Source organism: Lissotriton helveticus, chromosome 12 (assembly GCF_964261635.1).
Source record: "Lissotriton helveticus chromosome 12, aLisHel1.1, whole genome shotgun sequence".
Lineage (NCBI taxonomy): Eukaryota > Metazoa > Chordata > Amphibia > Caudata > Salamandridae > Lissotriton > Lissotriton helveticus.
The window spans coordinates 80,107,176-80,251,354 of NC_136073.1; the positions used below are offsets into that span (position 1 = coordinate 80,107,176).

At 44.0% G+C, this 144,179-nt stretch overlaps 1 protein-coding gene across 1 annotated transcript; it reads right to left on the reverse strand.

The window, feature by feature from the left end:
- Nucleotides 1-58,176: 58,176 nt before the first annotated feature.
- LOC144797865 (extracellular calcium-sensing receptor-like) lies at nucleotides 58,177-121,076 on the reverse strand. The gene is given in 8 exon segments (XM_078668667.1): nucleotides 58,177-58,478; nucleotides 58,481-59,089; nucleotides 59,185-59,308; nucleotides 88,940-88,996; nucleotides 91,225-91,452; nucleotides 93,067-93,891; nucleotides 112,221-112,512; nucleotides 120,742-121,076. Coding segments are annotated over 8 exon segments (2,772 nt in total).
- Between the last annotated feature and the right edge of the window lie 23,103 nt (nucleotides 121,077-144,179).

A 144,179-nucleotide genomic window follows, 5' to 3' on the forward strand; every position in this document is an offset into this window, starting at 1 on the left:
GTGTTTTGTTCCACCCGATTGTGTAGAAGAGTACTACACATCAATTTCAGAATCTGAATATTTTGTGTCAAATGAGGAAAAATTGGGCCCCATACTAACTTGGGGAGAGGAGTTGGCCTAACGGCTAGGGCGCTTGACCTCGGACCTGGGGATCTGGGTTCGAGTCTTGGTAACGACGCCAAAACCTCCTGTGATTCTGGGCAAATCACTTAATCTCCCCGTGCCTAAAATGAAAGTGTGTCCTCATGTAACGTAACTGGAAAAATATGTAAAGCGCTCTGATACCTGATTCGGTTCGGGTGTAGTTCGCGCTATATAAAACTCTGCAAAAAAAAAAAAAAAAACTTACTTCGAAGACACATGGATTGGCCATCTAAGCCGGTCAAGCGGCAGGAGGAACCCGAGATTCCGTATCCACATTTGGAACTGCTACATTACCTGCTTAGAGGGTGGAGCAAAAACCAATAATGCCATTTAGGGATGGCACAACTCCTTCACTAAATCAATTGGTAAATCACATCCCAATTATTATCATTTTGGGGAAATTTCGAGGAAGGAGCAAAGTTTCCAAGAAATAAGGATTGCCCAGTCTTTTTCAGAAAGTCTGAATCCACGGACCTCCAAAAAAACAAAGGAAATGTTGGAGAGACTATTGGCACATATTCAACAGTTTTCGTTGATGGTGGCTTAAGACTACCTGGAAAATATGGCACACATCCTACACTACTAATACTACCCTTTTACATCTGCTCGTTATTTGCCTGTTTTTTTTAATAACATATTAAAAATGATGTATGTTTTCTTTAATACTTTTATTTGTTTTTACTTTTTTAAAACATGCTTTTTTGAATTCAAAAACCTATTTTAAAAAAAATCAATTTTGAACTACATTTAAATGTACTTTTCAAATACATTTTCTGAATAATACTGATCATTACAAATTACTTTCAAAACTACTATTTATCATTTGCATCTTTCTACTAACAATATTTTCTTCACATTTTTCTATAAATCTACACCCAATTTTCCAATCTAGCTATGATGATTCTCATATAAAAATGTACTTATTTTTTTTATTCACTGCCCTTTTTTACTTTTCTGAATAATCCTTCTTAAAGTTAGATTTAAAATTTGAAAAGTACCCCTTTATTTTTACTAAAATATTGAACAAAATTTAATTTCATTTTATAACTTTTTAAACCCCTCTTATGGTCCATTTCCCTATAGGGGATGGACTATACAGTAGAACATAAACCTGGGAGTAACCATGCCAATGGAGATGAACTCTACAGATATTTCCACTTAGAACATGAAGACTCAACTGGTCAAGCTTAGTTTAATGTCCCAGCGTTTGGGGGGGGGGGTTGGGTATGAGACTAGGATCTGCTTACTATGGTTACCCCCACTTTTAACTCCAGAGGGTGTCTTCAGCAGGGAAAGTGTTGGTCAGTGAAGAGGTGCCAGATAACTATTCTAACTCTAGAAGGTATCTTCAGCAGGGACAGTGTTGGTCAGTGAACCGTTGCCGATAACTATTCTAACTCCAGAGGGTGTCTTCAGTAGGGAAAGTGTTGGTCAGCGTAGCGGTGCCAGATCACTATTCGAACTCCAGAGGGTGTCTTCAGCCGGGAAAGTGTTGGTAAGTGTAGCAGTGCCAGATAACTATTGTAACTCCAGAGGGTGTCTTGAGCAGGGAAAGAGCTGGTAAGTGTTGCCGTGCCACATCAGTAATCAACACCAAATATTTTTATGCAACAGAGAACATGTTGGTCATTGTATGGAAGCCAAATAATAATTGTAACACTAAAGGGTGTTTGCAGCAGGGAAAGTGTAACACAGTGTAAGTCAGACACATAATTTTTCTTTCTCAAAAGAGTGAGTAACTGAATATTTAAAGTCAAAATTCAAACAATTACAACAAAATATTTTTTTGTAAAACAAAAATCTTTTCTAATCTGTTTTTAAACAATCTACTTTTCTTTTTCAGATTTTGAAGCCATGTCTAGTACAAGAGAGGCAAAATATGTTACATCTGCGAAAGGGAGTAGATTACCTAATTTTTCAGGCTGTCTATATTGTAAGGATAGACTAACAGAACCCAGGAGTCATTGGAGGTGTGTAAATATCATCCATAACATTGCAGAGGCAGAGCAGTAACAATGGGAAACGTTGTGGAGAAAACCACAGAAAATAACCACTCTGCCTCTGCAATAGAGACTGAAATAGGAGAAAATATAAATCTTACGAAAAATCTGGCATCCACCTCCAATGACCCCTGTGGTTCTATTTTGAGGGAGGTTTCTCAGCATATTCCTATGCATGTTGCTAGTTCAATGCCTAGTATTCACAATCTGAGAAGGATTATACAACGTTGAAAACAGGCAAATAACCTGTAACGCATGACTCCACAGACCTTTTCTGAAATTGTAATTCCTCATGAACTAACACTATCTGTAACTAACAAAACCTTTCTCTCATATGACAACAAAAACCCTCAAAAAAGACTTTTAATTTTTAGCACACCACGTAACCTACTAAAATTAGAAAGTAGTGATATTTGGATGATGGATGGTACGTTTAAATCCACGCCCCACCCATTTTCACAAATATACACTATTCATGACTATATTAACCAGACAGTAGTTCCTTTAGTCTATAGTTTACTTCCAGATAAGCATTCCTCAACATATATTGAATTTTTATCAGTAATAAAAAAGCAAAACAAATAACAAAAGTCAGAGAAAAGTAATAATTTACTATGAATTTTCTATGATAAACACCATTTCCAAAACCCGTACGGAAACCCGAATTCAAGGATGTTTTTTCCACTTTTCTCAGGCCTATTGGCGCAAAATTCAAAAAACATCTTTTTAGGAGTATATAACTGATAGTAAACTTCAATTTGAATTGAAAAAACTCACTGCATTGTGTTTTGTTCCACCCGACTGTGTAGAAGAGTACTACACATCAATTTCAGAATCTGAAAATTTTGTGTCAAATGAGGATAAATTGGGCCCCATACTAACTTACTTCGATGACACATGGATTGGCCCTCTAAGCCGGTCAGGCGGCAAGAGGAACCCGAGGTTTCGTATCCACATTTGGAACTGCTACATTACCTGCTTAGAGGGTGGAGCAAAAACCAATAATGCCATTGAGGGATGGCACAACTCCTTCACTAAATCAATTGGTAAATCACATCCCAATTTTTATCATTTTGGGGAAATTTTGAGGAAGGAGCAAAGTTTCCAAGAAATGAGGATTGCCCAGTCTCTTTCAGAAAGTCTGAATCCAGGTACCACAAAAAAAACAAAGGAAATGTCGGAGAGACTATTGGCACATATTCAACAGTTTTCGTTGATGGTGGCTTCAGACTACCTGGAAAATATGGCGCACATCCTACACTACTAATACTACCCTTTTACATCTGCTTGTTATTTGCCTGTTTTTTTAAATCACAAATTAAAAATGATGCATGTTTTCTTTAATACTTTTATTTGTTTTTACTTTTTTAAAACATGCTTTTTTTTAATTCAAAAACCTATTTAAAAAAAAAAACTATTTTGAACTACATTTAAATGTACTTTTCAAATACATTTTGTGAATAATACTGATCATTACAAATTACTTTCAAAACTACTATTTCTCATTTGCATCTTTCTACTAACAATATTTTCTTCACATTTTTCTATAAATCTACACCAAATTTTCTAATCTGGCTATGATGATTTTCTCATATTAAAATTTACTTTTTTTTTTTTTTATTCACTGCCCTTTTTTACTTTTATGAATAATCCTTCTTAAAGTTATATTTTAAATTTAAAAGTGCCCCTTTATTTTTACTAAAATACTGAACAAAATTTAATTTAATTTTATACATTTTTTAAATTCAAAAGGTGTACTTTTAATTGTCAATACTAGTTTTATGAACATCAACATGCATAGGAATATGTTACCATTGGTTTTTTTTTTAAGTTAATATTTAAACATACTACATTACTTTCAACCTCCCTCCTCTATCCTTACACTATATTTAGCTTGAAGTTATTTTTTATATATAATGCACATAATTATCTTACCTTTGCGCAGTTCTTTCTTCCACCTGGACATCCTTAGCACGCTTGCAGAAACCTTGGAAGACTCCAATTAACAATTCCACCTTCTTCCTCTGTAACAAGAATCATTATTTTTCTATTACTTCATTATTAAAATTGTTTTTTTTCTAAAGTATTTGCTAATCTTTTACTAAACACTTTGTAAATGTATCTTTCAATAACAAAAATATATTTTACAAATGTATTAATGTGAGAATGAATACAAATATAATTCAGTTTCTTTGTAAATGATCAATAAAGTTTAAAAAAACACAACATTTTCATTTTTTCTATCCTTTCTTTTAAAGTTCTTTCTTTCTTCATCAATTAATGTTATCAAAATCTAACTTACCTTACCACAGATCTTTCCTGCATCCGTTCCCGTAGAAGTCACTCTCTAAAGTAAAATTATTGCTAAATTGAATAACCGCTTTTGTCAAAAATATTAATAAAGATAAAAAATACATTTTGTTTTCAATACCCTATGCTTACCTTGTTAACCGCTTCATAATGTGTAATATTCTGCAGCCTCTCAACATCCTTTTTCCGTCACTCCATCCATTTTTTATTTAAAGAAAGTTTTGTCCGTTTATTTCCGCATGGAGAGAGTACAAATTCATCGTCGAGTTTCATGTATGTAGTGCACCGTCTAGAAGTCAGTAATTCTCCTTTTTTTTCTAACTTCTATTTCCTAACTTTTTTTATAAATAATAAAATCCTAATTCCACCGTGCTGCAGCGAACTCCAGGCAGTGCTGCTCAGCTCCTTTTTGTGTTCCACAGCTGACCGTGACAGTGGTGGACAGCTCTCTTTATGTGACTCTGTGGCTGTGGTTTGCTTAATTTTTATTATAAAACTTGCGGAGTGATAGTATTATGTGCAGAAAGTATGCGTAGTGAAAGTATGTGCGGAATGAAAGTATGCATAATGAATATATTTGCAAAAGTGAAAGTATGCATTGTAAAAGTATTCGTTATGAAAAATTCGTAGTGAAGGATGTTTACCTTTGGAATGTCTTTACCCAAACAAGCGTCGGGTGACCTCTTTCTCTGTATATTACTTAGAATAATTAACTTTGTACATTGAATTATATAATTATGACATTAGTTGAAATATCTAAATTTTTCATACGTAAAAATAAATAATTTTCTCTTCTAATTGTGTGTTCTGATTATGTCTTATTCTGAAATGTATTTTTGGTGTTAAGTATATCTAGGTGTGAGTGTGTTGTCTTGCTCTTGTTATTGTAAAATGTATGTATACTTCTTTTACGTAGGTTTGTTTCTTATGGTGTTTATTTTTTTCGTTATTGCGGACCTCACAAACAATTGCTGTGTATATTATAAATATAAAAATCATTAGCTATGTATGTATAGGATTAAAATATTTGTTACTGATGGTGAATAAAAGACAAAATGAATTGATCTGATTTATGATTTATTCGTTTTTGAGATGTACTGTCCCTTTTGAAGTTATTGGAGAAGTGATTGTTTTTTGTTATTTGTGACTTTAGTCAGGAATTCCTGCTGTTAGTTTGGGTGGATCTTGACGAGATTTCTGATGCATTTACCCAGTGGACACAAAGATGATGCTTGGCTGAAATGTGTGAGCCTGGCATATGTAATGGTTCCATTGTTCGAGGTTTAAAAATATAGGACCGGATATGATTGCTAGAAACTAAATCAAACAATTAGGTTCTAGAATGATTGAAACTCAATTCACCAATCATGTTAATTCACCTGAGCGGGTATAATAGTGTCATTATTGATGACGTGAGCACTCACACTTAATCAGTGTGGTAGAGGATGGAACCTGAATTCTGCTGATCGTAGCTTATGGCAAGTAGTGTTGAGCGCTGTTAGAACTTTGGTATGTGGATAAAATCCTGAAAGTATATTTACACTCACACAGGGTTTAAAGCTCATCTTATGTGCCCTCCAGACCAGCTGGTTCTAGGGCAGGGAGGCAGGAAATTTCAAACACCTCTGGGGGTGTGAATCTCCAGTACCTTCTTCTATTTCAAAGTTTTCACCAAGTGTAAATATTGGGAACTCAGGCCCAACCCTTCAGTAGACCTCTGAACCTGTGGATAATACAGAAGAAGGACAGCTATTCTGCTCTGCTGCAAGAAGGACAGCTGCTCTGCTGCCCTGCTGTCTGCTATCCTGCTTGCAAAGGAATACTGGACCTGGACTCTTCATCCCAGGCTGAAATTACTCCAAGGGTCATGTGATTGAACTCCTGTTCTGAGCTACAGGGACATACCAAGCTTCAGAGGCCTCCAGGCATCTGCCCAACTGACCTGCTGCCTGGACCTGCAACTGGAACCTCTGGTCTTGCTGGAGTGAGTTCCTGATCTCAGAGAGGTGCACAGTCTTGGACCCTTGGTGTGGTAGTAAGCTCTCTCTCTAAGCAAAGGGGAAATCCTGATGTTTTAGGCTCTTTGCGACTGTGAATGGGTCTGTTGGCAACAAAATCTTGCAAACTGTTTTGACTGCAAGCGTGAAACACTGGGAAGCTGGACTCTCTGCCCAACAGTGACTGCCAGCAATAACCGGAAGTGCGAGGTCTGCATTTCGCGGCTTCAGCATTGCCAGCCTCCCTTGACTGCCAATGCAAATCTCCAGCAATGGACATCTGTGCCCTGGTAGGATGTTTTTGCTACAGTGACAACTGTCCACAATCCCCAGCCTGCTCTTCGAGCTACAGTGACAACCGTCCATGATATTTTCCCTGATATTTATTGTTTTGGTGTCAAATCATTTATTCCATTTTACTCTATTTTTCTAAATTGGTATTCTTGTGTTGTGTTTACACTCTATTACTGTTTGAAGTGCTGCTTAATACTTTTCACATTGCCTCTATGTTACGTCTGACCAAGCTACCAGAGGGTTGTGCAAAGTTAGGGGCCGATTAGGATCGCGGACGGACTTGAGTCCGTCAGCGACCCCTGAGGAGGAGGGAACGTCCGCAAGGGCTGCGGCGTTCCCTCCGAGCAGATTAGGATGTGACCGCCAGGGTGGCGGTGACATCCTCTATCTTTACATTGCGGCGGGTGCAGCTTCAAGCTGCACCCGCCGCAAGGTTAAAAATGCATGCATCGCATTTGCATGCACAAAGCGGCAGTCACCGCGCGGTGCCTGCTGCTTTGTGCAAGCAAATGCAGGGGATACCATAGGTACCCCCCATGTGCACCCCACAACCCCCTTCACCCAGGGGGCCCGCAACGGGCCCCCAAAGTAAAAGTACGTATGCTTTTCCACTGCGTAAAATTTGTCGCGGAAAAGCATGTCTTTTACACCATCCTAATATGGCTGGCGGTGTCTGATAGACACCGCCAGCCATGTTAGAGCTTTTCCGCCGCGGTCGGAAGGCGACCGTGGCGGAAAAGCTGCGGACGGAATTCCAGACCCACCAGCCATCCTAATATGGCGGTGGGTCTTTGGAGGCTCCGCAGCGGTTTTCCCGCATCCTCCGGGCCGGTGGTGGATTCCGCCGGCCCAGAGGATGCGCGAAAACCCCAATCATAATCAGCTCCTTAATTTGTGATTTGCTTGTGTTCCACCCTCATAAGAACTGTGGTTGCTGCTCAAGTAGGGTTGCACCCCCTTCAACCAGTAACCCAATTTCCTACAGGATTAAACAAAATGGTTTGCTCTGCTCAGAGCACCATCTTCTCAGCTTTCAGGAACATACAGAGTCGTAGGAAAATATTTTGCCCTGAAGTTTTACAGTCTTAGTCAAATTCACTATTTTATGTTGTTTTAACCTACTTGAAATTTGTGGTGGAAACATGTGTGAAAGCCATGGGTGAACCCAGCTGGCTATACATTTCTAAAGACTGAACAATATGTCCAGGTACAGCTAAGGGTCATTTGTATAAAATCCCAATGGTTTTCCAAAAGCAGATAATCGTTACACTAAAAAATTATGCACAAAATATTGGAAAACAATACCTGACAATGTTTTCATTTGGATTTATTGCCCCATTAACTAATTTCCAAAAGTAACATACTTATTAATCTGTCACATGCATTTCAACATTTAAGAGCAGTGAAGTGGGAGATTTAGAAAAAATAGTTAGGAGAATGTATTTTCCCTATTGATTGATATTGAAGCAGAGGCAATCTGCCTGAATCAGGTTGATTGGCATGTATGACAACAGACAATTAGCATTTCATTCAGTTTAATAGCATAGTGCGAACAAAAAAAAGAGTTCTAAACTCTGTTTTCGTATGCGCTATGTAAAACTGCCACTATGAAATGTCAAGGCCTGTTACACGCTCTAATCTCCCCCACCAAGAATTAATACAAAGCGTTAACCTTTGATGTCAGAGGTAATTCTCGGAAGGGGATATGAGATTGTGCGTGACAAGCATTAACTTTTCACTTTTGCTTTGTTTCCCCCAGATCATTATGCGACAATCCGAATCAGGTTTCTGCATGCAGGATTCGGGAGGCGGGAGACTAGCCTTGAAATCGGCAGTTTCCCGCCTGAATCAAGCAGGTTGGCATGCATGCTATCAGAACCTTCTAGTCACAGGCTATGTAGTGTTTGTTAATTGTTCAAGAGCACACAGTACCCAGAGCCTACAAATGAGCTGCAGTTATCATAATTTTTAATGTGTACTGACCTTGAAGAATTCATTCAGTAACATCAAATTAATGTAAAATCGGCATGAAGGAAACCTTATTATTTTTTATATGTTCACAAGATACTGAGTTTAGGAATAGTGGTTATATGTACACCCCTGAATTTGAGGTTCCCCATAATATCTTGATTTGGAGGAGATTTTGAAAAAGGTGTTTTTTCTTGCCCAGCACCTAGCAATTGAAAGCCAAACCTGGAGACAAACCCAATTGGTATTAAGAATGTTCTATTGTTCTGCGTTTCCACACTTCTCCTGGTAAAAATCACAACCCATTTGTGTGGCTGGGCCTAGGGTCCGCGACTAGAAATACCCCAAAAAGGGACGTGGAGACATAACATTTTGTTAACAGTAATGGCCCTTTTTGGCGATTAAATGATTCTAAAAATATGCAGGGGTCCCATAACATTTTCATGTTCACAATGCACTGCAAACCTTAGACTTGGCTAAAATCACACATCTTCACATTTCCCTAAATGAAAGTTCAGGAATCTGCAGGGCTTCACAATATTGCTACCACCAGTGTTCCCTCACTTCTCTCGATACAATAGTATGACATCTGTGTGACTCACATAGGACCTGTGATAGAAAAGGCCCCAGAACACAATGTCCAGACATCGATGGGCAGCTTTACTAACAATTTGTGTTGTAGTGGTGGCTTTTTTTGTAAAGTGGAGATTTCCAGCGTCTTGCATGTCAGTGCATGCCTTGCGTTACTTTCCATCTGGAAGGCGTTCAAAGGGTGGAACATGGATGTACCCAAACATCTACCCATGGATTGATATGTATTCCCAGATCTACTAAGGTTAGTAAACCTGGGTTTGGCCTAAAATGGTGTGCCTCCCAGACCCAGGCATAACGAGGAGAAATATAATTATTTCAGCTAGTTTCTTTCTTTTTCAATGTGTAATGCATTCTGATTCACACATAGTAAAAGGAAAATGCATTTAAGGATTGTTTTTGTGCAGTAAGGTGACACTTCTTGCACAAAATTAATCCTGGCTGTACCTAAGGCTCCTTTGCAAAACGGTGCCACCATTGGCGCTAGAATGCCTCAAGTGCGCGAGTGTGAGGAGGGAGCAGAAGTGTGCCATATCTTAGTACCTTTTCTGCTCTCTGCTTCACACAAAGCAGCGCAGCAACTTTCTGTGCTGCTTTGCATTGCGTTCTACCGTAGAAAATGTGCCCCCAAACTTAGGTCATCAACAATTACCGTTATGGCAATGTGGGTAATGGCAACATTTTGTCCCAGGCTTAGCTGCTAGCCAGTGACATCTACCAAACCCAGATATTTCCGAAATTTAGACTCCGAGGGGAGATCATGGTGGTGAGGCTTGCATGGATCCCACTATGCTTGTGTACCCACAATTCTCCGCAAACCTCAACTTTGGCTAAAATCACTCATTTTCCTTACATTTCTGTGAGGGAAAGTTCCAGAAGCTGTGGGGATCCACAACATTCCTACTACCTAGCGGTCCTACACTTCTCCCGATAAAAACAGTACCCCATTTCTGTGGCTGGGTCATGAATCTAGGAAACCTGTGACCATATGACATTAATGTAGTCATTGCATGGGCCCGAATATGGTCCGTTTCCGTCTCAGGCATTTAACCACTCTGTGATGAGAAATAAACTTCACAACATCCAGGACATGGTGTCAGATACTGTTCAAGTGTTAAACCAAAGTCCCCAAAAACGTCCAAATCTACCAACAATTCTTAAATAAACAAGGTTTGAGGAAGGCAGTAGTTCTGGTGTTGACCAGAGTCAGATAAGGGTACCACAGCATGTGTTGTTAAACATTTTTAATTTTGATTTTGCATACATCAGTTGTAAAACAGCATTTTCATGTACAGAGAGTACAAAGCAAGCATATGACTTAAGTGGGTACAGCAGTGATATACATTAAAAGATGTTTCCATGAAAGAAATGATGCACAACTCTATGTAGAAAGTGCTATGTTAATTTAAAGATGGAAAATTGTGTTCATGTATCAATTGATGGGACAGGTATTTGCAAACTTGAGAAATACACCCATGCTCTAACACAAGGCTAACAGTAGTAGTCGTTTATTTCCCCTGAACTGGGAATTTTGTACTGCTGTTGCATCTTTTCTGTGAATATGAGAAAGCCTGTACTTCTGCAACCTATCCTGTGACTGTGCTTTGTGTTAAGGAGGTTGGCATAGCTAAAGGCCATGCATTAGGAAAAGTCACAAGGGGAGAGCATCTGGGAAACCCACATTATGGGGCTCTGCTTCCCTGTTACAACATTTTTAAAAATAATAAAACACTTGACCTGTTCCTTCTAATGCACTGTGCCACACCACTGGGTTGCCACACATACTCTTTTTGTTGTTTTTGCATGGCACGTGTTTTCTTAACTACAAGCTGCTCCTTGGATCCAAAAGAACCAAAGAAATGACCTGCACATGTTTTGTCCCCCAAACCCATTAAGGTTTCTAGCATGTCTGCATGCTTTGCCCTTTTAATATGTAGTGAAGCTTCATAAACAACTTTTCACTATTCATAAGATGAAAGGACTGGCACTGTGAACTGGGGAGTTCAGGGGCAAACAGAATGGTACACTGGAGAGTCCTCAAAGGCCTGTGAATCCATGGCAGTGACCAGTATCTTCACATGCTCAGCTCTTGAGACCTTGCCATTTAGGGCTAACCGTGAGTCGGAACTCATTACTCAGATATACAAGAATTGCTTTCAGCCGTTATTTCAGTCTTGGTTTGAAATTTGCTACCCTAGGTAAAGCCCCCACATGTAAGACAAGCTCTGACAAAGTTTCTCCGAAGCTTGTGCTTTGAAATAGCATGTTCTTGGTACCTGAGACAAGCGTTTTGTCTAGTAAGAAGCAGGTTTAAATGCTCCATGTAGTAGTCACTTATTGTACACAATCCTTGTGAGTGCTGAGGACTAACTTTCTTGTGGTGGGCTTCCTTGATCTGCTTCAGCCTCTACATTTCCCTTGTGCAGTGCAGTAGGTGCAAATATCAGTGCACAGTGCAGAGGACTTATAGTTGCTCATTAGGCTTATGTGGGACACAAACATTCTCTCTACTCTTGACAGTTTGCAAAGCAATCTAACTCATGAGTGAGAATGATTCCACTGGACCCATGCCGTCCTTTGCACTTTTGCACACACAACTTATAAAATAAAGGTGACAGTGGAGTGGTGAGAACCAAAAAGTTGGTGATTGGCACAAGCTGGCCTTTTTCAAACAATTGGGTCAGTGTTTGGTGCAGAAGGTGGGGATGCTACAAAGTGAATGGGTGGAGGTCATGAAATTTAGAGCATTAGTGGTTTCTACATCACCCTCAGATATAAGACACAAGGCAACCCTTTGAAACTCCCAGTGCTCATTTACCTGATTGGTCCAGTTCTCACTCCAAATCTCAGTCTCCTGTGAGTGATGGTGGAGCAGCAGTTTACTGGTTAGCCTTTTAGTGTCACCTTAGCACTCCCTTAGGCTCCCCCTGCCTGCTTTGGAGGTGAGAATGGAAAGTACTTATTGATGACAAAAATGGCAATCAAAATGTATGGATTCCGCTTCGAACATTTCTGATCATCAGCCTGAGATGACCCTTGTCCAATTCTATATAATGTACCATAAAACATCTCCGTCCATACTGCTGCTGTCCAAAAAGTATAACTTGCTCCTCAATTTTGTGGATTTCAGTTAGGAAATTCGGGAGCTCTCCATGGGTCGGCTATTATGCTGTCAGTAGTCAATAAGTTCCTGGGCCTACACTACCTCTGAGAAGTTGTGACTGTGTTGTGGGAACAGGTGACCCTGCATAAGGAAATATTCAACCAAGCCTCAGGGGTGTAGATTAGTCAGTGATATTTGTGGGGTGTGAACTTCAAATTTCCAAACTAAAAAAGCAGCGGGTTGCAGGGTGGAGAGGTGAGATGACCAAGGTTTAGGACGGATTGTTTCCATAAGGAACAGGGTCAGAATTGTTTGGCATTAAGTGAGCTTCTGTCTAGAGTGGCACAGTGGGCGATATACAATGGTTTGGAATGCCAGCCTGAATGATTGCCACTGGTTAGTAGTATGCCTGCAAATCTGAGACTAGTGCTGCTTACCAAGCCTACTACTTCCAATGTTTGTGAAATCCAAAAGTTAATTTGCCCCTGTTTAAGGAATATTTCTGGGTTGCAGATTTACTCTTTTTTGTGCACTAGTCACTATATATTTATTTAGGTTTCAACTTTAAAAAAATGAAACAAGTGGAGTAGAATCATTTTAGCTTAAACCTTTTATATCTGGCTAGGCCATATATATATGGCCTAGCCAGATATAAAAGGTTTAAGCTAAAATGATTCTACTCCACTTGTTTCATTTTTTTGAAGTGGAAACCTAAATAAATATATAGTGACTAGTGCACAGTTTTTTCCTTTTCAAAGACATCTGGACTGCTGATATGTTAATGTTAATGTTACTGTGATTTATAAAGCGCACGTATACCCGGGGGTGTCTTGGAGCTGAGGACAACAGTGGACCTGCAAGGGCGTCTAGTTCTGGAACAGCCTGGTTTTCAGTCCCTTCCTGAAGGAGGAGAGGGAACTTGCACTTCTGAGCTCACTCGGAATAGAGTTCCAGAGTTTAGAGGTGCCAAAGCAAAAGCTGCGCCCCCCCCCCAAAGGGATGTTCGGATTCTGGGCACTGTCAGGAGTTTAGCTCCTGAAGAGCGAAGATGTCTGGTTGCTTCATACCAGATAAAAAGGTCCTGCAGAAGACCGGACCTGTGTGGTGCAGTGCTTTGTGTGCAAGGCACAGCACCTTGAATTGTATCTGTTGTACTACAGGTAGCCAAGCTAATCTTCTATAGGTTTAGATTGTACGGTGGGGCACTAAAATGCATTTAATGCAGTACATTTAATAGGGATTTGTGAGAATGGATCATATGTATGTTTAATGTTTTTATAAATTGTGACTGGATTGTCATTTTTGTGTGAAAATGACATGTTTTAGTTGTTATGCCACATCTAAGAGTACAGGTATTCGTTAATTAGTGAAAGGGTCATTGTATTTCAGAGATAGTGAGGCGAGAAAGAGCTGGCAAGATTGAATGGTTTTAATTGAAGAACAAAGGGAGTGATACCAGTTGTTACTATCAGATGAATGGAGGAACCAAGGATGCTTTGGAAGAGGAGACTGGACTATGATGTAGTGTTCAAGGTGCCAAGTTCTTTTCGGGAAATTGGAAAAAATATTACAATGTGTATGAGGTCATGTTTTTTTAATGTTCTATATGCATTTTAATTAGTGAACCCACCTTTAGACTTAGAGAGGTAGAGACTTCTCTTTGCAACTCTGATTGTGTGGGTTCATGCTATACATGTCTTCTTAATTATAGAACTTCTACAGAGATTCTGATGCTGACTCCTTTCTTGGTCCCTTAACTTAATAGGTTTTTTCCCATTTAGAGGTTGGTGTAGGCTTTATTAGATTCTTCAAATCTTTTCCATATATGGGGGAGGAATCGGAATCATTCATCCAGCCATCAAGTTCTTTTCCTCATATTTTGTATTGCGACTACTTAGACACTTATATGCTTTATGTTGTTGAGGACTAATATTGTAAGACGCTTTGGTCTTCCGGTAATACATAAGAACTTTTAATGAATGTTCTTGAGATAAATTTGTATTAGTTTGGCTTTGAGTTTGTACTAAATCTTTTAACTTCATCTTACTGATTCCTAATTTTATTGTGTGGTCCTAATGACCGCACTGTACCTCAAGATTTAAATTAGTGTTAACCCCTCTTCCTCTCAGGCTGCTACAAAGGTATATTGAACAGAGTTAAATTGGAAGAAGGGATCCAGAATGTTCTCACAAGTTAAATGTTCTTTGTGAAATAAGAATGACAAAAAAATGACACCAACATAGCAGATCCGACGGATGTATGACGTTACAACGCATACTTTTACTCCGCATACCATTACAACGCGGTATTTACAACGAATACCGTTACAACGCATAGCGCTTAGAGGTGCTGGATAGTGGTAAGTATAATTTTCTATTCCAACTCCAGTCCCCGTGGACACTAGGGAAGGTGTTGGATAGAAAATTAAACTTATTCCCTATCCTAGAGCGCCCCCCAGCGCAATGCGTTGTAATGGTATGCGTTGTAATGGTCGCGTTGTAGTGGTAGTGCGGAGTAAAAATTGCGTTGTAACAGGTGTATACCAGATCCGACACATGGCCACACACCCAACTACCAAGCAAAGTAATTTTGGAGGTGTCAAACCACAAACAACCTCTCCATGGAAAATCAAGACTTCAGTCAGGTGCAACATACCGGCATGGAGTCTCTGCCCTGGGAACACTCATTTAAATGTATTTTCAACCCACTGCTACAAGAAGCTTTGATGGTAGAGTTGTCAAATTTGTGCATTTAGGCAGGGTTCCATGTTTCTATCCTCACATATTACAAATCATTTTATCAAGTAACTGATGGCCCCATGTACTACTACTAATCCGGAGTTGCAAATAGAGGTTAATGCAAAGGCTGTTCTCTGGGGAGATTACGAGTCTTTGTTTGTTCATGATGGATATGAATGGAAGACTACATTAAGACACAGACTTAATCTGTTTGTCTACAAGGTAATGTCTCTTGTACAATTAAACAAAAAGAATCCACAGAGAAGTATAATGTATGTTCCCTACAATGGTGGGGAACACACTGTATTCTTTAAATACACCTTACACACCAAAAAGACCCTTGGTGTCATGCTTCATCATAGGGGTCTTCGCATCCCTCTACCAAATGCGGAGTGCTACTAACCAGCGATTACGCGGGAGCACTGTTATAAACTCTATGTGTGGTGTGTGTGGGTATTTGATACTATGTGACTAGTGGGGTCAGGAGTGAATGGATGTGTGAGTGTTAATAAATACTTGGCAAGTGAGGGCTGAAAAGACTTTTATTCGGCCTCCCTGCTGGTATTATTAAAAGGGGTGTGGTGGGCGTATTGTTGTATTTAATGTACAATACCCCGCTTGTGCATCAACATGTTTCGAAGCAAGGCTTCTTCTTCAGGACAGGATGCACAGACCTTACTCACATCAGGAAAAAAGGGGTTGAATTGCCTATTTTACAAAAAAATTAGCTAAATGTGCCTAATCATCTCAGTTGACAAAGAAGTACCTGCAATGAGGACCTACAATTAAAAGTACCTACAATGAGGACCTGCAATGACAAAAAAGAACATAAGGGAAGCAGATGTGGTACTTCAGTAGTAACAGCCAACATGGTTAAGTAGTGACCTATAAAAAGTGAAAATTACACTCTCTAGACACAAAATGTCCTTCTATTCTGGTGCAGTGCCCTGTAAAAAATGACGAGTACAAGACAAGCACATAGATTGAAAAAGCAGTCCTGCAGTCATAATAATGTTTATCTAAGGAAAACAGTTGGTAGAGGGATACATACCTTTTACCAGTTGCTGAATAGCGTCATGAGCCTGCAAAACGGGGGGACCGGGTGCTTAATAGCATCCTAGAGTATTGGGGCAAAGAGAAACAAACAAACAATCTTTGTAGTTGCCTTCACAGTATTACTCACATAAATGGAATCCAGTTCTAGCATAGAGATTGCTGCCTCGGCTATGCCGTACTTACAGACCAAAAGGATTCACTCTCTCCAACCGTCCCCACCGCGGCTCCGTGGATAAATGAGGAGTGCGGGGTAACAGGCTTAAGTACACCTACTGATTGAATAATTGGGAAGGAATTCCGTGCGGTCCCGGTGACGTTAGATACCTTTTAAGGTATTATGCCTACTGCTTCTGTGCAACATTGCCTAGCAGTGTTCCTCCTTCCGCACCGGCACATTGATCTTATTGTTTGTAGGGGTGATGCCGTTTTGACGAAGGAATAGAGGAGGTAAGGGCCGATCGACCTATGCGCCCTGCCGGTAGGAAACTATCGTGATTCTTGCGAATGTGAAGAAGATAGGCGTTACTGTGCCTATGTATACAGGCTGGCCACAAAATTACCGCTTTTGTGCAAGCGCAATAGTGATCACAGTAAAAATGCAAACGCAATAATGATCACAGAGATCCGTTCAAGAAACGAGAGCCCGTGTTGCTAGATGCATTAAAATACATTGATACTGAGTGGCCTGCAGATACAACTAACAATGCTGCCGGCAAAAGGGCACCCGAGAAAGGAAAACACAAGGGGTGAAACCATATTACTGCATCAAGATAGTAGGTTTGGAGCACACCATCTGCGTGTTAACGTAGAGGGAGCTAAGGGCAAAAAAAGCATATAGGCAATCACAAAGCGGGTGAGAAAGACCATATGGATATGCCGCTGTGCAACACCCCCCAGTAGGTTGGCGTACAGTTTTTAAAAACCAACTGACCAGTCAATGGTATTCTAAATAACACACGACAGGTGCAAAAATGTAAAAAAACACCAATGAAAAAGTAGAGGGTGTGTTCTTCATAATCCAAGACAGGAGCAACAGTGTAGGGGTGGCCCACTAATTAAATTGATTCCACGGGATATCATCATTGAGTCCGGTGGTACTAGTCCCTAGGCGGAACACCCAACGCTGCTCCTTCTCAAAGAGGCCATTCTCCGTGGGTAGCTGTTCGATGACTGTCCATTTCAAGTTGTTTACTGTGTGCATTTCCGATAGGAAATGGGATGCCATCTTTGTTGTGTTCTTCTTACACCTGATGTTGCTTTTGTGTTCCCCAATTCTGATCTTCACTGGTCTAGTGGTCATGCCAATGTATTCAAAACCGCAGGGGCATGTAACCATGTACACGACAGTGTGGCTACTACAGTTGGTGAATTTCTTCTGTTCCCACTCACTTCCATTGCGGAATTTCAGTCATCTGCTTTTTTTGGTTAGGTGGCAACTTCTACAGTTGCCACAAGGGTGGTGTCCCTGGACCCATTGCACTGCGGCTTGTTCAGGTTGGTTGTTGCGTGGTCGGGTGTGGACCAAAATGTCTTTCAGGTTTCTACCCCTCTTATGAGCAAACAGGGGTTTTTCCAGGTTCAGTTCGCCACACACAAGGGTCCTCCAATGTCTGTTCATGATTTTTGAAATCTTGTTGGAGTGGGTATTGTAAGTTGTTGCACAAATTGGTCTCTTATTGGGTTCTTTTTGTACTTTGTCCTCTAGAAGTGCATCCCTGTTGTTATTGCGTGACCTTTTCATGGCCCTGTGTATCACTGATGTTGGGTATTTTCTGTTCTCCAGGTTTTTCTGGAGGTTTACTGCCTGGTTTTTGTAATCACTCAGGCAAGAACAGTTCTGTTTCAAATAGGGGTGGGGTCGCACACTACTCACACACCGGCGGTGTCGCCCCTAAGGACTCTGGTCAATGTAGTAAAGTGTTCGCGATGCATCATCTTTCGATCTTCTGCTATCTTCGCTGTCTTCGCCATTCCTGGACACGTGTCCCGGGGCATCACCCCTCGTCAGCAGGGATAGGCCGTGTACTGGGGTTGCCGATGGCTGCCAATATCTGCCAGGTATAGTACCACTCAGGCGCGCAGGTGCGGGATCCCAGGCTCGTCAGCCCACTGCTCACGGGAGCTTTAAAGTTTCAAATAGGGGTGGGGTCGCACACTACTCACACACCGGCGGTGTCGCCCCTAAGGACTCTGGTCAATGTAGTAAAGTGTTCGCGATGCATCATCTTTCGATCTTCTGCTATCTTCGCTGTCTTCGCCATCCCTGGACACGTGTCCCGGGGCATCACCCCTCGTCAGCAGGGATAGGCCGTGTACTGGGGTTGCCAATGGCTGCCAATATCTGCCAGGTATAGTACCACTCAGGCGCGCAGGTGCGGGATCCCAGGCTCGTCAGCCCACTGCTCACGGGAGCTTTAAAGTTTCAAATAGGGGTGGGGTCGCACACTACTCACACACCGGCGGTGTCGCCCCTAAGGACTCTGGTCAATGTAGTAAAGTGTTCGCGATGCATCATCTTTCGATCTTCTGCTATCTTCGCTGTCTTCGCCATCCCTGGACACGTGTCCCGGGGCATCACCCCTCGTCAGTAGGGATAGGCCGTGTACTGGGGTTGCCGATGGCTGCCAATATCTGCCAGGTATAGTACCACTCAGGCGCGCAGGTGCGGGATCCCAGGCTCGTCAGCCCACTGCTCACGGGAGCTTTAAAGTTTCAAATAGGGGTGGGGTCGCACACTACTCACACACCGGCGGTGTCGCCCCTATGGACTCTGGTCAATGTAGTAAAGTGTTCGCGATGCATCATCTTTCGATCTTCTGCTATCTTCCCTGTCTTCGCCATCCCTGGACACGTGTCCCGGGGCATCACCCCTCGTCAGCAGGGATAGGCCATGTACTGGGGTTGCCGATGGCTGCCAATATCTGCCAGGTATAGTACCACTCAGGCGCGCAGGTGCGGGATCCCAGGCTCATCATCCCACTGCTCACGGGAGCTTTAAAGTTTCAAATAGGGGTGGGGTCGCACACTACTCACACACCGGCGGTGTCGCCCCTAAGGACTCTGGTCAATGTAGTAAAGTGTTCGCGATGCATCATCTTTCGATCTTCTGCTATCTTCGCTGTCTTCGCCATCCCTGGACACGTGTCCCGGGGCATCACCCCTCGTCAGCAGGGATAGGCCGTGTACTGGGGTTGCAGATGGCTGCCAATATCTGCCAGGTATAGTACCACTCAGGCGCGCAGGTGCGGGATCCCAGGCTTGTCAGCCCACTGCTCACGGGAGCTTTAAAGTTTCAAATAGGGGTGGGGTCGCACACTACTCACACACCGGCGGTGTCGCCCCTAAGGACTCTGGTCAATGTAGTAAAGTGTTCGCGATGCATCATCTTTCGATCTTCTGCTATCTTCGCTGTCTTCGCCATCCCTGGACACGTGTCCCGGGGCAGTGTGGCGCCGCGGCCAGGGCGACTGACGCTGGAATCTGGGGACCACGGTTCGATCCCCGGCTCCGGCGGCAGGTTAGCCCAGCACCATGTGACTCTGGGCAATAGCTCGCTTAATCTTCCCGACGGCCCCCCAGCGCCTAGAGACCCTTACGGGTGATTGTGCGCTTTACAAATGTGGACTTTACTTTTACTTTATCAGCAGGGATAGGCCGTGTACTGGGGTTGCCGATGGCTGCCAATATCTGCCAGGTATAGTACCACCCAGGCACGCAGGTGCGGGATCCCAGGCTCGTCAGCCCACTGCTCACGGGAGCTTTAAAGTTTCAAATAGGGGTGGGGTCGTACACTACTCACACACCGGCGGTGTCGCCCCTAAGGACTCTGGTCAATGTAGTAAAGTGTTCGCGATGCATCATCTTTCGATCTTCTGCTATCTTCGCTGTCTTCGTCATCCCTGGACACGTGTCCCGGGGCATCACTCCTCGTCAGCAAGGATAGGCCGTGTACTGGGGTTGCCGATGGCTGCCAATATCTGCCAGGTATAGTACCACTCAGGCGCGCAGGTGCGTTATCCCAGGCTCGTCAGCCCACTGCTCACGGGAGCTTTAAAGTTTCAAATAGGGGTGGGGTCGCACACTACTCACACACCGGCGGTGTCGCCCCTAAGGACTCTGGTCAATGAAGTAAAGTGTTCGCGATGCATCATCTTTCGATCTTCTGCTATATTCGCTGTCTTCGCCATCCCTGGACACGTGTCCCGGGGCATCACCCCTCGTCAGCAGGGATAGGCAGTGTACTGGGGTTGACGATGGCTGTCAATATCTGCCAGGTATAGTACCACTCAGGCGCGCAGGTGCGGGATCCCAGGCTCGTCAGCCCACTGCTCACGGGAGCTTTAAAGTTTCAAATAGGGGTGGGGTCGCACACTACTCACACACCGGCGGTGTCGCCCCTAAGGACTCTGGTCAATGTAGTAAAGTGTTCGAGATGCATCATCTTTCGATCTTCTGCTATCTTCGCTGTCTTCGCCATCGCTGGACACGTGTCCCGGGGCATCACCCCTCGTCAGCAGGGATAGGCCGTGTACTGGGGTTGCCGATGGCTGCCAATATCTGCCAGGTATAGTACCACTCAGGCGCGCAGGTGCGGGATCCCAGGCTCGTCAGCCCACTGCTCACGGGAGCTTTAAAGTTTCAAATAGGGGTGGGGTCGCACACTACTCACACACCGGCGGTGTCGCCCCTAAGGACTCTGGTCAATGTAGTAAAGTGTTCGCGATGCATCAATTTTCGATCTTCTGCCATCTTCGCTGTCTTCGCCATCTCTGGACACGTGCCCCGGGGCATCAACCCTCGTCAGCAGGGATAGGCCGTGTACTGGGGTTGCCGATGGCTGCCAATATCTGCCAGGTATAGTACCACTCAGGGGCGCAGGCGCGGGATCCCAGGCTTGTCAGCCCACTGCTCACGGGAGCTTTAAAGTTTCAAATAGGGGTGGGGTCGCACACTACTCACACACCGGCGTTGTCGCCCCTAAGGACTCTGGTCAATGTAGTAAAGTGTTCGCGATGCATCATCTTTCGATCTTCTGCTATCTTCGCTGTCTTCGCCATCCCTCAACACGTGTCCCGGGGCATCACCCCTCGTCAGCAGGGATAGGCTGTGTACTGGGGTTGCCGATGGCTGCCAATATCTGCCAGGTATAGTACCACTCAGGCGCACAGGTGCGGGATCCCAGGCTCGTCAGCCCACTGCTCACGGGAGCTTTAAAGTTTCAAATAGGGGTGGGGGCGCACACTACTCACACACCGGCGGTGTCGCCCCTAAGGACTCTGGTCAATGTAGTAAAGTGTTCGCGATGCATCATCTTTCGATCTTCTGCTATCTTTGCTGTCTTCGCCATCCCTGGACACGTGTCCCGGGGCATCACCCCTCGTCAGCAGGGATAGGCCGTGTACTGGGGTTGACGATGGCTGTCAATATCTGCCAGGTATAGTACCACTCAGGCGCGCAGGTGCGGGATACCAGGCTCGTCAGCCCACTGCTCACGGGTGCTTTAAAGTTTCAAATAGGGGTGGGGTCGCACACTACTCACACACCGGCGGTGTCACCCCTAAGGACTCTGGTCAATGTAGTAAAGTGTTCGCGATGCATCATCTTTCGATCTTCTGCTATCTTCGCTGTCTTCGCCATCCCTGGACACGTGTCCCGGGGCATCACCCCTCGTCAGCAGGGATAGGCCGTGTACTGGGGTTGCCGATGGCTGCCAATATCTGCCAGGTATAGTACCACTCAGGCGCGCATGTGCGGGATCCCAGGCTCGTCACCCCACTGCTCACGGGAGCTTTAAAGTTTCAAATAGGGGTGGGGTCGCACACTACTCACACACCGGCGGTGTCGCCCCTAAGGACTATGGTCAATGTAGTAACGTGTTCGCGATGCATCAATTTTCGATCTTCTGCTATCTTCGCTGTCTTCGCCATCCCTGGACACGTACCCCGGGGCATCAACCCTCGTCAGCAGGGATAGGCCGTGTACTGGGGTTGCCGATGGCTGCCAATATCTGCCAGGTATAGTACCACTCAGGCGCGCAGGCGCGGGATCCCAGGCTCGTCAGCCCACTGCTCACGGGAGCTTTAAAGTTTCAAATAGGGGTGGGGTCGCACACTACTCACACACCGGCGGTGTTGCCCCTAAGGACTCTGGTCAATGTAGTAAAGTGTTCGTGATGCATCATCTTTCGATCTTCTGCTATCTTCGCTGTCTTCGCCATCCATGGACACGTGTCCCGGGGCATCACCCCTCGTCAGCAGGGATAGGCCGTGTACTGGGGTTGCCGATGGCTGCCAATATCTGCCAGGTATAGTACCACTCAGGCGCACAGGTGTGGGATCCCAGGCTCGTCAGCCCACTGCTCACGGGAGCTTTAAAGTTTCAAATAGGGGTGGGGTCGCACACTACTCACACACCGGCGGTGTCGCCCCTAAGGACTCTGGTCAATGTAGTAAAGTGTTTGCGATGCATCATCTTTCGCTCTTCTGCTATCTTCGCTGTCTTCGCCATCCCTGGACACGTGTCCCGGGGCATCACCCCTTGTCAGCAGGGATAGGCCGTGTACTGGGGTTGCCGATGGCTGCCAATATCTGCCAGGTATAGTACCACTCAGGCGCGCAGGTGCGGGATCCCAAGCTCGTCAGCCCACTGCTCACGGGAGCTTTAAAGTTTCAAATAGGGGTGGGGTCGCACACTACTCACACACCGGCGGTGTCGCCCCTAAGGACTCTGGTCAATGTAGTAAAGTGTTCGCGATGCATCATCTTTCGATCTTCTGCTATCTTCGCTGTCTTCGCCATCCCTGGACACGTGTCCCGGGGCATCACCCCTCGTCAGCAGGGATAGGCCGTGTACTGGGGTTGCGATGGCTGCCAATATCTGCCAGGTATAGTACCACTCAGAACAGTTCTGTCTTAGGCGGAGGAACTGCCCGTAAGGGAGGTTGTCACGTAAATGACGTGGATGAAAGTTGTCGTATCTTAGTAGGCAAGTTTTTGATGTGGGCTTAAAGTGGGTGGTTGTATTTAATAGCCCCCCTTCTCTGTAGATGTTAAGATCCAGGAATACCATTTTCTCACATGATGCGGAGCTGGTAAATTTAAGGAACGGATTCTGTGCGTTCAGCCATACCATGAATTGGTCGATGGATTGTAGATCACCATCCCAAATGACCAACACGTCGTCTATGTATCGCCTCCAGGTTTGTATGTTCTGTCGGTAAGGGTTACCGATGGAGGATTTTTTTTATCCTCCAGATGGTGCACATATAGCCCGGCCAGACTAGGAGCGAAGGTGCTCCACATGCTGGTACCATGGCTCTGTAAGTACAATGTGGTTTCATACAGGAAAAACTTTTTAGTTAGTGCCAGAGTGATGAAATCCATCACAAGGTTCCTGGGGATCTAGTACTCCCCTGGTGTGGAAAACAGGACCTGCTCTATCATGTAGAGTGTTTCGTCATTGGGTAGGCTGGTGTACAGGCTCTCTACATCTAAGCTTAGTAGGAATTGGCTAGCGGGGTTGAAGGGTAGATTTTGTAGGAGCTGGAGGACTGCTTTTGTGTCCTTAAGATAAGTATCCAAGGCCTGGAGCAGGGGTCATAGGAAAGCGTCGGCAAAACTGGACAGAGGTTCCAAAATTGAACCAATGCCCAAGACTATTGGTCTACCCGGCGGGTGGGCCAGGTCTTTGTGTATCTTGGGAATGGTGTAGAAGTATGGAGTCTTTGGTGTTTTCTGGACTAGGAACTCTGCCTCTTTTTTGGACATCCAATCGTGTGCCAGAGCTTCTTCCATTATTCCCAAGATTCTGATACGTAATGGCTCGGTCGGGTCCTCACGGAGGACCGTATAGTTCCTCCTATCTGATAGAAGTCTCCGACACTCTTGGTCATATGCTGATGTTGTTTGGACGACGATCGCACCCCATTTGTTGGCTGGTTTGATGATGATTTCCTTGTTTCCAGACAATTAGCTAATGGCTTCCTGTTCCAATCTGCTAGTGTTGTGAAACACATCGCCTCTGCCTGCTGTCAGCTTGGCTAGTTCCGTTATCACTGCCTTCTCAAATGCCAGTAGTTCCACTGGTAAAGCGGTATCAGGTGGTGTAAAAGTTGATTTTGGTCTAAGGTCAGTGTCGGTTGGAGTGGAGGAAATTTCTTCCTTGTCCTTAAAGAAAGCTTGAAGCTTCAGTTTCCTTACAAATTCCTGCATTTCAGCGTGGATTTTGAAGGTGTCCAGTCTGTTCGTGGGTACAAAACCCAGACCTTTATTCAGAACCGCCTTTTGGGTATCAGACAGTTCAAAAGGGGTAATATTAACCACAGGTCGCTCTCCTGCTGGTTGAGGCCTGGTTCTGGAGCGCGCCTGCATGCTCCTTGTTGCCACTCGTGGGTCTTCCTGTTCCCCTGATTGCCAATTCACGTTGTCCCCCCTCCTGTCCCTGCCTCCTCGGGGTCCTGGGCGTGACCCTAAAAAAGGCAGTGGTCCATAGAAACTTCCGGCATAGTCTGTTGTCCATTGCTGTAACGGTCCATTTTGGTGTTGTTGGAAAGTATGGTATTGTTGATACATCGCGGGGGGGGGCCTGGTAACCCTCCATCCTCTCTGTCTAGGATAGAACGGTCTCTGTTGTCGTTGGCCTCCTTTCTGGTACCTGTATGTACTGTTCCCACTAGAGCTTTATCCGTTTGAGCTTCCATCTGAAGCGTCACTATCTAAGTCACTGTTGTTGTCTCTTGTGGTGTAATTAGCTCTTGTATAGGGATATGCTCTTTTGTCTGTGAAGTGCTCCTTATCCTTCTTTAGTTTGCTGAACTTGCTCTGTTTCAGTGTGACTTCAAACTCCGTCATCTGCTGGTTGAGCACCTCAAGACGTTTTTTAAGGGCGGCATGGGACTGGTATGACTTGAGCTGTACCTCCAATTTTTAAATATCGACCTTTAGCTCCCGTGCTATTCTTGTCGCTGTCTTTATTATGAGGACTAACCAATCCCTGGTGCAGTGCCACACCTTCCCCAAGTTCCTGGACACTCTCTCAGGTGATTAGTGTGCTATAAAAATCAACACAACATAACAAAGATAATTAGACGCATAACAAATAGTTTTAATTAAAATGACGATATACTTGCTTATGGAAAACATCAAACGTAACATGCTGATGCATTAAGAGAGGTTTGTATATGTTTCATTGAAGCTGGCCTTACTTTATAGTAAGTTCTTTCTAGTCATGGATTGCCTCCTGCCCCCTCAAAAGTATGCACCATAGGCAAAACTGCCATACCAACTAATGTTTCTGAAGTGAGATAATTCCTAGGCAAGCTCAATTACTGCTTTTGTTATATTGCTTAGTTGGCAACTCTCATTGCACCTTTAAGAGAATTAAAGAAAAAGAAATTTATTTTGATTGGTCTAAAAAATGTGAAGACAAATTCATAAAAAGCAAAGGGGATATCATTTAAGCAGGACACGTGGCTTATTTTGACCCCAATTTCTGTACTGAGCTGACTGTGGATGCTTTTCCAGTTGAACATGGTGCTATCCTAGGGTCAGCATAAGCCAGGAAATAAGTCACCTAGGCATAATGTATCATAGTCTTATCAAAGTTTAACTGAAATTGAGCAAGCACATTCTCAGGCTCAAAAGGACATTCTTTGCTGTTGTGTGGGCTTGTGACCATTACCATCTTTTCCTGTTTGGCAAATCATTTACTATAATCACAGATCATCAACCTCTGCCATATCTGTAAACCCTACAGAAAGATAACCCTAAAGATATAATGATGGGGTGTCCATTTCTTGCTAGTTTGAATCTTCCACCTGCAGCAGCCCCGTATACTCTGAGTTAAGACGGGCCTGACACAGGAGATGTTTAATTCCTTTAAAAATTCCTTTAAAATGGTGAGACGTGTCAGGTGGGTAGGTCCTCGCAAAAAATCTTTTAAAGGGAATTGTATAGTCCTATCCTTAGGCTCCCCTCCCTTAGTACAAGAAATTTTGACCCAGTTGGGCTCTAGTAGACTGACGGCAGAGGGGATAAATGTGTACCCCTGGGTTTTTTCTATCGGCCAAATATGTTAGACAATCATAATATTGCCCTGGCTGGTATCCCTACTAATAATCATACGAGATATAACCTAGAAGTCTCAAATAGGTTTGGTCCGTTATATTCACTGGAGGATGTGGATTGACAAATGATAGCTACTGTTGCCCAAAAGTCTGTAATTAGCGAAGGGAGTATAGCTCTCCAAATGCGGACCCCTCCTTAATGAGCAACTTTCGCCCTATTTCCCTGCTCCCCTATCTTAGTAAAATGCTGGAGGCCCATGTCACTAACTTCTTGAGCTCGTTCATTAAATGTACCCAGTTCCTCGACTCGCAACAGGCTGGCTTTAGGCCGGCCCATTCGACTGAGTCAGTCATCCTTTCAGTAATGGAGGAGCTGAGGAGAGGAGCGGACCTAGGGATCAGCCAGGCCTTGGTGCTCCTGGATTTGTCGGCTGCCTTCGACACAGTTGACCATGATATTTTGGTCGGCCGTGTCAGAGACGCCGGCTTCCGGGGGCCGGCCCTTGGGTGGATCCGCTCCTTCCTAAGCAACCGCCATCAGGCTGTTCGCCTCTCCAACTTCTCAGCGGATAAAGTTAAGTTGACATGTGGCGTCCCCCAGGGTTCCTCCCTCTCTTCCCTTCTTTTTAATCTATATCTGACTCCCCTCATCCGGTCTTTACGGGGTAACAATGTCATTGCATTTAACTACGCTGATGACATCCAGCTAGTCTTTGACATTGACTCCTCCGACCAATCAATCTATAATTTTCAGTCTACCCTGTGTCTTATTAGTAACTGGATGGAGGACAATCACTTAAAGCTCATCCCCGACAAGACCAAGCTGGTCTTGATCGGAGGTGCCTCCAACCCCTGGAATTCTAATTTCTGGCCCTCCGGCTTTGGCTCCCCCCCCGCCCTGTCAACTCAGCAAAAAGCTTAGGAGTCATTATCAGCAAGGACCTTTCCATGAAGCCCCAGATCAGTGCCGTGGTATCCTCTTGCTTCTTCCATCTTCCGAAAATCCGTAAGATCTCCCGATTTTTAACCACAGAGGCCATGACCCTGGCTCTGTTGGCCCTTGTAGTCTCTAGGATTGACTATGCCAACTCACTTTATGTCGGCATTCCAGCATACCAGCTAAATTGCCTACAGTTGGTACAGAATCAGGCCGCGAGACTAATCTTCCATCAGCCCAGACATCTTCATGTCCGCCCCTTGCTTAAAGCCCTTCTATGGCTCCCAGTGGCTAAACGCAGCGAATTTAAACTTGGCTGCATCATTTTTAAAGCCCCGGCGGGTCTTGGCCCTGTCTTCATCTATTCTCTTCTTCACGGCTATCTTCCCATGCGAAACCTTCGCTCTTCTTACTTGGCCCTACTTACAATTCCTACTTTCAACCACAAAAGACATGGTGGTCTTAGATTTTCTTTTCTCGCCCCTTCCCGTTGGAATGCACTACCCTTAGAGCTAAGACTTACTTCCTCTTACCCCTATTTCAGATCCCTCCTGAAAACTCTATTGTTTCGCCAAGCCCATGGATAATCACTTTCTTTCTTAAACTATCTACACTGCTGAATGTCTGTTTACCCCGTGCTCACAGCGCCATGAAACCGTTGGGTGTAAGTGCGCTATAAAAGTATTTTTAACATAACATAAGATAACAAAGTGCTGGCGAATGGGTACCTGTGGTGGAATTTATGAAAATAGATCCTAGGATATCGGTTAAGGTTTCTCTAGTAGCAGCTTCTTCCCCGCCTTTTTACGATAGCACGAACCTAACAAATTGTTTGGGTACATATAAAATGGGTGACATTCTGACAATAGGATTTGAAGAACAGGAGCATAACGCCCAAGTGACCAAGCCAGCACAGTACGAATCTGTAATAGATGGAAGTAATGATAGTAGTGCGTGCCCCACCATAGAGTTAAGGAAGGGTCAAGACGGGGAGGGGAGAGATAAGGTGACAGGGATTCAATCTAAGCATGAACAGGGGCAGGTGAGAATACTCTACTGGAACATCTCTGGGCTTCAATCCAAGGTCAACAATCCAGTTTGGATAGATTTTATTAATTAAGGATTTTGACATTCTATGCCTACAGGAGACCTTGCTGCTCGATGAAATACATCTTGATGGTTTTAAAACATTCCACATCCCTGCATGTCGTTCAACTCAGAGGAGGCACAGAGGAGGGGTTTGTGTGTACATTTCAAATTTATTGGGGGTTTTGCGGATACAAACGTTAAAATCAACTAGCTATTATCATATCGTTATCATTACTCTTTCATCATTGGTGGAGTTAGTGGTTATTAATCTTTACAACAATATAGATAGGGGTAATGTCACCAATATATTATATTATACATATATTATATGGCCTCAACGAGGAAACGAGGACTTCAATACCAACATTTGTGCCCAGTCCTCGTGTGGGTTTGGGGATCCGGATGAAGAGGATTTAGGTCAAATGGCTCACTTTGTACATTCAACTAATTTTAACGAAGTTATGGCAACGCATGACCTTGGATTTATTTGCCAATAGGATGTGCTACCCACCTATTGATTTTAGCCCCACGTTTGTAGGTCAAGCTCACAGCACACTGATTGATTTTATTATTATTTCAAATCAATATGCAACATGGGTGGAGGAATTTATGACCCACCCAATTGGGATTAGCGATCACCTTCCATTAAGCATCAACATCTTATTCCTCCACAAGAGTACCGGTACTGTGGTACAGAGTTTAGCCTGGACTCAAGGCTGTGTGCTGGAATGACAGAACGGATACTCACTACGCTGGGCTTCGAGTGACCCTGAGGTCACGAATTTGAAAATAATGCTACAGGCCAAAATCCCAATAACTAAGTGTTGGATAGAAGAGATCTCCCCTACCGAGATTCTGAGTGCCTTTTCCCAAATCACTGGGATAATTCAAAAAATCTTGAATCGTTCTTGCAGGAAGCAAAAAATCTTTAAAAAATGGCTGGTTTGATACCCACTGCACTAAAGCTTACTCCCTATTAAAAGGTAAAGGATCACGAGGAAATTAGGGGGCTCAGGAAGGCTTACAATCTAGCTGGTATTAAGCGTAAGAAGGATATCAAGGAACAGGCCTGGACAAATCTGTATGAAGCATTCTTACTGCAGGATTGCTCCCTTTTTTCGGAGGCAGTGTAGGCCCCTTTTTTCTCGACTGGTGAGAGAGCGAGTATTGAGGTGGCAATAAGTGAATATTCCTGGGTTGATTTCTTCTCTTCGGTCTATGGTACTGGGGGTAATGACACTGAAATAGTTAGGGAACAAGCAGTATAGGATGAACACACAATTTTTTTACCGATTGATATCCATTTTACTTATGAGGAAGTACTAGTGGCCATAAAAGAGAGCAAAGGAGGTAACGCTCCAGGCCCGGATGGGACTCCGATCGATCTGTATAAATACATGATTGAACTATGGTCTCCATTATTAACACGAGACAATGAGGCCAGCTGTGAAAAGGGCTTTATTAAATCCTGGTCGGAGTCCATAATCATTCCTATTTATAAAAAAGGGGATAGGAAAAATCCAGCATGTTACCGACCTATTTCCTTGCTTGACTCCTCATGAAAGTTGCAGGAAGGGTCATTTTTAATAGACTGCAACAAGGGGCAGAAGATAGCAAGGCCCCAAACCTGAGTTTAGGGAGGGTAGGGGTACTGTTGAGCAGGTCTTACATTTTTCCATGTTACATGGGAAATATACCCAGGCTAAGCAAGGTAACCTATTCGCGGTCTTTGTAGACCTTACCGCGGCTTTTGACTGCGTAGACCATAACAGACTTTGGCAGATTTTAGAAGGATTAAATGTAGAGCAATCCCTTATAATATTTTTGAGACAATTATATGCGGGGGCCTCCGAGAAAGGTGAGGTTTGGATTAAAAGGGGAATGTGCTAATCCTTTCCATGTGAAAAAGGGTGTAAGACAAGGCTGTGTTCTTGCCCCGTTCCTCTTCACCTTATACACCAATGAATTGGAGGAGGCACTGGTGGCCAGTGTGAGAGACTCACCGCAAGTCAATAATAACCAGATTGTCTCACTTTTATATGCAGACGATGCTGTTTTAATGGCCAGAAGCCGGCTTGGTCTCCAGAAGTCCCTAAGCACTTACATTGACTTCGTGGACAATAGGGGTTTAAAGCTCAATGTTAAGAAAACTTTTGTCATGTCCTGTGTTAAGGGTAAGAGCAGGCCTTGTACCCTTGTAGCTGGGGAAGATAAAATCGAACCTACAAAAACGTTCTCCTATCTTGGCATTTTATTGGAGGACTCAGGTTCTTCGGGTCCAGCTATAAAGAACAGGGCCCTATTATTCAAGAGGTCGATGGCGGCAGTAATGATTTTTGCTAAAAAGATGGGTAAGAGGCCGTCGGAGATTTTACTGAAAATATATCAGGCAAAGTGTATTATTATAGGCATATATGGAGCAGAGGTCTGGGGGTTTTATGACGTTTTACCTATTCAAGTGGTAGAGAATGCTTTTTTAAGATTTATTTTAGCTACTCCCCAAAGTGCATCTGTTTTTAATTGTCATAGCGAACTGGGGATTCGCTATACTACAGATGTGATCAAAATGCAACCAATGCTATTATGGCATAGAGTCTGGACATCACCTGATCTAGTATTAAACCAAAATATAATTAAAGACTCCATCGGTCTGGATCAGGCTAGAAAGATCCCATGGTTAAATTACATTTGTAATCTTTCTAAAGACCTGGGCAGGCCTGAGTTATATTTTAACCCTGATTCCTTACTCAACATGTCTAGAAAATATCTTAAAGTATTGTGTCTGAACCATTTTGAGACGATGTGATTGGGGCTGGAGATAAATAAAAAAAACGTGATCCAACATCAACTTACCCTGGTCTCTACCTCCATTCAACCCTACTATGGGGTCGATTAGGATGGCGGACGGAAATGGGTACTGTCCGCCATGGCCGTGGAAATTTTACTCCCGGCTGCGCCGCGGAGATTCCGCGGTTGGGATTAGGATAATCATGTCACGAAACTCCGACCGCGGCGGACGGATCATAACAAACACCGTCCGCGGTGGACGGAACACATCTAACTCTGTCCGCGGCGGACGGAGCCCAATGAACAACCCCCGCCGCGGACGGAAATGACAGCGGAAAAAAACACATGTACTGCCATACCTGTGAATACTCCGTGTCCGCAATTAGGATAAATCCGCCCGTACCACGGAACCCACAGCCATCCACGTCCGCGGCGGAAAGAATGCAACGATAAACAGTGCATCACTGCGGAAGGCCAACACGCACAACATCCCTAACGTCAAACAAATGTCAGAAAGTGTACCGCAAGTACAAAGCAAACATACGAACATTGACAAGGCCCCCCCGATACACCAACACCAAGCACAAGCCAGCATGACACGCCCCAAGTACCCAATAATGCACACTAGTCAACACGCCCACCTACCACCTGACTGCCAACAACCATTGAGACACGACTATAAAATGACACCCACACACTACCACAATCCTTTGCATCACAGCATTGCTGCTAGCAAGAGGCCCTAATCGAGATACAGCTAACTCACATAGAAGACACACAACCACCACCCTACCACACCCACCACACAAACACCCACCACACAATTCCTACACATCACACACCACACACCTGCACCCCCCAACTCACTCAACCCACACACTGAGCACCACACACCATGGCACCCAAAAAAAAACCTAAATTCACGGAGACAGAGTTGAAGGTAATGATAGATGAAATCATCCGTGTTCAGCCCCACATCTTCGGGGCCCAAGTCCAGCAGACGTCCGTGGCGCAAAAGAACCACATGTGGGACAGGATCGTCACTCGGGTGAATGCGTCAGGGACCGCGCCGAGGACGAAGCATGACATTCAGAGGCGGTGGCATGACCTGAAGACCCGGGTGAAAGGCATCCGCGCAAAAAACTATGCAAGAGCCAATCATACTGGCGGAGGAACACCCCCGGAGCCCATACCCTTCACCGATTGAGAGGAGAAGGTGCTGGTGATACTTCACCCAGAGAGTCTAGACGGACTTGATGAAGGAGAAGAGGCTGGTAAGTACAAACCAAGCCCCACGATCAGTACGACATGGTCAGGCTCACACAACTGAGAAGACACATCACCTACGCCCCAACCCATGCACGTCGGACACCTACTCACAAACATGTACATGGCTACCAACAGGCCCCCATGTTCACGGGGAGGGTGGTGGTGGTGGAGGGTGGTGTGTGTGAGAGGTCCAAACTACAACTCCCAACAGGCCCCTATGTTCACGGGGAGGGTGGTAGTGGTGGAGGGTGGTGTGTGTGAGAGGTCCAAACTACAACTCCCAACAGGCCCCCATGTTCACGGGGAGGGTGGTGGTGGTGGAGGGTGTGGTGTGTGAGAGGTCAAAACTACAACTCCCAACAGGCCCCCATGTTCACGGGGAGGGTGGTGGTGGTGGAGGGTGTGGTGTGTGAGAGGTCCAAACTACAACTCCCAACAGGCCCCCATGTTCACTGGGAGGGTGGTGGTGGTGGAGGGTGGTGTGTGTGAGAGGTCCAAACTACAACTCCCAACAGGCCCCCATGTTCACGGGGAGGGTGGTGGTGGTGGAGGGTGGTGTGTGTGAGAGGTCCAAACTACAACTCCCAACAGGCCCCCATGTTCACGGGGAGGGTGGTGGTGGTGGAGGGTGGTGTGTGTGAGAGGTCCAAACTACAACTCCCAACAGGCCCCCATGTTCACGGGGAGGGTGGTGGTGGTGGAGGGTGTGGTGTGTGAGAGGTCAAAACTACAACCCCCAACAGGCCCCCATGTTCATGGGGAGGGTGGTGGTGGTGGAGGGTGTGGTGTGTGAGAGGTCCAAACTACAACTCCCAACAGGCCCCCATGTTCACGGGGAGGGTGGTGGTGGTGGAGGGTGGTGTGTGTGAGAGGTCCAAACTACAACTCCCAACAGGCCCCCATGTTCACGGGGAGGGTGGTGGTGGTGGAGGGTGGTGTGTGTGAGAGGTCCAAACTACAACTCCCAACAGGCCCCCATGTTCACGGGGATGGTGGTGGTGGTGGAGGGTGGTGTGTGTGAGAGGTCCAAACTACAACTCCCAACAGGCCCCCATGTTCAAGGGGAGGGTGGTGGTGGTGGAGGGTGGTGTGTGTGAGAGGTCCAAACTACAACTCCCAACAGGCCCCCATGTTCACGGGGAGGGTGGTGGTGGTGGAGGGTGTGGTGTGTGAGAGGTCAAAACTACAACTCCCAACAGGCCCCCATGTTCACGGGGAGGGTGGTGGTGGTGGAGGGTGGTGTGTGTGAGAGGTCTAAACTACAACTCCCAACAGGCCCCCATGTTCACGGGGAGGGTGGTGGTGGTGGAGGGTGGGGTGAGTGAGAGGTCCAAACTACAACTCCCAACAGGCCCCCATGTTCACGGGGAGGGTGGTGGTGGTGGAGGGTGTGGTGTGTGAGAGGTCCAAACTACAACTCCCAACAGGCCCCCATGTTCACGGGGAGGGTGGTGGTGGTGGAGGGTGTGGTGTGTGGGGTGTGTGCGACAGGACACAGAAATGTTTTCAAATCGATATGAACATGTAATGACCACATTACTGACCAGCTCTATCTTGTCCCTCAGGTGATCGTGAACTGACTGGGGAAACCAGTACCCGGCCGCAAGCCTCGCCTCCCACACATACCGGACTCTCTGGTGACGAGGACACAGGCAGCTCCGGTGTGGAGGATGGAGCGGGACCAAGCACACAGCCAGGGTCATCTGGCTCACAGGGACTCCCGGGCCCGATAACCGTCGCATGTGTGACTCCAGCGACACCTGCCTCTGTGATCTGCAGAGTCCCCACCACCACCACCACCACCAGTACCACCAGTACCACCAGTACCACGACTCCTGCCTGTGCCACCCAGCCTAACCCAGCACACGATGCAGGTCCATCGGCCTCACACCCAAGCAGGGTGAGTGGGCCACAAAGGAGAGAGGCGACGGGACATCAGGCAATAAGGCGAGCCACACCCCGCCGTACAGAGGAAGGACAGCTACCCCATCCTGTGGCAGAGTCCCTACAAGCCCTTGCCAGGTGCCAGGCGTCATACGACCGTTCCCAGGAACATGCAGATCGGTGCACACCAGGACTCAGTGGACAACACCAACATGTTGCGCAAAATCTCTGGGTACCTTGGCCAGATCGTGCACATCATGGGCCAACAGACAACAATGTGGAGGGAATGGATTGCCCGGAACAACCCCCCACCCCCTCCACCAATTGTCGTAGCGCCACCGCCACCGTCACCTCCACCTCCACCGCCACCGTCAACTCCGCCTCCACCGCCACCGTCACCTCCGCCTCCACCGCCGCCACCACCACCTGTGCCCCTGGCGATGGATGTGGCCCATGACCAACCTGCACCCCCAGCTGACTCTGTTCCACCTCAGAGACGGAGGGGCCGCCCGAGGCTGGAAGTGGGTGAGAGCAGTGTTGGAGCGCCATCCACACGCTCCAAGAGGGGCCGCCAATGACTTTGTCACTGCCTGTGCCAGACATTCACCCTGCAAAGTATCCTGTCCCACATAGACAATCATAGCCACTGGTCTTCTGGACTAGCCTGACACCCCCCAATGTGGTGTCAGCACAGACATTTCATCTGCCATTACCTTCAACTCCAACTCCCTCCCCACCCACTTACTTGTAAATATTCACCAGCACAAAAGCACAACCTGTAAATAAATTTCACTTACACACTCAATGATGTTTTGCCTCCATGTTTATTCACATGATTGCCTTCAGAAACAGACGTAAACAGGTTCAGGGATCCTAGTCGTACATGATCATGGCGCTGCAGGAGTGACCTAGGGAAAATCAGAGACAGCAAACACACGTCAGGAAACAGATTCACACACATCACAACACACTGCACAGCAACATTACACAAACTACACTCATCACTAAAGCATGGGATGAGAGGACACACATCATGGAGACTTGTATGTCCAAAGAAATGAAGACACACATATGCAACCATCACAAACAAGAACACACAGCTGATGCACCCCACATCCACACAACACCAGCAAACATACATAAGGCATTGTCAACTGGCACAAGAGGTAGTTACTCACATTCAAGGGAAGTAGCGATCAATGAGCTGGCGCCTCTGGTCCACACCTTCCTCCTCACCACTATCCTCATCAGTCGACATGGGTGGGATGGGAGGCCGAGGAACTTCTTCATCTTCAGGGTCCAAGAGCAGTTCAATGTCATTGCGCACTGCCAGGTTGTGGAGCATGCAGCAGGCAATCACGATCCTGCATACTTTTCCTGGTGAGTAAGGCAGGGCCCCTCCGGTCTTATCCAGGCACCTAAACCTAGACTTTAGCAGTCCAAAGGTACGTTCGATCACTCTCCGTGTCCTTCCATGTGCATCATTGTAGCGCATTTCACCCGCTGTAGTAGGATTACGTATGGGACTGAGGATCCATGGCCGGTTTGGGTACGCCGAGTCGCCTAAGTAGGGGGATGACAGACACAAATATCACAACAAGAAATGGTGGTTACCCCATGCCACACAGAGATCACAAAAGTCCCCACTGCACACTCACCAACAAGCCACGCTTGACCGTGTCGCAGATTTGCCATCAGTTGGGGGACAATGCTGCTCCGCATGATGTGGGCGTCATGTGCGGAGCCAGGAAATCTTGCACACACATGGGAGATGATGTTGTTTGCCAGGCACACCACCTGCACGTTCAGCGAATGGAAGTGTTTGCGATTCCTAAAAACCTGCTCACGTGCCCGTGGTGGAATGATAGCGATATGTGTGCCATCAATTGAACCCACAACGTGTGGTATGTGGCCCAGTGCATAGAAGTCTGCTTTGACAGCTGCCAACTCTTCCGCCCGTGGGAAATGTATGTAGTCATTCTTGTACAGCATCATAGCTCTTAAAACATCCCGAAGTACCGTGCTGAACATGGACTGTGACATCCCCCCGGCATATCCAACTGTGTACTGAAAGGTGCCAGTAGCAAAAAAGTGTAGGGCAGCCATCACCTTTGCTGTGGGTGTAATGGAACCAGGATAAGTCCTTCGTGGCTGCAGATGAGGAGACAATTGTGCAACAAGCTCCATCAACCGTCGTCGATCCAGCCGGAATTTCCTAATCACCTCCTCGTCAACCATATCCTCCAGCACAGTGTATGGCCGATGCACATTTGGAGCTCTCCTGTGTGGGAGAGAAATGTAACTTGGGTCAACTTACAAACGACGCATATGTGTGCAACTCCATCACATGTGAGCCAACATTAGCAACAACAACTTTTCTAGGGAGAATGGTCATATGTGTGACATCTCTGATACTCTATACAATACGTAGTGCCCCTTTAACAAAGTGCAGCCACTTGCAATAGGAAGTGTGTCAACGCAACGTAGTCACATGTGAACCTTACTGACAATACGTGTGTCTTTACCCTAATGTTTAATAGCCACATAACAGACACACATGCAAGTGCATGCACACAAACGATAATGATACACACACACCATGTCATCATGCACCAATGCCAACACCAATAACGTTGTCCATACGGTAATTACATGCATGGTGACACAACGTCCAAAACACATACACTGAATGCATGTGTACCACCACCACTGTAGTCACCTCGCCAGAACCACACACTGACAACAGATGCATAATTTGGCCATACAGCCGTGATGTACTGTGTAGTTGTGAAGATGTAATAACGTTTGTAGGGTCACACCCGACGTCAACACGTCCAAATGCACATCTGTTGCCCATTGTGTGCCCACCGATGGGCATAGTATGGACACACATGCAATAGTGTATGACATATGACCTTTCCCTATCACGCTCACAACCCTCATGATGCAACTGCACACAACACATCACGGTGCAGCGTCTGACAAGATAACATAATTGGCGCCGCCATGGCGGTGCACAACTTCCGCTACTTCCCAAAGGCCATACGCGGCCAGCGTCCCTCTTCCCATTGGCTGCATGTGCACGGACCATCACGGGCACACATCGGCAACCGCACGTGCAAGCTTCAGGCACGGATGCTTCAGTTGCAACAATGTTCTATCACTGGCGCCACCATGGCGGTGCACGTACTCAGCGGGGGAGGTGCTGGCCTATACACCCTTTAGATGTACTCAATGGACATGCCAGTTCATGTCCCCTCTTACAGTCACATTGCATCATCCACCGTACACCGGCCGGAGCGGCCGGGCCTAGGACGGCCATGCCGGCCATGTCCACAACCGCCGTGCCAGGCCATGTACACAACTGCCGTGCCGGCCATGTCCACAACCGCCGTGCCAGGCCCATTGAGTACATCTAAAGGGTGTATAGGCCAGCACCTCCCCCGCTGAGTACGTGCACCGCCATGGTGGCGCCAGTGATAGAACATTGTTGCAACTGAAGCATCCGTGCCTGAAGCTTGCACGTGCGGTTGACGATGTGTGCCCGTGACGGTCCGTGCACATGCAGCCAATGGGAAGAGGGCCGCTGGCCGCATATGCCCAATCGCAAGTAGCGGAAGCAGTGCACCGCAACAACAGGGCCAGTCATTGGCCCATTTCACGAACACGCTTCCAGGGCTGACCAATTGCTGGCGACGTATGCCACTGACACGTGCTGAGGGCCCTATATATGTGTGTTGTCCAAAAGCACACATCCTACCCTGGGAACCAGTGCTGCCTGTTCACCTCGACCTTCTGCTGCTGCTGAGCTGACCAACGACTGCTGCCTGTGACCATCACCTCGACCTGCTGCTGCTGCTGAGCTGACCAACGACTGCTGCCTGTGACCATCACCTCGACCTGCTGCTGCTGCTGAGCTGACCAACGACTGCTGCCTGTGACCATCACCTCGACCTGCTGCTGCATCTGAGCTGACCACCGACTGCTGCTCTAGTGTCTAGTCCCATACTCCGTGATCTTGCTATGTCGAGAGGCAAAGAGATCCGGTCTCGTCCCTTCACCGCCGCGGAGCTTGATGTCCTCGTGGACAGTGTGCCCCGCAACTATGGACGACTCTACGGCACACCCGGACGGGTGGTAAGTGCAGTGTGGGACATGTTGGTGTGCATGAGGGGGCCAAATGATCGTGCATACTGCTATCTTAGCTGTGTACTGTGGGCTCGACATATGTTCCGGATTGTGCATGGCTGCTGACAGATACGTGTTGCCCCTATGTGTGTGACAGGCCAACTGTCCACTGACTTACACCCTTTTGTCTCCCATCATGGTAGGTCAAGCTGCACCTTCGCAAGGATGTGTGGAGGAGCATTGCACGGGAAGTACGGGCATTGGGGGTGTGCAACAGACGACATACACACTGCCACAAACGCTGGGACGACATTTCCAGGCTGAGCAAGAATGTAGCGGAAGTGACACTGGGGATGATTCCAAGGACGCCCCGTCTGGCCCGACGCTCCATGACCCCTCTCATGCACCGTATCATTGCAGTGACGCATCCTGAACTGTCCGAACGTCTGAGTGTCGATCAACAGCAAACTAGCGGTGAGCATACTGTCTGTGTAGGAAACTTGTGAGCGCAATGCATGTATTGGTGCACAGACACAGTATTGAGTTCCGTGTTGCGTATGTATCTCTGTGATGCCATGTTGGTCCCATTGGGTGGGTGTCATTTGACATCCAGGTCCGCAATGTTGACACACCAATTGCTTAGTAGTTGTGTGTTGAAGCACATCCCCTAGTGGTCCATGGCCCCATGGCAGGAAATGTGTGCAGATGTACGTGCTCCTGCCCTGTCCGCATGCTGTACATGTGTCACGGCCACCAACGCTTATGTAATGTGAGGATGACTGGTAGAGGTGGGCCGTGTGCAGGATGGGGGCTACAATTACTTTGTCAGCTATGGAATTTGGCAATCCTTGTCCTTCTGTACGTGAGTGTGCCCATGACTTACACCTCTTTTATGTGCATTTCAGCTATGACAGAGGACACTCGGCCACAGACGGAGGAGAACAGTCGAGGAAATGAGTCCGGGTCAGACTTCGCACACACGCAGACTGACACAGAGGAGGGCAGCGCCGGAGAGGGGGACAGGACCGTCCCTGAGGACTCGCATGTGGAGACACCATCGTCCTCATCTTCGGAAACTCTTGGTGAGCCTGCACTGTTGTCACAGACTGGGAGTGGGCAATCATCACCTTCTGTCGGAAGACAGCACACAGGTCCCATACTTCCGCCAACTGCACCATGTACTGTTCGTGGCCGCAGGAGTAGGGGGAGCAGAGTGGCGTTCGGTGCAGGCACCGCTGCCCCTGCCACAGTGAGCCAAAATGCACTGTGTGCTGAGGCCGTTGATCTGCTGCGACAGCTGTGTGTGGGGCAGACCAATATGACAAATGCTTTCCAAGACCATGATAGGAAGTTGGGGCAGGTGGTGGCATTCATGGAAAGGATGCATGGCGATCTTGCTGGTCTACACAGGACAGTGCAGTCATTGGCAAGCAGTGTGTCGTCTGCAATAGTACAGTCGCATGGACAGGGTGCTACTTCTGTTTCCCCATCTACACCACTGGATGTCTCAGGGGGTAGTGATTATTCAGAGCAGGACTCAAAAACAGGTTATTGCACTAGAAGCAGCGTCAGACAGCACGTCAGGGCACGCAGGGCACAGACCCCATCCCCTAGATCAGCTAAATCTGTTCACGAAGACAACGTCAGATACACTGGAGTACACACACACGATCCACACGTGTTGTTGGGGGACATGCCTTCAGGAGCTACACAGGCATTCAACACAAAAGGTACTCCCAAGGCAAGGGATACTCACAAGTCCATGGACAGTCCCTTGGACAAGGCCACTCAAAAGACAAAGGACCCTCCTAAGAGCAGGGAGACTCCCAAGGGCAGGCCCACAACAGAGGAAAGGGACCCTCCCAAGGACAAGGCCACTCAAAAGACAAAGGACATTCCTAAGAGCAGGGAGACTCCCAAGGGCAGGCCCACAACAGAGGAAAGGGACCCTCCCAAGGACAAGGGCAGTCAGAAGACAAAGGCACCTCCTAAGAGCAGGGAAACTCCCAAGGACAGGCACACAACAGAGCAAGGTCCTTCTCCCAAGGCCAGGGACACACACAGAGAGCAGGTGTCTACTGGAGACAGGTGCACCACAGACGACAAGTCTGCTGGCAGGAACAGGGCGGCGACCAGGGCACAGGCAAAATCCAGAGACAACACTCCACCTAAGGATAAGGCACATCCTACGGACAAGGCTTCTAGCATGGACAATGACGCAATCAAGGACAGGCATACTTCACCCCTGGCTGCACTGTGGCTGATGTTTTCAACTGAACGCCAAACAGATGTCTCCGCGGCGGAGTCCCCCCATACCTCCACTCCCATCCGGCCCAGTCAGAAGCAGAGGAGGGAGTCCCCTATTGTTGCATCCCCCATTACACATGATTCTGAGTCCAGGCGGCAGGCACACAGCAAACGACAAGCAGGCTCCAGCACGTCCCCAGAAACCCGATCCCCGGCTGCAGATGCTCTACCTATGGTGGGTGATAATTCTTTAGAGTCCCCACCACTTGGCAGTCCTGTCCTGTCCAGGGTGCACTCACACATCCCTATGAAACGCAGACACACACCATTGACACCTGCCCACCCCGATGTCGCTCAAGGTCAGCTATCGCCAGCTCCCAGGGCCACCCTGCCTCCTGGCCCATACAGCCCTGTGGCTCATCATTTCAGTGGTCCCAGTGGCGCAGGTGCAGTTGACTCTCATGTATCAGATAGTGGCACTGTGTCTGTTGTTGGCTCTCATGCATCATGTAGTGGCACAGTCTCTGTTGTGCCCTCTCCTGTTGCTGGTCCTGGCAGTGTATCTGGGTCTATGGCTCACGTGTCAGTGAGTAGATCTGTGGCTGTGTTGCACACTCCTGTTTCTGGTGCTGGCAGTCTGTCTGGGTCAGTGGGTCACGTGTCAGTGACTACATCTGTGGCTGTGTCTCACATTCCTGTTGCTGGTGCTGGCAGTGTGTCTGGGTGTGTGGCACATGTGTCTGTCACTCGGGCTGTGGCTGTGTCTCACACTCCTGTTGCTGGTGCTGGCAGTATGTCTGGGTCCGTGACCCATGTGTCTGTCACTTGGGCTGTGGCTGTGTCTCACACTCCTGTTGCTGGTGCTGGCAGTATGTCTGGGTCCGTGGCCCATGTGTCTGTCACTCGGGCTGTGGCTGTGTCTCACACTCCTGTTGCTGGTGCTGGCAGTATGTCTGGGTCCTTGGCCCATGTGTCTGTCACTCGGGCTGTGGCTGTGTCTCACACTCCTGTTGCTGGTGCTGGCAGTGTGTCCGAGGCAGGTAGTTCACGCAGTCCCCCTGATTCTGTGATGTGAGGTGCTGATCACTTCACTCAAATGTTATTTCACATGGTGTGTCCATCGAGAACTGTGTTGCACTCTTGTGGTCCCTGGGACGGGTTGGTTGGGACACGTACTTGTGCTGCCTCTGATGTACCTGCTCTGTACTCCACAATGCCATGTAAATGTTCTGATACTGCATTCTGCCCTCTGATGTGCTGCCTCTGATGTAGCTGCTCTGTACTCCACAATGCCCTGTTGCTGTTCTGATACTGCATTCTGCCCTCTCACGTGCTGCCTCTGATGGACATGTTCAGTGCTATGGACTGTTGATGCACTTGGCCCCTCTCACGTGCTGCCTCTGATGGACCTGTTCAGTGCTATGGACTGTTGTTGCACTTGGCCCCTCTCACGTGCTGCCTCTGATGGACCTGCTCTGTACTCCACAATGCCCTGTTGCTGTTCTGATACTGCATTCTGCCCTCTGATGTGCTGCCTCTGATGTAGCTGCTCTGTACTCCACAATGCCCTGTTGCTGTTCTGATACTGCATTCTGCCCTCTCACGTGCTGCCTCTGATGGACATGTTCAGTGCTATGGACTGTTGTTGCACTTGGCCCCTCTCACGTGCTGCCTCTGATGGACCTGCTCTGTACTCCACAATGCCCTGTTGCTGTTCTGATACTGCATTCTGCCCTCTCACGTGCTGCCTCTGATGGACATGTTCAGTACTATGGACTGTTGATGCACTTGGCCCCTCTCACGTGCTGCCTCTGATGGACCTGTTCAGTGCTATGGACTGTTGTTGCACTTGGCCCCTCTCACGTGCTGCCTCTGATGGACCTGCTCTGTACTCCACAATGCCCTGTTGCTGTTCTGATACTGCATTCTGCCCTCTCACGTGCTGCCTCTGATGGACATGTTCAGTGCTATGGACTGTTGTTGCACTTGGCCCCTCTCACGTGCTGCCTCTGATGGACCTGTTCAGTGCTATGGACTGTTGTTGCACTTGGCCCCTCTCACGTGCTGCCTCTGATGGACCTGCTCTGTACTCCACAATGCCCTGTTGCTGTTCTGATACTGCATTCTGCCCTCTCACATGCTGCCTCTGATGTACCTGCTCTGTACTCCGCAATGCCCTGTTGATGTTCTGATACTGCATTCTGCCCTCTGATGTGCTGCCTCTGATGTACCTGCTCTGTTGGGCACAATGCCCTGTTGATGTTCTGATACTGCATTCTGCCCTCTGATGTGCTGCCTCTGATGTACCTGCTCTGTTGGGCACAATGCCCTGTTGATGTTCTGATACTGCATTCTGCCCTCTGATGTGCTGCCTCTGATGTACCTGCTCTGTTGGGCACAATGCCCTGTTGATGTTCTGATACTGCATTCTGCCCTCTGATGTGCTGCCTCTGATGTAGCTGCTCTGTACTTCACAATGCCCTGTTGATGTTCTGATACTGCATTCTGCCCTCTCACATGCTGCCTCTGATGTACCTGCTCTGTACTCCGCAATGCCCTGTTGATGTTCTGATACTGCATTCTGCCCTCTGATGTGCTGCCTCTGATGTACCTGCTCTGTTGGGCACAATGCCCTGTTGATGTTCTGATACTGCATTCTGCCCTCTGATGTGCTGCCTCTGATGTACCTGCTCTGTTGGGCACAATGCCCTGTTGATGTTCTGATACTGCATTCTGCCCTCTGATGTGCTGCCTCTGATGTACCTGCTCTGTTGGGCACAATGCCCTGTTGATGTTCTGATACTGCATTCTGCCCTCTGATGTGCTGCCTCTGATGTAGCTGCTCTGTACTTCACAATGCCCTGTTGATGTTCTGATACTGCATTCTGCCCTCTCACATGCTGCCTCTGATGTACCTGCTCTGTACTCCGCAATGCCCTGTTGATGTTCTGATACTGCATTCTGCCCTCTGATGTGCTGCCTCTGATGTACCTGCTCTGTTGGGCACAATGCCCTGTTGATGTTCTGATACTGCATTCTGCCCTCTGATGTGCTGCCTCTGATGTACCTGCTCTGTTGGGCACAATGCCCTGTTGATGTTCTGATACTGCATTCTGCCCTCTGATGTGCTGCCTCTGATGTACCTGCTCTGTTGGGCACAATGCCCTGTTGATGTTCTGATACTGCATTCTGCCCTCTCACATGCTGCCTCTGATGTAGCTGCTCTGGTGCCCACTTTGCCCATGCTCACGCATACACTGTGATTATACCCCTATTATGTACAATAAAGGTAGTCTATCAAGTCTCGTGGTTTGTCGTTGTCATTCATGCTTGCGTACTACAAATGTGTATTTCTATTTGATTCTCATCAGTGGTTTGGGTAACATGACACTCCCCCTCCCTACGTCACGACCCTTGCAGGTATTCCCCTCTATGCAGCCAATGGTCTGTGCCTTACCTGCGTCGGCGTCGATGGTGGGCCAAGACTAGGACGTGGTGGATCTCGAAGAGCATCGGGAAAGCGTGTAGCGCTGGGTCCATGGTGGCGAGCAGCTTGTGGTGGGTCTCTCTGCTGTGTCTCTTTTCCTCGCTGTGGGGAATCCGCCGTGTTCAGACAGGTTGTGTTTCCGCTGCGGTTTTATGTGTATTTTCCGCCATCTTGATTTGGGGGACGGTCTTAGACGTCAGTACGTACGGCGGAGCCTCCGGATGTGTTCCGTCCGCCGCGTGGTCGTGTGTAGTTCGACGGCGGTGCGTGCTTTTCCGTCGCGGACGGAAATTTGACACGTTTTCCTATCCTGATATGGCGGACGGAGTATCCGCGGCAGGCGGACACGGAAAAGGCTTTTTCCGCCTACTCCAGGGCCGCGGTGGCTCTTCCGTCCGCCATCCTAATGAGCCCTTTAGTGTGGTGTTTAGGGGGATATGATAGATATATTTTGACCAGGTTTAGGTTTGATTGTTTTTTTTCGCCTGGTCACCTTCCCTAACACTAATGATTGGTCCAGACAGCTTATTAAATGTCCGTGTGATAACTTATCAAATCAATCTTCATTACACATGATTTTCTTTTGTAAATTTTATGCAATAGAACGGGCGAGATGGATCATACCCTTTTTAAAGCAGGGTATATGGCGGCAATGCCGACCGGCCCTTTTATTTTTGCAATTATTGAATGATATGTATTGTATAGGAATCATGATTGGCTTTTTAAAAAGTATTTTGATGAAAATACTTGTTCTTAACTTAATTATGCTTGTATATTTGTAATGAATTGTTGCTTTTATGATTTTATCAATTTGTGAAATCGAATAAAGCATTTTCTATGTCTAAGTCTAAGATACACCTGACCACGCAACAACCTACCTGAACAAGCCACAGTGCAATGGGTCCAGGGACACCACCCTTGTGGCAACTGTAGAAGTTGCCACCTAACCAAAAAAAACAGATGACTGAAATTCCGCTATGGAAGTGAGTGGGAACAGAAGAAATTCACCAACTGTAGTATCCGCAATGTTGTGTACATGGTTACATGCCCCTGCGGTTTCAAATACATTGGCATGACCACTAGACCAGTGAAGATCAGAATTGGGGAACACAAAAGCAACATCAGGTGTAAGAAGAACACAACAAAGATGGGGTCCCATTTCCTATCAGAAATGCACACAGTAAATGACTTGAAATGAACAGTCATCGAACAGCTACCCATGGAGAATGTCCTCTTTGAGAAGGACCAGCGTTGGGTGTTCAGCCTAGGGACTAGTACCACCGGACTCAATGACGATATCCTGTGGAATCAATTTAGTTAGGGGGCCACCCCTACATGTTGCTCCTGTCTTGGATTATGAAGAACACACCCTCTACTTTTTCATTGGTGTTTTTTAACATTTTTGCACCTGTTGAATGTTATTTAGGATACCATTCACTGGTCAATCGGTGTTTAAAGACAGTACGCCCACCTACTGGGGGGTGTTGCACAGCGGCATATCCATATGGTCTTTCCCACCAGCTTTGTGATTGCCTATATGCTTTTTTTGCCCTTAGCTCCCTCTACGTTAACATGCAGATGGTGTGCTCCATACCTACTAGCTTGATACAGTAATATGGTTTCACCCCTTGTGTTTTCCTTTCTCGGGTGCCCTTTTGCCAGCACCATTGCAAGTTATGCCTGCAGGCCACTCAGTAATAATGTATTTTAATGCATCTCGCAACACGGGTTCTCGTTTGTTGAAAGGAGCTCCGTGATCATTATTGCACTTGCATTTTTACTGTGATCACTATTGCGCTTGCACACAAGCGGTACTTTTGTAGCCAGCCGGTATACATAGGCACAGTAATGCCTATCTTCTGCACATGCGCAAGAATCACAATAGTTTCCTACCGGCAGGGCGCATGGGCAAGTCGGCCCTTCCCTCCACTATTCGTTCATCAAAATGGCAACAACCCTACAAACAATAAGATCAACGTGCCCGTGCGGAAGGAGGAACACTGCTAGACAATGTTGTACAGACGCAGTAGGCATCATGAATTACCATGCAGTCCGGAAATACTTTAAAAGGTATCTAATGTCACCGGAACCGCATGGAATTCCTTCCCAAATATTCAATCAGTGGGTGTACTTAGGCCCGTTCCCCCATGCTCCTCATTTATCCACGGAGCCGGGGCGGGGATGGTTGGAGAGAGTTAATCCTTTTGGTCTGTACGGCATAGCCTAGGCAGCAATCTCTATGCTAGAACTGGATTCCATCTATGTGAGTACTAGTGTGAAGGCAACTACAAAGATTGTTTGTTTGTTTCTCTTTGCCCCAATACTCTTGGATGCTATTAAGCACCCGGTCCCCCCGTTTTGCAGGCTCATGACGCTATTCAGCAACTGGTAAAAAGTATGTATCCCTCTACCAACTGTTTTTCCTTAGATAAACATTATTATGACTTCAGGGCTGCTTTTTCAATCCACAACGATCTGAATAGAGTGTGCGTTTTAAGTTATGTGTGTTTTTGTCTTGTACTCGTCATTTTTTACAGTGCACTGCACCGGAATAGAATGACATTTTGTGTCTAGAGAGTGTCATTTTCACTTTTTTTAGGTCACTACTTAACCATGTTGGATGTTACTACTGAAGTACCACATGTGTTTCTCTTATGTTCTTTTTTGTCATTCCAGGTCCTCATTGTAGGTACTTTTTATTGTAGGTCCTCATTACAGGAATTTGTTTTGTCAACTGAGAAGATTAGCCACATTTAGCTAATTTTTTTGTAAGATAGGTAATTGAACCCCTTTTTTCCTGACGTGAGTAAGGTGGGGATCTGTGCACCCCGTCCTGAAGAAGAAGCCTTGCTTCAAAACATGTCGACGCACAAGCGGGGTATTGTACACTAATTACAATAATACCCCCACCACACCCCTGTAAATAATACCAGCAGGGAGGCAGAATAAAAGTCTTTTCAGCCCTCACTTGCCAGGTATTTTTTCACACTCACACGTCCTTTCACTCCTGACCCCACTACTCACATAGTATCAAATACCCTCACGCATAGAGTTTACAACAGTGCTCCCGCGTAATTGCTGGTTAGTAGCATGCCGCATTCCGTAGAGGGATGCGAAGACCCCTATGATGAACCATGACACCAAGGGTCCTTTTAGTGTGTGTGGGGTATTTAAAGAACACAGTGTGTTTCCCACCATTGTAGGGAACATACCTTATACTTATCTGTGGATTCTTTTTGTTTAATTGTACTACGGCTGGGGACACCGAATCCACATCCTCTCCACTCCCTCCTTTGATTTTGTTTATTGTCTCTTGTACTGCATGATGTCCTATCAGCTTTCTAGTCCCTCATCAATGACATTCTTTGGGGATTATTTGTTGGTTGAGCTCTAGCCTGTATTAGTAATATCCTCATGTAGTCTTAAACCAAGCAAACATGTGTGCAGCATATACAAGTTAGTTTAGCCAGTCAGCCTTCATCAAACCATTTATTCACCAGGTTATAAAAAAGCAAATTACATGAGTACTCTAAATTCCTGACCTGGGCTGGTATACACAGTAAAGAAAATGTAGCTCTGACCTGACCTATACACAAGGCAGAGGACTTCCGACCTAGGCTGAAGCACTTAGCAAGGTGAAGGCATCTATCATTAGGCCAATGCGTGATGCACATAGGTTTTTCCTATGCTTGCTGTGAATGGCATAGAGACCAAGAACTTCTCTAAAGACAGGTCACTTTGCTGTCTAGGCAGTCTACTTTTCTCTGGGTATTCCTCAGGCCAGAAACACTGGGTATCTTCCCATGGATAGTCTCTTTTCCTGTAGAGCCAGACAGCCTCCTTCCCCGTCTCAGCAGGGAGGCAGGGTTCCTGGCAGTAGACAAACCATCAACTGTTGCAGGAGGAAGTGCAGACTTCAGGTAATGTCCTCTCACCTCTGGGAGACTTACTGTCAAGCAGAACCTGCCCTGGTCCAAGAGGTGTTCTTCAAATACTCTGCAGAGTCACAAATAACTTGAAACTGAAAAAGTTGAGTGGTTTGGGTCCCTATTTTATACAATTGTTCTAGACAGGGGATGTGAATCCACTGTATCTAGCTTCAGGACCAGTTGAGTTGGTTGTCCTTCAAGTGTCTTTCACAGGCTTTTCTGCAGACACTAACTTTGTGTAAAGTGATGCTGATGCTGCCTCAAACTGGAGACCCCAGTTTGACCATAGTGAAGTGGGATATATCTGAATCTGACTGTTATCAACCTTCTTGAAGGCAGAATTAGAGGTAGACAATAGGCCATTGCTTGCTTAGAAACTTCTCCACCCAGAACAACAGAAACTGTATCTCACCCTTCACCCATATCATGTGCCAAAAGGCATGGTTCACGTACTCAGAGAAGTGATATTTACCTGGATAAGGGGACATTCCTGGCCCAACAAGGGTTCAGGCCCATGCTCCCATGTGATCGTATTGATCTTTTAATGCCCAATCAAGAAAGGCCATTAGAATGTTCACCCTTTGGCATGATGCACTGGGTGACATGACTTGTCTAACTGAGCAGGGCCAATGGAGGGGTCTGCCTTGTCTTATCGGAAGATGGTCACTGGCTGTGTGTATGAAACGTACTTTGTGGCACGGGTTTCTGCCTCAATGCTCTATTGTGGAGCTTTTCTTTTCCTACATGTGTTTAGCTCCCAGTGCTTCCTTTAACCCCTCTTTTGACAGTAAATGGTCTGGGCGGAATATGGGAGAATCAGAGGATTACTGTATTATTGTTATCTTTATGACTCACAGTAGGTATCTTATCTTTACTATCAAAAGCAGTGTATACATTATCTTTAGTTTTGCTCACAGTGGATCTGATACCACTACTATTGATCATAATGGATATCCTATTTCTACTTTGAATCACGGTTCCTGCCTTATCTACACCATTGATCAGTTGATCTGAAATCTCTACTATCACTCCCACTGGCTGTGTTATCTTTAATTCTGCTCACAGTAGATGTGTTATCTCAGCTATCTATCAGTCAATATGTCAACTATATTGATCACACTGAATATGCTACACATCACCTACCCATCACTGTCAATACATTACATATACTTTTGCATGTGTTATCCCAAGATTCAGGTACAAAAGTGTAATTCAGCATAATAAGATTCAGGTGTTGTAATCAAAACATGACTGCCTTGTTCACAGACAACTTTGTTCTAGTTCTTTTGATGCTGTTTTAATTGCTTCTGTAGTTTGTCACTCTGATTATCTTGGAATGTGTTTCAGGCACAGAATGATGGGATGTTCTTATGCAGAAACGCATGTTGCCACTTAAATAATTTTATACTTCGGGAACTGTTTAGGGACTGTGCAGGTCTTTATACAATGCTTGAAAAGGAATGCCAGTCGCAAGGTACATAGACTACAAAGGAAACAATATGTTGTCCAAAACATTATAAAAACTCCAGATTTATCACAGTTACTTTCTATAATAGGCTCCTCTTCCCATTAGGTATTGTTTTGTGTTCATCTCTGATCGCAAGAGGATGATGTAGCATTTTGGGAAAAATATGCAGGTAATCAATGCAGAACTGGAAGCCAAGATAGCGAAAACCTCCATGGCCGCCATGTACTTTCCACGAGTGCTCAAATAGGCTGGAATAAAAGAGATCCAAATACTGAGGAAGGTGAGCATGCTGAAAGTGATATATTTAGCCTCGTTGAAGCTATCAGGCAGTTTTCTGGCAAGAAAGGCCACAATGAAACTGATAGTGGATAGATCCCGAGATATCCCAGGATGCCCCAGAAAGCAATGGGAGACCCCTCATTACATTCAATTATAATCTTTCCAAGTTGTGCATGTGTGTTAAACTGTGAGAAAGGAGGTGAGATAGTCAACCAAAACAAACATAGAAGAATCTGAAACAGAGTACCAACACTAACAATCCTAAGAGACAGTTGAGGTCCAGCCCACCTCTTTATGTTACTATTGGGTTTAGTGGCGTTGAATGCAATTACCACCATGATGGTTTTACCCAAAATGCAAGAGACACAAAAAGCAAAATTAATGCCAAATGCAGCCTGACGAAGGAGACATTTCTCTTTTGTTGGGTAACCAATGAACGCCAATGAGCAGAGAAAGCACAGGATAAGGGATAAGAGAAGGAGGTAGCTGAGGGAGCGATTGTTGGCTTTGACGACGGGGGTGTTCCTATAAATTATGAAAAGTCCCAGTATGGATGAGGTCATCAGTGATAAGAAGATGCTGACAGCTGCCAAGGTGGCTCCCAGCACATCCTGATATGAGAGGAACTCTATTGTCTTTTTAATACAATTGTCTTGTTTCTTGTTGGGCCAATGATTCCAGGGGCAGCTTGAACACTCAGTGGAATCTAAAATATCAAGAAGACATGGGAGATTTTAGCGGTCATTCACCATCGCCACTGTAAGACTCTGCATTTGGATCTCATTGCTGCTGGCTACCTACCAGTTTGGTTAGAAAACTCTCCCTGAGGGCATGGCACACATTGGAAACAGCATATGGGCTCTCCTTCTCGAGCAGATTTTCTGAATCCAATAGGACAACTGGAACTGCACAAAGAGAGAGGGACCTAGAGGAGAAGTAAAGGCATAACTTTGTATTTGAGAATTAAACTGTTGTGTTTTTGCAATAGTTCATAATGTTTTTTGTGTCAACACATTTAGCTAGAGAAGCCAGGCGTGATCACAATTATTGCCTTGTTTCAATAAAAATTAATTGTGAACAGATCATAAAAAACACTCTCCGGGATGCCTGGGTTTTGCACAACTTGTAATTAGGTTGAATCGCACCTCTATGGGCAAGATTGATGTATGGCTTCATGATTTACTGGATCTGACCGCTGATCCTATTTGGACCACTATATACTTGCTTAATGACTTCATGAACAATGTACTAGATAAGCTGGCAGGTCTTATTGTTAAAACTCTAACTGCAGCACAATCTTCTAACATTATAGCAGGATATTTAAGTGACAATCGAGGACTTTGTCTCATTGCTAAAGAAAGAAAAATCAAGCTGCTCGAGCTCGGTCTTTCATTAACATAGTATTAATAGAAGGGAATTTTAGAGAATTTTGGCACTTTGTATCGAAATCAATCGAAATGAATGTACCAACGAGATCATTTCCATTTAAAGCCATTTTGAAGAGTAATATGTTGTCCATTCCTAATACCTGGCTTATAATCAGTTACCTAATATTAAGAATTATAGCATTGATCAATATCTACTTTGAACAGTAAATCTAGTGACTAAATTAATTTGACCTGCTAAATCCCTACAGGTTCAAGGACCTTATTGGGATCTGATCACAATATTTCAAAGTAACCCTTATTCATAGGCTAAGGTTTTAGACCTAGTACACAATGTTTGTGTATTTAAATTTTTCATAACAAATGCCACAATTTTGCAGTCAAGGAGCCTGGTATTGCCCGCTTATAACAAAGGACGACATGCGTACTCTTCCATTTATAGGCCCACTGCGCTATTGGATGCAGCTGGAAAATTGTACACAAAAGGCATATTACATCTCTTTAAACTCTATTCAACAAATATGGGCCAGCTTTTCTCCGACTGGGGCACAATTGTTCTTCATCCTTTAATGATGTGGAGTTCTCTCTGTCGTTAGGTTGACAAAATAGGGAACATTATTACAATTTTTCAAAACATTGCAGTATATACACACTGGTAAATGGAGAAGGGAGCAGTTAGGTTCTCCCAAATAATTTAGTTCTACCATATAAATGGTCATATGTAAAATTACAGACACAAGCAGGGATGTGCTTTGGCTTCTTCCATGTTCCCAGCGCACCTAGGTGATGCTACCTTCTAAAATAAATAAATGTGATATTTGCAACAAAAATTGAGGGAAGATCAAGGAATATCCTAATGTCTGTCGCTGACATTGGTTTGTTAGATCCTGCTCCCATAGGACTCAAGTGGTAACTGGCAGATCTACAGCAATTTGTAAACAATCATTATCCCCACATCAATGTCTATAAAACAAAAATGATGGTCTTTAGAAGTAATTTGTTAAAAAAAATCCTAAACTTGGAGTATTGATAAAGTCACATTTGAAATTGTTCAGAAATATGTTTACTTAGGCATGCTCTCTGAAGCAAATCTTAGAACAAAATAGCAAGTTCAAATACAATGAAGTAAAGCTACTATGATTGTACTGAGTTTATTGTCCTTTTTAACACAATAGATGTGATGCTTGTTACGAGTTTCTACTGCTAGCTATATTAGTTGTGGTATACATTCACCAGTAATTGGGGATGAATCAGCCTACATTATCTGGATTTCAGGCAATATTTAACCAAGCTGCCACAGGATCCTGTGATCCTTTATTTCTGCTGAACTTAACCTTTTTGTTGCTAGACCACCCTGTGCTAAGCCTTTTTTGGCTATATGGGGTAGTTCACGCTGAGGCCTCTGTAACTTTTTGTCCACACAAGGAATCCATGCCAAATGTGCATCCTTTTCCTCCAAAATCATGAGGATTTTAAAGGGACCCAGAGTGTGTGGTCTCACTTTTATTGGGAGACATGGGGGAATGCTGGGTGGTGTGAAATTTGTGTCAGCCCGGTGATCCACAACTTTCCCACACAGAAATGTGAGAAAAATGTGATGTGATAGTGGGCATTCCTGCTGCACGATCATACCCCTTGCCCAATGGGTCACTCCACAACATAAAAAAAAGAAAACTGTGGTGGCCTAGTGAGGCACACAAAATTCAAAATTCTCAGCTGATCTACCCGCCCAGGGGGGAAGAAACAGCAAAAATAATTGCTCTGCAAAGGGGCCACTCCCCACAAACACAAAACAGCCATTCCTGCTGCACAATAATGCCCCATGCGCAATCATGCAGCAGGTATGATCCAAAGAGACATCGGAGGGAAGGAAAACCCTTTCCTGTCCTATGATGCCTCTTTGTTTAACACCCCGCACCCTCCCCAGGGAGAAACGTACCTTCTCCCTCCGCAGTATCTGATGACTTCAGCACGTGGTGCGGGCTGATGTCATTAGACGACGTGTAGGAGGGGACAGGGTAGTAGAAAGGCTTCCGCTGCCATCCCTAGTGGGGGCACGTTGATGGACGGCCCACAGGGGGAGCACCGGCACATTCCCCGTGGGTGGGTGCTAGGACGGCCAGGACCCATCTGATGCACAAATCCACTCTCCCCGCCGTCCGATGCACGGAAAGGGTTATTATTGTAGGAAATAATTATAGGTTGATCAGATTAACTATTACTGCTGTGGAAATTTTGGGTATTAAAGACTCTGATTTACAATCTTTTAACACCTTGGCTGCGTAGAACGTTCAGCTCCAGTGCTGAACGTTCGAAAAATGGGTGGGGCACCATCGGCCAACGGACGTTCGCAGCACTACCAAGCTAGTGCACGTGATGACCGTTGGCCGAAGGCAGCAGTCAAGGGGTTAAAAAAAGTATCACTTTAAAAGCTGATTCAAGAATATATAGATAAACAAATTGTTGTAAATAAAAGCAGCGTAGTCCTTGTAGTTCCTTGTAGTTACTTTATTCATGTAAGATGGTAAGTTAAGAATAATAAAGGGAAACCCCACCAGGAGCAGCCTCCTGCCCGCTCAGCCCTCCATCCAACTGACAATCTTACACACTCAAACTTCTAACAAGCTCTCACACCAAACATTCTAGGCTGAGCAGCAGGAATAAATATAACACATTCCCTTCTTTAATAGAAGAACAATGTATAGGAATAAAATTGTGGAAAACAAGTCATATCAAGCAACTTCAGAAATTTACATAAAATAAGAAAGATCAGCAATTTAACATCCACTCAATCAAATCACGCACACCAGCAAATTACATTTTTAACATCCACTCACTCAAATCACGCAAACCAGCAAATAACATTCACACCACCTTCTCACTTACTCAACAAAACATTACTCCTAGATCGAAATAACCAGCACACTACCATGCCAACACACAACATACAAAACCTGAGAAACCAAACAATCCGACTGGCCAGGTCAACAAGAGGTAAATGGGTTCCAACTCACTGCGTGTTGGAAAAACATCTACCAACAATGGACACAATATTCAAAACTTACGAATGTGACAACAGTCACATCACTTAGGTCACACACATATCACTCAAAATGGAAAATTTTGATAAACGTCCAGAAATGGAGCGCTAAGCTCCCGCAAACTCCATGTAATAGGACACATAAGTACCTATGATCAAGCACTGGGACACTAAGGTCCCAAAACCACTTAACAATGTAATTGGGGCACGTAACTCCCACAATAACTATAACAAAAATGCTTTGAGGCAGATCATATTGCTAGTATTGTTTACAATAAGGTGTCTATAATGCGTTGTGAAGGAAAGTTAAGAAATATCATATCCAGTTTTATTTGAGTGCGAATCTTTATCCTAGAGTCAGATATTTATTCATTTTAAGATTGATGGGCTCCATGTTGGGCCTAATCATTCGCTATTCACTGGTGAATTTCAGTCTAGAAACTTTGGGGTATATTATCAAGGGGTTTTATCTCCGCTTTTTTGGCTTTAAAAGCCAAGAAAGCGGAGATAAAATTATCTCCCTATTACCAAGCTGTCGCTAACACCAGTTAGCGACAGCTAATAGGAGATAGCGACCATCATGGGCCCCACTTTGCATGTCAGTGATATTTATCACTAATGATATGCAAAGTGGGCGTGCCAAGATGTTAGCGACTGGAAACAGTCGCTAACATCGCTATCTCCTATTACCAACTTTTGGAGATATTTGCGCTAAGGGCGAATATCTCCAAAAGCTAACACCTGCCCTGAGCAGTTCTTAGCCATGTTATCCAATGGGAGGTGGATAACATGGCTAAGAGCATTTGCTCGATAATGCATGAATATCGCTGACTTTTCAGCGATATTCATGCATTGCGGGCGTTTTTTATCGCATTTGCGATAAACCTTGCTAATAGCAAGGTTTATCTGCGATAAAAATCGCCGATGTGCGGCGATAATTTTTGTCTCTAAACAAGTTAGAGACAAAAATTATCGCTCATTGTTGAGAATATACCTGTGTGTTTCTGGTTTATGTCAAACTCAAGGTGAAATTGATGTTATGTTTTTGTCCAGAACTATCACAGTTAGCTGCTTCTGTTTGTAATCTAAAAGTTTGATATCTAAAATCCCTCTCGACAATAGCAATCACTTGAGTGCCCCAGTTCTTACCCATGCACTCCTTTGCTCCATCATATGTGACCCGTCAGGGATTTCCCCGGACAGAGGTCTTTCCCAACATACATTGATGCACAAGCCCCAGCCACAACACCATGCCAGTCTTCCTAATCTGCTCCCTGTGTCAAGCTGCACAGCAGTGGCTTTCTGGCACATTGCCACCATTAGCAAGTTTTATGAACCAGAATAAGTCCTGAAGTAACAGTCTTGCACTTTCCACAGGTTGGTCCTTCAATTCCGATGAGCAGTCCTTCCTGTCACACTGTCACAAACATGTGCACCTAGGCAGGCTTCAAAAAATAGAACACATTTTTAAACATGTTGAATATAGACTATTGATTTAGTGGTGTTGGGCGCATTTGGTAGTGCAAGAAAGAGGACACAGATTTAGCAGAGAGGGCACAACAACGAGGTATAAGTGAGGGAGTACCACTGCTTAATTGGAGAGAGTGCATGGTCTTGGACTGCCGGCCACCTCCCCCCTTGAACACCGACTGAATTACCCAATTCAACCAGTCAACACATGGGGGTCTTTGGAAGTCAAGGGGGGGGTACGGGGCCCCCCCCCTGGCCGTATTTATTAAAATATAAAAACAAATCAAAAATTTTAATCAAATAAACATTTCTGACAATTATTAAAATGCACACTTTTCAGAATATTAGATTGACATCCGTTTCGACATGGTATGATGGGCTAACCTTAACAAATAGCTAATACAGCGTGTCTCCTAACGTAATCTAATCATCCTGAAAATTAAACTGCATTCTAATATTTCCATTACTTTTTAATAACTTTTTAATAACTTCATATACAAGTTAGTTTAGCCAGTCAGCCTTCATCAAACCATTTATTCACCAGGTTATAAAAAAGCAAATTACATGAGTACTCTAAATTCCTGACCTGGGCTGGTATACACAGTAAAGAAAATGTAGCTCTGACCTGACCTATACACAAGGCAGAGGACTTCCGACCTAGGCTGAAGCACTTAGCAAGGTGAAGGCATCTATCATTAGGCCAATGCGTGATGCACATAGGTTTTTCCTATGCTTGCTGTGAATGGCATAGAGACCAAGAACTTCTCTAAAGACAGGTCACTTTGCTGTCTAGGCAGTCTACTTTTCTCTGGGTATTCCTCAGGCCAGAAACACTGGGTATCTTCCCATGGATAGTCTCTTTTCCTGCAGAGCCAGACAGCCTCCTTCCCCGTCTCAGCAGGGAGGCAGGGTTCCTGGCAGTAGACAAACCATCAACTGTTGCAGGAGGAAGTGCAGACTTCAGGTAATGTCCTCTCACCTCTGGGAGACTTACTGTCAAGCAGAACCTGCCCTGGTCCAAGAGGTGTTCTTCAAATACTCTGCAGAGTCACAAATAACTTGAAACTGAAAAAGTTGAGTGGTTTGGGTCCCTATTTTATACAATTGTTCTAGACAGGGGATGTGAATCCACTGTATCTAGCTTCAGGACCAGTTGAGTTGGTTGTCCTTCAAGTGTCTTTCACAGGCTTTTCTCCAGACACTAACTTTGTGTAAAGTGATGCTGATGCTGCCTCAAACTGGAGACCCCAGTTTGACCATAGTGAAGTGGGATATATCTGAATCTGACTGTTATCAACCTTCTTGAAGGCAGAATTAGAGGTAGACAATAGGCCATTGCTTGCTTAGAAACTTCTCCACCCAGAACAACAGAAACTGTATCTCACCCTTCACCCATATCATGTGCCAAAAGGCATGGTTCACGTACTCAGAGAAGTGATATTTACCTGGATAAGGGGACATTCCTGGCCCAACAAGGGTTCAGGCCCATGCTCCCATGTGATCGTATTGATCTTTTAATGCCCAATCAAGAAAGGCCATTAGAATGTTCACCCTTTGGCATGATGCACTGGGTGACATGACTTGTCTAACTGAGCAGGGCCAATGGAGGGGTCTGCCTTGTCTTATCGGAAGATGGTCACTGGCTGTGTGTATGAAACGTACTTTGTGGCACGGGTTTCTGCCTCAATGCTCTATTGTGGAGCTTTTCTTTTCCTACATGTGTTTAGCTCCCAGTGCTTCCTTTAACCCCTCTTTTGACAGTAAATGGTCTGGGCGGAATATGGGAGAATCAGAGGATTACTGTATTATTGTTATCTTTATGACTCACAGTAGGTATCTTATCTTTACTATCAAAAGCAGTGTATACATTATCTTTAGTTTTGCTCACAGTGGATCTGATACCACTACTATTGATCATAATGGATATCCTATTTCTACTTTGAATCACGGTTCCTGCCTTATCTACACCATTGATCAGTTGATCTGAAATCTCTACTATCACTCCCACTGGCTGTGTTATCTTTAATTCTGCTCACAGTAGATGTGTTATCTCAGCTATCTATCAGTCAATATGTCAACTATATTGATCACACTGAATATGCTACACATCACCTACCCATCACTGTCAATACATTACATATACTTTTGCATGTGTTATCCCAAGATTCAGGTACAAAAGTGTAATTCAGCATAATAAGATTCAGGTGTTGTAATCAAAACATGACTGCCTTGTTCACAGACAACTTTGTTCTAGTTCTTTTGATGCTGTTTTAATTGCTTCTGTAGTTTGTCACTCTGATTATCTTGGAATGTGTTTCAGGCACAGAATGATGTGATGTTCTTATGCAGAAACGCATGTTGCCACTTAAATAATTTTATACTTCGGGAACTGTTTAGGGACTGTGCAGGTCTTTATACAATGCTTGAAAAGGAATGCCAGTCGCAAGGTACATAGACTACAAAGGAAACAATATGTTGTCCAAAACATTATAAAAACTCCAGATTTATCACAGTTACTTTCTATAATAGGCTCCTCTTCCCATTAGGTATTGTTTTGTGTTCATCTCTGATCGCAAGAGGATGATGTAGCATTTTGGGAAAAATATGCAGGTAATCAATGCAGAACTGGAAGCCAAGATAGCGAAAACCTCCATGGCCGCCATGTACTTTCCACGAGTGCTCAAATAGGCTGGAATAAAAGAGATCCAAATACTGAGGAAGGTGAGCATGCTGAAAGTGATATATTTAGCCTCGTTGAAGCTATCAGGCAGTTTTCTGGCAAGAAAGGCCACAATGAAACTGATAGTGGATAGATCCCGAGATATCCCAGGATGCCCCAGAAAGCAATGGGAGACCCCTCATTACATTCAATTATAATCTTTCCAAGTTGTGCATGTGTGTTAAACTGTGAGAAAGGAGGTGAGATAGTCAACCAAAACAAACATAGAAGAATCTGAAACAGAGTACCAACACTAACAATCCTAAGAGACAGTTGAGGTCCAGCCCACCTCTTTATGTTACTATTGGGTTTAGTGGCGTTGAATGCAATTACCACCATGATGGTTTTACCCAAAATGCAAGAGACACAAAAAGCAAAATTAATGCCAAATGCAGCCTGACGAAGGAGACATTTCTCTTTTGTTGGGTAACCAATGAACGCCAATGAGCAGAGAAAGCACAGGATAAGGGATAAGAGAAGGAGGTAGCTGAGGGAGCGATTGTTGGCTTTGACGACGGGGGTGTTCCTATAAATTATGAAAAGTCCCAGTATGGATGAGGTCATCAGTGATAAGAAGATGCTGACAGCTGCCAAGGTGGCTCCCAGCACATCCTGATATGAGAGGAACTCTATTGTCTTTTTAATACAATTGTCTTGTTTCTTGTTGGGCCAATGATTCCAGGGGCAGCTTGAACACTCAGTGGAATCTAAAATATCAAGAAGACATGGGAGATTTTAGCGGTCATTCACCATCGCCACTGTAAGACTCTGCATTTGGATCTCATTGCTGCTGGCTACCTACCAGTTTGGTTAGAAAACTCTCCCTGAGGGCATGGCACACATTGGAAACAGCATATGGGCTCTCCTTCTCGAGCAGATTTTCTGAATCCAATAGGACAACTGGAACTGCACAAAGAGAGAGGGACCTAGAGGAGAAGTAAAGGCATAACTTTGTATTTGAGAATTAAACTGTTGTGTTTTTGCAATAGTTCATAATGTTTTTTGTGTCAACACATTTAGCTAGAGAAGCCAGGCGTGATCACAATTATTGCCTTGTTTCAATAAAAATTAATTGTGAACAGATCATAAAAAACACTCTCCGGGATGCCTGGGTTTTGCACAACTTGTAATTAGGTTGAATCGCACCTCTATGGGCAAGATTGATGTATGGCTTCATGATTTACTGGATCTGACCGCTGATCCTATTTGGACCACTATATACTTGCTTAATGACTTCATGAACAATGTACTAGATAAGCTGGCAGGTCTTATTGTTAAAACTCTAACTGCAGCACAATCTTCTAACATTATAGCAGGATATTTAAGTGACAATCGAGGACTTTGTCTCATTGCTAAAGAAAGAAAAATCAAGCTGCTCGAGCTCGGTCTTTCATTAACATAGTATTAATAGAAGGGAATTTTAGAGAATTTTGGCACTTTGTATCGAAATCAATCGAAATGAATGTACCAACGAGATCATTTCCATTTAAAGCCATTTTGAAGAGTAATATGTTGTCCATTCCTAATACCTGGCTTATAATCAGTTACCTAATATTAAGAATTATAGCATTGATCAATATCTACTTTGAACAGTAAATCTAGTGACTAAATTAATTTGACCTGCTAAATCCCTACAGGTTCAAGGACCTTATTGGGATCTGATCACAATATTTCAAAGTAACCCTTATTCATAGGCTAAGGTTTTAGACCTAGTACACAATGTTTGTGTATTTAAATTTTTCATAACAAATGCCACAATTTTGCAGTCAAGGAGCCTGGTATTGCCCGCTTATAACAAAGGACGACATGCGTACTCTTCCATTTATAGGCCCACTGCGCTATTGGATGCAGCTGGAAAATTGTACACAAAAGGCATATTACATCTCTTTAAACTCTATTCAACAAATATGGGCCAGCTTTTCTCCGACTGGGGCACAATTGTTCTTCATCCTTTAATGATGTGGAGTTCTCTCTGTCGTTAGGTTGACAAAATAGGGAACATTATTACAATTTTTCAAAACATTGCAGTATATACACACTGGTAAATGGAGAAGGGAGCAGTTGGGTTCTCCCAAATAATTTAGTTCTACCATATAAATGGTCATATGTAAAATTACAGACACAAGCAGGGATGTGCTTTGGCTTCTTCCATGTTCCCAGCGCACCTAGGTGATGCTACCTTCTAAAATAAATAAATGTGATATTTGCAACAAAAATTGAGGGAAGATCAAGGAATATCCTAATGTCTGTCGCTGACATTGGTTTGTTAGATCCTGCTCCCATAGGACTCAAGTGGTAACTGGCAGATCTACAGCAATTTGTAAACAATCATTATCCCCACATCAATGTCTATAAAACAAAAATGATGGTCTTTAGAAGTAATTTGTTAAAAAAAATCCTAAACTTGGAGTATTGATAAAGTCACATTTGAAATTGTTCAGAAATATGTTTACTTAGGCATGCTCTCTGAAGCAAATCTTAGAACAAAATAGCAAGTTCAAATACAATGAAGTAAAGCTACTATGATTGTACTGAGTTTATTGTCCTTTTTAACACAATAGATGTGATGCTTGTTACGAGTTTCTACTGCTAGCTATATTAGTTGTGGTATACATTCACCAGTAATTGGGGATGAATCAGCCTACATTATCTGGATTTGAGGCAATATTTAACCAAGCTGCCACAGGATCCTGTGATCCTTTATTTCTGCTGAACTTAACCTTTTTGTTGCTAGACCACCCTGTGCTAAGCCTTTTTTGGCTATATGGGGTAGTTCACGCTGAGGCCTCTGTAACTTTTTGTCCACACAAGGAATCCATGCCAAATGTGCATCCTTTTCCTCCAAAATCATGAGGATTTTAAAGGGACCCAGAGTGTGTGGTCTCACTTTTATTGGGAGACATGGGGGAATGCTGGGTGGTGTGAAATTTGTGTCAGCCCGGTGATCCACAACTTTCCCACACAGAAATGTGAGAAAAATGTGATGTGATAGTGGGCATTCCTGCTGCACGATCATACCCCTTGCCCAATGGGTCACTCCACAACATAAAAAAAAGAAAACTGTGGTGGCCTAGTGAGGCACACAAAATTCAAAATTCTCAGCTGATCTACCCGCCCAGGGGGGAAGAAACAGCAAAAATAATTGCTCTGCAAAGGGGCCACTCCCCACAAACACAAAACAGCCATTCCTGCTGCACAATAATGCCCCATGCGCAATCATGCAGCAGGTATGATCCAAAGAGACATCGGAGGGAAGGAAAACCCTTTCCTGTCCTATGATGCCTCTTTGTTTAACACCCCGCACCCTCCCCAGGGAGAAACGTACCTTCTCCCTCCGCAGTATCTGATGACTTCAGCACGTGGTGCGGGCTGATGTCATTAGACGACGTGTAGGAGGGGACAGGGTAGTAGAAAGGCTTCCGCTGCCATCCCTAGTGGGGGCACGTTGATGGACGGCCCACAGGGGGAGCACCGGCACATTCCCCGTGGGTGGGTGCTAGGACGGCCAGGACCCATCTGATGCACAAATCCACTCTCCCCGCCGTCCGATGCACGGAAAGGGTTATTATTGTAGGAAATAATTATAGGTTGATCAGATTAACTATTACTGCTGTGGAAATTTTGGGTATTAAAGACTCTGATTTACAATCTTTTAACACCTTGGCTGCGTAGAACGTTCAGCTCCAGTGCTGAACGTTCGAAAAATGGGTGGGGCACCATCGGCCAACGGACGTTCGCAGCACTACCAAGCTAGTGCACGTGATGACCGTTGGCCGAAGGCAGCAGTCAAGGGGTTAAAAAAAGTATCACTTTAAAAGCTGATTCAAGAATATATAGATAAACAAATTGTTGTAAATAAAAGCAGCGTAGTCCTTGTAGTTCCTTGTAGTTACTTTATTCATGTAAGATGGTAAGTTAAGAATAATAAAGGGAAACCCCACCAGGAGCAGCCTCCTGCCCGCTCAGCCCTCCATCCAACTGACAATCTTACACACTCAAACTTCTAACAAGCTCTCACACCAAACATTCTAGGCTGAGCAGCAGGAATAAATATAACACATTCCCTTCTTTAATAGAAGAACAATGTATAGGAATAAAATTGTGGAAAACAAGTCATATCAAGCAACTTCAGAAATTTACATAAAATAAGAAAGATCAGCAATTTAACATCCACTCAATCAAATCACGCACACCAGCAAATTACATTTTTAACATCCACTCACTCAAATCACGCAAACCAGCAAATAACATTCACACCACCTTCTCACTTACTCAACAAAACATTACTCCTAGATCGAAATAACCAGCACACTACCATGCCAACACACAACATACAAAACCTGAGAAACCAAACAATCCGACTGGCCAGGTCAACAAGAGGTAAATGGGTTCCAACTCACTGCGTGTTGGAAAAACATCTACCAACAATGGACACAATATTCAAAACTTACGAATGTGACAACAGTCACATCACTTAGGTCACACACATATCACTCAAAATGGAAAATTTTGATAAACGTCCAGAAATGGAGCGCTAAGCTCCCGCAAACTCCATGTAATAGGACACATAAGTACCTATGATCAAGCACTGGGACACTAAGGTCCCAAAACCACTTAACAATGTAATTGGGGCACGTAACTCCCACAATAACTATAACAAAAATGCTTTGAGGCAGATCATATTGCTAGTATTGTTTACAATAAGGTGTCTATAATGCGTTGTGAAGGAAAGTTAAGAAATATCATATCCAGTTTTATTTGAGTGCGAATCTTTATCCTAGAGTCAGATATTCATTCATTTTAAGATTGATGGGCTCCATGTTGGGCCTAATCATTCGCTATTCACTGGTGAATTTCAGTCTAGAAACTTTGGGGTATATTATCAAGGGGTTTTATCTCCGCTTTTTTGGCTTTAAAAGCCAAGAAAGCGGAGATAAAATTATCTCCCTATTACCAAGCTGTCGCTAACACCAGTTAGCGACAGCTAATAGGAGATAGCGACCATCATGGGCCCCACTTTGCATGTCAGTGATATTTATCACTAATGATATGCAAAGTGGGCGTGCCAAGATGTTAGCGACTGGAAACAGTCGCTAACATCGCTATCTCCTATTACCAACTTTTGGAGATATTTGCGCTAAGGGCGAATATCTCCAAAAGCTAACACCTGCCCTGAGCAGTTCTTAGCCATGTTATCCAATGGGAGGTGGATAACATGGCTAAGAGCATTTGCTCGATAATGCATGAATATCGCTGACTTTTCAGCGATATTCATGCATTGCGGGCGTTTTTTATCGCATTTGCGATAAACCTTGCTAATAGCAAGGTTTATCTGCGATAAAAATCGCCGATGTGCGGCGATAATTTTTGTCTCTAAACAAGTTAGAGACAAAAATTATCGCTCATTGTTGAGAATATACCTGTGTGTTTCTGGTTTATGTCAAACTCAAGGTGAAATTGATGTTATGTTTTTGTCCAGAACTATCACAGTTAGCTGCTTCTGTTTGTAATCTAAAAGTTTGATATCTAAAATCCCTCTCGACAATAGCAATCACTTGAGTGCCCCAGTTCTTACCCATGCACTCCTTTGCTCCATCATATGTGACCCGTCAGGGATTTCCCCGGACAGAGGTCTTTCCCAACATACATTGATGCACAAGCCCCAGCCACAACACCATGCCAGTCTTCCTAATCTGCTCCCTGTGTCAAGCTGCACAGCAGTGGCTTTCTGGCACATTGCCACCATTAGCAAGTTTTATGAACCAGAATAAGTCCTGAAGTAACAGTCTTGCACTTTCCACAGGTTGGTCCTTCAATTCCGATGAGCAGTCCTTCCTGTCACACTGTCACAAACATGTGCACCTAGGCAGGCTTCAAAAAATAGAACACATTTTTAAACATGTTGAATATAGACTATTGATTTAGTGGTGTTGGGCGCATTTGGTAGTGCAAGAAAGAGGACACAGATTTAGCAGAGAGGGCACAACAACGAGGTATAAGTGAGGGAGTACCACTGCTTAATTGGAGAGAGTGCATGGTCTTGGACTGCCGGCCACCTCCCCCCTTGAACACCGACTGAATTACCCAATTCAACCAGTCAACACATGGGGGTCTTTGGAAGTCAAGGGGGGGGTACGGGGCCCCCCCCCCTGGCCGTATTTATTAAAATATAAAAACAAATCAAAAATTTTAATCAAATAAACATTTCTGACAATTATTAAAATGCACACTTTTCAGAATATTAGATTGACATCCGTTTCGACATGGTATGATGGGCTAACCTTAACAAATAGCTAATACAGCGTGTCTCCTAACGTAATCTAATCATCCTGAAAATTAAACTGCATTCTAATATTTCCATTACTTTTTAATAACTTTTTAATAACTTTAATAAAGGCCTACGGCAAGGTCGCCAACCGGTGTCAGATCCTTTTACAGCTGCGCTCTCGCGTTGAAGATGCGCATGCGCAACCCAGGGCACGTTACACCCACGTGCGCTCCCCGAACTCCATTTAACCATAACAGGAGGGCCCAGACACTCGCGCACCTTAGTGACGTCATAGTGTTGTGAGGGGTGGCTACCAGCCTGAGGAAAGCATAGACTCCCTCCCCCGCACCCTTTAAATTAATGGAGACCATCTCCTGCCCCTGAAGTTCTGAGAGAGACCAAATGGCCCCTCCCGCGGGCGGCCCCTTTCGTGAATGGGTCCGCCCCCCCCGTAAGGACCTTAAAATGCTGCTCACCGATTAATGACCTTACCGCCACAGGCCAGGTAGTTAACCGACTATCTGCCCCCCCCCCAGAACTCCCCCCTTCTAGAAAGGTCATACTCCCCCTGCAAAAATTTCCACCCATGCCAGGATGTTTCTTATAAAAAGGGCATTCCCTTCCTCTGTTAAGTGCACCCCATCCCGCAAGTAGAAGTGTTCCCCCCAAATGCAACCGTGAGGGATGGTCTGTAAGACCGGAGTCCTAAATAACCTGTCCAGCTTGTTGTTGACCCTCTTTAACGAGCTGTTCAACGCGCTGACTGAGTTTCCCCCCCTCCATTGCATCCTTGGTATCAGTTGTGACCATACTACAACACTACCTGGTAACCGCTTTGCTAGCCAACCCGCTGCAGATATAATTTCTTCCAGGAGGACCCTTCTGCCCAGACCTGCCAGATCATTCCCCCCTAAGTGAAGTATTACCGCCGAGGGTGGTGTAGTATGTCGCGCTAGTAAGTCCGACATATAGTCCCTGAACTGATTGAGGCGGAGCCCCCCCCTGCCATGGAAGGAGACCCTGCACCCCCTACTTTCCACCCTTTGTTTGCCTGAACCTGCAAGAAAAATTTTGTTAGCACGTTTGACATATGAATGCCCCACTACCCAAATGACTACGGTCTTCTGTCTGTCCTCCTGGTCCCTCCATGCTGTAGTAGAGTTGCCTTGATGCTCCATGGGTAGTTTCCGTCCTGCGTCACAGGCCCGTGAAACTGTAAATAACCAGAAAAACGGCAGGTATTAGCAATACTCCACATGGCGGCAGCTCTCACAACATGTGCAACCGCACGTAGCGTTTATAAGCGCTTGAGGACCATCTCCCAATTCTTTGCACACTCTTTGTGGTCAAGCCCCTAGCTGTTGCTTCTGTGGCTGCCCCTATCCGGAAGGAGTGTGTCCCAAACTCTTTGTGATTATAACCCGCTTTTGCCATGCTCATGGCTAGTACCCTCTGGAACTGAAACCTGGTAAGAGGAGTCCCATCCCCATGCATCAGCAGTGACCCCACACACTCCTGTGCCCGCTGTCTTATTAGTTCCTCCACATGTGTCACCGGGCAGCAGGGATTGTTCCTTGCCCGATGTAACGCCAAACTTTGGCCCCTAGCGTCCTGATCAGTTTTAGATTTCCTGATGCTGATCCACATAGTGTCGCCCCTTATGCTGATATCCTGCAGCTGAAGGCCGCCTATCTTATCGCCTTTGTTGGCTGCCACGAGTTCACCTACCCTGAATGCCCCATAGAAGGCTAAAGAGAAAGCCGCTTTAAATAGGCCCACCTCAGATGTAGAGCTACATGTGTCCGGCAGCGCGAGGAGAACAGCTGACAGACGTTCAAAACCTATGGGTTTCCTGGAATCTATGGAGGGGGGCTGCATGCGCCGCCATCCTTTTAATGCCCTGTGGGCCTGGAAGCTGTGTGTAGGGTCCCTGCCCCCCCGTGCCCGTGCGAAAAAGGAGATAGCGGCCTTGTGCCTGTTGGCTGTTGCCACCGTGCGCCCTTCCTTGTGTAGGCTGCCTAAATACTCATTGAAGCTAGCCTCCATAGTCCAACTACTCTCCCAGCCCTGTCCCAGAAAGTGACAGTAAGACCTGAACGCCCCTTCGTATGCCGTCCTGGTCTTGGGTGCTAGGCTGGCTGCCACGAGGTCATGTAGTTGGGGGCACCAATTTGCCAAAGAATCGCCGGGAATTGGGCTGGCGCTGTCTCTGCCTCCGGCAAGTGATCCCTGAACACCTGCATCTTAAAGCGAGAAAGGGCATCAGCTGCATTGTTTAACACCCCTGGGACATGTTTTGCTCTGAAAAGTACATTCCTTGTTATGCAACACAATACAATCTCTTTTATCAAGCGTAAAATGAGTGGACACCTTGCAGCTTGTTGGTTGATGCATTCAACCACTGACATATTGTCTGACCAGAATATTACCGATCTGTTGGCCAGTTCCTCGGGCCAGACTTTCAGTGCCACCCAGATTGGGAAGAGCTCGAGGAAACCAATGTTCACCGTCAGCCCGCCCTTCTCCCACCAGGCGGGCCACTTCTGCGCCACCCATTTCTTGCCAAGGATGGCACCAAACCCCACACTGCCCGCCGCATCGGTCCATAAACCAATGTCCGCCGAAGACACCGTAGGTGCACCCCACAGCACTCTTCCATTGAAATCCGCCAGGAATGCCATCCATATCCGCATGTCCTGGCGCACCTCAGCAGACAGCCGTGTCCGGTGATGTTTTTCACGAAGACCCCTCATGGCCTGTGCAATTGAGCGTGAAAATGGGCGAGCCATAGGAATTACTCTCAACGCAAAATTCAACTGTCCCACTGTCTGCTGCAACAGCCCTAAATTCACCTTCTTCGCTTGTAAGCACAGTCCTAGAGTCTGTTTGAATTTTTGGATCTTTTCTGCTGGTAATCTAAAACACCCCTCCACAGAATCCAGTTCGATGCCTAAAAATTCCAGGCATGTCACTGGTCCAACTGTCTTTCCCTGCGCCAACGGGACCCCGAAAGAGCGCATGAGCACGCAAAATTCCTGCAATGCCAACGCACACTCCCGTGAACCCGCCGGGCCCAGAAAAAGAAAGTCATCCAGGTAGTGCATCACCCACTGGTGACCCGTATGTTGCCTTAATGCCCATTCCAAAAAGGAGCTAAACTGTTCAAAATAAGCACATGAAATTGAGCAACCCATGGGCATACACTTATCCACGTAGTACTTTCCCTGAAAGGAGAAACCCAGCAGGTGCTGGTCCTCTGGATGAACCGGGAGTAGTCTAAAGGCTGACTCAATGTCTGACTTAGCCATCATTGTACCTGCGCCCAAACTCCTCAGCATGCCCGCTGCCTGATCAAAGGACGCATACTTCACAGAGCAAATTGTGTCATCAATAGCATCATTCAATGATGCCCCCCTTGGTGCGGATAAGTTGTGGATGAGCCTAAACTCCCCTAGTTCTTTCTTAGGCACCACCCCCAGAGGAGAGCACACAAAATTCTGCGTGGGAATGACGTGAAATGGTCCTGCTACCCTCCCCAAACGCACTTCTTTAGCTATTTTTGTTGACACCACTGTTGGATTGGCAAGGACTGATAGCTGATTCCTACACTGTGGTCTCCCGACATACCCCCCAGCAGGAATTCGAAAACCATGTGTGAAACCCTCTTGTAATAGTCTAGCAGATGTGTGATTCGGGTACCTGTTCAACCAGGGGATCAATGCTGACAGCTGGATGGGTGAATGTGCTATTAGCGGGTGGATCTTACTATTCAGGTTTCCTCCTACCCCTGCTTCCTGCACCACCATTTTTATTTCGGCATGTTGTTTCGGGGTGGGACGTGTGGCCACATACGCTACATGCGTGCCTGAACTTACAGGTACCTGGTGCCCTGTTGCATGTCCGCCTATTGAAGTCCCAACATACCCCCTTTGCCCCTCCATTTGCTCTCTGCTTTTGGGCCGCCTCCCCTCCCGGTGCTGATCGAAAGGGCTGTTGAAACGCCTGCTGCGGCCTGGGGAAATAACCTCTACCTGCATTTGTGCTTGTGCTTGCCCCCTGACCCTTCTCGAATTGATTGTGCCATGAGATAGAGTCTACCTTGTCCCATGATAAAGTTTTATCAAATTCTTTGGACTTTCTGAACGCGACATCATATTCCTTCCACACATCCCCTGCATGATTCTCATGGAACATTGTTATCCTACTTTGGTAGCAGTTCATGGCTGGTTGCATCCCCTTAAAACGTTCGCCCATTACTGCGCCGAACACTGCAAAACCCCTCAGCCAGTTGATGAGATTTTCTTCCACCCTAAACTTGTACAGCTTCGCTCTCCATTCACTGGGCAACAACATTTCCTTCTGCGATTTTGCATATTCCCATTCCCTGTTATCTATCAGCAATGAAAACATGTTCACATACTTGTCGGCCCATATCAATTCCTTTACACTCTGTGACACATGCTGTGCTAAGCACTCACCCCTAGAGGGCAATGTTCCTTCGCCCAGCAAAGGCAGGGCAATCTCCTTACCATTCCCATTGTCGTTGGGTAACATTGCTTCCGCAGTCTTGGCACTGCCTCCATCATTCGCTGGACCTGTTTGGGGAGAAACCGGTGCAGGCGGCGTTGCGCCCCTACCACTAGCCAACAATATCTGCGTCACCAATGTTTGTTGCTCCGTTGTCAGAGCAGTATTGACCGGCAACGCACCCCCCCCTAACCAAGGTAGAATAGCCGCCACCTGAGCTGCCAGGTCTATTGGCACGGGCCCCGGCGCGGGAGTGGGAGTAGGGCCCGCACCTAGGGGCACCGGAGCCTGTGGTGGCGCGACGGGTGGCACTGGTGCCGCCGCCGGTATTACTGGCACATTTGGTACTGCCACTGGCAACTGGGGCACCGGGCCTGGAACGGGCACCGGGACCTGAAGTGGCTGTAGTGGGGCAGCTGGGGGTACCTGTGGTGGTACAATTGGTCCAGCAGGAGGTAGGATGGGAGTAATATTCTGTGGCTGCCCCCCCACTCTCTTATTTCTTGCTCGCCTGGGTGGTGACACAAAAACGCCCCTTGGCTTGGGCGGTACTATCGTCCGCTTGGGTCTACCAGATGGACCGGCCTGGGCATCTACTTTGGCCCCTAGAACCGCTAAAGCCTTATCCATTTTATCAACCTTCCCCAGTCTCTTATCCATTGCAGACATTCTGCGCATCATTTTTTGTAACATTACACCCACATTTGGATTGACACGCCCCCTTCTTTGAGACATATTTATGAGCACACCGTGCCCCGTACCTGACCCAGCTGATGGTGCACGACCTGTAATACCTGACCCGATCACAAGCGCCTGTGCTGGTGTATGGTGACCACAACCTAGTCTCGCAGTCCTGCAAAACAAAGAGCGTTACCTTTCCCACTAGTGACCATGAACTAGAGAAACACCCTATCCTTGATATTATCACATAAAACCCAACATTAATTGGCCGGGCACCTTTAGCGTTTTAAATCGTTAAAATGAAACAAAACAACTCTTGCACCGTATTAGCAATACTTACAACATGCACTTTAGATAAAATTAGAACTGTGTTGCAATTGATTTCTATTAAACATCGATTTCAGTCAATAAAGCACAACATAGACAGTCCGGGCTCCTTTTAGCATGCAAATTCAGGTAAATTATCAAACCACGTGATATGAGGCAGTAAATCCCAACAGCAACCAGCAGGGCACCCTATCGTGCTAACACAATTAAAATACACAAAACTAAACAATTCTAGCACTTTGCTGCCCTTGGTTGCGCTAATACAGTGATTTCTGGTCTCCCATCCGGCTTCTGCCCTAGCTGCCCCTGCTTCGCTTTGTTTCAGAGCTTGCGCGTCTAATACACAACTGCCGGCAACCATAAATTAAGTAACAGTTAGCTGGGACACTCGCGTTTCAGCTTTACCCTTGTCAATTTTACAAAATCATTCCGCTGTGCTTGCTCGTTTAAAAACGGCTTTTCCCCGACGTGCACAAAGCCTTCCTGCTGCTGCCCCCGCCCCGCAAAATACCTCGTGTTCCGCCTCTCCCTGCACGTCTCCACCGCACGGCTGTGTGGCGCCCTTCCCTCCTTGTCCCGGCCGCGTCCTCCCGCCTTCCGGCTCTAATTCACAAGGCGCTCAGGTTCACAAGGCGCCGGTCCGCGCTCGCCGACACCGTGTCCTCCGCTGCGACCCGCTCGCCACGCTCCTATCCCAAGGCGATCTGCTGGGCTCCTGGGAAGATACCGAGTCCTCAGACGACACAGGAACCTGCAAAACCTGCAACAAAGAAAGAGAAAATTAAACGGCCCCACGGTGGGGCGAGGAGCGAGCCTGGGGAGCGCGGGCACAAAGAGGCCGCTTCCCGCGCTCCCCAGGCTCTTAACCCCTTCGCCGCCGCGACCCCGCCCCCTCGCCCCGGAAGCACACCAGTACCTCCGGGGCGAGGGGGGCGGGGAACGCGGCCCCGAAGGGGACGGGTTATGGGAGGGACCGGGCCCCGCCATGCTTGCGTGGGGGCCTATTGGCCCCCCCTTGTATGTTTCCGTGCTCAGTACCGGCTCTTAATAGTTAACACCCGCACTTTCGACAGCCTGCCACAGGATGGCGTTGTCTGTCTACTTCAGAGATGACTGTAAACAATAGTGGTTTACAGAATAAATATGCATTAAAATGACTAGTGCATACTGCTTAAAGCCAAACTTATGGCTGTGGGGCAAGGACTAGTATACATTCTTACACTTGAAGGAGTGTGATGGTCAGTAGTTATGGTGGTATGACATTGGCACTGCTGGCAGGGGCAAAGGATAGTGCACTCTGTAGTTACCTCCTGACAAACACCATGGCACTTATTTTTTTTTTACAAACTAAGGGGCATATTACCAAGCAATAGGGATAATTATCGCTATTGCTTGGTTAGAGACAAAAATTTACCGCTGAGCTGCGGCGATTTTTATCGCAGATAAACCTTGGTATTACCAAGGTTTATCGCAAATGCGATAAAAAACGGCCGCAATGCATGAATATCGCTGAAAAGTCAGCGATATTCATGCATTACCGAGCTAATGCTCTTAGCCATGTTATCCACCTCCCATTGGATAACATGGCTAGGAACTGCTCAGGCCAGGTGTTAGCTTTTGGAGATATTAAAGTTGGTAATAGGAGATAGCGATGTTAGCGACTGTTTCCAGTCGCTAACATCTTGGCACGCTCACTTTGCATGTCATTAGTGATAAATATCACTGACATGCAAAGTGGGGCCCAAGATGGTCGCTATCTCCTACTAGCTGTCGCTAACTGGTGTTAGCGACAGCTAGGTAATAGGGGGAGATCATTTTATCTCCGCTTTCTTGGTTTTTAAAGCCAAAAAAGCAGAGATAAACCCCCTTGATAATATGCCCCTAAGGGCCATAATATCAAGATAGGGCGATACATTATCGCCGCTTTTATCGGCAGGAAACTGCAGATAAAGCGGAGATAATGGGCTTGGTAATAGGCCCTTGTGAATTCCCATAGAAGCCCAGGTTAACACCAGAACCTGGGCTTCTATGGGAATTCACAAGGGCCTATTATCAAGCCCATTATCGCCGCTTTATCTGCAGTTTCCTGCCGATAAATGCGGCGATAATGTATTGCCCTTTCTTGATAATATGGCGTAGCACACTTTTATTGATGCATGCAAGAGGGCATGGATCATGAAATGCTGGACAATGGGCAAATATTGAAGGGAGTACAAGAAGGGGCACAGCTTCAGATAGTCAGGAGAGGGGGCACTGGCATCAAGATGTGTGAGTGAACATAAAAATGAGTACAGGAGACAGGGCATGCCTTCATGGATGCATTGGAGGGCACACGTTCTGGGATGTATAAAAGGGGAGATGCATTCAAGTTTACAGGTTTCAGAGATATAGATAAGAAAGTGTCAACCGAGCAGCTAAACAAAATAGTATCAACATAGCAGGAGGGATGTATGACCTTACAACGCATACTTTTACAACGCCTACCTTTACATCGCAAGTTTTACAACGCATACCATTACAACGCATAGTGCTTTTGGGCGCTGGAAAGTGAATAGTTTAATTTACTATTCCAACTCCAGTCCCCGTGGATAGTAGGGAAGGTGTTGGATAGTACATTAAACCTATTCCCTATCCTAGAGCGCCCCCCCATGGCAATTCGTTGCAATGGTTTGCGTTGTAAAAGTTGCGTCGTAAAGGCACTGCGTGGTAAAAGTTGCGTTGTAAAGGATGTTTACTTTGCAGGAGTGCAGCTAGCCTTGACTATACCAACATTTTTCTCCCTGATTGCCATGTGGCTGAGCTTTTAATCGTCTTTTGTCATTCCGCTATCTGCTTCCATTCTCTGAGTCTGACATTGCTGTGGTAGATGTGAGATCGCTGCCTGGCGCCTCGAGTCTCAATCCAAGATGTCGACCGATCACTAAGTTCCTGGTCTCTCATGCTGCCAGCTATCAGGGATAAATGCACTTTGGCTTCTGGGACATCTGTGGCAAGAGTGCTTCAAAAGTAAACAGTGCAGTTGAAGTACCGATTTGCAGCATCTTTTTAGTGAGTTCCCTTCGTTTGGCTAGTTTGCCCCAAAAACTCCCATGTGAGTACATTTGTTATGTTATTTCATGTTCTAATTCAGGCTTCCTCCCTCCTTCCTTCCCTTCATTTCTCAATCCCACTTCAGTGCCACACGTTTTATAACATTTGTGTCCTGTACAAATTAGTTATCTGAAGACATCTCCAGCTCTGCTCCATTTACATCTCCTAACTACCAGTGAAGATCAAGAGGTCAATATCGATAATAGTGGTGAGTACCAGAAAAAAAATTCTAATTTTGTTAATACCTGAAAGTTGATGAATAGTAGAATTGTTGTTAGTCGTTATAGTTTCCTGAGTGACGTATAGTTATAGCAGTGCTGGGATGTGTCTTTAAGTCAGATGATGAGAACATCTTCTTAGAAGTTTTCGGTTCATGGAACTTCTTTAAATTTCTTCAGCAACATCACCTCAAAGACTTTCCTTGCATTATTAGAATTATTCGACCTCTCCCATTGCTATTTTCGAAGGCCCAAGGTTAGTGATAGCTATTTAAAAATATTTATAATTTGCGTGGATTGAGGGCCTTTGGTAAGCCCTTGTAGTTTTACCTACAGTTGCGTTCTTGGATTCTGTCATGCCCTGAACGTTTTTGTTGTAACAACTGTCTATTGAGCCTTTGCAGTGTTATATGCCAATCTCGTGTAAACCTTTGGCTCCGGTCGGTGTCTCCAGTTGTGGAGCAGTCACAACTGTTATGTGCCATTAACATTTTGAATATAAATCTTGTATATATTTTTAATTTCTTGATGAATAATACCATTCATGCAAAATCCTTAGAAATGAAAAAACTGCTTTTGTGCCATCTTTTTATTATCTCACTCCCCCTATCATTGCAGTCAGCAACAAGCTCAGTCATGAAGGTGATCAGGAATTTCAACTGGGAAGGAGATTGGCAGGTTCCATATCTTTTTTCCAGCAGCATTTTGATCTACAGGTTAGTGGCAAACTTGCCTTTGGTTCTCCATGTAATCCCACTATGAGGTCTGTGGTGTTCAATGTGATGAATTTTGCATTGATCAGAGTTCTCCAATGAGTAGCTCAGAGATGGAAAGCTACCTAGGAGTAGCTCCTCTATGTATAGCATAGCTAAGAAAATGAAATGCTTTTGTTAGGTTAGATTGGGTATGTTTCCAAAATTCAAAAGGATGACTTTAAAAGCAAAATGTATGCATTTTAAGGAATGATTCGCTGATATTTCTTGTTGACACGGAAAAGTCATCCATATGGTAATGAACGTGGACCCTGTCCTTAGTGCTCCAAATCTACTGGATGCCTTATGCTGATTTTTGTTGTCATAGGCAAACACAGATCATGCATGTGCGCCAAAGTGCAACCTCATAGTGGTAAAAAGTTATTGGCCGTATCAGGATTTAAGAAGCACAAACGTCATGGCAGCAGCATACTTTGTAGTGATCAGCAGGAGTGAACAAGTACCTTTTAACCTGTGTTAGTGTGAGGCCTACAGGCCAGTGAGTGGTACATTAAATGAAGCATACAGTGTTGTGTACACACTGGGTGTATGTGTGTCTGTAAAGGGTACAATACATGGAGGACTCTGGGTGCCATTTTAGGACACCCAAAGATCCATGGTGAAGCATGAGGAGAGGAGGTGGAGCAATATCCCCAGACATAGTTGTATGGTTCTGTATTCCTGTAAGGTGGGTGAAGCACTCTGGAGAAAGTACGCCAGGCTTCTCCCAAAAATTGCTCTTTGATTCATAGCGAGGTAGCAAGGAAGGGGCCTGGGCACATCATAGGAAGTAAGTGAGGCTGATAAGAAAATCATATAGAGTAGGACTGAGGCCTTGGGCTATCCTTTTGATACACATTTCAATGTGGCTGACATCCAGGTGTGACCTCTGGTCCTATCAGCTTTGGCATCGATCCTACTCTGACAGACTGCTTTCAATAGATAGCATGAGAGGGCAGAGAAGTGGACACTTCAAAAGGAAGGAGATCCCCAACATAAACCTCAAAGACTATAAGAAGGGACACTTGAGATCCCCAAAAATGTCAACTGTCAAGCAAGCCAATCGGGCTGTGCATGGAGGAGAAGATCTGCAAGACTTCTGCCTGTGTCATATTTCCCTTTGTGTTGTTAGCAGTGAAATAAAATAATTCTTTGATCCTAAAAGTGAGTATTTGGCTGGACAATAATTTATTGTTGCCACTGCGTGAAATTTGATGTGTACACCTGTCTTTATCCACCCCTGTATCCACTTTTGGATTTGAGATTGATAATTAAATTGTATTATTACAGATGTTCTTACTTAGCTGCTAAGGGCATTGTTGCATAAATTACCACTATGACATGTAGAGACAGTCAGAGATGAAATTGCTAAAGATTGTTATATACATTTTTGCTGATGCACTGAGATGGTCAGTGCTATTAATCCTGCATGCAATGGCCACTAATGGAATCTTGTCTGAAGTGGTCACTACTGTAAGACTCATAATTTGTGTTAGTAGCACTGGATGATTTTATTGAACAGAAGAAGGTTGGAAATCTTGGGGATAGATGTGCTGAAGATAAGACAAAAATGTGTCTTATGATGGAGACTATAAGGATGAGTAACCAATAATAATTGGTTGGGGTCCAGATAGAGGAGGCGTTTAGGTGTCAAAGATTTTTGGCATCAGTTTTGAAAAACAATGGTATAATGATGATGATGAAAGAGATGACAGAACTGTTGAAAGGGAATTTACATGAGCCCAGATAGACATCGATTCAATGATAGTGTTTTTTCGAATGAACCACCATCATTTTTCTCCTTCTGGTGTTTAAATCTGCCCTTATCTTTCAGTTTCAGAAAAGGAGAGAGAGTCAGAGAACTCAAGTGTTTTTGAAAGTGAGTGTATGTCCCATCATTTGTATTGTGGAAGTCATTTATGACTCTCCTTGTTCAAACCTGTCTCATCCTGGATCACAGTTTTACTCGTGTTTTACAAGCAGTTCAGTAGCAGAGCAAGGATAGCATACACTTTGGTGCAAGCAAATAAAATGCCCCCTTACCCTATGGTCGGATCCGATAAGGGGAGAGGACGTGGCATATCGGCCAGAGCTGCTGACTTTGGAACGGGGAACTAAGTTTGAGTCTCGGAGCAGGCTCACTATTCTGTGAATCTGGGCTATCTACTTAATCTCCTGTGCCTAAAAAAAAGGAATGTGTCCTTGTGTAATGTAACTGGTGCTCCATATGAAGAAATCCAATACCTTTGGGCCAAGTTTGTGGTATATAAAACTACAAAGGAAATACCTTAAATTAACCTGTTGCACTGTTGATAGCCACTCCCCTGAGGGTGCCCCAAATTATGAAGATGTAGACAATGAATGTGTACAGATATGACCCATAGATGTTGAAAGGAGTATCTCTGGAGGTCAGGTCTTGCCAACGTGCATGTACTAACTGCAATGCAGTGCTCCTTTGAGCTCTTTAGTGGGTGCCATGGTAGGGGTGCCCATGAAAGAAGAAACATTATCATTGCTAAGGGAAAAAAGGATTGCACGTTGGAAGATCCTAGTGTGAGTGACAAGTGACTAGTTCTGTGCCTGTAGGGAAGTGGCCATGTGGGTATGAGAATTGTTTGAGTTACAATGGGATTTTGATTTATTTGTGATTTGTACTATTATTAAAATCATTACTATAACAGATCACAAACACGTAAAGCTAAAAATCATTATGTATATACATTGCAATATAATTTAATTGGAGGTCACAAACTCAATGCGGAAAATTGAGAATACATATTCACTAGTAAAATTAATATTGTGCCTTCTCCATGTTTCAGCCATGTAGATAGATCATAATCTATGAATAGCACTGCCCCCTTCTATACCACCCAGGTGATATCCAACAATTAAACCAACTGCAGGAAGGGATGGATTATCAAAAGCTATGATGGCTCATGCAAGAGGCAATGTTCAAACTATAGGAAATGAGGCCCACCAAATAAACTGTAAAATAACAATAATCTAAAAAGCTATTAGAGGAGTGCACTGCCACACATATAAATTGAATTTGAATTTGAGTTTTATAAAGTGCATAGCATCTCCTGTAAGGAGTGTCCCAGCGACGAGAGGTCAGAAACAACTGGAGGATAGCAGATAAAGAGAGGAGCCTATCTAAAAGAGCCCCATCTTCTGATTTTTTTTAAACTGAGGTTCTGACAGAGATTGTCACAGCTTCAGCGGAAGGGAATTCCAGAGTTTAGATGCAAGAAAGTTGAAAGATTTTCCGCCAGTGCGAGCTTCCTTCACTTTGGGCACCTGCACTAACAGTGCCTATGAGGACCTGAGGCACCTCACAAGTAGTGAAAAGAGGATGAAGATGGGTCGCCCCAATTTTCCCATGAATCCAATAACAGAAGCAGAGGGCTTTAAAGGAAAGGTGCTTCTCCACTGGTGGAAAGCCCACATGAAAAACTGAGAGAATGATTGTTTGAGTGTGTAGTCCTACTTAATTGAATACATTGCAGTTGTGGGACTGCAGTTAAGACCAGGTCTGTGGTGCAGATGAAATATAAGAGTGATGCAGGAATATCATTGTTCACCATTGCCACAGTGGATGGGAGATCAGCGGCCCTATTACAGATAGGATGCACTGTTTGCTCCACGGCGCACCTTTGAGGAAAGTGTGCCCTATTATGTTGAATGCAATGCCTTTAGTGCAACTGTATACACACTCTGCCCCCAGGGCAGCGCATGCAAGAGAAATGCGCCGTAACTGCTCTACGTTTCTTTGTGCAGGCAGCAACCTGCCTGCACTTTTGAGAGGGATTAGATCCCCATGCAGGTGGGTGCAATGAGTGATTCCACCGGCATGCAAGGGGACGTTTGGGAGGTCTATGGGTTTGTGGCCCCTTCTGTAATACTAATGTTCCCTGAGGGATCACAAAGCAGGTGCAAAATCCTGTTGCGCCTCACATGAAGTTCTGTAGTTGGGCACAGGAGTGCATTCCATGTGTGAGAGAGAAACATGCAGAAGAGTTGATGAAGGACACTACAATGTTGAGAGATTGTTTGCCATAACTAAACTGAAGGGTTTCCAGTTTACATTTGTCATCCCATGTTAAACAAATGTCAGGGATCCACAGCTTGGTCAGATAATCCAAACTTTAAATTGACAGGATATCCAAATTCCATATTATCTTTCTTAATGTTTATAAAATAAATGGTTATGATGGTTTTAAAACAGCGTGCTACAGATTATTTTAATCCTGTATAGTAATGACAGTGCTTTATCTAAGAACACACTTGATTGTGTGCTGCCAAGGAAATGCTCTGGGACTTCAAATACCAAGAAGCTTTGCTGTGCCCAGGAGGATGGGTGTGCTTACTGCGCTGAACACAAAAGCACACATCTCCTGCAACAAGTGACGCACCCAGGCAAAGCCCAGGCCAAGGGTGGGCCTGTCCTGCACCCGTCGGTGAGAGAAGGAAGTGGGAGGCACACCCCATGATCGTAAAAATGTGCAGCGCTAATCAGACCTCCACCTCTACATGACCTGACTCCCCCAAACATTGGGCTCGATTTAAGGGATACCACCATCTGCACAACATTGAACAGACTCGACTACGGAAACGCCCTCTTCGTGGGAGCTCCAACCAAGCTCATCAATCGACTACAACGCATCCAAAACGCCTCAGCAAGACTGATCCTCGATGTACCACGACACGGCCACATCACCCCCCACCTGAGAAACCTGCACTGGCTCCCTGTCAACAAGAGGATATCCTTTAAGCTCCTCATCCATGCACACAAGGCACTCCACAAGACCGGCCCAGCCTACCTCAACAGACGGCTCTCCTTCTACACCCCCAACCGCCAGCTACGCTCTGCCGACCTCTCACTCGCCACCGTCCCAGGCATCTGAAGAACAACCACCGGCGGGAGATCCTTCTCCCACCTTGCCGCCAAGACATGGAACACCCTCCCACTGAGCCTACGACAGACCCAAGAGCTGGTGACCTTCAGGAGGACACTAAAGACCTGGCTGTTCAATCAGTAGCGGCCCCCACCTCCCCCCCCAGCGCCTTGAGACCCTCGCAGGTATGTAGTGCCCTTAACAAATAACTGATTGAACATTTGCAATACTTCCAAACAACGGCAAGGACAGTCATTCCAGCCCGTTTGTGTTTGCCCTATTCTGGAGGGAATTCAAGATGTAGCATTTTATTGTAACCTCACTGTAAGAAAACACAAGAAGATGATGGACGGAGTGCTGAAACTTTTCAGACACTCCCAATCACAGATCTGGGAAGAATCCATCATCGTTCTTTAGCTCACATTGCTACCTTAGTTCAGACCCAGCTATATGCAAATCAGTCTTTACCCTGTGCCTCATGGGAACAGTCCAGCATGAAATGCCAAACCAGGTATTCCCTGAACCAAAAACAAGCATCCTGGGATGGTTTCGGGGTAGCACCCCTCATCATCCAGGCTAGCTTGAATCCAGTGGCAAATTGAGCAAGGGACCCACGTCTGGGCATACCCTGCCAACATAGGGCGAACAAAGCAAACACAAGGAGATGATGGTTGGAGCACTGAAACTTTTCTGACATTCACCCCCAGGCACAGATCTGGGTTGAATGCATCATCGTTCTTTAGCTCACATTGCCACCTCAGTTCAGACCCAGCTATATGCAAATCAGTCTTGTCCCTGTGGCTCATGGGTACAGTCCAGCACAAACTAACAAACTAGGTCTTCCCTGAACCAGTAAGAAGCATCATGGGACCGGTTTCGGGGTAACACCCCTTATCAGCCAGGCTAGCTTGAATGCAGTAGCAGAGTGAGCAAGGGACCCAAGTCTGGGCATACCCTTCCTGTGAGAAGTTGACTTGGTATATGATGTCCACTAATTAAAGTGGGCACCTTGCACCAGTCCAAATGACCCTTATGATATATGAGGTCAAAGAGAAGCTTTAGAAAGCTATCCTAGTGGTAGCTATGGCGAGCAGCTTCAGGCTTAATCTTGAAGGAATGTAAAGCAGCTTGTTTTACCAGAATATCACCTCCTGAATTAATCAAATGAAAGGAGAACCACACAGTAGTTATATACAAATGTGTATTTATTAATATAACACTCTCTACTATCCTTTACACGAGGATAGAACACAAAGCACACAATACGAGATCAACAGAAGAGTTTTAAGTAGCACAATACACTGTGGGCTCCAGGGGAAGACCAAACCATATACTAATATAGTGGTATAGCAATCACGACTGGGATCAAGACAAGGTCTGGAGCACGTATAATCACTTGGACCCCAAGGAACCACCCAAGGGGAGTAGATAGGGACCCCACAGAGGATGGGTGCAGTGTGCTAACACGAACGCGGGCTCCGTACAATTCTATAGGGAAGTCACGGTTGCAACTTTAAAGTTTAAGGACCCTTCTAGGAGGACTTCAAAGAAACCCTTTGGAACTTAAGAGGTTGGAGAGCCATCCCACCCATGGATACCATAGTACCAGATTTACCTATCCCAGAGGAGCCGGGTGCATAGGTCTGGAATAGTGTTCTCAATGGAGGACTGTGAAGTACTGCTGCCGTGAAGGCGAAAAGGGTCTGGTGGAATCCAAGCCTGGATTCTGGAAAGAAGGAACCTGAAAATAGAGGGGACAGAGTCTGGGTCACTTCAGAGTAACCAGGGACTCGGTAGACTAATGCCCACCGATGTCGGGTGCTTCAGGTGTGAAGAAGGGATGCTTGACTCTGCAGCCACGAGGACCAGGAGACATTGATGACAACCAGGAGCCAGATGTGAGCTGTCCCATGAAGGATGTCGAGTGCTGAGGGGTCGGTGTCTAGCTGAAGCACCAACAATCCTCGGCAAAAGCAACCCATGCAGGAAGATCAAGCAGGCTACGGTGTAGACCAGCAAGGTCCAGGGGACTCACCAAGCAATGGGGAGTTAGGGCACATCTGGAGCAACCAGAAAAGCCCAACAGAAATCAAGATGACCCTCAGGAGGACCCACAGGCTGATTGACCAGGAGTCGCAAGGGGATCTCAAGCAAGATTGCAAAGTACCAGCCCACGGAGCACTCAGTGTGAGAGGGCTGGAGTTCTTTGGTGCAAATACTGCTCAGGACTACGCGAAGTCTAATGCACAAGCTCGGGAATCACCAACAAGCATATTCAACTGCAAATGGACGCGGTGCACAGGGGTTCAGGTTATGCAGTCCCTACAAGGGATACTGGCCTCAATCTTGCTGAGAGGGCAGATCAACCTTAGGGAACTTTGTAACCCACCTCCTGTGTTGCTTAATTCTTCGGAGTACACGGGAGCAGCAAACCGGTCAGTTGCGTTGAGGTGCCTCCAAATGCAGCGGAGGGACTCCTTCACTCCAAGAGAGTTTCTTCAGTTGTCCTTAGTGCACTAAAGGTCTAGCAAGAAGCCAGTATGGAGCAAGGGCACAGACAAAGCTTCGGACAGAAAGGGGGATGAAGTTGAGCCCAGTCAAGGTCCAGCGAAGTCCAGAGTGTCCAGACTGTCGAAGGTCAGTGGCTTCTTCTTGTAGAATATTGTCCATGTAAAATATAAAGTCTTACAGCCAGGTAAGTCCTTTTGTACCCACTGCAGAGGGTTGGACAGATTCAGGGGACCCTCCTGGAGCGGGCAGGACAGAGGTAAGGTTACTCCCATGTCCTTTGTCCAGTTTCATGCCAGAGCAGGAACCAATGGCTCCCAGAACTGGTTTGAACTGGACTAAACACAGGGACACCAAATGGTGCAGACTTTCAGGCCCTTTCAAAGTGCACCCACTCAGCCCCAATACACTAAATCCTATCTGGGTGATGGTCACACCCTCCTGTGACATGATGCCTATTGTGCAGTCTTCCTCTGCTCAAGCTTGGCCTAGCAGCATGTGGGCAGATATTTGTCTCTAGTCGGCAGCACTCATTTTGTGCTGTCCGGGTCGAGAAGGTCTGGCACCTGATAGACCAGTGACCCGACGAAGCTCCCTTCTGAAGGGTGGAATCGTACCTCCCACACCAGTTACTGGTGTGGAGGAATGATTCCAAGTTGTTTGATACCAAACATGATATGTTTCTATGCAGCTGTTTTCGAGATAGCATTTACAGGGAGGCTATAATGCACCTCTACCTATATGTCCAGCTGAGACACATACAACTCGGGGGAATGGTCTCCAAAGGCTGCAGAGAGGCTCTGCTCATGCAGGGTCACCCTCTCACCTAAAACCCAGCACCCTACCTTCAGGATTGATAAGGCCTGCTATAGGGGTGACATAAGTTTTAAGTGTAGTGACCAATAGATATAGTGCACCTATATCTAAAGTAAGTGGTGCAAGCACCAGCTTACACAGGTTGCAGTGGCGGACCTGTAGTTCCCTTTTGCATGGCCTCTCATGGGTGGCATAATACATGCTTCAGCCCATGGGAGGTCTCCGGGGTAAGTATGCCCTGGGTACATGGGTACCATATACTAGGGACTTATAAGGGTACCCCAGTATCCAATCTGGAGTGTACCAAAGTACATGCATGTCAATTTATAGGAGAAAGCAGATAGACTGGGGTCCTGATTAGCAGGATCCCAGTCAGACTAGTCAAAAACGGTGCAACATCAAGCAAAATGTGGGGGTAACCATAAGAAGCAGATCCTACTTTCCTACACTGCCAACTTAGGGCGTACAAAGCAAACACAAGGAGATGAAGGACGGAGGGCTGAAACTTTTCAGACATTCACCCCCAGTCACAGATCTGGGATGAATACTTCATCGTTCTTTAGCTCACTTCGCCACCTCTGTTCAGACCCTGCTCAACCAATCTCACTGTAAGCAGCACGGCAAGTATTGCCTAGCCACGTCAAGTCAAAGGTATTTTTTTTAACTTTGCCTACATTTCCCTACCTTTTTGTTTGTCCCTTCTCTGAAAAAACATGTTGCCATCTGTGGGAGAGCTTAGGGTCACATAACCAGGAGCTGAACTTAATTTGAACCTACTTCGATGAGAACAGGGAGGGGGAGTTTGATTTTTGATTTTCCAAAAGGAGAAATCTTATTTTGTCTACTGAGCACAGCAGGACCAACGATCACCAGTGGGGTCTTCATTTTGGCAGTGATTTTAGAGGTGGGTGGGGGGCGCTTTGACATCCCAGTAATCATCTTTGTATAAGCCTGTGTTAACTTGCATTTCCACTTTATTCTACTGATTTTGTTTGACTCTATTATCCACTATCTCTCTTCACAATTTAAGTGTCCCCTGAATATGTAGTAAGAGAAAGCCTCCTGATGCGGCGAACAAATCTCAGACTCAGACCCATGAGGCCCAGGGTCAAGACTGATTTGCATATGGCCATGTCTGAACTGGGGTGGCGTGGTGAGAAAAATAACGATGGATTAAACCCAGATCTGTGACTGGGGGTGAATGTTTTGCCAATGTGCAACATTCCGTCCATCATCTTGTGTGTTTTGCTGTTTGCCCCATGTGGGAAGGGTATGCCCAGACATGGGTCCCCTGCTCACTACGCCACTGGAGTCAAGCTATCCTGGCTGATGACGGCTGATAGCCAGAAACCGGTCCTAGGATGCTTGATTCCGGTCCAGGGAAGACATGGCTTGGCAGTTCGGGCTGGACTGTTCCCATGAGGCACAGGGTCAAGACTGATTTGCATATGGCCATGTCTGAACTGGGGTGGCGTAATGAGCAAAATAACAATGGATTAAACCCAGATCTGTGACTGGGGTGAATGTTTTGCCAATGTGCAAATTCCGTCCATCATCTTGTGTGTTTTGCCTTAGTTTATGTATGCCATGCCGAACTTGGAGCCACATTCCTTACTGACCTAATTATGCTACAGCCCATTCTACTCTGGCACAAAGCATAAACACACCGAATTAAAAGGTGCTATAATTAGGGATTGTCTCAACTCAAGTTTATACTAGCGTATGTCATAGCATGTTTATATAAAACATCTATGCAACAACCTAGGTCACACTGAGTATTTCAATAAGCCTGAAACACTCAACGGTATTAGTAGGAAACCTTTAAAAAACGAAGTGATGACACATCTGGAAAATCTTAGACTGACAACCGATATCTTTAAGCCCAGTGTTTTGAAAAACCATATGATTTTAACTACTTGGATTTGCAACCCTATCTCAAAGCAGTCCTAAATGCAAGACACAGGTTTGTTCTTATTCGTTTAAAACTGGACACCTTCCACCGGTTGGTTAGCTTCCACAACATGAACGACTAGTCTCCAACTCTAACCAACTGTCCCTGCAATGAAGCGATGGCACGGATAACTATGCATGTGGTGTTTTTTGTAAGTTTTATAACCATCAGAGGAAGTGATTAATTACACCAGTCATAGGACCCTTACATTTTACGTATTGTTGACCCGCATTTCAATACTTACAATCTCTGGAGGTCTGTTGTAGTGTGGCATTATTCAGAAAGAATATCCCTCTAACTATCCAACAGTAAAAGGACATGAGGGGCAAACGTAGTATGATCTTACGATAAGCACCCTATGCACATTTTGCTTTGATATCTCTACGCCCCTATAATTAAAAAAGATTTATGAACGTCTGGCAGGGTGGAAAGGGACTACATGGCAGACCCATTATCAAGTTTTTATCCTCCCCTTTTTATCCTGGCTTTGTCTAGTCTTAGTTAATCATGTGATGCAATGTCCTACTGAAGACTGAATTAGCAGCAGGGCATATAACATCGAACAAAGTATAGTAAAAGTCCTCTCCTGGAACATCGCTGGAGCAAAATAAATTTTAAACAACAACTGGAAAATGGACACTTGGGACACTTATGACATCGTTGCCCTGCAGGAAACATGGCTAACAGAACCAATTGATGTCCCAGGCAGAATCAGTTTTCATGTTAGTGCAACCCGCACCCAGCGCCATGGACGAGCAAAAGGCGGTTTGTCGGTCTACATAAATACTGCATTAAACATCAAAGCCTCCCAACTGGCAAACTCTACGACCGATATGCAAATAATCAAATTTGAGAGGTTATCCCAGGCTGGTATCGGAACCATAATACTAATCACTATATATGCTCACCCAAAAATGAAGGTATAAAAGGAGCTATTTAAATGCATTAACAATGTAATATCTGGGTATCGTCTTGATCAACCAGCATGGGAGATAATCCTTACGGGCGATTTCAATACTAATCTTATACACCACCCAGAACAGGAGGATAATGTAATCGCTGCAAACGAATTTTGGGCGGTTGAAACACAGGAGATCCCGCTCGCCAAGAAGACTGACCAAGTGGGAAAACAGTTGATGTGGGCCCTGGAAAATCATGGGTTGCGAGTACTTAATGGAAGAATCAAACAGGATAAACCCCCTTCAAACACCTATATAGGCCCTAGCGCAAGTACAATTTTGGATTATACCATTGTCTCGCTCCCTCTGCTGGGATTAATCAAAAAATTCCAAATTCTGTGTACGGCTGACAGCGACCATTCAATGCAGCATATTGAAATCAGCCTGGCACCTTTCAAACATTTAAAAGCTTGATCATTAGCTGGGGAAACATCGACAATCAACCTGAAGCGTTTAAGATGGACGAGTAACTCACTACCGCAAATAGCACAGGAAGCAAAGCACCTACTTCAAAATATAACCAATGGAAATGAAATGTGCGCAGAAACATGGCTGCAATGCCAGAAACCGGTCCCCGGAAGCTTGTTTCCTTTCCAGTAAAGGATTGGCTTGGTAGTTTGGTCTGCCCTGTTCCCATGATGCACTGGGCCAGGGACAGACTAATTTGCATGTACCCAGGTTCTGAACTGGGATGGTGCAGTGAGCTAAAAAACGGTGATGGATCAAGCCCTGATCTTTTGACTGGGTATGAGTGTTCTGCTTAATTCAGATGCTCTGTCCATCACCACCCCCTTTTCTGAATCGTTTTGGCCACTATAGGAGTGGAAGGGTATGCTCAGACATGAGTCCCTTGCTCACTGCACCATCAGGATTCAAGCAAGCCGGGCCGAAGACGGCTGCAATGCCAGAAACCGGTCCCCGGAAGCTTGTTTCCTTTCCAGTAAAGGATTGGCTTGGTAGTTTGGTCTGCCCTGTTCCCATGATGCACTGGGCCAGGGACAGACTAATTTGCATGTAGCCAGGTTCTGAACTGGGATGGTGCAGTGAGCTAAAAAACGGTGATGGATCAAGCCCTGATCTTTTGACTGGGTATGAGTGTTCTGCTTAATTCAGATGCTCTGTCCATCACCACCCCCTTTTCTGAATCGTTTTGGCCACTATAGGAGTGGAAGGGTATGCTCAGACATGAGTCCCTTGCTCACTGCACCATCAGGATTCAAGCAAGCCGGGCCGAAGACGGCTGCAATGCCAGAAACCGGTCCCCGGAAGCTTGTTTCTTTTCCAGTAAAGGATTGGCTTGGTAGTTTGGTCTGCCCTGTTCCCATGATGCACTGGGCCAGGGACAGACTAATTTGCATGTAGTCAGGTTCTGAACTGGGATGGTGCAGTGAGCTAAAAAACGGTGATGGATCAAGCCCTGATCTTTTGACTGGGTATGAGTGTTCTGCTTAATTCAGATGCCCTGTCCAGCACCACCCCCTTTTCTGAATCGTTTTGGCCACTATAGGAGTGGAAGGGTATGCTCAGACATGAGTCCCTTGCTCACTGCACCATCAGGATTCAAGCAAGCCGGGCCGAAGACGGCTGCAATGCCAGAAACCGGTCCCCGGAAGCTTGTTTCCTTTCCAGTAAAGGATTGGCTTGGTAGTTTGGTCTGCCCTGTTCCCATGATGCACTGGGCCAGGGACAGACTAATTTGCATGTAGCCAGGTTCTGAACTGGGATGGTGCAGTAAGCTAAAAAACGGTGATGGATCAAGCCCTGATCTTTTGACTGGGTATGAGTGTTCTGCTTAATTCAGATGCTCTGTCCATCACCACCCCCTTTTCTGAATCGTTTTGGCCACTTTAGGAGTGGAAGGGTATGCTCAGACATGAGTCCCTTGCTCACTGCACCATCAGGATTCAAGCAAGCCGGGCCGAAGACGGCTGCAATGCCAGAAACCAGTCCCCAGAAGCTTGTTTCCTTTCCAGTAAAGGATTGGCTCGGTAGTTTGGTCTGCCCTGTTCCCATGATGCACTGGGCCAGGGACAGACTAATTTGCATGTAGCCAGGTTCTGAACTGGGATGGTGCAGTGGGCTAAAAAATGGTGATGGATCAAGCCCTGATCTTTTGACTGGGTATGAGTGTTCTGCTTAATTCAGATGCTCTGTCCATCACCACCCCCTTTTCTGAATCACTGTGTTACAGAACAGGCATGGGTTCAACATATACTTGACATATTCTCAGTAAATCTATCGATGCCGCCCATAACAACAACTAACAATACATCAAATGTAGTGAACCTAAAGAAATCCGTTCTAGCACAATTAAACAATCTGTGTACCAATCAGAAAGGTGGGGCTCAGACATCCAGTTCTTACGTGGAATCAGAAATATCAAAAATAATTAAAAGAAGCAGGCAAGATAGCGCACCGGGACCAAATGGTGTTCCCCAGGCCATCTATAAGGAGGATCCCCAATATTGGGCATGCAAATTAAACATCCTATTTCAGTCAATAAATAGCACAAGTCGGCTCCCTGAAAGCTGGAGAGGGGCGATCATAAATCCAATTTACAAAGGAGGAGATAAAAAAAACCCAGTAAATTACCGTCTGATAGCACTTATTGATGCTGAAGCAAAATACTATGCATCCCTTGTGCTAATCAACCTTACCAAATGGTCTGAAGATAATAAGAAGATTTCGGTAAATCAGACAGGGTTTTACAGAGGTACAGGCACTATGGCTAATGCCATGGCGATAAGTTTAATCACCGAAAAGAGTATACAAAGCCGTCAAGCACTGTACGCCTGCTTTGTTGATTTCAAGGCGGCTTTTGACCGTGTCAATCGTCAGCTACTATGGTCCAAGTTAAAACAGCAGGGACTGCCGGACACAATTCTAAATCCCATAATGGATTTATACACGGATACCTGGATGCAGGTAAAGATCGCTAATGGGCACCAACTAACACGGAAGATCAGGACATATGACGGATTGAAACAGGGCTGCGTCTTGGCGCCCCATCTTTCTAATCTATTCATGGCAGACCTAACAACAAGTCTGGATGGGATTAACGCCCACCCACCGCGGCTAGGAACATTACGGCTGACACATCTCTACTATGCCGATGATGTGGTGCTACTTAGTCAGACTAAAATAGGTCTGCAACGCCTCCTGCATGAACTGGCTGAATACACTAAACAGAATCTTCTTGAAATAAATAGCCAAAAAACAAACATCATGATAATAACTCGCCAGCGCAAAGCCCCGCCACTTTTTGTCATAGACAACAAGAAACTGGAGGTAGTGGATAGTTATAAGTATCTGGGAATACAACTGGACAGACGCCTTAACTTTTCCTTGCACTTTGAGGCCATCAAAAAAAAGGGAATAGAACTGTTACATGCATTCAACAGTATTTCTAAGCAGTTAAAGGGCCCTCTGTTTAATCCACTTCTGACTGTCATTAAGGCCAAGCTACTCCCTACAATAGCCTACGGCAGTGTGTTACACCATGGGAGAAGTGCACAACTATTAGACAAGATTCAAACTAGAGTCTACAAGCGTATATTCAGTTTACCGCACAATGCCTTTTTCGGCACAGGTCCAACTCGAGTTTGGCCTGCAATCCCAAGATCTGCAAAAAAAGTATGAGACCATTAAGTTCTGGTATGACATCTGGATGAACAGGCAAACAGAGATCAAATCTGCTACGTGGGAGGCAATGCAAAATAGTCCCAATTCCCAGTACACCAAGTTTTTAAATCAGTCTCTCGATACTACCGAACTTGCATCATTGTGGCAAACTAAGCTACCTGTATCATCATTCAAGCAAGTACTTAAAAAGGGGGCAAACAGGCATTCGCTGACTAATGATAAGTCAATCTTTAGTCACCGCGCCCATGCCTGGATGATAATTCAATCATACACTATGCTCAAACCCGCAGTTTATTTCGGGTCATCCTTTTCATCATTTGTCAAACTGAAATACCTTAGTTTACGGATGGGAAACCTGCCGACAAATGCAGATCAACCAGCTTGGTTGAAACCGGACACCAAGGAGTGTGACTTATGTGGTGCCACAAAACAAGACCTTATCCACCTATTTTGCATCTGTCCAACATTGGACGAGGAACGACGGCGCTGGTTAAAGGAAAAATTTAATGAGTATGAAATACGTACTTGTCGAACTGCCATCATACAAGTTTTGTGTTCAGCGGATCCACAATTTATCTGCAGATCAGTCAAGTTTGTTATGAACTTTGAGAGCAAAAGAGGTGTCATTGGGAAGGGTCGTTAAAAATTTAGACCAAGACGTAACGTTAAGAGGCTATAGAGGTTTTGCTACTCTCACGCAAGTAATTGCACCTGCCGACTTATGACATTCAATGGTTTCACATAACCCGCAGTAGATCGACTCAAATTAACTTTGATCTTGAGTAAGAAGAGCTGTGTGATCCGTTTTACACCAGCAAATGGATCGATGTAAATTGACATTGAGCTTCTGAAATAAGAGCTATTTTTGTATAGAACGAATACGAAATTGTATAATGTAGTTCAGTAATATCCTTACACTTGATATTCTACGAATATAAATAGTTATTAATGTTTTTTAAACAGGCATGTATACTGACCAATTTTAAATTAATGCTTTTTTATTTTTGTAATGGTTTTTATTAACTATACAATAAATTCATTCATATTCCTATGCGTAGTTAATCATGTCACAGAGACTCTGTGCCCATGCTTTCTCGTATTGGATGTACTATGAACTCAGGGAAATAATTTACAAGATGTGATCGTTTTCTCTACTCATTCTTAATCCCTTATCTTTGCACATCTGTTCTTTTATATACGTACTGCGGGATTGTCTTATTGCTTGCCCATGCACATTTCCTGATTTGCTGCTATGAATTGTATTTGTTATGGTTTTTATATACTGCTTTTATAGGTGCCTCCGAATAAGGTTAGTGAAAACATATATAGAGAGAGGGTGTCTGAAAGGCATTATTTCTGAGGCTCACACAGAAATTAACATATAGTATGTGAAATTAAACAGAGGATGGAACCTTATTTAACTAAAAGGAAATGCGACTTAGATCTAAAGTTCAATTAAAATCCAAACAACATTGAAACAATACAAAGCTCCTGTTTACAATTCAGAAAACAACATAAAGGCCTGAAAACGTATGATTGACTATTAAAAAATAATTCTTCATTAAGGAACTAGAGACTTAAGCTGACCTTCATCTGAAGTGACCATTTTTTTTGCATTTTAGAATGAAAGAATAGTGTACAACTTAGAGCAATTATTTAGTTTTGGGAAATTATTTTATTTCCATCAATTTATTAGAGTTGAAATATTCATGAATATGTTTATTGGAAGCTGTATGTTATTTAAATTATTAATGTTAACACCTGCATTATTTGCTGTTATTTATTGTATATGTATTTTTCACATAATAGGTTTACAGAGGTTTATTAAAACATGCATGTATGATTATTTCTATACTGCTTGCATTATTCTGCATCGTTATTTATGTTATGATGGTTGAAGGCATGGTTGGGATCTATAGAAGCTTATCTATGCTTTTGGTTCATGCAACAAGGATATTCGCAGACTCTGGCTCTGAATGTAGCCGTCATTTGAGTGAAGCGAATTTAAAGCATCTTCTAAAAGAACAGAAATAAATCGTATCTTGTCTAGAAAAGGTCATTTATTTTTCAAACCACATTCCTTTAAAAAGAACATGGTGAACAGATTCACAGCCGAAGAAAAGGCAGGACATGACTGAACACGACTGACAGTAAGTACAGGATACACAGTGCAAGTCAGGAACTGTTTCTCATAAGTACATCTTATACCTGTGACATCCTGTTGTACCAATGGACATCACTGTTGCTGATCATGAAGATCTTTTCTGGAGGGGCGCTGGCATTATAGCTCCCAACCTTGACATGTCTCAGGGAGCCTCCTGGACCTCTCTGCAAGTTCACAATGTCATAGAGAGCTGGTGGATTCCCTTGAGCATCAAAAACCAGCTCCACACCATCTCTTTTCTGCAAACCAAGAGTTTTCACATAGTGGAGAAGCTGTAGAATGGAGAAAAGGGGAAAGGGATGTACATTTTAATGGTCAGAGACCAAACCTTTGCATGAAATGTCGGGGGTGCTAGTAAAGATGCATGATGCAATACAGGAAGTCACTCACTACTTTTGAAACAGGCTGCAACTCTAATGTATGGTGCTTAAGAAGAAGAAGAATTAATGAAATGCTCCTCACTGGTCCATTAAGGACCTAAATGTGCAATAACTGGATAAAGGAGTTGATTTGAACACTATAGAAATTATGAGTAAGGTGCTGGTTTATTGAAATCTACAAGACTAACTGAAGGTTGCCATCTGTTTTCCCACTGAGAGACATGTTTGGGCTTTCAGGGCATTTGCAACAGGTTAATTGTGCAGCACATGGTAATTGTGCAGCGCAGTTTGTTTCCTTTGATGAATCCATGCCTTGAACAGCTTTTATGTTTGCATATGGATCTCTCTGTAGACCTGATTGCTCTCCTAGCCATAATTATCTGCTGACTGACCAGACAGCACAGCAACATATGAAAGTAGCTTGATGGCAGACAGTTTGTAGTTCTTAGTTCTGGGAGCTTGCTTTCAGAGAGAAGCGTCTCAGTAGCAGAGACATGAGAAGTGCTGCTGCCAACTAATGGCATCTTTCTGTACTACTGCTTAAATTACAGTTCTTTTCATAGTGATTAAACTAAAAAACCAAATTCCAGCAATTGACAGAGTACGTTTTACCATTATTGCATGATTTTATTTTTGTCTGAGTTTAACTTGCACACAAACTCACACAGGCTCACACGAGTGAACACACACACAACCTCTCTCGCTTTCATTCATACATCTATCGTCCAAACGGAATGAGCCAGATCATCCATCTAGCCAACCAAACCCATCCACTCAGCCATTAATCCAATACATCATAATTGGCATCCATCCATTCACCCATCCTATTCCATTGGTCTAGCAACTCATATATCCATAACTGATCAACAATCCCTATACACGAATACATTCACCTACACCACTGCTTCTTCTCGTACAGCCATTTGACCAACCACTTAAACCCACTAGCAACGGATCCACTCATACACACATCTGTCCAAAAACGACCCAATCACATACATTCAAACTCACTTCCATCTGGTCAGCATTCAATCATTCCCTTCTTCTGTCTCTTACCCTTACATTCATCTACTAGGACCTAACCAGCCATTCACCCCCAAACCGTTATTGTATGCATCCATCCATTCGCCCACGTGGTTGTGTGTGTGCAAGTGTACCAGAGAATCTACTGATTGTAATTCTATGATGTTATTTGTATGTCTATTGTGTTTCTACATCTTTTGTTTGTATATACATGGATGCATGTCCCTGCATTGTTTTTGTTTATACATTAATGGATGATGTACATGTGCCTTTTCATGTACATTGGTCTGTGTAAATGAATGCCTTTGTATTTTGGACAGTTCCCTCATGAGTGAATGTATGCTTTGTGTTTGTGTGCTTGTGACTATGTGCCAGCATTCTGCCTAAAGTTATGTGCCTGGGCTAAACAAAATACAGCCCTATTGGCTTTCTCAGTGGTTGCTTAGTTTTGAATTGCTGGAGGTGGGTTAAATAAAAGCTTACCTGCCACCCTTGGAAATCCATGCCTTTTGCACAGGTCCTACCAAAGAAAGGACCTTCCTCCTTCTTACAGGTAATGAGATCGTGCAAAGCCAAAACAATTGTATATACTGCCATGTAGACATTGTAAGTGTTTCTTAAATCAATGTTGCCAATGTCTTTTGCAAGAGTTCCATCATTTTTCTCACTGATGTTGCAGGGATTGGTTTCATTGTCACCAAATACTTTGAGAGTTGTTTGGTCCTTGCACCCATAAGCTTCCTCCCATAACTGTCTGATAAAAGATTCACTGGAAGGAAGAAAAGGCTGGCCATTGCTGAGATGTTCTCCAAAGTCCCCTATCTCTCTGCTGTTGACTGCAAACCCAATTGTGCCAGTCAGAATGTCTGAATATTTATCTTCGGAGAGGACAGGGGATGTAGACCAGGCCTCACTGGCTATCCAGATTTTTCCAGTCACTTTTTGCCTCACCATTTCATCCATAATTGGAGTTACAAATGGGTCAGTTGAGAAAATGACAATAGCTTTGGCTGTGGAGCTTTTGATCACTTGCACTATGTGTAATGAATTCCTATCTGGTCGACTGGTGATGATGTTCTCCAAAAAGGCGATACAGGCCCCAGACTGAATGAGCTCTTGTTTAAAGAGTTGGATGCCTAGTTGACCATAGTCATTGTCATCGGCCAGGAGACCCACCCAAGTCCAGCCAAAGTGTATTACTAACCGTGCCAGACCACGCGACTGGAATTCGTCACTAGGGATGGTCCGGAAAAAGGAAGGAAACTGGTTCCGGTCACTCAGGAGTGGACTTGTTGCTAAGTAACTGATCTGATTAAAAAAAATTGAGAGTTTAAATGAATATTTGCTTGAGTAGTAAACTGTAGAGAGATAATACACATCAATGTAAGTCAGGAAAACCCCTAATAATTGAGATGACCTTAAATGGAGGAATCATGCAAAAGTGGACATATATGATGCCTGGTAAGACGTCAAAGTAGGTGCTGCATCACCAGAAGTTAAAGTAGTGACACCTATCAGGGTCTTTATTGAGGGAACACTATTTTTGATGTTTCTAATTTTTGCGTAAGCTACAACTATGGCATAGCTTTATACGTTTTTTTTAAAATTGTTTTTAAAAAAAATGTATTTATTGGTATTTGCAAAGACATACAATGTCAAACCATAATGAACATACAGATCATTGCACAACAGTACCCTTCGTCAAGATACAACTACACAGTGTAATCCATGAATGCAAATAATATTAACACAGTTTATACAACCAGTTACTCAATTTCATTAGTGTTCAGGAAATCTATTAAATATTTCCAATAATCTTTTGGTCTCGAACCTGCAGGTAATTGTTCTTCATATGTTTGTAGGGTGTCTTTACAGTACAATAGATCTTGAATCCAATGATTTACCCTTGGAGCCTTCTTGCTACCCCAATTGAAAGAAACTCTACGCTAGGCCATTAATAGAGCTATGGCGCAAACCTTACGTTTTACAGCACGTACATCTGGCACCAGAACCAAGAGGCATGTACGAACATCACATGTAATTACAGTTTCCACCATTTTTCATAGCACTTGTGTGATCTGCGCCCAATAGCTTGCCACCTGTTCACAATGCCACGCAAGATGTATACAATCTGCACTGTCAACATTACATCATGTACACCTGGAGTCCATGCGTAATCCATACCAGCAAAGCCGCTCCGGTGTATGGTACGTCTGATGTAGGTATTTAAATTGCAATATACGCAGGTTCCCATTGGGCGTCAGTAAGCTTGTCAGTGCACAAGTTGCAGCCCATTCTTTCTCTGAAGAAGGGGTATCCAAACAATCATTCCACTTCTCCCGTGCCCTATACGTAGTGCCCGCTTTGTCTTCCTGTAAGGTAACATACAGTTTAGAGACCATGTGAGTAGGCGTGGGCTTAGTGAGCAATAGTTACAGTGATGTCAATTGTTGTGGTTCCTCAGGAAATGTTGGGTAGAGTTTCTTTATCGCCCCCTGTAACCTGTGATATGTGAACCTAAACATTAGTGTTTGATTGTTAATGAACGAAAGGTCATCCAACGTTTTAAACACACCGTCGTGGTATAGATCCCCCATGGTGTCAATGTCCACCTGTCTGAGTAACCCCATACCCACCTCCTCCTGAGTGACTGATATAGTGGCGTGGTGATGTAGTGGGAGAGCCTGAGCATATAGCAGGGTCTTATGTGCCTTACTGGCCATTGTGCGCCAAGCAGCATTTGTGGTCGCTATGGTATTAATGTCTCGGTTGTGCAGTGGGGGCCTATGTTGTGTTAGAACTGCTGTTAGTGGAATCAGCAGTGCATCGCCCTCTTCAATTGCAATATGAGTGAGGAAGGGTACTATGTGATAGCAGTAATAAAAAATCTGGGACCTTGAATCCACCCCGCGAGTAAGGTAACGTTATTGCACGCATTTGTATTCGGGCCCATTTACCCGCCCATATCAGACGGAGCACCATGGTGTTTATCCTGCGGAACACCTCCGCGGATGGATTATGGGGAACATTAGTGAATAAATAAAGGAATTTAGGCAGAATAACCATTTTCACGATGGCCAACCTATCAGCTAGGGACAGTGGTCGGTGGATCCATCTCTCAATTTTATCCTCCAATGTACTAATCGTCCTGCCATAGTTAGTACAAATAACTACTTCTGGGTCTCTATGAAACCAGACTCCTAAGTATTTTACTGGTTCCGATTGCCATTCTAATGAGTAATCAGTTATATGTGGGTGAGTGGTGACCGTCAGCGGAATTATTAGTGATTTGGACCAGTTGATTTTTAGTTCTGACTGTTGCCCAAATTTTATATACTCCCTCAATAAAGGATTGAGATGCTGCTCTGGGTCCCTAACATACAGCATCATGTCATCTGGATATATGATATATGCAAGGGACGTTGCACAAACTGGAGCGCCAAATAGTGGAGTCCCTGTCTGATTTTGCAGGCCAGTGGCTCAAGTGCAATTGCAAACAGCAGGGGGGACAGAGGGCATCCCTGCTGTGTCCCCGTGCTATAGGTATGGCATCGGATATGTATTTGCTGATCTTGATACGTGCCACTGGGGCCGCATACAACACTTGCACCCATTGCAAAAAAATTGGGGGAAATCCCATACAACGCAATACTGTATGCTAAGAATAGGCAATTCTATCGAATCAAAGACCTTAGCCACGTCTAACAGTATTGCAGCAGCTTTGGTGCTAGGGATTAAATAATGAGATAACGCGAAGAGTGTTCGGGTGTTATGAGCAGTTGACCTAGATGGGATGAAGCCCAATTAATCAGGCAAGATCAAATTGGGCATCAGTGGCTGTAACCGGGTGGCGAGTCATTTGGACAAAATCTTTGTGTCCACGTTAATTAGGGACTGAGGTCTGTAAGAGTCACAGTACTCTGGATCTTTATTGGGCTTCAAAAGGGCTATTAACATGGCTTCCCTAAATGTCTGTGGCAATAACAGTCTAGCATGTGCATCACCATACATTTCCACTAGAGGTTGAGCTAACTGGTCAGCAAATGATTTATAAAATTCACAGGTAAATCCGTCAGGGCCCGGAGCTTTCTCGTTGGGAAGGGATTTAATAATCTCAGTGACCTCTTCCACCGTTATTGGTAGCAACAGATATTCTCGTAGCACATCGGATAGCCACGCTATCGACACGTCTGCTAGGTAGTGTACAATTTCCTTCAGGGATGCAGTAGGTTGCGAAGTGTATAACTCCCCATAAGCGGACATGAACTCTTTTAGGATACCTTCGGCATCCCGGTGCATAAGTCTCCTCCCATCCCTAATCGCCTCTATCACATTTGGTGAGCGTCCAGCACATATTTTGTCTGCTAGTACCTTTCCGGGCCTACCACCTTCGCCGTAACATCATGCTATCTTGCGTTTTGTAATATATTTAAGTTCGTCTTCAGCATATGCTTGATATTCTGATAGTACCGACCTAATATCCCCTAGAATTTTTGCATCTTGTGTATGTTCATACTCACGTTCCAGAGTACGGAGCCTATCTTCACGAAGGGATAGCTGACGTCGAATATCTCTGAAAATACCAGCCGTAGTGCTTCTGCAAAGCCCCCTAATCGTAGCTTTAAAAGTTCCCGTAGGAGACCTGGATCATCAGTAGTAGGTGTATTTAGCTCAAAATATAAAAATATTCAGTAATGGCTTTGCTAACAGTGTCAGTGTAGACTGGGTCAAGTAGCGTTTTCGCATTGAACCTCCAGCTGTATGGGGGCGGTGCATAATGTGGCATCAGTAGTGTAAGTAATACCGGATTATGATCAGACAATGTCTTGGGTAGATGGGACACACACCTCGTCCAGTGTGACACGTCACTAGCACCCAACCAATAGTCTATGCGAGACCAGCTGTTATGTATGGCCAACATATGCGTAGCCTCCATGTCTGTGGGGTGCCTAGCTCTCCAGAGATCCACAAGTCACATGTCTGCTACTATATCGTTCAATTTGCTCACCGCACGTTTATGGGGTTCTGTCGATGCTCCAAATTTGTCCGCGACGTCATTCAATGCAATATTAAAATCCCCTCCCCAAAATAATGGAATGTCAGGTAGGTCAAGGATCTTAAGCCAGATATTATGGTCCTAATATCGATGCTCCGTCCATCACCACCCCCCTTTTGTACCACTTTACCACTGGATTCAAGCAAGCCGGGCTGAAGACGGCTGAAATGCCAGAAACCGGTCCTCGGAAGCTTGTTTCCGGTCCAGGGAAGGCATGGCTTGGCAGTTTGGGCTAGACTGTTCCCATGAGGCACAGGGTCAGACTGATTTGCATATGGCCATGTCTGAACTGGGGTGGCAGAGTGGGATAAAGAACGGATTAAACGCAGATCTCTTGCCTGGGTGTGAGTGTTTGATAGGTTCAGATGCTCCGTCCATCACCACCCCCCTTTTGTACCAAACACAAGCCAAAGCTTCTCTCTCAATTGTACTATAATTTCGTTCAGATTGAGAGAGAGATCTGGAAGCAAATGCTATTGTGTTTTCAACACCATCAATGAGTTGAGTGAGTACCGCTCCCAAACCAACGCCACTAGCATCAACAGTGACGATGGACTGGACATCATCCCAAAAGAATGTAAAGCAGGTGCTTTAAGGATGAGATCTTTAAGATTGACAAAAGCTACTGTTTGAGTTTCTTCCCATTTAAATTGTTCACCCTTTCTAAGAAGTTTTCTTAATGGTTCAGTTTGGAGTGAGAAACTGTCAATAAATCGTGAATAGTATTCACACAACCCCAGAAAGGATTGTAATTGATCTCTTTTAGTAGGTACAGGACTATCCATTATGGCTTGCACCAGATTGGATTTAGGTTTAATACCAGATTCAGAAATTTGGTGTCCTAGATAGTCAATGCTATTGAGAAGAAATTTACATGTCTCTTTCTTTACAGTAAAACCCTGTGTTTCAAGAGTATTCAATACATCACTTAGGATTTGTAAATGATCTTCAGACGTCTTAGCAAAAATAAGAATATCATCTTGGTAAGCACACACATTTTTATGATCACCAAATAGGTTAAACATCAATTTCTGAAAAACCGAAGCGGCCGAAGACAGGCCGAACGGCATTTTCAGATATTGAAAAGCTCCAAATGGTGTATTAAAAGCTGTAAGTGGACGTGAATCTTTATTAAGTTCCACTTGGTGGTAGGCAGATCTTAGATCGATACAAGAGAAAAATTTAGCACCACCTAAGCGAGCAAGCATTTCATGAATTTTGGGGAGGGGAAAACAGTCAATCAAAATATTCTTATTAAGAGATCTTAAATCAATGCATAATCTGATGTCATTGGTATCCTTTTTTTAGCAACTACAATCAGAGAAATCCATTCTGAAGATTTGATTGGCTCAATAACACCTTCATTGCATACATTTTCCAAGTGCTGTTTCAGTTGATCTCTTATTGATAAAGGTATATTCCTTACTTTATGAATGATGAGTATAGCCTCCTTTTTCAAAATGATTTTGTGCTCAAAATTAGATACTAAGCCGAGTCTATCTTCAAATAGTTTTTGATGGCTTTGTAAAAGTTGCTGTAACGTAGGGTTAGGAGAAGGAATGTCGATCAGTGAGATAGGACAAGCAGTACCTGGTCTCAAAACCATTCCAAATTTCCCTTGATCTCTCCATCCTAGTATGTTATAACCTTTCTTGGCTACATAAACTTTTGTATAAATCAGTCTATCTTCAAATGTAATATTATCCTCGAAAAAACCCATCATGGCAATGTTGTGTCCAACAAAAGCAATGGTGCGAATATCTGGTGAAGCAAGTTGAATATGATTCCAATGTTTATAGAATAAATCATCAGTAATGAAAGTAACTGGAGATCCGGAGTCAAAAGTTACCTGCAATTTAACATCACCAATGGTAATTTCACATAAGGGACCTTCCTCAGAAAGATCCGAATCAATAGATAAAACTATTTTATTACCTTTGGTGATGGTGCAAACACTGGCATCTGAAATGTTTTAAAAATGTTCTAACATAGCGACCTTCCTAGGGACCTTACACATTCGAGAAAAATGTCCAACTTTGTTGCAATTAACGCAAAACCTACCCAAAGCTGGACAATTTTTAGCATTGGCCAAATGTGTAGAAGAACCACATCTAAAACAAGCATATTGCTTTTTAACATCTTGAGATTTAAAATTTGAAACTTTAGGTTTGGCACTTATAGCATTAATAGGTTCAATGGAAGAGGTATTATTATTGATATTTTTGTTTAAGTCCTTTTTGGAAACCACCGATATTTCAATGCCTCTTGCCAATTCTAAAGTTTCTTCTAATGAAAGATTCTTACTACACAAAAGTCTTTCTTGAACTTTTGGATTGAAACAGTTAATAACTAATTGGTCCCGTAAATAGGAATCAATATTACCATAAAAATCACAGGTTGCTATTAGTACTCTCAATTCAGTTAAAAATGTATCAATTGTTTCAAATTCAAACTGACGTCTAGTATAGAACTTATGTCTTTTCACTACTACACTAGTATCATCTTTAAAATGATTTGAAAGTCTAGCAATTGCTTCTTTATAGACGTCCCATTCTGTTTCATTAGGTTGAGTTACCATTGGCAAATGGTCAAACGCGCGTTGACCTTCAGGACCCAAGTTATTATACAATAAAGCCAGTTTTCTTACAGGTTCAAATTTAACTCCATCTAAAGCTATAATATAGCTATCAAATCCTTTGAACCATTGCTTCCATTTATTCTTCACCACACCAGGCTCCGGTAAAAAATGAGGTGGTGAAGAAATATTTTGCATCATGAAGGATTGTAAAAGTATCTAAAACAATGTCTCAAAATAAGTCTTTAAGGTAACTGGAGTCCGTAACAAGATAAAGAATAATTAAAATTACCTTAGCGGTGTGCACATCATCGAAGAGTGCTTAAAGGAAAAACTTTAAATGGGAACAAATGTACTTGTTCAAAATAAATATTGAAAATAATGTCACATTCTATATCACCAATCCGGTTAAATCCGTGGAAATGAAGAAATTGGAAATGAAACAGGTGTGCACGTCACCGCGCTGAATAACTGAGTAGAAACAATGCCTTTTTCAAAATGGCAGCACGTAAGGTCACGCATAAGTGACCCCGTCGTAATTACATATTAACGTGATGTGACGCCACTTGTAGAACGATGCAGTTGTCAATGCAGTTCGGAGAGCGTGCGAGGTAAGAGATTCATCTTAGATCACGCTAACGCTCGTGGCAAGGCCGTTGAAGTTTTAAAATAGATGTTGAGGCCATGGAAATTAAAGTTAATGTAAGATTTTTTTTCAAAAGAATAAAAATGTACAAACGACCTGCCAATGAGCATAGAATTTCAATACTCTTCTCCAGGTGAACATCGATACAACGCACATCGAAGAACAGGCAATTAGATTGCAGAAATCCCGATCGTTGCCAAATATGTTATGTCTTCAATCCATGAAATAACATATAATCATCTTCTTGTATCTAATTTCTAATTTATTGAATATTGTACGGAGAATAGGTGATACGGTCTAATCAGGTCTGGAGCTCCAGTGCAACTGACTCGCTCCGAACTACAACCTCGAATCAACAAATCATAACATTCTACATTCTAGATTATTTCTAACATATGAGGAAGCATAAACACGACAAAATACTATTGTGTAATATGGCAGAAGACTTGTGACAATTTCGTTAAACCCTCCCTAAATGTAAATATGTTAATTCTGACAACATATAAAACTGATTCTCAGTGTTTGAATCTCAGAATGTTGTGCAGCTCTGCACCAGAGACAGACACTGGTGTAATGGATCCTTCATCTGTTCTACTGATACACTTTTTAGGTCTGTAGCACAGGGAGGAAGCTTGAGCTAATGGGTGCGTGTCCTGCAGGATGAAACTTTTCCTATGTCTGTTCCTAAAAGCAAACACTGGAGTTAAAGCACAAGTAAAGTAAACTGTCTTGTGGCTGGAAACTTCCATTCCAGAGATTCACTTTGACTGCAGTGTTGCAGTGGTTAAAGAACTGACAGTGCTGAAGGTGAAACAGTGCTCAATGTTGCCATTTGATCACTTAGGATAGGCCCTACTTATGTTGTACAATTAACAGCAACAATGGATCCGCTTGTATGCCCTTTTTATTGTCTAGAGTTCTACACAATGTCATATGTGCTGCCAACAACTTAAATGTGTATGCCAGTTTGTTCTTCAAAACTTAAATGAGGATGTCACTTTGACAATTAGGGATACATTTCTTTCATTTTGGTGAGCCACAGCTGAACAAGTTAGGTGTGCACCTTGGGTTCTGACGTCACTGGCACAAATGGCTTATCAAGCAGCAGCTGCTCGGGTAAATTTGGGCTCAAGTATCCTAAGTATCGAATCCATAAGCTACCGAATTGCCCGTGTAATGGGAAAACCTCTCAGTCTACACTACACTATATATTATTTTGCACTCAGTATAGTGATATAAGGAAATTAATCTTAAGACCCGTTTTTCTTGCCAATGGATTGTTTAATTATAAAAATGCTTTAAATTATTTATGTGCCCTGGACAATATGAAGATTACGTGCACTGTTGTACATTTTATTGTACTCTCAATAAGGAAAAGAAAGGAACTGGCGTACTTAGATGCATTATCATATTAAAATACTGATGAGGTTAATTAGAGCTGTCACAACAAAAGTGTAGAATTTGCATTTTATAGGAATTTTAATTATATGCGATTTTTTGCACATATGCATCTATGTTGCACAAGGTGTTCCACATTATAATATTTTTACATTCTTGTATCAATTTAAAATACGTCGTTAGATCGAATGTAATTATGAAATGTGGGCCTCTATGAATTCCCTTGACCAATATACAGTATATAGAATTGTTCTCTTTTAAATATATAGTGAAAACACTCGTATTTAATAAGGTTTTAGGAAATGCAGTAAAGGAAATGTCTGAATTTAAAAAAAATGTATATACTGTTTTTCGGATGATTTTAATTATGGTTTTTTTAGAATGCTTTTATGGATGTATATTTTACTCCGACTAAAGCTGTTTTGAATTGAATTTAATTGAATTCGTATAATCCATGCCCTTACTATACAGTCCACTGCTTTAATCTGTCCAATGGGCCCTACCAAGAAGCCGAATTTTACAGACAGAGGTAGGCACATATTAGAATCCCTTTAGAGAAGACCCATAGTTTGTTAAAAGATAAGTGATCTGTCTTTATCACCAGGGGAACAGCAATTAAGATATATATATATATATATATATTTTTATTTTTTGTTCTCGTCTTTTTTATCCTAGAACTGCCTTTTTGAAATGAAATCGCAAACTAGGATAATTCTCTAAACAAAGAGACTGAACTGTCAGCGTTGGACGGGAATTGAATGGTAGGATTTGTTGTTGTCTCTATATGGGTCCCATTATTTTAACATGGATACCTACGTACTAGGCAGCAAGGCTATGCTATCACTTAATAAAACTAGCTTATGGCACCAACTTAGATTGTAATACGGGTTTTATACACATGTATAACAAAATACAAATTATAAGAGAGAACCCTTTCTTTCTCCGTCTAGATTATTGGACGCTTGAAATTACAGGTTATTACCGTTGAAGACTTCTCTTACCGCATTCGATTAAACAACTTGATCTCAATGGAAGATTTTCCTCATTTATAATTATTATCCAATCTAGGTGAGCATATTTTGTTGAATATTAATATTCTAATTACTATGTTGCTTCCAAATAGGGGTTAACTCATAAATAATCAGGTAATCATAGGAATCGATTTAATTAATTCTCCCGTATGGTACTAAACCTTAGAAAAAGTGTCTAGTAGATTTCTTTTTACCACATATAAGAGGAATAGTTCTGTCGAAATCTCTCAATGGAATGGTGATATTTTTGGATTAGCATGTCATATAGGCAGGCAATGTTGTTGAATGTTTTTAGATTGTTATATAGGAAGACAACCTTATGTTACAAATAAGTAAATTACTGAGCATGTAAATGATGTTACATTATCTTGATTTTCCAGCAAACTGGCCATTATGGACTGAAATTTCTTTTTTTGTTTTTGAGACTTTGTAGAGAAATGATATTAGGAGTAATAATTGAATTATGTTGTAATTATTATTGGCCAGTTATAGAGGAGAAAAAAATAAAAAAATTCTTTTGTCTTTTTTACTTTCTACAGCCCTGATGATGTCCCTGTGAGGACGAAACGCGTAGGCTATATGGCTGTATGGGAATATATTTGACGTTTGTTTTGAAGCATCTTGCAGTGAAAAATAAAAATAAAAATCGAAAAGAAGAAGCAAAGCCTGCTTTAAGAGTTTCTTTTGAACATGAACTTTGTCGATATATGACTTGTGAAAAGATATTTTTGAAATATTTGATACTCCTTGGTATTGTATCTAAATGATTGTGGTTTGCCCCCAAGACGGCATGTTTCGCTGCCACCAACACCCCCTCTAGACTTATTTAGCTTAAGGTCCCCACAAACTATATAGAGAGCAGGCCAAGAAGATCATTCAATTGCTATGAAGTTGAGCAGGCCAGGGTCATCAATGACTGCGGCATGAATTTAACATAGTATAAAGGAGCTGCTGCCAGCTTTTCACTTTGTTATTACCCATCTTCCGAACTTGTCTACTGCCTTTCGGCCAGAAGTGAAAGTGTTTCCTTTAACTAGGATGCCAACCCTCTTGGTCCTGATGTCCTGAATTGTGTGACAAGCTACCTTCAGCCCTCAGGCATTCAATATGGCACTATACGTTCGGGCAATATGTACACATCTGCTCTTTAAAATGTAAGGTCCTCTTGAACCCATCTCCTTTTAGTTTTATAATTTAGCTGGCAGATGTTAATGGTAGCAAGACAAAGTTAGCCATCTTTCACAGGTATTGTCCAGACCAAATACATTGTCCACCAAGGTTTAACAGGTTGGGGGCATAGACCCCAGCCCATAAGTTTAACTAAACCTAATCTCATAGGGTCCTGTCATTCAGAACTCAAAATATTACTCTGGCTGCGTTTATGATCACACCGTTTCCTTTCGTATCACAAAATAAACGATCAAACTTAGAAAAACATGATGCATTCTAAACGCCGAATCAGCCAGCAACCTTTTCCCCACCCATCCCCCACCAAAACCACTCCTCCCAGCCTGTGCCCCGTCATCCCTCCTCCACCCAACACTGATAGCAGCCAGACCACACAGGTCTGTGTGATGGAGACTGGTATCAGACAAGGCAAGCTCCCCCAAGCCCCTTCTCATCATCCCCCACACCAGCTTAATAAAGTGACAAAACAAGAAAGAAAAAAGGACAGAAACAAATAGAAAAGCCAGACTGAGGGCCCCCCTTTGTCTCAGAAAGCCCCAATACAGACACCACCACCGTTATACCATAAGAAGAGAAAACCTTGTACTTAAGTTAATTAAGCACTTCGTATGAAGAACCCCAATAAGCTACACATTGCTTCTATCTGCAGATGCCTGACAAATATATTCTCTGGATTGAATGTCAGTGGAGAAGCACATTACAGTCCCTCTGACTATTGTTTTTAATCTGACTGGTGCCAGCAAATAGGCCTCAAAGCCAGCATCTTGAAAAAGCTTGATCATTTGCCGCAGGCACCACCTGCTCTCTACCGTTATATGGCAGAAATCAGGCGTATTAAAGAGAGGATTCTCGGTATGTCCGTTTTGCTTCTCAAAAATGACTTGGCGAAGCAAGAAGTTCTCCAAAAAAGACTAAAATAGCCCTGGCTGTCTTTGATCGCTACTGTTGTGAAAAGGCTTCTAACGGGTTATCGGAAACTGGATTGGATTTCTGACTCCCAGTTCCATCCTGAATGTTCAGAAAAGGCATTCCTAAGAAGGTTTAACATGAAAGATAGAAATTTCATGCCCATCCAGGTCTCCCTCGATCTCAAGAAAACTGAGATTATTTCTTCTCTGCCGATTTTCCAAGTCCTCCAGCTTCCACAAGACATCAGTCAGTTGAGCATCATGTACCTTAGCTTGCTCTTTCACAGTTACCAAATCAGTCTCCACAACTGTGGTCCTTTCCTCAATGCAGTTTTGCAGCTCTCCAATCTCAGAGAAAGCCTTCCCAACCTTCCTGACGGCTCCTTCCAGCTTTTTTGTTGCCTGCCTAGCTTTTTTGCAAACTGCATGGGTCTCAGCGCAATGCTCTTTAATTGATCCCAAGATATGGCCCAGAGTGGAATTAGGGCCGTCATAGCCTACGGTGCTAAAAGAGCCGTCTCTACCAGAGCTGCAGGTGCTTTTGACATCCCAAGTATCTTTGTATGAGAATAGTCCCATTTCAGCCCGCTGTGGCTAGTGTGTTTATCTCTACTTTTTTGGGGATCTGTGTTGCCCTTGGAACTCTTACGGTGCTTTTGGTGTTTAAAGGCGGTCTCAGGTGATTCTAGTGTCCTGGAGCCAGATACAGAGGAGCTGCCACTAGCCTCACTGATACAGGAGTTAGAGACTTCTGAGCCTGAGTCGTACATGAGGGAGAAAAATGTGTCAGTCCCATCAGCCAAACTGGTATGCTCTATATTGTAATCACTTCACCCCGGCTCCTCCTGGAAAAACTGATCGAGGAGCATGCATGGCCTTGCATTCCATTCCTTTCCATGGGTCACCTGCAGGGCCTCTGTGAAGTTACTAGCTACAGCTCCCCATTCGCCTAACCCCCTTTGTGAGGGGTTCCTCAATGCCTATGAAGATGATCCCCCATTATCTGCCACTTCAGGCCCTTCTAGCAGCACCAAGGGCCTCCCAGACAAGTCATCTGCTGCCAGGTGAGTGCACAGACCCGTTTTGTCGGTATCAAGCTTTTTAGTAATCTCCTGGTGGCTAGGCCCCCCACTGTATTTTTTATCATAAACAATTCAGTGATTGCTGGGTAAGGTGGAGGTTGGATTTATTTGCTAGATGCAGAAGTCCCTTCCTTGGGGGGCAGGAGCATCCGAAGTTTTTTAGCCATGACCTGAGAGTGATCTGGCAGGTTCCTTCTTATCTCAGCACCCAAGCTCTCCGGCCATTTTTTTACGGAGCGAGAGTCATTCGGCTTACCTGCACTCTCCCCCATGTTCTAGGGGAGACTCCTGTCTTCACCCCTATGCCAGTGCAGCAGCCAGTGCTGAGGAGGACAGTGCCTCTCTGTTCTTCTTTAGATGTTTCACAACCTTGGGGGCCATGATGTGGACAGCACACAGCCAGACAGAGTCTAACCCATTGTGAGAAACTGAGCCAGAGACTCTTCTGGCAAGACCCTCCCACGTACTCAGAGTAATGCATCAAGTCTGGGTCAGCTGCACCAGGATCCCATGCAGCACGCTGGCACACTCTTTGAGGCATACACAGCATGAAGGGATACCAGCCTCACCACCATGCTGTGCTGGGTGTCACAACACGCACCAGGCCAATCTGAACAAAAGCACCAGGGCTAGACGGCACCTCATCCCTCCATATGGTAAAATGACGGGGGAAGTGGGAGCTCAGCACTGTTACTTCTACGCGGTCGCCATCTTGCTTTCAACCGCAAGTGTTCATTGTGAACAAGAAGTGAGTGCTTGGGTTTCCTGATATCTGTTAGTCCATGATTTTTAATAAACATGGACACTTATTTAAATGCAATCATTTAGGATCTCATATTGGTTTTGGATTTAACAACTCAGGCAGTTGGAATCCACGTCTGCACCTCATTCTCCTAACAAGTTACACAACCCACAAGTTGCTTATAGCATATTTTTCATGGTTTCTCCATGTCCTAAAAATATGACCCATCAATAAGTACCAGCACATATTTAGCATTGTGAACTTATATTTGCTAATGGTGTGTAAAGAACAGGAGCAACTATACAGTAACATGGTAGCAATGTCTTGCCAATACTCTATCACCTTTCCCTGCACTCCATTCCAGGCAATTCCATACAGGTCTAAGGACTAAGGGTGTGCAAAATGAGTGCAATTTGCTTTTACATGACATTTTGACAAAATTATATGAAATTATGTGCAATTATGCAAAACACCTAATGCGAAATTACTCTTCACATCTTTTTTAGACACAAGGATGCAGTAATAAGACCGAAATCAACAACAGCCATGTTCTGTTAGTCCTATATATTACACGTAATTTGTTTGCAGCCAATAGCATGTTTTGTATCAATTTATATCACAGATGGTGCTCAATTACACAAAACTAGATAATGGATGAATTTCAGAATTTTTGGTAATTAGTATATCATTACCTTACAACAATTATGCCGGTATAATTTCAATTTTGCCAAGACATACTCAGGACCAACCTCTTTGTAAGCCAGTCTAGAACTTTTGTAGGTGACCCCTGTCTTTGCTAAATATGGCCTAGCCCCTGTAATGGTAATGTGTACCTATTGCTATACCTGCCAATGTTTCCTTACCATAAGTAGCAGACACCTTAGAGCAGTGGTTCCCAAACTTGTTCAACCTGTGGCTCCCTTTATATATTGACTGTTGTCCACGGCTCCCCTTTTTGTAACTTTTTTTTTCGGGTGAGGTGGCTGTAAGCCCAGCCTCTGGAGTGCTTCCATTTTTCATCTCTTTAGTCCAGTGGTTGGTTCCCAGCTTACCAAGACATCCAATGGATGTTAAAAAAACACAGGGGCGTTCCGCATCACAGACAGACCGTGCTAAAGTGGCAGGTACACAAAAACCCAAAGAGTAAATTAATAAATGAGCCAGAGTTGCCACTTCATACATGTTGAGGACGTTATGGCTTCGTGAAATAAATAAGAATGCAAACTTTCTATATGGATACTAAAGCTTCCATGTGCGTTATTTCATGGTGTCTAAGGTATTTCTGCCTACATCAAGTGCCAATGGAATTGTATGAGAATTTTAAAAATGCTGTAAATTGATGACTACCACCTTTGCTAATAAGAATGTGAATTCGTTCAATTGACCCTGGGTTCAACAAACTGATTACAAAGTTTCGATCAATTTGAAACACAAAATCACAAATTGTATTTCCTACGGTCTCATATTTCACCCAGCATTTGCTCAATTACATCACAAGTGGAACATTACTACCTTTCTGCATTTAGGGTTGAGGGGTGGTAAGAGGGGTATTCTTAGGTGAGATGATTCACAGGCAAGCTATTGAACTTTCACAGCCCTTCCCAGTGGATTTTCCCACTCAATTACGTACCTAAGGTTAGTGCCAGCAAAGTATAGCAGATGTGTGCATTTGGGTCTAATGGGCATCTAAGCACCCCATAAAGAGGTGTAAGAGAATGTTTTTTGCAAACTTGAATATGGTTCCCGGGAGGAGAAAACAAAATAGCAGGTTTATATGCATGCAGATAAGGTGCAATTCCCACTGACGAAAATTCCACCTGTCAAGGACTAGCTGCATGCTCGAAAATCAGTGAATGTTTGTGCCTGGCACTGCAACACGTCACATGCTGGCCCAAGCCATTCACGACACTGACAGGTGCTGCTTTCCAAAACTCCCCCGCAAGACATTCCCACTTAGCACGTGCCTTTACTGGAGCCCACAAATGCACATTTTAAATATGCAACTGCCGTGTTTTAGAACGGAGGCATACTGATACAACCTGCTCCCTTTCTTACATTCTAAGGCTTAGAGTCACTGATGATTAAAGGTTTGCCCCAGAAATAATTATCAAATGTGCTGGGTAGTGCACTGCATATTTTACATCAAATTCCCTGAGCAGTCTTTTAGCTGGTGTCAATGCCTACCAACCCTGTTGCACTGTCGGTGGGTAGTCAGGATACTTGGAAACTTGACCTTCAAGGTAAGCCCCCCCTGTCCCCGCACAAGAGAAAGTACCATATCACTATCTCAGTAGTTTAGAAGCTGTGCCATAATAGGTCTAGCAGAGGCCAGTGCCTCAGCCCAAGCAAACAATGTGTACTTTCCACAATGAACATTATAGAATAGTTTTCCTCACCCATACGTTTAGACATAAGAGATTCCACATGTTATGTTATGCTGATTTGTATAGTGCACTAATAACCCAAGAGGTTATCCAGGCACATGGGCAAGGTGTGTAAGTGTGTGTTCTCCAGGGTGCTTATATGAAGAGCCAGATCTTTCAGCTTCTTGCATAACTCATTAAGGGAGGAGGATGCTCTGATGTGTTGAGAGATGTTGTTCCATTTGTTTGGATGCGATGTAGGAGAAAAAGCGGCCTCCTGTTTTGCGTTTTGTGGTTGGGCGGAGTGTGTGACAGTGAAGTAGAGCTTAGGTGTCTGGTGGGGTGGTGAATGTGTATGTGACTGTTTAGGTATTCTGGTCCTGTGTTGTGTAGGGCTTTGTATGTGTGCGTGATAAATTTGAATTGGCTGTGCTTGTGTATGGGTAGTCAGTGAAGCTTCCTGAGGTGTGATGTGGGTGTGGCATTGAATGTTGAGTATGAGTGTTAAGGCTTTGCTCTGAATGGTCTGGAGCCTGTGTAGGAGTTGTTTAGAGATTCTGGTTTAGACAGTGTTGCTGTAGTCTAGCCTGCTGGAGATGAGTGCTTGTATCACGGTCCGTCTGGAGTTCCGAGGCAAAGAAACATTCTTTATTGAGTGTTTATAGTTACAAAAAAGAGACTGACATGTCAACAATAACCATTATTAGCCATGTCAGAGAGAAAAATCCAGTATTATACAAGCAGATTAGTAATTTAACAGTAAACGTAAATCAATCTTGATCACAAATGTTGGAAGTGGAGCCTTTTCCAGTCTAGTACACCCAGTATAGTAGGCAGAGTCATCAACAGCAGCTGAGGACTGCCGGTGGATTTGCCAAGGATCCAAGAAATCCTCAAGGAGCTCCCCTAAACCTCAAGGTCATCGCCCACCTCATCATCATGCCTGCACTGTTTCGGAAGCAACTCCTCGGCTACCGTCCATTCAGTCACCTTTTGAGTTTGCACATTGCCATTTTCTCAGCAACACCTACTGTACTTATGGTATTGCATCTGGATCAGGCTTGTAGGTCCTAAATGTTGGTATGAATCACTTCCAGGACATTCTGAGGGGGTTATGGTCGGAAACATGGCCATCCATCATGTCAATCTTTGTAGCCTGTCTATCTAATCTTTCTTCGAGGTGTTCCATTTCCACTGATAGCATGTCTACTTTAGTATCTACAGATAAACCTGCTATTTGTATACAGAAATATTTGTGTTGATATCAATAGTTGACTAATGATTCCAAATGGGCTACTGCACCCCCTTGCCTCTTCACAGGGAAGTAGTCTTATTAGTATATCATTGGTCAAAAAGAGTTTGCTCTACTGTGCATCATATTTCCCCATATTGCCCTACTGACATTGAAAGAAATCATGTCCGGGTGCACATAGTCACTGCAGAATCAAGCGAGTTCAGTACTTGGTGCTATTAAATCTGCATCTCTGTCACAGTATCAAGCATGTTCACTACACTTGCAGCAAATTGCCCCAACTTCTACTGACCCAAGACATGCTCAAGTCATGGCTCCTATGAAAATCCACTCTTACTGAATGTTACATAGGCAATTCTTAGCTTACAACAGTATAAGATGGCCTGTGGAAAACCCAGTTGCATTCTGCCCTTCCCACTACAAAAACATATTTACCAGAGGGGGTATGATTAGTGAATCAATTGTCACTGGCTACCAATAAAGCAGTTTTACTGGCCTACCAGAGCCGAGGTCCTGTGGTCTTGTAGATATGGCCCAATCTCCTCACAAGGCACTCTGTGACCACAACATCTGGAGTCCTGCTCATCCATGTCAAGATTCACTTTTAGTAGGTAAGTGCTGCTATAAGTATCATTGAGATAACCCTTCAGAAACCAAATAGAACATCCCTTTATTATCCTCAAATTTTCAAGGGCAGTGAGAAGCACACTTTCCTAAATTCAGGCTGGTTTCTAGCTACTTACCTTCTGCGGTTCATAGGAACCACCTATGCCATTGACATCTATGAACTTTCATTCTTCCCCTTTGGTGATCTACAGGTAAGTACATTGCATAGTCAGCAAAGGATGTTTAGTGCAGGTAGCCAAATCCACACACTGGTATGAGCGTGGGCACTTCATCAGGGTCACCTATGGACCATATCAATCCAAGGACTTTGACAGAGTGCTCCACCAGGTCGTCCTGGACCTCCCCCACCCCATCTTAGTTGTTGACACCAACTGCCATAAAACAACTCATCAGCTTTTTCTCAAATCAGATGGTGTTGCAACATGCATTCTGGAGTTCAGACGCAGGATCAGAATCCACCTGATTGTTTTCAAGGGATTGTAACTCTGTTCCTAAGCAGCCATCTTACATAGCAGCTGGGCTTGCATCCTGTTTAACACGTTAGTTGCTTTGAACGTTCCACGCCCGTGCAGAACGTTCGAAGAAACGGGCAGGGCTGTGACGGCCAATGGTCGTTCACAGCACCAGCCAGGTAGTGCTCCCGTCGACGGAACGGGTTAAAATTACTCTTAACTTTTTGTATAGTCTAGTTCTCAAACGAAAACCACTACAGTTTCAGGGAGTATGCTGGATCTCAAGTTAGAGTAAGAGAATAGTTATAGTGTGGTACCTGTGGGTATCTGTACAAGCCAAGGATACGCGCTAGGAGCATGGAACGTGTGGAAGAAGAGTCCCCAATAATGGCAGCTGGCGGGCGACTCCCATGACAATTGTAGTTTGGAACAGGCTTCACGTGTTCTGTGAGCATCCAAAAGGTCCCATAGAGTGACCGCTGCACGGTTGTGCAAGAATCATAGATCCTGAAACCCAGAGTGATGTTGGGTAGCAGTAAAGCTTTCATATTGATCACCTCAATAGCAAACACCATGGCCTGGAGCCACTGGTAAACTTCTAGAGAGAACCTAGAAAACACAGGATAGTAAAAAATCAAAGGTTATTATTAAAATACAATGTTCTTGATCTATACTGTTTATACTCATCTGTATTAATCTTTTTGAATTATCATAAGGAAGAATTAAGGGCATAATGTAATTTTGCAGTAGAAATTAAAAGAGTGAATGAATGAATGTTCATCATCAGAGTGTATGTGTATAATCACTAAATATAAAAGCCATGTAACAGAGCTTCTTTGGTGAAATCAAGAAAAGCGTTGTAAATAATTGCTTTAAGGCGCCTTCCAGTGAATAATGTCACAATAGGTCTCAAAACCCCAGCCAACGTAATTAAGAAATTGACATTCCAGAGTGCCTATTGATGATTGTTAGAGATGAAGGACTGGCTAAAAAGAATTCTTTTTTCTTTAGACTGGCTATCCCCTTCATGGAGTCTAAGGGCCATATGTATCAACATTCCGTTTTGCGATTCCTAAACAGCGATTTTTAAGGAATCGCTATTTAGAAATCGCAAAATGGTATGTATGTAGGAAATCGCTTCTTTTTAGCGATTCCTTAAAATTCCTTAATTGCGATTAGCAAATTGCTAATCGCAATTAAGGAATAATTTCCCATTCATTTCTATGGGCCAGGAGGCCCATAGGAATGAAGGGGAAATTTGCGATTCGCAATTTGCTAATCGCAAATTGTGAATATTTTCAAGGGTGCAGGGGTTTCACAAGAACACCCTGCTGCACCCCTGAAAATGACATGTGTGCGCATATGGCGCACATACATCCCCTAAGGGCAAGTATGAGCGTCACATGGCACCTTTTGATGTTTAAAGAAATGCTTTTTTTTAAAGAATTCGCAACTTACTACCATCTAGAAGTTGGTGGTAATTTGCAATTCCTTAATGGCATTTTGGAATGTTTTTTTCCTTGATACATTGCATTTAAGGAATCGCAAAATTTGCAATTCCTTAAATGCAATCGCAAAATAAGGAATGGCAAATTTAGCTATTCCTTATTTTGCACCAAAAATGTTTCATACATACCATATAGCGAAAATGGGTTTGAAAACGCCGGAATTCTGCGAATTTCGGCGTTTGCGAACCCATTTTGCTTTGATACATATGGCCCTTAATGAAGTCAAGGCAATTCAAGCAAAGCCAATTATAAAGCACTAAATATCAACAGTGTTTTAATGGTGTATAATTTACTCAATTAATAGAAATTAGAAAGAGTTCATATACACAGCTTTTTGGACAGTTATGAGCTAGGCTTCAAATTTCAGAGAAGCGTTCAGCTAAGGAGACTCCTTCAAGAATTTTAAATTCTCCTTTTATCCACTTGGAAAATCATGTCATTCCCACCTTCACATACCATGTTAATTTTACACTGCAAGACATGTGGATTATTATTTGATCAAACCTAATCTGTACCCCTCTTCTAATATTCTGATGAGGTAAGCTTAAAACATCACTCCGCTTTCTCGGTGCATCCACTGTGCCCAATGTGCTCTTCTTAAAATAAATCTTAAAGTCAAAAATATCAAAGGGGAAACCACTGTATCTGCCAAGCAGGATGGTAGAGTTATACAACTCAATATTTCTATTTAATCGCCTATTACAACACACCTCTGATATCATGGTTATATAGAACCTGAATCCATCATGATATTGACTTCAAAACTCCCTAACAATTTAAATCTTATGGGAATCTCTTCTTCTGATCCAGCTACCAGAAACTGCATAAAATCTTTAACACCACGCGCCTATCAGCATTGGCACTTTCACGTCTGTAACACACTCTTGTTTCTCCTCTACCTTCCATATTGGTAATATCCTCATTAATTGAGAGAAGCTGTTATAGATTGCACTGGTTTGGAATGGGAATAATATATCTGCACTTTCTAAAATTAAATGTTTTCTCCAATGGTAGTTGGGATGGAGTTAGAATAGTACATTTGAACTTCCCAAAATAAAACACTTTTCTTAATAATTCAGCATGTGAAGTTACAATTGTGAAGCTCAGCTCACCAGTTATAGAGTTTAGATAATGGGTGTGGTTTCGGCTTAAAAATGTTTAGTGTCAGTATTGCAAAATAGATTCCACCCATTTAATATATAGCTTTTATTTCATTTTGGATCACCCGGTTTTGTACTTTTCTTTGGGTGAGTCTCACTACGTACCTCACCCATGATAATCGCATGGCAAATGGACTGCGTGTGTTTACTGCACATCTCTACCTTTTAGGCTAATGTCAGTGGACACAGCTAGGGAAGGGGCACTTGGCTTGTTATGCATGAACACATGTGCACACATGTGTGCCCACGTGTGGGCAGCATGCGTGAAACTCCAATCATGCACAGCAGCTGTGCACAGGTGGCCTGGCAGCGCAGGGACTCTGCAGGGTTAGTTTTGACCTGGGGTAGACTTTATAATGTTGGTGGGGCCTCATAGGTACATTCTGTGTCATTTACAGTTTTGTCTGCAATGGCACTTTATTATATACACAGAGATAAATCTGTGTACCAGGGCTGGGGCCTGCTGAGGCCTACTGAACAAAGGAGGAAGCCAAGACAACTTAAGCCAACACAAGAGGGGGTGCCTCTTTGAAGTTTTGGTAGAAAAGGCATTGTCAGCGAGGGGGTGGATCTGGAACCCCAAGAGCAGAGGTGACCAGTGACTCCTGGATGATGCCATCTTGCTGTCCCAACATGCTGCGCAGGAGTGTTGGAACACGGGTGGAGAGGTGATGTGACACCCTAGGACTGCCAACGGGTGCCTGACTCCTAGAACTTTCCACCCCTTTTTAAAAACTCTTGCACAAGGGAGAGAGAGGGCTGTTGGTGCTGTTTCTGCTTTTGATGCTGGACTCTGGGGACAGCGACAGCCATGGAAAACTGGAAGAAGAAAGACCATGATGCCCAAAAACGACTAAGTTCGCAGTTGACCCCAGGAACAGTGGGTCTCTCCAGGACAGTTCAGCTTACCCCGTTACCGTCCCTCCCCCCCGAAGACCAGTCGGGGAAAAAATCTGAACTTTTGCAAACAGAAACAAAATACCAGTAGCAAAATCTGGTGCAGGGAGTCAGTGGAACAGGTTCCCTGTATATTACCACTTTTCAGGCCAGGAGGCAGGCAAGAGCTTGCCACTAGAAGAAAAATGAGCCAGCATGAGTTATGGATACTGTAAGTTTGATTACCTTTACCCCCCCCCCCCACTGAAGTTCAAGCTTGTAAGCCTCTACTTCCCAGTGAAAATGTATGTCTGGAGTGGGCTAGGGCCTTGGGGTCACCACGTGATGTAATCATATATTTCGGGGAGGGAGATGTATAGCCACCCATCTTTTTTCTACTTCAGTCCCAGGGGCCCCCATATCCATGGGGACCGATACAAAATGAAATGGGAAAGTTGTCTTGTCCCCCAAAAGAGGTGGCCTCACCACACTCCCTGTGCCTGTGTCTGGGGGTAGCAGCTGGACATCACATACCTTACTCCCTGCCCCCACAAAGTGATCAGCATAGGAGATCGCCCGCTGGTTGGGGAACCAGCTGCTGAGACAAGGGTGGGCTCCCCAAGCTGTCCCATTAAGCCAGCAGGTTGAGGTGACTAGGCACCCCCCAAAATATTGAAAAAAAATCAAAGGTATGAAAAGGAGTTGGATTTTTGTGCTTTGAGTATCAAAAGTTTTACGTTCATTCTTTTTTAATTTGGTTTTCCTGGAAAGCTACTTTCAAAATATATTTTTAGAGTTTTGGAGATATTTAAATAATTTTTATATAAATTATTTTGAAGAAATATCTTTTGCAGTGAAATATTTGAATTTTTTAGGGATTTTTTAAACTTTGGATTTCTGCTTTTAGAATTGGATTTCTGCTTCAAAGGTCTTCAGCTTTTGAACTGTAAGTACTTTAAAGTTATTTTAGTAAAATGAAATGTTGTGTGGGATAGATTTAAATTATGAAATTCAGTTATTATGTATATACAGGCTCAGCGACTACTGAGAATAGATACATCGGAACCTATTGTGTTCTCAGTGAGCTGATTCCTTCTTAATGTATGGCATAATCGTGAGACATTTTTTAGATAAAACACTGTAATGTGGCATCAACAGGCAACTGGAATTCCCAGTAGTAACAAATAATCATGGCTTATGGATTAGAAGGGATACAGCTAATGGTATTTTTTAACTTGATTTTACTATTTTGCTTGAATTTTAAACTGATCTAGGATGCACTCTGATATATGTGTTCGCTGCTTTTATCGCTTTTTTATTTGTTTTTGTTCAACTTTTAATTGTAAATCATGTGTGTTGTACTTTGCATACATTAATGGTATGTTCTACCGAAAAAAGTATTTATGATTGATTAATTGGTATATGTGTCATTCTGTCTATGTTGCTGTTGTATAGTAGTTTTGCTGGGTTTTCTTTATTATGGTTTAATAAAATAGTATTTAAGAGTTGATTATGTTTGATAATGATCTAAAAGTATGATGCTGTGTTTTTTAACTTGAATTCTATTGCATTATATTTTTGTTGAGGTTATAAGAAATATTAATTTGTTTTATATTATTCTGGTTTTTAGAATTGTAAAACAATAATAATAGGCTAGGTTAAGAAATAATGTTTAATTATATAGGTATTTTGTAGGGATTGTTGTTTTATTGGTTTGCTAAGTCAGAATTGTTTTATGTATATGTGGTGGAGAAGATTCTAGTAGTATTTTAGCATTTTTATTTTTGGTAGTGTAGTTCTTGGTTGTTTGGGAAGAGAAGGGCTTGCTAGCTCTCATGTCATACATTTAGTGAATCCATTTGGATACTGTAGGCTATAATTGTTCTGTCATTACTTGTCCTGGCGTAGTCCTTGATTGTTCTTTTCTTTTTTAAAGATTTCTATGAATTGGTATACAGTAGGGCGGATTCTTCCAAGAGTGCCTTGGAAGGAGTTATGCAATTATTTAATGCTATTATTAGTTTCAAACTACCTAGACAATGTACTACTCTACATATTTCACCAAGAAATATGGGATGTGGGATGGCACCCATGCCCTTAATGGCCCAACCCAAAATAGTCAAAGAAGGGTGTTAGCTTCTGTCATTTGCTTGATATATTGATGATTCCAGTAATGTGTCATAATAATTTGTGACCTACGTTTGTAGTACCTATGCTAGGTGTCATGTCATGTCAACACCAACATGACAATGGCTCAAGAGAGCACAGCCTTACCTTGCATGTAGTGGTCTGCTTGGAATGGACTACTGCCCGCATCTTCTCCTCTCGTTGCGTGCAAACGTGTGAACTGGCTTCTATGGCTCCAGGGCTGTGCCTCACACAGTGCTTCTTTGTAGAGGATGTCATTTGTTGCAAAAAACACTCTCCCTTGAGGTATGCACAAAACGGTTTTCTTTTCTCTAAATGTTTCTACCTTTGTTTGTGTGCTGTACTGTACAACACCCATACAAAGGTTTAAAACTATGTCTAAGCATACCCTTACAGTTTAAACCTGTGGTAGGCTTCTACAGGTACATTTTCACTATGGATAGTGTGTCCCTATGGATAGTTATTTCCGTTGCCTTTCCCACCCCATCCCTGCCACACTATTTCCATTGATTATATTGTACATGTGCCACCTTTAAAAGGAGAACAGATGATAATTGTAATTCTAAATGTCTTGTCTTGAATGACCAATTTTTCATGTTTAGAAAGACTTCTAGAGCTTCAGAAATGACAAAGATATTTATCACAGATATATTCCATCTATGTGGTTTATGAAATAATATGATGTTAGACTGAAGTTCACAGTATATTTCCAAATTCTGGAAAGCGATGGGCTCAACTCTTTACAAATGGCAAAGATATGTATCTCAGATATTTTCTATCTACATGGATTGCCAGATACCATGCTTTTAGAGAGGCCCCCTTCATTCACATGCATTTATGGAGATAACAAGCCACACCTTAGAGCAGTACTTGCCTAGTTATAGCAATGCTGCACAAAGTAATTGGAATGACAATCTGCCATTGGCAAAATGTGAGCATAAGAATGCAGCCCATTCTATCACCAAGGTATCTACTTTCTTGCCTCAGGGTTTTTATTCATAGTCTTCCAGAAGCTCCTCAGATTCTTACTTTTGGTCCTGCTGTTCCTGACTTAATCAGTAATTTAGAGGAGCATATGCAATAATTGCTAAGAATTTACACCAATCCTAAATATTTACAAAAGTAAAATGTAATTCTCATCATACGCAAGGGCTCACAGTAAAATAAAAGTCTGGCTTTCTTCTCAGTTTCCCGGTTTCTATTAATTCTTTATTCATTAACCAAGTTCAGAACAAGATTTCTCAGTTTTAGCTACAAACAACATTTGTTACAAACAGATTAATCCAAAAGCTTTTGATCTTAAAACTACCATTATCTTGGGAAGTGAATCCGACCTTTCTTGTATCTTAACTAAAACCACATCTTTTTGATCATTTTCATCGTAATCCTTCTCCTCCTACTCCTCTTCCACTTTTAGTCATGTTAAAAGGAATCTCAGCTTATGAAGAAAGTGACATTTATGATTCTAGCATATATAGAGGGCAACTTCAGTTCTTGGTTCATTGGAAACGCTGTCCTATCACTGAATGTTCATGAGTTCCAACTTTATTGACATGTCCTAGATTGGATTAAACATTTTCATCTATTCTAGCACATCTGGAGAAACCTGGTTGCATAAGGAAGGGGTGCACTATCACTGTGACACTGATGTGGTGTGGGCCGAATCTCCAAATGTTGACTTTCAGTTATTCAGGATCATTAGGGATAAAGGGATGGACATACTAAGAAATGGTTGCAGAAATATTGGTCGCAATTTGTGACCTGTATTTAGTGACCTGTGTGGTAATTTGAGAACCAAACTATGTACTAATAGATCTGTTCACAAGTTACTTATTTCTAGTGGGTCGCAATTCAAATGACCTCATGAATATTAATGAGTTAGGTTGCAAATTGCTTTCCACTAGGCATAGCAGCCATCAGAGGTCTGGTGGCCTGCTGGGATCCAAAGACCACCATGTCTGTGATTGCTTTTAAAGAAAGCATTTTTTTTAATGCAACCCATTTTCCTTAAAGGAAAACAAGATGTGTTAAAAAAAATTTAGTCACTATTCAGAAAGGGAAAAGAGTACATTGGGGACCCATTCCTCTTTCTGAATGACTTACCACCTTCTTTGAGAAGGTGATAAAAGGTTAATGTTTTGCAACCAGAATCTGGTCGTAGAGCTTTAATTAATACCACTACGATTCTTAATTTGAAGGGACAATCTAAACACGCCCTTTCCAAATACCAAATCAGTATTGGGTTTCAAATCCAAATTGTGATTCGGTAACTGTTATATACGTAAGAAAATAAATGTGTGCAATCACTAACAGCCCTATTCTGTAAATTGGGCTGTTTGTGACTGCAAAAATGCTTCATGCAGCTGAACCAAAGTATTTTGAAAATGTTCCTGTTAGTGCTGAAGAACTAGTATTAGCTTCTTTTAAGTCTTGTAGTACCTTACAAACGTGTGCTTCAGCTGTGTTAGAAAGATTATTTTTTTGCATTCTGAACAGTCATCCCTCTGTCTCAATTTTAGCATCTTACCTCTCTTAAAGTGAGTATCTCAAATATTAGCACAAAGGTCTGTCTCTGGGCAGATGCCATGTATAATTCAGAAGTGAAAACTATATGTTATGGGAAGTTAACTGTTTATTGGTTGCTGAGTAGTCAATTTTTGGATGCCAGAAATTGAGCTGAAGATCGTTTCTGGCCATAGAGCCAGCAGAGGTGAGGCAATGCATGTTTACCATCACTCTTCCATTTCTGTGCCTAAACTCAGCTTTATGAGGAGCCCCTCTAGCAATTAAGGGTGAAGAGTAACCTCTATATCCAAACAATCACCAATAATGCCATGGAGCACCAAATTCAAGGTGCTTGTTTTGAAGAATGCACCATGCATCTGAAAATTAGAATACTTAATGCAAGACACCAATCAAACAGTAGATTGGAAAAGGTTTGATAACCTCTTATTTAAGCATGGTTTGTACAGGGAGGAAGAAACCATCTCAAGCTCTTGGCTAAGCGGATGAATGAGAAACTCTCAATCTTCTTGATTGATATAACACGATGGCAGGAATGTGCATTACATATCTGCCTATTTGTTTTCTCAGAATTACTGTGCAAAACTGTTTTCCAAATTTACACTTATAGTTTATCATCTTACATCTGACATCCAATTGGTGCGGGCTCCTCTCTGAAGCTGACGTCGGGATATGACTCATAATGGAGTGGAAATAGACCACCAATCAGGATATCCCCATCACTTGAATACCCATTTGCCTGTGGTCTAGAGAGGTGGCATCCATCTGTTCTCTTCTGCTCAAAAGAAGTTGGCACAAGGCAGCTGATCACCAGGCAGGACAGTGCTCTCTGCAAGAGCCTTGGTTGTTTCAACCTTCTTAGAATCATGTTTGTGGCAGGTTTATATACTTCACAAATTTTACTGTTGCTCAGAAGATCTGATATTTCACTAAATATCTGGTTTCCTAGACTCATCATTGCCGGCTGCTCATGGCACTATTCTGTAATAGGATGATCAACATAGTTTGCAATTAATGAGAACAGTTTGTACATCCATCCTCTGCTGTGCATGATGTCTAAAAATAGCATTAGACATTCTCATCATGAGACAACATAGCACAATAACAATAGGCGGGAATAGCATTCAGTGACATGGAGAATGTATACCTTTCTAGCGTTCATAAGATATATATTGCAAAATTCTCAGTGGTTCAAAGACAGCAACAATCTAGCATTTAGACCTTTCTCTGTTTAGAAACCAGCAGCTCAAAGACCTTCATGAATAACAAACATGATCTGTGTTAGAAAGGTTGGACTAGATGTATTGAGCACAGTGAAAACATCTAGGCAGGTAATCATGTGCCGTAATATTAGTTTAGAAAACATAAAACAAATAAAAAAATTATCGGGCAAATTTAACATACTTTCATCCAGTACAAAGCAGCAAGCCACATTGCTGCGCTGCTTGAAAGGGCAGGAGTGCATCGTATTTAACATCATACAGTGCTTTCCTCTCCTTTCCTTGCGCTGGCTGACTTCAGGCTGCCTAGCGCCAATGCAGGCCCCCGTTGCACCTTAGCGCAAGGGGGTCTGCATTAACCCCTTCCATGCTCATGACGAGCTCAGCTCGTCATGCAGCACAGTGCTCCTGTGCTCATGACGAGCTGAGCTCGTCATGACCACACCCGTTTTTATTGCTGTCCAGCACAGCAGGGGAAAATCTCTAGCAGGGATGTGGTTAAAAGGAGAATTGTTTTTGTTCAGGAAGAGATACCTTTCTGCACAAAAACAACCTCTTGAAGCATTTTCCTCTTTGTATGTGTGCTGTCGATTACAGCACACACAAAAGAGTAAATAACAATGAGAAAAAATAGATGTTTCTCTTGTTACAATGCCTTCTTGGAGGTGTAGCAATTTCACACAATCCCAGGTTTAAATCTGGGATTGCGTGAAATCCATGGGTGGATGCATGGGAGTGACCTTGTTCCATGCATGACACCTCCCAAAATGAAATGTAACAAAATGCAGTGCAAGCCACTGCGTTGTACTACCTGTTGTATTTGAAAAGGCTCAGAAAGCAGTGCAAATTGCCCCTTTTGTGGCTTTGTAAATATCTACTAGCATTTTGCATTATGGATGCGCCACAAAAGAGGTGCAACCATGACGCAAAACTTTAGTAAATCTGGCCCTAAATCCTTCGAATTTGACACCACACCGCTAACTCTCCTGGACAGCGCAAGCCATTTAATACGATATTATGCTAGTACCTAAAATTCCCAGACTGGTACTGGCTTCAGTCATGTACGTTTGGTACAGAGACCCACTAAACAGCTACAGTTTTCATCACAGGCAGTAAAATATGCCATACACTGTAGTCCCTGCACACTTACACGACAGCCGCCACTTGCCTGGCTTGCGAAGTTGTTATAAAGGTTCATTTTCTTCTGATTTTACTTTAGACAGCAAGTATGCATGTCAAGAAATGCATGCGACATTGAATGGATTCCAACTAACCAGTATTCTGTCTGACCAGTGATGGAGCAGATTTCATCTGGAGTCAGGCATTGCTTTATTTTTGTGCTTCAGACAGACTGCATTTAAATTGACAAGCACATTTTGGTGCAAGGTAAAACATGGCACATGAAAAAATATGAAAGAGAGGCCTAGTCAGTCTGAAATGCTTTTGCTGAATTAACATGTGTTTTTGCAGTGTAGAGAAAAGTGGCCTTTTTGGCTTTGAAGATTAAAAGAATGTGTTCTCTCTTCCCAGTCCATCCCTTGCAATCTAGATTCACTATTCCTGTCTTAACCCCTTTGCTGCGGGGGGTAATCTCCCCACTGTGCTGAGGGGGGGGGGGGGCGCGGACAGCGCCCCGGTGCTCATGACGAGCTCAGCTCGTCATGAGGCACGGCGCTCAAGTGCTCATGATGAGCTGAGCTCGTCACAGCTGCACCCATTCCCGTGGAACGCTCAGCACAGCACAGCAGGGGAATTATCCCCGCATGCGAGCGTTCCACGGCTCATGACGAGCTGAGCTCGTCATGAGCACCGGAGCGCCGTGCCTCATGACGAGCTCAGATCGTCATGAGCATGGAAGGTGTTAAGAGACTTTGGCTTGTTGCATATTTTGATAAACATGTTTAGTTTAAAACACCTCTTTTTATAATGTGCGTGAATTATCAAAGGCACCAAACACTACACATGGGGCTAAATGCTTTTTTTCATGAAAAGCTATCTAAAACATTAAAGCATGTTGCTGTGTGGCTGTATTAACTGTGTGCGCTGTATTAACTGTGTGCGCTTTTAAAATATACACTAAAGCATAATAATGCTATGTTATACATTGCACATTTTTGCATGTTCTACATAACCAATCATAAAAGCTGCTTTAAACTAATAGCTTGGCTAGGTAAACATTTATAAGGGGTATTAGTATGAGGGAGGGAAACATAATGGCTGATTTACATGAAATTATTATTCTTTTCTGTTTGTTTTATTTTTGGGTCCTAAGAAAACATGGCTGCCAGTGAATCCAGCAAAGCTATGACTTGCAATAAAGAGAAGAGAGCATGTGCAGACAGTGCCAGCTTTCCTCATGACAAGAAGGTGTCAAGGCCACTGTGAACTGTACATTCTTGTGATTGTGCCAATGTACCAGTTAGCTAAAGTATCCTTCTAGCCTGTGCTGTAACAGGAAGGAAAGAAAAGATAGAAAAAGCTTTCCTAGTAAATGTTGCAAAAACAATATGAATGTATTAATCATTTGCACTTCTTTTGTTAAAACTGGTATGCTCTAGAATTTTCAATGTGTCAGGATAGTGAGACCTCATGCCATTGTGACTGACCAATCAAGTACAAGCATCCCTGAACATGAAACATTTTTGTGTAGTCTGCCAAGAATTAGAGAATAAATAATGACCTCTTTGGAGGTGTGGTTGGCTTTTAGCCATTTAGGCTTCTAGGCTCATTTTGGCTTTGGCTAAGGGTTAGGCTCTGTTTCATTTATAAGGGTAGGATTGTCATGGGTGCAGCCTTGGGAGGGATTTTGCGTCCGAGTAGAGTCAGGGGGAGGTTTCTTGCTTCCATGTCATATTTTTGGCACAGCAGGCCACATTCCTTTAGGGTCTTGTGAAGGGCAGGCTGTTTCGCTCTTTAGACACAGAGACGAGCAGAGAGTGCAGCTGATTAGGATAGAATTAAATGCTAATATTCTAAGTTTATGCTTTGACTTAATAATTAGGTCTGAAAAGATTTATTTGTCTTATGCAATTATTTCTATAAGAGATTTTTGCAAACTATTTAATTTTTGATTAGCCTTGCAAGACTCATTTTCTTAGAAACTCTTTAAGAGTTTTGACTGACATTTTGCACCACATTTTCTTTTCTACAAGTGATGCTTATATTCAGACTGTAATATGTTCTGTATTAATGCTATTTTTCCTGTTTTCCAAATTCTGTAACCTGATTGATATTTTACTAATGAATAAAGGGTCAGAGAAAAAACTTAACTTTTTACTAGAAAATAAAACCCTTTAAAATATTCAACAACTCTCTTCATTGGCTTAAATATTAATTGCATTTTTTACTATTCATGTTTGTTTAAAGTCTCCTGAAGGTAATACAAGGTGTCAAGGGCCCAACATCTTTTTCAGCGGTAAATAGAGGTAGCATGAGGGTTTTGCATTCAGAAATTACCAGAAGAAATTACTGCTGCATCAGTTTTTGGTAATCAGAGGATGGTCATTATTGATTAGTTTGGTGATTAATGATTATTGATTTCACCATCAAATATTCAACTAATGGATCATTGACCTTAGGAGGGAAGCAAAATAATTGCCCAAGTTAGATAAATGTCCAAGTCCTGATTCCTGACTCCAATGCTCTGAACCTGAAGACTGTCAAAGCAGTACTGGAAGGTGATGCAAGAAGTGGTGTGAGTATCAATAGGGGTGTGAAATGTTGTTAATGTGCTAGCATGTATTTTTGAAGTGTTGAAAATATTAAGTTTTTTTTTACTGTGGGTGAAATTGTGCTCATTTGAATTGATGTGTTATTGATTATATTGGTAATGTCATAGGACATAATTTTTTGATTATTGATTACATGTTTTAACTCTTCATGTTAATTAAGTTAGTGTCTTGTTCTATGTTGTCTGGAAATGCAGGTATGCACACCTGTGGAATCCCAGGAAGGAATATCGGGTGGTAACTGGAAGCCACACTGCACTGAGGTTACTCGTCTGTTGGAATAACACTGAGAAGCTAGGTAGGGCTGGCAGTGTTAAATTAGGGAATATTTTCTGTGTAAAAGTGTGAGTGATTGATAGCAAAGAGTTCGCTGGTGAAACTTTGGTGTGATGTCACCTAGAAAGGGTCACACTGAAGGAGTAGCAGGTTCTTCTGAGCTTGATTGACAGCAAAAGAGTTCGCTGGTGAAACTTTGTTGTTTTATATCACCTAGAAAGGGTAACACTGAAGGAGTAGCAGGTTCTTCTGAGCTTGAGTGAAAGGTAAGCGGAAGGGATTTACCTGCAGTGTTTGAAGAGTAAACGGAAGTTCTTACTTTGTGAATAGTAAGTGGAATGTGTTACTCGTAGTGAAAATAAATCTATCCTTTATTTAGTACAACGGACAGAGTAGCGAATTTCTTTATGTTGTTATTAACAGAATTGTGATTAGGAAAACTCAGAAATATTGCAGTAAGATTCTTGTGGAGGGTCAGTGGTAGGAGTAAAACTGACTAAAATTGAGACTGACATCATTGGAGAAAAGAAAGTTCATTGAAATATTGCCAAAATGAAAATGTTTGAAAGTTTAAAGAAACGGTTGGGAGGTAGAGTGATAAATGTGTTTTTTGTTGGTGATGCTCCTGAAGGAACACCTGTGCTTTTTATGTCTACCAATTTGGGACAACATACATGTATGTGGGTTCACCAATGGTGCCAGATTACTGAAAAAGAGGGTGCTTTGAGGTTTCCATAAGATGGTACTTTTGAATTGCAAATTATTGACAAATTAAGGGAAGTGTTATGTGAAATAAAGACACCATCTAAAGCTGCACAATTTGAGGCCTTAAGCCTGTGGGAAAAGACAGCAAGAGAGAAAGCAAGTGAGGATAAAAAGGTAAAGCACCAAATGCAGGAGAAGGGAATTAATGATGATAAAGAGCTTAAAATAAATAAGTTAACTGAGTGTCCACCACTTTATGTGGTTCCCATTAAAAATACTAAAAATAGTGCACCAGTAAGTAGTACAGTGGCTACTGCTTCTGTTGTACAGAGAGAAAAACAGATTGTGAGAACTGTGCAGACATTTTATATTGACTCATTACCTGTTGATTCAGCACTGACAGTGATACATCCAGGTGTTACTGCTTCAAATATGACTGATTCAGTTCAAGAATTGCAAACTGCAGATGCACAGATAATGCCTACAAAAATTATGACTGTCCCAATTAATATGGTCCCTACTGAAAAGGTTCAAAGAGCTGCAGAAGGAGTGATTTTGGCAGTTTTTTTTCAGAAACTCAGAATTCACAGATTATTGAACAGAAATTACCCCAAGCACTAAAAGGTGAGGGGAAAATGGTATTTACAACATCTGCAGCCCAGGGTAAAATAAATATATTTGAAAATGGGATTTTTCAAACCTGCTTTGAGGAAGCAGCAGTGATTAAAAAGATAGAGAGCATGGGAGAACATATTGACACAGACCATGAAAAAGAAAAACAGCTTAATGTTTTAAATTCAACATGTGAACATGAAGAAATTAACAGTCCCTGCTGCTTAAATCGTGAAAATGAGAACCAGTGTCAGAAAAAAGAATTGATTTCCCTGGGTATGGAAACAGCTGCATGTGCATTCACTACACATAATGGACTGACAGATTTGGCTCAAAAATATGAAACTGATGTTTCAGGAAGTTTTCCATTTCAAAAAGGTTTTAGGGTACACATGGATGATGAAGCAAATGAGAAAATGTGTTCTTCAGGAATGCAATTGCACATTGCAGAAATAAAGTATATTTTTAAATGCAGTGGGTTTGAGCAATTAGGAGACAAGTGGGCAAGAAAACATGAGAAGAAAAAGAAACCACCAGACCTTGCAAGGAAACTGGATAAGGAAAAGAAGCCACCACATCTAGTTGAGAAAAATAATAAGCAGAATGAGGGAGAAGCTTTTGCTTACTCATTGAGAGAAAAGGTTGGAGAAATGTATGTGCATAGGCCACAGAATAAAAGTAAACTTCTAGCAATTCCGAACACATTCCCACAATTGAGAGACAACATTATGCTGTGGTACCCACAAGTTGATGTAGTTGTTGAAATTTTAAAAGAGTTGTGCATTAATTTGGAAATGTTCTTTTACATTGCCATGCAGACTAAATTGTGGTTTGAATCTAAAGTTATGCAAAGGCCAGATGAAGAGACAATGAAAAGGGTGTGCATGAATGTACCATTATTTTCTGTTGTTATGGTTAAAAACATAGCAGTGATTACTTTCCTGAAGGGCAGAGTGCCAGCAAAGGATGTTGATTGGGTACAGATTAAAAGTACACAGGATGGAAGTAAAGGTGTTTTGGTTTGTGCACATTCAGGTATGGATGTTGTAGTGCTGGAAAATGTGTCCTTTTGCCATCTTTATGACATATTTGAGCATTGGAAGAAGAGATATACATTTAAACATGATGCACAAAAACATGGAGAAATGCAGATTCATAATATGCCAGCTAAGCAAATGCAAATGTCAGTTCAGAAACAGGTACCAATGGCAGGGATTTTTCAAGCACAGATGGTCCCACAAAATATGGAAAATGTTAAAATTAATTTAAATAAGTTGTCCAGAGCAAATATGAATTATTTCCAGAGACAAAATCAGAACCCAGCCCAACAGGTTGCTGTGTTTAAAAATGTGATTTTTAACCCTCACAATTCTAAATTTACCAAGTCCATTGTGAAAGCAGTAGATTTAGTTGCAGGAGTTTTAAACAAAGAAATTACAAACACAGTTTTAGAAGAATTTGCACAAAAATTAGGCGCATTTGAGGAAATTTACCAAGTTTTTGTCTGTGACTCAGGCCTAGCAGAAAAACAATTGTTTTGCAAATTAAACCGCACAGATTACTGTACACCAGATTATGTTAATTTTCAGATTTCTGTTGAAGATGTACATTTTACAATGACCCAACAATAGACATCTGTAGAATTATTTTTAGAAAAAAACAGTTGAAAAATTACCTTCTGCTTTGGAAAAAATAATAAACACAGAAATAAGAGAGTTCACAGAGAAGGATGCCAGATTAATAAAATGTGCAGAGCTTGGCTTATTAAAATTAGAACCAAATGACATGTATTCAGGAACACCATCAGTTGCAGGAATTTTACCAATAAAAGGATTTTTGATGGAAATGATTGGAAGTTTGTGTAACTTTCTGATCACAGGATCAGAGAAAATAAATGAAAAGAACAGAATAGTGCAGGAGATTAAAAGCATAATTGTGGTACAGAATCCAGCCAATATATTTGTTCACATTCCATGTACTGAAGAATGGCTCACTTTTATTGATTTTTGCAAAGTTCATGTCACAGTGCCATTGTATGAGAATAGTCAGGAGAACTGTCAAAAAGAAGATGAATACCTGGGACACACAATTGGAAAGGGAGGTAGAAAGGTGTCACCAGAGAGAGTGGAAGTAATTTCCAAGATGACTCCACCTCAAATTCAGAAAGAAGTCAGGACATTTTTGGGAATCGTTAGCTGCTGTAGAGAGTGGTTACTAAACCTTTCACTAGTGGCTAAGCCTTTACTGAGGCTGACACACACGGGTGCTTCTGATCCGCTTCCATTGGACAACAATTGCACAAAAGCATTCCTAGAGTTGAAAGAGAAAAAATGTCATGCCCCAGCACTAGGAATGAAAGTTTATTTAAAAGAAAATACACATTTTGCAGATATTAGCTTAGGCACACTGCACCAGCTCCATGGTGCATTGCAGAGGATCTATGACATGGAGGCTGTAAACTACAGTAGCTTGCTGCTCCCAGAATGTCTCCTCACTGAAGTGCTACTGCTTTTATTTAAATATTTTTAAACTGTCTGCCCAGCATCCCTCCTTACCTTAGATGTTCACCTTCTTCAGTATTGATTCAGCCTGACCTCAGTTTGGGTCAGCTCAATGTGATTAGTCCAAGCTTAGCTCTTCTGCCTTTTGAGGTGCAATGACCACTCTCCCATTGCAATCTGCTTTATTTTTATAAACTAGTGACTCACTGAAGATAGGGAGCAATAAACAACGTGTGTTAATTGCTTAAAAAATTAGAATGAAAGTTATGAAACTAATTTGGTTCTAATTGCTTCCTCAAGGACCACATCCTATACACTAAGTACCATGATGACACAGAGAGAGATTAGGGATTTGCAGCTTGCTCCACTAACAATTTTATGTATTTGTTTTCCCAGAGACAGAAGCAGTCCCAGAGACTAGTAAAGAGGGAGTGTATTGCTGGAACAGAAAAGGGCTGCAAGCTTTAGCAATGGAAATTAGATGAAAGTACTAATTGTTAGTTTAATTACAACATATCTGAATTTTATCTTGTCCCACAGTTATACCTTTTGGAGTTTTTTTCAAACTTATCCTGAAAATCCACCAATTTCTAAGGCATGAGGTGGTTGGCATTCCCTTGCCACCAGTACAATCAAGATGACCCTCGAACTGAGATACATCTAATAAGTATGAGTATAGCCCCGCAAGCTCTAGCTTTCTTAACAAAACTGGTTTGTCCTGGCAATCCTCTATGTATTTTAAATATAAGGTCCACCGACCATCGGACTCTTTACTGTTTTTTGGCCAATTTATTTTTCTCTTACCAATGTCCCTCTCTTAGGATCCATCCTAAATTATATGGAGCCCAGGCACCAATGCTGACATATAGGGAATTCATATTTCCTCACGGAGAGTAAGATACGTAATTCCACACCTATAGCATCCCCAATACGGGTGTGTATAGAATTTTATGTTTTACCGGAGATCGCTATAGCACTACTTACGTACACTCTGCCTACTTTAATATAGCTTTAACACTTAACGATGACGACCTTGAGCCAGGACTAACTCACTAACATGAGTCTATTCCATTTTAGGTCTCGCCTACACAGCGCGCATGCGTTGCTTAGGAGAGAGACCTTTAGCCATCGGCACAGCTTTGGGGGCAAAAACGTGCCAGCAGTGCATTGCTTGCAATGGCAACTCGTGTACGTCTGGCGATTCCCTTGCGGGAGCACGAGGCGCCATATGGTGGGGCCATATGGTCGCAATCATCGCACCTTGCTGCATGCTCCCGCAAGGGAATTGCGTAGGTCCCCTCCCCCTGCTGCCTCGCGAGGCGTGCGCTTGTGCTGGTTTTATCGCACTGATACCACCTTTTACTTCATCCACCACGCCCAAAAGAAAACGTGCCCCGTGACGTCGCTGGTGGTGTTGTTATTCTGTACCATTAGGGCGTCTATCATGGAAGGGCCGCTAAGCAAATGGATCAACGTTATGAAAGGTTGTCAGTACCGCTGGTTCGTGCTGGATTACAACGCAGGTCTGTTGTCGTACTACACGGTAAGGGAGCGGCAAGTTCTACGTGACTTACTTTTTGGTGGTGTATGATGCACGTGGGCGGGGAAAGGAATTTACAGAGAGACAGTAAACCAATAAAAGGTAGGGCGCAAGCTGCTTTGACCAATCAGAAGCTGAAATAGTAGCTAAATTGACGGCTGCAGTATAGGTTCTAGTCGTCGGCTGGTATGGACCTTTACTGTGGTTTATTTCCTCGTGACAAAGGCCAAGTTGTGCCGCTAAAGTTTTATTCGGTTGTCTTTCCTCTGCAGCACTATTAACTATATTTCCTTCAAAAATCAAACTTTTGAGGACTGGTCTAGCGACCAGTTCTTGTCACGTAGAGCAATCATCTAATTTTTATAACAGCCCTTTCCATCTTTTGTTGGGCAATTTTACACAATATCATGTTCGGAAACGTCATACAATCCTAGCTTTTCAGTCTTTTATTCTGCGTTCTTCTGCTTCTTGTAGTTTAGCTTTTTTGTTTACAAGTACGAGCTCCCAAGTACCTGTATGCTAAGAGCCTTTGGTTAGAAAGTCGGTATTATGTGAAGACATCGTGCTACTATTTTAGTGCCATTAAGAAATCACTAAAACGTTAATAAACCTAAACCCCTTGTGTTTTCATAATGGGGTACTAGAGACGGTTTCTGTCCTTAACCTCTCGTCGGAAACGAAATTTCACTTTGGTTACGTCTTGTGAGAATGTCTTATGCATGGTTTATCTTCTTTAGCCTTGGCTTGACACTCGTGTTAGGAGGAAGCCGTGGTGTGTCTCCTATTTGTTGTGTACTGTGTTTACCAGCTACTTATGGATATTTTAGACTCCCTGCTTCATTGTGAAGTGTTTGATGTAATGTGTGCCCCATCCCAGTATATGTTCTGATAATAACAGTTAGGGTTACGTGTTAATAGAGCTGTTCAAGGAAACCACCCCTTGTATCTTAAGACTTGTATAAATGAGCTAATACACATACATACCAGTTATATTATATGTCCCCGCGAAGTGATCAGACTGCTGTTAGTCAGAGCACAGGTCAGGTGACCATGGGCCCTCTACCCTTCCTCTAACCTGGTCGAGAGTAAACAGATGAGGATGTTGTTGTTATCCAATGCATTTAGCATCAACTTAATCACAGAAACTGTGATGCAAACAGCAAGTGGCACATTTTATTTCATCATTCACCATGTATGTTGTCCCCCAATAAGATTATAGTGTTCCTTAAACTTTGCTACAATGAAGTAAGAAGAAATGTGCTACTCATAATTAACGTGAGTTTGATTTTTGAGCAAGATAAGTTATCCACTTAACCCATCCATGCAAGAGAAGAGAGACAATACCCGAATAAGCATTGTCACTCACACAATCCTCCATTGTTACTAAAGTGAACTACCGGACACCTTTGTATTGGCCAGACAAGTCTACCATCTTACTCTTAGTGGTATTGACAAATGCAGGCCAAATCATCTTCGAGGAGAAAAAAGTTAATGTCCCGCTAATCCCCCCCCCCCCGGTGAATTGGATTGGTTAACAATCCCTTTCAAAGTTCTCTGACAGATGCAAGTGCCCCAGACTCTATATGTTGGGTACCTCGAGCAGCCATTCGTACAGCTGTACCCAGATGTTCTAACAACATAACTGAACTAAATAGTTTCACAATAGTTGATTCCCCGGAAGAAGCTACACTTGTGTACAATATGACTGCAGCATTTAAAAACATTTGTATTTGCAGTATTCATCACATCTATTACAAGTTTAACACTATGCTTGTCATTTTAGCCTGCAGAAAGGTGTTCATAAAACATGCATTTAGGATCTAGTTAATTGTTTTGTGTTTCCAAACTAATTGACAGAAGTCCTATGCCTTCATCCATGTACTTTTTAGGTCTCGCATAGGAGGACCTTTAGCCGTTGTTCTGCTCTTTTTCGATACACATACTCGTGCTTGTGGCGGCAAGCACGAGAATGTGCTTCTAAAAAGAGCAGGCTACGCACACAAGCACACACGCAAACAGCTGCTCTTCTTAGCGCGATCGCTTTCCCGGCCGCATCGCTTTCACGGCTGCGCGGCCAATGCTTGTTCTGTTAGTGACTCGCCATCATTGCCCTAACCCCTCATTTAGTCCATCTCTTCACCCCTCACCTTACTTGTCTGTTAGTCGCCCCCTTCATATTATGAACCCCCTCATTCTTCACCAATCACTCCCCATACATTTGCTAAAGCTTCCCATTGGGACTTTTACTCCTCACTAACAGCCCCTCCCCACACTTTTGTTTTCCATCCGCTTTCCCAGACTCAACACTCGCCATACATTTGCTAAAGCTCCCCATTGGGGCTTCTACTACTCACTAACAGCCCCTCCCCACACCCTTTGTTTCCCATTCCCCTCCGCATTCCCAGACTCACCCACTGTTTCCCAAATCTCAGTTCCGAACTACTCCCTAATCATTGTTTACCTACATTTTTCCCATCTCCCCAACCCTCTTCTGTTACTGCCCTTTGCTTATCCCTATTTAAGCTTGTCCTTTCTCCACCGCTCAACCTTCCCTTTTGAGCCCGATGCCTTCCATTGCCCCCATATTACCTCTTCTCAGTGGCACTGATTGCAAGGGACACAATTTCAAACTGGGTGGAATTACGCTCTTTCCCCCACCCTCTTCTACTTCCCTTGCTACCGACATCTTTCAATCCCTTATTCCTCTTTTCCAATCTCGCCGACGACTTTTCCTTCTCTACCTCCCACCATTATAACCACTCTCCCCCTCACTCATTCCATTGACATTGTTCCCACCTTCCGCCCCCCCTTTTCACCACCTTGCTATTACCCCATCATGCGTGTCTCTGCAGTGTGTGTGCACGTGCATGCTTGTGTGTCTGAAACTGTTTATCTCAGTGTACACTGGCATGCGAGGACGTGTTTGTATGTGACGACGTGGGTGTATGTGAGTATATCTGTATAGTTGTGTTGAAAACCCATGCCTGCATGTGTGCATTGAAAGTGTCTGTGGAATTACACGAATGCAAAATCCTATATTGGTCTTGGGGGCTGTTGCTGCTGTGGCTCTCTCCTGCACCACAGGCGATGGTGGAGAAACACAAAATGCCAGTCAATTCCCTTATTACAGACATATTGACACTGATTGGCACAATCACATGCTTTAAGCACAGCTGCGGACGCATAAGCAACGTCTCTCTCACACCGTGATACAGGCTTATTGACAAACACATAGGCACACACACAATGCACAGACTGATAGTCTGCACTGACTTCTGCAGCCCAGTGTTGTCATGGTACAAAGCATGTTTCTGTCCTTGACACACAGGGGTCGCGTCCTTCAACATCATAGGGCGTAAAATTGTGTTGCCTGATTATTAACAGGATAATGTGCTGCATGGCTAAACACTTATAAGGTCCTGAAGGTGAGACCTTTTGGCTATGCCAATGCTTGTAAACTTAAAGACGGCGCTCGAGTACAACACTGATACCTTGCCGCGAGAACAAGGGTTTTCCCCAGGACCGTCCGCCATCCAAGAAGTAAGTTGACGCAATTAAGACCTTTCCTTTGCAGGCCCGTAAGTCACTGAACATGTTTTGAGGGACCCTTTTACTTTTAATGCTACGTAAATAAATTTTTAGTATCTATGCATAGTCGTGCAAGACCTTGGACATGACTATCCCACGTGTCTGCGAGTGCGACCAATACTGGGCTCAAAACCGAACTGAACTGCATCGAAATCTAGTAACTCCACCCTAGCAAATCCCCCGCTCTACTTTTAACTAACAGGTCAGGACTTATGTAGTCTAGAAACTTTTTTTAATGTGCCATGACCCCCGTGGCCGCGGTCCGATCTTTGCTTCAAAATTCGAACCAAACTATATATATATCATGCTTTTATTCTATAAATACGGAAGGTTTGTCCATGCTAAACCTCTTACAACTATATTAGACTCCATTGCCATATTATTATTTTTCTTTATTTCTTTTGATTACCAATCTAACTATATTATACACCCATTAGTACTGGTAACTCAACTTACTTGTCTACGTGGAACAAAAGGTTGCACAAATTGAACATGCTTATTGCCCCGGGCCAGTACTGACTCAGGACTGACTCCGACACAGGGTTTCCCAGTAAATCCTGTAGATAACTCAATCTCTGCCAAGTGTTAAAATACAGCCTCCTTTGCCATTCATGACCAGGCGAATACACGGTCCACCAGAAAGCTCAATATGTAGCTGAATGCCATTCCATACATCACTGTAGAATATTTTTAAATTAAAATATTCTCTCTTCTTTACTACAGAGTAGCCTACCAATATTATGAAGTGATGAATAACTAGTCCAAAATTGATTACCGATTTGAGGTTCTCCTTTTCCTTGTCTACCCAATTTGCAGACATCTGCAGCTTCTTTCATTGCTATAGAAATGACTCATTGCTTATCACTGGTTAAAAGGAATTACCATTGTCTGCTTACTTATGAAAAAAGGTACCCACCATGATGTATTACCAGGTAGCATATAATCTCTAAATTCCATATAGAACGTTTCCCTAAAAACTAACGGCACAGCCTTACCCTAGAGTGATATGTTTTTTGTGGTAAATAAATAATTAATGACCGGTACTATTTTTCAGTATAAGCAATAACACAGGTAGCTCAATAAATAAGAGTCAGGATTCGAGGTATCTTGAGTCTTCAGGCTTTAATCAGGCATAAGAGAAAAGGACAGAACAGCCTGGAAGCACGGGACGGCAGCTGCACACCGAAAAGTAACATGATACAGTATATATACTAAAACAATTACATTACATTCAATACAGTAGGCGTAGCAGTAGGCGTGACTCGTAGCAGTCGCGAAAGATAAGGGCAAAATGATGTAACAAGAAGGCGTGTACAGGGCGTATACATAGACATGTGATGTAAACGTAACAGAAGTGTCATAAATGAGGCGGAAACATGGAGGGGGCTACCTGACCAGCTGGGACCTCTAACCTAGTGGTGCGCGCAAACGGGCAATGACGTGTTACCAGGGAGAACTGGGGGCTATGACTTCTGCGCTAGAAGAGGAGACTAAAGTCTGGAGTGTCAGAGCGACATGTACCCAAGGCATATCTGGTATCTGGTGTTTAGAGTACATATTGATAGAATCCAAAAGTTATCAGGGCAAAGGCTACTAGACATTAGGACTGATGCGTGCATAATTCTACATGTATTGTGTGTGCGAGGAATATTCTATGAATATTAATACAGTATTTCTCTTACATGGAGACAGAAAGGCTAGACCATGACGGAAACTATTGATGCGATTCAGTAGCTTAGGAATGCAGAGAAGGAGGGCTGGACTGATAACTGGAAGCATAACATACTCTTGGCAGACTGGGAGGCAGAGCCAGGCCGGGCCGGGCACTGCGAGGCATGAAGTAAGCTAAGGGTCAGGGATGCAGGTGGGGGCTGTATCGCTCCTCGGAGAGGGTTCAGAAGACTGGAGCTGAATCTGAGTCCGGGCCCTTTTGAGGCCTAGAAACGGGGACAATTCAATGAATTAACGTGCACACTGTGAAATATGGCAACGTAGGTTTACATAGGCCTGATATTCGTTGTTTTCATGATGACTGGAAACTGGCATACTAGAGATGGACACAACTGTAATTGCGTCTTTAATCGATCAGAGGGGAATACATGCATATCGATCATGCACATATAGCATAAGATGGGGAACACGTAGGCACATATAACATGGCAAAATTTACTTTTCCACAATCCCTCCTTGTGCCCTACGTTTCCATCAGGAACCATCAATATTCATGATACCATCTATCATTTCATATAGCATCATTTGTTTGTCTCGAATTGTCTTGGAACTGGACTTAGGACTAGGAATACAAGAGGTAGCACACATGCCGCAAATCGCAGGGCCACATTGTATACAGAGGCAGCAACTGAATATGATCATTACTGCAATACCTAGGAATGACAGTACTTTCCATCCCCAGGCAGATATAATACTCCAGAGCCAACCGGACCATGTCCAGGTGCCTGGATTCTGGTGTAACCGATGGGCAATTTTATGGAGTCTGGTTATAGCTGAATAAACAGACGGCGCGTTATTAGGAATGAAAATGCAGCAACTAGATCCGATGACTCTACATGCTCCTCCTCTATCGGCCAGTATGACGTCAAGAACGAGACGATTTTGGAGCACGACAAATCTCATAGCAGATTGCTCTTCAGTTAAGTTACCTAGAGCAGAAGTAGTCTCATTCACTACTGCTTCAAGGGTTCTGGTTAACCTACGTATTAACTTACTATTCTGGACAGGTCCTATAAAGAAGAAGAAACCTTTATTGAAATCTTGATACTGTTCTAGAGTAGTTTCAGTTTGATCGACAATTGGGGACTCGATCTCCCTTCTAGGTCTGACGTGTACTAGATGTGTGTTTCTGTGATAATCAGATGGGGCTAGAAAAACTGGTGGCAGTAGGAAGGCAATGTAACATGTTCCATCCCAATCGAGGGGCAGACGAACATATGCGGTCTGACCACAAACAAAATAAGAATGACGTGAGGCTTTGAAAATAGATTTCCCACTGTCACTATACTCGACAGTAGTAGTACAATCACTATGTCCTACATGTGCGGAACCATTCTTTCTGACACATAATTCGCCTTTGACTGGTAGTACTGAAATAGTAGGCAAATCTAGAGTAGTATCAGACTGAACATTCAGAACCATGAAATTCGAGGAATAATTACCTAGATCATATACTTCATTTTCTAGATCTAACCCTGTTCTATGGGAGAGACCTTGCTTGTCTGGGAAACATGTTCTATTCAGAAGGGACATATCATTGGAGGATGACGTTAACGTGGACCATGCTCCACACGAACCATTATGTGAGAACGGATAAGGAAAGAGTATTTACAACAAGGGGTGGTGATGGACAGAGTCTCTGAATTAAGCAGAATACTCTCACCCAGTCAAGAGATCAGGGCTAGATCCAACACCGTTTTTTAGCTCATTGCACCATCCCAGTTTCAGAACCTGGCTCTATGCAAATGAGTCTGTCCCTGGCCCAGTGCATCATGGGAACAGGGCAGACCAGACTACAAAAGCCAATTCTTACACTGGGAATGAAACAAGCTTCTGGGGACCGGTATCTGGCATTTCAGCCGTCTTCGGCCCGGCTTGCTTGAATCCTGATGGTGCAATGAGCAAGGGACTCACATCTGAGTATACCCTTCCACGCTTAGGGTGGACAAAATTATTTACAACAAGGGGTGGTGATGGACAGAGTCTCTGAATTAAGCAGAATACTCTCACCCAGTCAAGAGATCAGGGCTAGATCCAACACCGTTTTTTAGCTCATTGCACCATCCCAGTTTCAGAACCTGGCTGTATGCAAATTAGTCTGTCCCTGGCCCAGTGCATCATGGGAACAGGGCAGACCAGACTACAAAAGCCAATTCTTACACTGGGAAGGAAACAAGCTTCCGGGGACCGGTTTCTGGCATTTCAGCCGTCTTCGGCCCGGCTTGCTTGAATCCTGATGGTGCAATGAGCAAGGGACTCACATCTGAGTATACCCTTCCACGCTTAGGGTGGACAAAATTATTTACAACAAGGGGTGGTGATGGACAGAGTCTCTGAATTAAGCAGAATACTCTCACCCAGTCAAGAGATCAGGGCTAGATCCAACACCGTTTTTTAGCTCATTGCACCATCCCAGTTTCAGAACCTGGCTGTATGCAAATTAGTCTGTCCCTGGCCCAGTGCATCATGGGAACAGGGTAGACCAGACTACAAAAGCCAATTCTTACACTGGGAAGGAAACAAGCTTCCGGGGACCGGTTTCTGGCATTTCAGCCGTCTTCGGCCCGGCTTGCTTGAATCCTGATGGTGCAATGAGCAAGGGACTCACATCTGAGTATACCCTTCCACGCTTAGGGTGGACAAAATTATTTACAACAAGGGGTGGTGATGGACAGAGTCTCTGAATTAAGCAGAATACTCTCACCCAGTCAAGAGATCAGGGCTAGATCCAACACCGTTTTTTAGCTCATTGCACCATCCCAGTTTCAGAACCTGGCTGTATGCAAATTAGTCTGTCCCTGGCCCAGTGCATCATGGGAACAGGGCAGACCAGACTACAAAAGCCAATTCTTACACTGGGAAGGAAACAAGCTTCCGGGGACCGGTTTCTGGCATTTCAGCCGTCTTCGGCCCGGCTTGCTTGAATCCTGATGGTGCAATGAGCAAGGGACTCACATCTGAGTATACCCTTCCACGCTTAGGGTGGACAAAATTATTTACAACAAGGGGTGGTGATGGACAGAGTCTCTGAATTAAGCAGAATACTCTCACCCAGTCAAGAGATCAGGGCTAGATCCAACACCGTTTTTTAGCTCATTGCACCATCCCAGTTTCAGAACCTGGCTGTATGCAAATTAGTCTGTCCCTGGCCCAGTGCATCATGGGAACAGGGCAGACCAGACTACAAAAGCCAATTCTTACACTGGGAAGGAAACAAGCTTCCGGGGACCGGTTTCTGGCATTTCAGCCGTCTTCGGCCCGGCTTGCTTGAATCCTGATGGTGCAATGAGCAAGGGACATGAGACATGAGTCCCTTTCTCACTGCTCCATCAGGATTCAAGCAAGCCGGGCCGAAGAGGCTGAAATGCCAGAAACCGGTCCCCGGTAGCTTGTCTCCTTTCTGGTGAAGAATTGGCTTGGTAGTTTGGTCTGCCCTGTTCCCATGATGCACTGGGCCAGGGACAGACTAATTTGCATATAGCCAGGTTCTGAGCTGGGATGGGGCAGTGAGATAAATAACGGTGATGGATCAAGCCCTGATCTTTGGACTGGGTAAGAGTGGTCTGCTTAATTCAGACACTCTGTTCATCACCACCCCCTTTTCTGAATCGTTTTTGGCCACTATAGGTGTGGCAGGGTATACTCAGACATGAGTCCCTTTCTCACTGCTCCATCAGGATTCAAGCAAGCCGGGCCGAAGAGGCTGAAATGCCAGAAACCGGTCCCCGGTAGCTTGTCTCCTTTCTGGTGAAGAATTGGCTTGGTAGTTTGGTCTGCCCTGTTCCCATGATGCACTGGGCCAGGGACAGACTAATTTGCATATAGCCAGGTTCTGAGCTGGGATGGGGCAGTGAGATAAATAACGGTGATGGATCAAGCCCTGATCTTTGGACTGGGTAAGAGTGGTCTGCTTAATTCAGACACTCTGTTCATCACCACCCCCTTTTCTGAATCGTTTTTGGCCACTATAGGTGTGGCAGGGTATACTCAGACATGAGTCCCTTTCTCACTGCTCCATCAGGATTCAAGCAAGCCGGGCCGAAGAGGCTGAAATGCCAGAAACCGGTCCCCGGTAGCTTGTCTCCTTTCTGGTGAAGAATTGGCTTGATAGTTTGGTCTGCCCTGTTCCCATGATGCACTGGGCCAGGGACAGACTAATTTGCATATAGCCAGGTTCTGAGCTGGGATGGGGCAGTGAGATAAATAACGGTGATGGATCAAGCCCTGATCTTTGGACTGGGTAAGAGTGGTCTGCTTAATTCAGACACTCTGTTCATCACCACCCCCTTTTCTGAATCGTTTTTGGCCACTATAGGTGTGGCAGGGTTTACTCAGACATGAGTCCCTTTCTCACTGCTCCATCAGGATTCAAGCAAGCCGGGCCGAAGAGGCTGAAATGCCAGAAACCGGTCCCCGGTAGCTTGTCTCCTTTCTGGTGAAGAATTGGCTTGGTAGTTTGGTCTGCCCTGTTCCCATGATGCACTGGGCCAGGGACAGACTAATTTGCATATAGCCAGGTTCTGAGCTGGGATGGGGCAGTGAGATAAATAACGGTGATGGATCAAGCCCTGATCTTTGGACTGGGTAAGAGTGGTCTGCTTAATTCAGACACTCTGTTCATCACCACCCCCTTTTCTGAATCGTTTTTGGACACTATAGGTGTGGCAGGGCATACTCAGACATGAGTCCCTTTCTCACTGCTCCATCAGGATTCAAGCAAGCCGGGCCGAAGAGGCTGAAATGCCAGAAACCGGTCCCCGGTAGCTTGTTTCCTTTCTGGTGAAGAATTGGCTTGGTAGTTTGGTCTGCCCTGTTCCCATGATGCACTGGGCCAGGGACAGACTAATTTGCATATAGCCAGGTTCTGAGCTGGGATGGGGCAGTGAGATAAATAACGGTGATGGATCAAGCCCTGATCTTTGGACTGGGTAAGAGTGGTCTGCTTAATTCAGACACTCTGTTCATCACCACCCCCTTTTCTGAATCGTTTTTGGCCACTATAGGTGTGGCAGGGTATACTCAGACATGAGTCCCTTTCTCACTGCTCCATCAGGATTCAAGCAAGCCGGGCCGAAGAGGCTGAAATGCCATAAACCGGTCCCCGGTAGCTTGTCTCCTTTCTGGTGAAGAATTGGCTTGGTAGTTTGGTCTGCCCTGTTCCCATGATGCACTGGGCCAGGGACAGACTAATTTGCATATAGCCAGGTTCTGAGCTGGGATGGGGCAGTGAGATAAATAACGGTGATGGATCAAGCCCTGATCTTTGGACTGGGTAAGAGTGGTCTGCTTAATTCAGACACTCTGTTCATCACCACCCCCTTTTCTGAATCGTTTTTGGCCACTATAGGTGTGGCAGGGTATACTCAGACATGAGTCCCTTTCTCACTGCTCCATCAGGATTCAAGCAAGCCGGGCCGAAGAGGCTGAAATGCCAGAAACCGGTCCCCGGTAGCTTGTCTCCTTTCTGGTGAAGAATTGGCTTGGTAGTTTGGTCTGCCCTGTTCCCATGATGCACTGGGCCAGGGACAGACTAATTTGCATATAGCCAGGTTCTGAGCTGGGATGGGGCAGTGAGATAAATAACGGTGATGGATCAAGCCCTGATCTTTGGACTGGGTAAGAGTGGTCTGCTTAATTCAGACACTCTGTTCATCACCACCCCCTTTTCTGAATCGTTTTTGGCCACTATAGGTGTGGCAGGGTATACTCAGACATGAGTCCCTTTCTCACTGCTCCATCAGGATTCAAGCAAGCCGGGCCGAAGAGGCTGAAATGCCAGAAACCGTTCCCCGGTAGCTTGTCTCCTTTCTGGTGAAGAATTGGCTTGGTAGTTTGGTCTGCCCTGTTCCCATGATGCACTGGGCCAGGGACAGACTAATTTGCATATAGCCAGGTTCTGAGCTGGGATGGGGCAGTGAGATAAATAACGGTGATGGATCAAGCCCTGATCTTTGGACTGGGTAAGAGTGGTCTGCTTAATTCAGACACTCTGTTCATCACCACCCCCTTTTCTGAATCGTTTTTGGCCACTATAGGTGTGGCAGGGTATACTCAGACATGAGTCCCTTTCTCACTGCTCCATCAGGATTCAAGCAAGCCGGGCCGAAGAGGCTGAAATGCCAGAAACCGGTCCCCGGTAGCTTGTCTCCTTTCTGGTGAAGAATTGGCTTGGTAGTTTGGTCTGCCCCGTTCCCATGATGCACTGGGCCAGGGACAGACTAATTTGCATATAGCCAGGTTCTGAGCTGGGATGGGGCAGTGAGATAAATAACGGTGATGGATCAAGCCCTGATCTTTGGACTGGGTAAAAGTGGTCTGCTTAATTCAGACACTCTGTTCATCACCACCCCCTTTTCTGAATCGGATAAGGAAAGAGTGGCAGAACTCCCTTCGGTGTCTGGAAAGGGGGGAGTCGACCACACACCCAACAATTAGTGGCATTGCTGGTCTGGTGTGAATAGTGTAACATCCTAATGAATGTGTTATTTTGCATAGCAAGACGATAGGATAGCTCGTGAGGAGGCAGATCACTAAATGTGTGCTCTACTGTAGTGTTAGAAAACATATGTACATGTGAAACTGGAAAACATAAATGTAAAGCATAACTTGTGCAGGTAACCATAAGACTCAAAAATAGCAAAAAACTTAGAACAACGATACATCGTATAGAGTTTTGACTAACTCTCTCACTATGGGGGTCTATCTCATACATGTCAAGAACCTGTCTAACCGTTTCACCCGAGAGGGACTTAGACAATTAAACTGGCTGACTTATTTTACTAGACCTGAGTTTCAGTTTATACTCCTGTTGCGGAGTTTTCTCTAACAAGGGAACTTTAAGTTCAGAGTCTGTTTTTAGGCAGTCTTTAGGAATGAGGTAGTCCTTAGAAAAAGTCTTGTCTGATAGTCCATGGAATTTCTTTATATGGGACAGGTGGACCCATCCTTTCCTGCCCTCCAGTTTCACGGCGGTCCTTGTTGTTAACAAGACGAGGCGGGGCTCCTTCCAACGGGGCTCCAGCGGACTTGAACGATCGAAATTCCGCACCAACACCAGGTTTCCTGGAATGACTTCATGCGGTTTCACCTCGGTGTTGTCTGGAAATGCGGCGGCAACCTGTGAACGACAAGCGTGTAGGGCAGACATCAAGGAAGCTAGGTAATCTGTCAGCATATTACTGGAAACATCTGTAATACTGCGGGGTCTAGGTGTACCCCACATGTTTGGGGGGCGGCCGAATACGACCTCGTACGGGGACAGACCTGATCTGGAATGTGCAACCATCCTCATAAAAAATAAAGCAACTGGCAGGGCAACTAGCCAGTCTACACCTTTCTCTTTACATATTTTTGCGATGCGAATTTTCAGGGTCTGATTATGTCTCTCTACGAGACCGGCTGCTTCAGGATGGCGCACACAATGGAACTTCCTTTTTTTTTTTTTAATATTTTATTAGGTTTTTTCTTTCCCCCCCCACATTTTATATATAACAGGGCACATTAATTACAATCCATTTACAGTAGAGAATTAAAAATAATATTACAGACAGTGAACAAAATCATATAATAAGCAAACTATTCCCCGCCCCCCTGAGGGCCTAAGCCTACTTTCCATCGGATGAAGGGTTCCCAAATCTGCATTCCCATTTTCTTACCATTCTTCCCCCTTCTGGCATATATAGCTGTTTCTAATTTTTGTATAGACATTACTTTGCCTAACCATTGATGATATGTTGGAGGGTTAGGGTCTAACCACGCCGATGCCACAATCAACCTTAAGATCGCCATTGCAACAAATAGAAAATATTTACAAGTCGGTTGCTCACCCATACTAATCCCCAACAACATAACAGCTGGTGTTAATTCTATATTCGAGGTCATAGCAATCTGAAAAAAATTAGTAATGTCTTGTTTCAGTTTATCCAGTTGGGGGCAACTGACAAAAATATGTAAGAGATCTGCATCTGCATTCCCACATCTAAAACAGGTATTTCCAGTCGTACCACCCCACTGGGCAATCTTAGCAGGCGTGTAGTACAAATGATATAATATCTTATACTGCTGGGCTTGAAGAGACGATGAACATAACGCTATCCTGCCCATTTCTATTGATTCAGTGAAAATACCCCTGCCCGCATCCTTATCCAAATTTAAATCCAT